Source organism: Biomphalaria glabrata, chromosome 1 (genome assembly GCF_947242115.1).
Source record: "Biomphalaria glabrata chromosome 1, xgBioGlab47.1, whole genome shotgun sequence".
In the NCBI taxonomy this organism is placed as follows: Eukaryota; Metazoa; Mollusca; class Gastropoda; family Planorbidae; genus Biomphalaria; species Biomphalaria glabrata.
The window spans coordinates 50183874-50328052 of record NC_074711.1 but is presented as its reverse complement, the minus strand read 5'-3'; the positions used below and the strand labels follow the sequence as shown (position 1 = coordinate 50328052).

At 34.5% G+C, this 144179-nt stretch overlaps 8 protein-coding genes and 2 long non-coding RNA genes across 34 annotated transcripts in view; 6 read left to right on the top strand and 4 right to left on the bottom strand.

The window, feature by feature from the left end:
* The window catches only part of LOC106060163 (uncharacterized), a 35822-nt gene extending 14460 nt beyond the window's left edge, over nucleotides 1–21362 (top strand). For 6 of the 8 annotated variants that reach the window (XM_056041651.1, XM_056041644.1, XM_056041626.1 and 3 more), the window contains exons 13-26: nucleotides 3954–4007; nucleotides 5261–5521; nucleotides 6156–6381; nucleotides 7878–8053; nucleotides 8357–8492; nucleotides 9470–9537; nucleotides 12571–12592; nucleotides 13381–13469; nucleotides 13728–13862; nucleotides 13988–14188; nucleotides 14826–14917; nucleotides 15069–15222; nucleotides 17826–18001; nucleotides 19173–21362. In XM_056041651.1, the coding sequence (XP_055897626.1) occupies nucleotides 3954–4007; nucleotides 5261–5521; nucleotides 6156–6381; nucleotides 7878–8053; nucleotides 8357–8492; nucleotides 9470–9537; nucleotides 12571–12592; nucleotides 13381–13469; nucleotides 13728–13862; nucleotides 13988–14188; nucleotides 14826–14917; nucleotides 15069–15222; nucleotides 17826–18001; nucleotides 19173–19212 (1830 nt within the window). In that variant the 3' untranslated portion in view covers nucleotides 19213–21362. Of the gene's footprint in view, nucleotides 1–3953; nucleotides 4008–5260; nucleotides 5522–6155; nucleotides 6382–7877; nucleotides 8054–8356; nucleotides 8493–9469; nucleotides 9538–12570; nucleotides 12593–13380; nucleotides 13470–13727; nucleotides 13863–13987; nucleotides 14189–14825; nucleotides 14918–15068; nucleotides 15223–17825; nucleotides 18002–19172 lie in introns of those variants that run through there. The other 2 variants (XM_056041656.1, XM_056041663.1) reach the window with 2 other exon arrangements.
* On the bottom strand, nucleotides 21363–32281 carry LOC106060164 (tRNA N(3)-methylcytidine methyltransferase METTL2-like). Of its 4 annotated transcripts, none has more exons than XM_056041824.1 (10): nucleotides 32006–32281; nucleotides 26893–27026; nucleotides 26193–26284; nucleotides 25837–26072; nucleotides 25554–25603; nucleotides 24851–24911; nucleotides 23551–23690; nucleotides 23216–23322; nucleotides 21646–21711; nucleotides 21363–21529 (listed from the first exon to the last, which is right to left on the bottom strand). In XM_056041824.1, exons 2-10 carry the CDS (start codon nucleotides 27018–27020, stop codon nucleotides 21381–21383), a joined length of 1029 nt encoding a protein of 342 aa, XP_055897799.1. In that variant the 5' UTR covers nucleotides 27021–27026; nucleotides 32006–32281; the 3' UTR covers nucleotides 21363–21380. The 4 variants fall into 4 exon arrangements, with proteins under 4 accessions (XP_055897799.1, XP_013073414.2, XP_055897802.1 ...); XM_013217960.2 differs by lacking the exon at nucleotides 32006–32281 and adding an exon at nucleotides 31813–31971; XM_056041827.1 differs by lacking the exon at nucleotides 32006–32281 and adding an exon at nucleotides 31837–31963.
* A 19125-nt stretch (nucleotides 32282–51406) lies between these two features.
* On the bottom strand, nucleotides 51407–67529 carry LOC106079949 (chitin deacetylase 7-like). The gene is made up of 5 exons (XM_013241222.2): nucleotides 67095–67529; nucleotides 60403–60604; nucleotides 58993–59123; nucleotides 58287–58524; nucleotides 51407–56308 (listed from the first exon to the last, which is right to left on the bottom strand). The coding sequence occupies exons 1-5, from the start codon at nucleotides 67310–67312 to the stop codon at nucleotides 55661–55663; spliced, it is 1437 nt and encodes a 478-aa protein (XP_013096676.2). The 5' UTR covers nucleotides 67313–67529; the 3' UTR covers nucleotides 51407–55660.
* A 3441-nt stretch (nucleotides 67530–70970) lies between these two features.
* LOC129928269 (uncharacterized) lies at nucleotides 70971–82409 on the top strand. 4 transcript variants are annotated; one of them, XR_008779858.1, is made up of 6 exons: nucleotides 76110–76236; nucleotides 77420–77573; nucleotides 77984–79548; nucleotides 80357–81062; nucleotides 81469–81579; nucleotides 82242–82409. It is a non-coding gene; the product is annotated as an uncharacterized LOC129928269 (long non-coding RNA). The 4 variants fall into 4 exon arrangements; XR_008779857.1 differs by having other exon boundaries at nucleotides 79948–81062; XR_008779856.1 differs by lacking the exon at nucleotides 76110–76236 and adding an exon at nucleotides 70971–71700 and having other exon boundaries at nucleotides 77984–81062.
* On the top strand, nucleotides 71967–73729 carry LOC129928265 (uncharacterized). Its single transcript, XM_056041858.1, has 3 exons — nucleotides 71967–72193; nucleotides 73154–73244; nucleotides 73361–73729. The coding sequence occupies exons 1-3, from the start codon at nucleotides 72082–72084 to the stop codon at nucleotides 73593–73595; spliced, it is 438 nt and encodes a 145-aa protein (XP_055897833.1). The 5' UTR covers nucleotides 71967–72081; the 3' UTR covers nucleotides 73596–73729.
* Nucleotides 73948–76048, bottom strand: LOC129928275 (uncharacterized). Its single transcript, XR_008779860.1, has 2 exons — nucleotides 75902–76048; nucleotides 73948–74390 (listed from the first exon to the last, which is right to left on the bottom strand). It is a non-coding gene; the product is annotated as an uncharacterized LOC129928275 (long non-coding RNA).
* Nucleotides 82410–85320: 2911 nt separating the features above from the next.
* On the bottom strand, nucleotides 85321–105000 carry LOC106079950 (dynein axonemal assembly factor 4-like). 8 transcript variants are annotated; one of them, XM_056041759.1, is made up of 13 exons: nucleotides 97690–97875; nucleotides 97224–97297; nucleotides 94811–94961; nucleotides 92264–92397; nucleotides 91933–92043; nucleotides 91623–91677; nucleotides 90513–90652; nucleotides 90222–90325; nucleotides 88687–88767; nucleotides 88457–88529; nucleotides 87455–87560; nucleotides 86184–86263; nucleotides 85321–86055 (listed from the first exon to the last, which is right to left on the bottom strand). In XM_056041759.1, exons 1-13 carry the CDS (start codon nucleotides 97724–97726, stop codon nucleotides 85942–85944), a joined length of 1260 nt encoding a protein of 419 aa, XP_055897734.1. In that variant the 5' UTR covers nucleotides 97727–97875; the 3' UTR covers nucleotides 85321–85941. The 8 variants fall into 8 exon arrangements, with proteins under 8 accessions (XP_055897734.1, XP_055897777.1, XP_055897743.1 ...); XM_056041802.1 differs by lacking the exons at nucleotides 97224–97297; nucleotides 97690–97875 and adding exons at nucleotides 93310–93524; nucleotides 95838–96130; XM_056041768.1 differs by lacking the exons at nucleotides 97224–97297; nucleotides 97690–97875 and adding an exon at nucleotides 96476–96739 and having other exon boundaries at nucleotides 85323–86055.
* Nucleotides 99700–104120, top strand: LOC129928264 (uncharacterized). Of its 2 annotated transcripts, none has more exons than XR_008779850.1 (5): nucleotides 99700–100994; nucleotides 102100–103399; nucleotides 103518–103582; nucleotides 103738–103819; nucleotides 103927–104120. XR_008779850.1 is itself a non-coding variant. In XM_056041840.1 (5 exons), the coding sequence occupies exons 2-5, from the start codon at nucleotides 103156–103158 to the stop codon at nucleotides 103989–103991; spliced, it is 456 nt and encodes a 151-aa protein (XP_055897815.1). In that variant the 5' UTR covers nucleotides 99706–100547; nucleotides 102100–103155; the 3' UTR covers nucleotides 103992–104120. The 2 variants fall into 2 exon arrangements, 1 of the variants encoding a protein (XP_055897815.1); XM_056041840.1 differs by having other exon boundaries at nucleotides 99706–100547.
* Nucleotides 105001–105507: 507 nt separating the features above from the next.
* Nucleotides 105508–114486, top strand: LOC129928267 (U6 snRNA-associated Sm-like protein LSm6). 3 transcript variants are annotated; one of them, XM_056041868.1, is made up of 4 exons: nucleotides 105508–105630; nucleotides 108587–108682; nucleotides 109078–109191; nucleotides 114367–114486. In XM_056041868.1, exons 1-4 carry the CDS (start codon nucleotides 105555–105557, stop codon nucleotides 114396–114398), a joined length of 318 nt encoding a protein of 105 aa, XP_055897843.1. In that variant the 5' UTR covers nucleotides 105508–105554; the 3' UTR covers nucleotides 114399–114486. The 3 variants fall into 3 exon arrangements, with proteins under 3 accessions (XP_055897843.1, XP_055897849.1, XP_055897855.1); XM_056041874.1 differs by lacking the exon at nucleotides 105508–105630 and adding an exon at nucleotides 106106–106215; XM_056041880.1 differs by lacking the exon at nucleotides 105508–105630 and adding an exon at nucleotides 107318–107339.
* A 4199-nt stretch (nucleotides 114487–118685) lies between these two features.
* LOC106063182 (integumentary mucin C.1-like) lies at nucleotides 118686–128933 on the top strand. Of its 2 annotated transcripts, none has more exons than XM_056041598.1 (5): nucleotides 118686–118884; nucleotides 119638–119748; nucleotides 120744–120884; nucleotides 126638–126796; nucleotides 128679–128933. In XM_056041598.1, the coding sequence occupies exons 1-5, from the start codon at nucleotides 118800–118802 to the stop codon at nucleotides 128912–128914; spliced, it is 732 nt and encodes a 243-aa protein (XP_055897573.1). In that variant the 5' UTR covers nucleotides 118686–118799; the 3' UTR covers nucleotides 128915–128933. The 2 variants fall into 2 exon arrangements, with proteins under 2 accessions (XP_055897573.1, XP_055897566.1); XM_056041591.1 differs by having other exon boundaries at nucleotides 118689–118884; nucleotides 126635–126796.
* The last annotated feature ends 15246 nt before the right edge of the window (nucleotides 128934–144179 follow it).

Here is a 144179-nt window from a genome sequence, read left to right as displayed (position 1 = left end):
GTTCTATATTATCATCATCTAATTTGATTATACATTGAGGTATTACCATAGGACATCCTATTTTCCTTAGGAGTTTGAAAATGCCACTTCTGCTGACCATGTCAAAGGCTTTAATCACATCAACAAAAATGATATAAATGGGTTTGTCTCTGTCAGGGTTATGTTACAGCCTTAGCTCGTTTGCCCGGGCCCCTGACATTCAACAGGCACCTTGGTGCTCACAATAAATAAGTGACTCACTGTTAACAATGTAATTGTTTAATAATATGAATATAAGTTATGATGACAAACTGGTGGAGTAATGACATTGAATTTCAAACATTCTAATATTGTGGATATATTAATTAAACAATAATGTCTCTAGTCACCAGTGTAGACTTCCAATCCCATACTAACTCCCCTAAACAGGGGAATCCAGAAGAATCTCAACAAACGTTACACCAGCATAACAAAACCACTCCATAAACTTACAAGCAAGGCAACAAACAAGTGCGTTCAAAAATTGTACACTTAATAAACATTGGTGCTATATTACCATAACCTACGCACCGACAGTCTCTCTCTCTGAATTTCTCCTGCAGTAGTCTTAGAGGATATCATGTCTAGAGTTGATCTGCCACTCCTGAATCCACATTGACTCTAAAAGCTATCACTTGCAGTCTGGATAGTTCCACTCTAGCAAAGATTTTATCAACTAAGCTGAGAAGAGAGAAGCCGATCTCCTTATATATTGTGACAATATTTAAAACACATTTAATAAATAACAATCTAACAAAAGAATCAAATCCACTGGAGCTCAAAGTAGGCACACTCAAAACAATTGAAAGCCATCCGAAAACAGCCATCCATATATACATCGACAGATCAGCCTTCAAAGCCACCATCAATGCTTGTCTTGGTGTCTTCCTGGTCTTTCCCAAAAATAAACACTTTGAAATAAGCGCACCCTGTGGCGACTACTGCTCAAACTTCCAAGCCGAAATTGAGGCAATTACCATAGCTTTGCAGACAGTTGAAAACAAATTATATGAAGGGATACAACCACCATCAGATATTGTTGTCTTTACAGACTCCCAAGCCACTCTTCAAGCACTTAACAGCAGCACCTCAAAAGGCCCAAGAGAGTTGACAACACTAATAGTGATAATACACCAGATGATGACAAAATTAAACATCAACATCACATTACAGTGGATCCCTGGACACATTGGCGTCATGGGAAATGAAAGGGCAGATAAGCTTTCAAAGGCAGGATCATCTATGGAACAACCAGATAGACCTGTTAAATACCTCACCCTGAGGTCAATGTTAATCAACAACCACAAAAGAAACAGGAAACACAGGTAGAGCCATGTACAAAGAAATGAACATGCCTAACAAACAGGACAGTATTAACTTCCTCCCCGGCAAAGAGCAATCTACTATCTTCCAACTAAGGACAGGACACACACCTCTGTTAAATTACCATGTCAATAAAATAAATCCCACATAACTCCCCCTTTGTAGACACTGCACCCATCTTTATGAAACCGTAAACCATATCCTTTTTGAATGCCCCTTCCTACTCCACCTTAGGCAGACCCTACTACCACTCCAGACCAACATAACCAACACCCTGTACGGCAGTGCTGAACAACTGAAGAAAACAGCACACTAATTTTTCCTTGGCACAGTCTGCAAAAGAGCTGACAGCTCAGCAGCAAAAAGCTGGCTAGAAAAAGAATAAGACGAAGACTATATTTGCAACAGGCTTGTCTTGTGGGACATGACCTGCTTTCCAGCAGCGGCAGAGGAGATTATGAGTTCAGGGAGCAGGAGTGTTTGGTTAACCTTAACTACTTTTATTGGAATGCCATCACTTCCTGGAGATTTTTTATTTTTCATGCAATTTATTGTTTTTTTAAGATCAAGAGGGCTCGGTAGCTCATCTATGCATTTCAATATTAGAAGATCAGGTAGAGAAGCCAGGGCGACATCATCTACTGTATTCTGTGTGGCATAGACTTCGAGGTAGTTTTCTGTCCATCCTTCCAGCTGCTTGGTTTTATCCGTAATTTTTTCTCCAGATTTTGATGGAAGGGGGGCAGGCTTAGACAATGTTTGAGCAAGGGCCACTTTTATGCCATCAAACAGAGACTTTCTTGAATTCTGTTGCAGGTATACTTCAAAGTTTTTAGCACACTAGCCAATTGTTTTGCCTCTTTATTATCAGTTTTGAAGGCCTGTAAAGATTTTGGGCTAGGGTTTGCCTTATGAGTGAGGTATGCATATCTCTTTTTCTCAATGCAAGATTCCATCTGTTTTAGATTCACCTCAAACCAGTCTATATTTTTGTGTTTTTGAGGACCAAAGGCAGTAAGTGTTGAGCTGTAGATTGCATATCTTAATTTCTGATAAAGATGTCTTCTTCGTCATTTATCAAGGGGATTGAGCTCTCCAAATAGTACAGACTTCTCTGGGTTGCAGGGTTAACATTTATTCGCTTAGTCCTTGGTCGACTGAAAGTATAAGCCTTCTTGAGAAGTAGTTTGATCTTACTTAACACTAGAAAATGGTCTGAGTTGCCATCCGCGCTATGGTATGAGCGGGTGTGGATGACACTTTTCAGATTCATTCTTTAAGAGATGCATAGAGGTCAAGCTGGTGCCACCTTTTTGAGCATGGGTGCTGCTAAGAGACTTTGTGGAGTTCCTTGCCAGAGATTATGTGTTTGTTATACACAGCGCATGAGAGCTGAATAACTCAAGTAGCATTTGGCCATTGTCATTGATTTTGCCAACACCATGAGGTCCCAAGCATTTTGGTCATGCATAGTTTTTTAAAATCTCCATTAATATAGAGGTGCTCGGACATAAAGGTGTTTCTAATTATGTCCTCAAAAAATTGGAAGAATCTGTCTTTGTCCTCTTCCGGTGCAGCAAGGGTTGCTGAGTAGACACAAATAATATTTACTTTGCCTTGTGGGGATGCAAGTTTTATTTTTAATTTAATTTTTATAAGAAATGCTGAGCGTATGAAGTTCTTTGTTTGCCAAATTTAGATTATTTCTTTGTAACTGCAAATTAATTATGTAAAATGTTTGAAACAAAAATCTGGTTCTTTACTATTTTGTTTTGAAATTGAATCTTAAGTATCCAAGAACTCTGAAATAGTGTTAAACAGGGGAAAAAATTCTCACTTAAGCCTTTTGATAGCTACTATACTTTAGTCAGAAATTGATAAAAATTATCGGCAAAGATCAGTTATTCTGAACTTTACCTTTGAGTGTTGAAAGTATTTTCTCAGGGTTTGACTGTCTCAAATGATTCTCCAACTTACATGGTCTCATACTCTCATTACATAAAACTTTCTTGCATAAAAGGCACTTAGGTAATTGATTTATTTTTTTGACTGGGAAGGAATGAAGCCACATTAAAAAAAATTAACATTGTACTACTGTTTACATTTTTTTTTACATTTGGCAATGCTTAATATTAGTTTCTTGTAGGCACAATTAACCTATTTCAATAAGATGTTAATAATTACAACTAAAAAATATCATTTGAAAAATAAGGTTAAAATTAAAGAATTAACTAAGGTGCAAATCGTATGTATTAGTTAATTCCATTAATGGGACATGAAATCTACTATCATAGACCCCCTCATTTACTTTTTCACTTTTGTAGACCCCTTCAAAGTCATAGACCCATGAGAGTCTATATAGCCCACTTAGGGAATCACATGACATGACCACAAATTTTAAGTTGCTCGGCTAGTTCTTTGTAGAATCGTTTGACATCGAGATCTTACTTTGATAATTAGCTTTATTATCACTGTCTTAAAGGACATAACTCTAAAAAGCATTCTGTTTGTGTGGATACATATGAACTACCATTTTCAACAAGCTTTAAACATCAATACCACCTAACACTAAAAGCCTATCTTTTTGTTAATTGTTTTTTTGTTTTGTGTAGCTGATGAAGACCTTGTTGATCCAACATGCTGTACTCCAGCAAGATGACCCAAATGTAGGTATTGGTCTGGCCTAGACATTTTACACCTGATATTTTATATTTATACAAACTTTTGGAGATTTATTCAACAGAATTTGTAAAATACTGCGATGGCTCTCATTTGTCTATATAGTCAAGATACCCTAGCATTTATTTGAACTACTATTGAGAAGTGTTCTGTGTGCTTCTTTCCCTTTTTTTTTACATTTTGTTTGTTTTTAATCTTAAAATTGTTTTCTTCTTCTTCTTCATCGTTCTCATTGTTATGTTGGAGTGTTCATATGACTAGACCAATACATGAGATGAACTGCGCAGTGGTTTCCAAATCAGGGAGCTCTCCATATAGTTTTCTTTCTATTGGGGTGATTTGGGGCCAATGTCTTATACGGGCCTCTTGGTTTTGGAGGACGTGGTCGGCATTTTCTGGTGATACTCCACATGGGCAGATTTCACTGGTTCCAATTTTGAGCTTCCGGAACATGTGTTGTTGCATTCTGTTGTGTCCGGTCCTGAGTCGAAAGATTAGACGTTGGTCTTGTCGGGATAGCTTATAGTAAGCATCATCTTTCTTGTGATTTGGATGGGAGCTCGTCCATTTCTCATTTATTTTATCTACAATTAATTTCTTCATTTCTTCTGGATAGAGTGCAGAGTTTACTTGTGAGTTTGTTCTCCCACTCTTGGCGAGTATGTCAGCCTTCTCATTTCCTGCTAGTTGTATGTGAGCTGGTATCCATTGAATAACAGTTTTTTTGCTGTTGTGGTTGAGCTTTGTAAGTGCTGTTCTGAGGTTTTTAATATAAGGGGAATCAGAGTTTTTCAAGCTTTGGAGGGTTGTTTTTGCGTCTGTTAGAAAGACAATCTGACTGTGAGGGGAACTTCGATGATTTGCTAGCATGGTAGCAGCTAGTGCTAGTGCTTCCCTTTCTGCTCTGTGACTGTCAGAGAGCTCTCCAGTTGCAAAGGATTTTTCTAGTTTTCCTCCATCTGGCCAAAATTGTTTGACTCATGGTTAAAAATTCTTTTACTTGAAATATTTCTTGCTTCTCAACCAATAGTAGGATTTTCATTTTGGTGCTATTTGTTTATTCTACTTCACCAGTTCATTTGTGTAATATTTTATGTAACTCTAAATAACTATTTAGTCTAGATTTATTCATACCTTACAAACTTTTTATGACTCTTAAAGCTATGTCAAGTGAATCAAATTTTATAATTGGTGAAATACAGACAGGTATTTTAACATATCATAATTAAAACCTTACCAGCAATTTGAATCAACCAATTGGCACTGTGGAGAGGCAAGACTTAATGGGCACCAAGTTCTGTTGCATGTACATAAACCTTCTAAAACTGATCACATAGAGCGAAATAAAAGTGAGTTTCACTTCCATCAAGATGTCTTTTACAATGAACTGGAGAAATTACAGAAGTTGAAGCATGAGAATATTATTCAACTCTTGGCATTTCGTCATCACTGCATTCCTTCATTTTATATTGTTGAAGATTATAAAGTGACAAACTTACAGGTGATTTTCTTTTCTTAATTGTATCAGTTATTATTTATTGTATCATGTATCTATAATACATGTTGATCTAGTTCTTCTATTTTATGATAATTACAGACATATGTTACTCATCAATAAAATAAAATAGTACCTCAGATGCTAAAGACTTCTTGCCTAGATCTACATGATAAAAGAAAGACTAAACGTGTAGAGTTAGAGTTAGGTTTATATAAGCTGGAGGAAACAGAAAGTAGATCTACAAGTTTTTTAGCTATTGAAAAAAGAACGTGCAAATTTTGTATTATGTCATCTTTTTTAAAAAATAATATTGGGTCGAAATTTCAAATAATGAATCCTATATGGTAACTTTGACTGATGTGGTTTCGATCATTAAAATATCTTACTTGTCCAAAACCAAAATTAAGTGATAACAGTTTAATTTTTTTTTTATTTTTGTCCACGGCAAGAGGGAGAATTAGTGATGAGTGAAACAATCAGGACCCATATAAGAGATGGTGATATTATTTAAATTGATGTTATATTTATTAACCTTGTAAAATATCATAGAAAAACTTTCATTTGTTATGCTTCTTTTTATTTGTTAAACATGCTTTATTCAAGCATTTTGATTTCATTTGTTTACTGTGTCTGATAGGAAACATTAAGAAACATTAGAAAAATTAATGGAAGCCTTTACAGACCAGATATTCTTCATAGTTTTGTTGTTGGTGCCCTGATGGCAGTACAACATTGCCATGAGCTGGGTTTTGTTCATAGAAATCTTACAGCAGGAAGTTTGTTTATTGTCGAAGAGAGAAAGGTTAAACTGTGTGGTTTTCACCTTTGTCTTGAGGTCAAGGATGGCAATATAAGACCTGATGGTAATTTCAATCTGTGTATTTATTAATTACATCTTAGAACAAGAAATTAAATTAATTATTAGAGTTCATTTATGTATATACACTCAATATTTAGATATTTGTGTGAATCATTTTAAAGGTATCATTGTTTGTAGTGCACACAGTCAGCATATAATAATGTAACGATTCTCACTATCCAGGATCTCTGCAAACTGCACCAAACAACACCACCAACTTAAAGAACTTGACAACTCACGGCTCCAAATTACATAATAGTTTAATGTCCGATAAATTACAGCCAATGCTGGCAACACGAAACACAGACTGTACAAATATTTCTATGTGAACAACTGTACCGATCTATCAAGCGACGTATTAACTCTTGCACTGGTCTCTCCGTCTCGTTCCAGACTTGCACTGAGCCGTTGTACTGAACTCGTCTTGACTGTGACACCTGCGCTCTTTATATAGGGTCCCTGCAGGCCTTCTAGAACCGGATGGAATATCGCTCTAGCCTTCTAGTTGATCTTATCTTATATAATACAGACGTTACTTCAAAAAAGAAGATGATTACGTCCTACGCGTCATGCATTTAGTCATGCATATTAACCAATGACTTAAATTCTGCCAAGTCACTGGTTTTCCTGGCTAGCTCAGGCAACCCATTCCATGCTCTAATAGCACTAGGGAAGAAGGAGTATTTGTACAAATTTGTCCTAGCATATGGGACGAGGAATGTGCCTTTATCTTTGTGTCTTTCAGAGTATTTTATTAAATTTTGTTTTTGTATTTGAAGATTATGGTTCAGTGTTTTATGTATAATTGCTACTTTACTTTTGAGTCTTCTGTCCTGAAGGCTTTCTAAATTTAGTGATTTTACTAAAGGTGTTACTCTAGTCAAATGTGAATATTCGTTTGTTATGAATCTCACTGCTCTATTTTGTGTCTGTTCCAGTTTCTTAATGTTTTCTTGAGTTGAGGGGTCCCAAAGGGAGGATGCATATTGTATTATTGGCCTAACCAAGGTTAAATAACATTTTAGTTTTATGTTCTTATTTGAGCATTCATGATCACATGACTACATCCCTCGTGCCGCTCCTGAGATCTGTTCACAACACCGATCCTTCCCGAACTGTCTTGGCTGACTGTCGTAATTCGTCACGGTTGACTGTTCGTCTAGTTCTGGCCTGGGGCGATTTGCGTCTGCTGTCTACACACATACCACTACCCCCATCTGTGTTTACCACCAGGTTTATTACAATAATAATAACTATTTCACTCCATTTTATTTGATTCCAAAAAATTAGAGAAGAAATTAACTTTCTGTAGTGTGTTAGAGATTAAATAAACTGTCACAGAAGAAATAAACTATCTATAGTGTGTTACAGAAGAAATAAACTGTCTATAGTGTGTTTCAAATGAAATAAACTGTCTATAGTGTGTTATAGAAGAAATAAAATGTCTGTATGTTACAGAAGAAATAAACTGTCTATAATGTGCCTATGTTGTTGTTCCAGACAAAATGGAAAAACATCGTTCACTTAGATGGACAGCTCCTGAATCTTTACACAATTTTGAGTACAGCAAAGCCTCTGACATGTGGATGGTGGGACATTTACTAAATGAAATTTTTACTCATGGAATGTTTCCTTATGAAGATTTTTTGACAAGTGATGAAGAAGTGACTAGTTATGTAAGAAGAATTTAATTTTGAACATGTTTTAGTAGAATTTTGATCTATTTCATAAATGGTCTCAAAGATCATCAATTTATTTCTAGCATTCATTTATCCCATGCCTATCTTAAATCCTTTCACGTAATGTACGTTCTTATGATTTTAAACTTTGTTCTCATCTGTTTTTATTAATTGATAGATTATGTACATGCTCTTCTTACAATTTGTAGATTTGTCATCAATGTCATGCTTTTATTAGTATAAGATAATTTGATCCAAATATCATTACTTGAATAAGTTTATCTCTCTTTCTGTGACTAGATACAAGAGGATGGCTCTATACCAATGGAGGCATGTATTCCTGAAAAGTTATTTAAATATATAATAGAACCTTGTAACTCTAAGCTGCCGCATGAGAGACCAACTGTGGCTAATGTTATTGAGAAACTGAAACGTGGTGAGTTTTAATGTGTTATCTTAATTCACTGTTCCTAATAAAATGGCTTACTTAATAGTGTCAGTTTTTGCTGGGATAGTACTGTGGTAACATTGCTTACCTTGAGTTGCATCTCTTCAGAGTATGCTTGAATTGTGATTTTTTTTTTACTTGTATGCTTGACTAGTAATGCTTTTACCTGTATCTTTGACTTTTGGTATTTACCTATATGTTTGAATCTTGATGTTTTTACCTGTATATTTGACTTGGTTGTTGCCTGCATATTTGACCATTGTTTTTTGTTTTTTTCAACCTATATTTGTTTAGTGAAATAGTAGCGTTTGGAATCCAAATTTACATGAATAAATGTCCATTAAAGCTAGACTGGTTTGTTTTGTACAAAGCTTATATGAACTTACTCTCTCTGTCTGGTAAAAAGTTTGTACACATTATTTCTCCCACACCTAATCTCAGATCAAGATGAAATTTCGCGCAATTATTTCTTTTGTCTTTTTTTTTTTTAAGGTATTTTTTTTTTTTTGTTACATTTGAAAAAGTGTTTGTAGATATTTGTAAGTTGTTTGCAAGGGAGGAAAAAAATGGTAGATTGGAGAGACAGTAGGTTCCCCTCTAGCCAGTGCAAGGTGGTCTGGGGGAGTGGTGTGGCTGCAGCAGTGTACAGAATGGAGCCCTGGAGCAAGCATTTTTCCATTTCTCTGAGCTTCAGAAATTTACCCTCCTGGTGTCTAGAACGAAACTTTTTTTCTTATAGTAATAAAGTGTTAATGTTTCCTATCAGACATAGTAATAAAGTGTTGTATTAAAAAGGGCTGAAACAGGCATCACTAGTGAGGGCAAAATGGCACATGAGTGGATCTTTATTTAACTTTAGGGGGTACCCTGTATGCCAAAAGTATGCCATAGATATTAAAACCTCAAAATATGTAGCAGAGGTCCGGGCAAATTAATTGTTGAATACTAAATGCTTATATTTTCAGTGGACCCAGAGACTTTACAATGGGAACTTTCTAACTCTGAATCTCAAACAAAAACAAAAATTGAAAAGGTAAATTGTATTTGTAGATTTAGAATTCTAAAGATACATGGATTGTTTAAATGAGACTGGGTATGAATGTTTATTTCATAAGCTTTTTAGCGGCCCCCGTAAGGGGAAAAAGACACTATTAGGTTTGTGCAAAATGTCTGTCTGTCACACTCAGATCTCGAAAACTAGAAGAGATATGAAAAATATTATTTCATCATTAAATGCAGCTTAAAAAGTTTAGGTGCAACAGCTACTTTTTGTTTTCTAAAAGCAAACCGTTTAATTTATAAAATTAATTATGCAAGCAATTTTTTCATAAAATTACACCAATTCTAAAACAATAACGTAAATGTAAGGGAGGCATTGTTACAATATGCTAACAAAGATGGACAATTTTTGTGTATTTTCAGTATCACTAAATCAAATATGTTTATAAAATGTACAAGAAATGTTTACAACAAATATAAATAATAGTTAAAGGTGTTTTTTCTGGTCAACTAGCTGCTAAAATTAATAGAAAACATTTCTGTTTGTTTATAAAGGCTAATAATGCACTTTGTATGTAAATGTCACGCACATTTTTTAAAATGGACTTTTTATGCAGCGACTTTCGTGCAGTAGCGTAACGTCGCAACATGCCATGGTGCTAAACCAATTCCTTAAACTTTTTTTTAAAAATCAGATTTTATTTATTGTTTGTTTAGTGCCCCTCATCCGAATAAAAGAAGCTTATTTTTGTGCGTTTTGTCTGTTGGTCGGTCTGTCCGTCACAATTAGATTAACAAATAACACTAAAGGAAGGCTATTGTAAATCTGATTTAACCTTTAATTTTTCATTCAGGAATATTGCAATAGTTTTAAGTATCTATAATAGATACACATCATCTTTTATACATTGTTCCGGTTTTTTAATGTAAATAGCATATAAATGCTAAATAAAAATATCTATACCGATTTATATTTCAATAACTATAAAGTTGTTCCGGATATTGTTTTATAAAAAATAAATCATGTCAAATGATTGTTTAAAATCGCATAATTGACTAATATTACACTTATATTCTTTGACACTATGTCACTATAGTTTATTTATCAATATCAATTGTTCCGAATTTTAAATTTAAAACAAATTTATATCAAATAATTTATTTATTTTTTTCAAAAATATCGACAATAGGTTATTCAGGATTTTAAAATAAGAAAGTAATTTACTAGAAACGATTATTGAAAATCACTTTTTAATTTATTTTACAGTTAATTTTTCTTGCCGAAACATAATAAAAGTTGTTTAATCGGTAAAGAATGTTCCGGATTTTGTTTCGAAATGTTTAAAATCCCTCTTCTAATAAATAAAGAAATTAATTTCTCTTTTACAAAAATTGGTTGTTCCGGATTTTTTATGAAAAATATTTTAACTCTATTTATGTAAAATCGCACTTCTCTCTTACACTACATTTAACTTTCTAGCTAAAATGTTAGAAAATCTTATCGTTAATATTATGTTCCGATTTTTAAGGAAAACAACTTCCTAACACCAAAGTATGGTTTGAAAATCTCTCCATAAGGCTATGGTACATCCAATTTTCATAACAGACCATCCCACAAATTTAATTAACAGTATCTCACTATAAATACATAAACATCCGGAACAATCTATTATAGAAACTTAAAACTAATGCAATGTTTCGGAAGGGAAATTACATTTTAATCAGATTTTCAATAACTTTTAGTCTTTTTTTTTCTCACTATTAACATGACGGACAGACAGACTGACAGACAAAATAAAAAAAGCGTCTTTAATACCTTTATATATATGTTATATACATATTTAGTCGAACTAACCATGAAATGAAATGCTAAAAGAACTCACTCGGTGCACCAATGTCTATGATCCCTCGAGAAGCTGCTCGTAAAGATGACATTTTTTAGTCTAACTAGGACGTGTGACGTAATGGATTTTTTTTCCTTTGACGTCATATGGAGTTAATCCTTTAAATGAAATGTTAAAAGATCTCACTCGGTGCACCAATGTCTATGAACCCTCGAGAAGCTGCTCGTATAGAAGACATTTTTTAGTCTAACTAGGACGTGTGACGTAATGGAATTTTGTTCCTTTGACGTCATATGGAATTAATTCTTTAAATGAAATGCTAAAAGAAATCACTCGGTGCACCAATGTCTATGAACCCTCAACAAGCTGCTCGTATAGATGATATTTTTTAGTCTAACTAGGCCGTGTGACGTATTGGATTTTTATCCTCTGACGTCATATGGAATAAATTCTTTAAATGAAATGCTAAAACAACTCGGTATAGTAATGTTTATTAAACCTCATAATGTGACTCGCATTTTAAAAATACAATAGCTAGATTTAGATCTAATCTAGATTTTTTATACTAGATCTAGATTTTTTTTAAACACTAGAACTAGATTTTTTACTCTAGATTTAGATTTTTTTTTTACACTAGAGCTAGATTTTTTAAAACTAGATTTAGATTTAAGTTCTAATTAAAATCATTGTAGAATCTAGATCTAGAATTTCTTGGTCTTATTTAGAATGTTTTTTGTTTTACATGTTTCAGATATTCCTTCAGAGTTGTAGTCCAAACCTCCCTCAAGACGACGGGGGATGGGAGCGGGTAGGGTTTGAACCTGGGACCATCGATGAATCCAAACGACAGTCCAGCGCGCAAACCGCACTACCCGACAGCCATGATTTAGACTAAAAAATATTTTTTACAACGTCAAATCAATCTTTGAAACATTATTACTTTTAACAATCAAAACAAAATCACGTCTTGGATATTCCTTGCGAATATGCGGATCCGACAGGGATCCGTCTCCCACGGGGGCCGCCTCTGAGTGTGTGTTAACACAAACTCTCTTTGTAATCTTGTTATAATTCTTTGTTAGTTTTTATGAATAATTGTAAAACCAATTTCCTCAAGGATAATTAAGTCTATTAATTATTATACCTTTAGTTTTTATCTTTGTTTTGCAAGTACATAAAAAATCTATTTCGACCTTCTTAAACTTTTCTTTTGTTAATAACAGGGTGCTCAAGCTACTATTCACAGTAAGTCAGATTTCTTTTCATTACAATTAGTAAAACATTAACTTTGATAAAATAAAAAGATACATTTAAGTCTTACAGTCAAATATTTTTTTCTTTGCTGCACACTTTTTTTCACAAAGTATATATCAACTCACTTTGTCTGTCTGTCTGGTAAAACATTTGGACACATTATTTTTCCCACACCTATTCTCAGATCAAGTAGAAACTTTGCACACTTATTAGTTGACACAGACTAGACATGAATCAGTAAAAAAGATTAACTGATTAGTTAATTAATTATATAAATTTTGTTTGATACCATAAAGGGAAATTAATCCTTCAGTATTATAGATAAATAAGTAGGTTTCATCTCCTTAGATAATTGAGCATGTTATTGCTCCCAAACCCATTCTTGGATAACTTGAAACTTAAAACAATTATTTATTTTACCTTACAAAACATGCTCCAGTTTTAAAAATTTGTAACCAATTAATCAATTAAAATTGGTAATTAATTATTTTGTTTGATATTGAATAAGGGAAATATCTTCTTTATTATTGAGAGCTATAATTGTAAGTGCAAAGCTCTTTCCCTTAGAAAAGCTTAGTTTTTTGTTTTTTTTTAAAGGATTTTTTCATATTTTGCTTCTTATACAGTTAAGTTCAAGCATCCTCATTTTGTTTTATATTTTATCAATCACCTAATGTGACATGTAGATCCTAAGTTTATTGAAGATATCATGTTTCTCATAGACCCTCTTTTTTTTTTTTTTTAAAAAGGCTTTAACTCAGTCTTCATCTATTCCCTAGATCCTAAGTTTATTGAAGATATCACTGGTGATGAGGATAAGAACTTGGACTTAGTTTCTATATCAGAAACAATCACAAAGATCAAATTGGTGAGAATGGAAGTCATTCAACTCTAACATCATCTAAAGCACAGATTAAAATTTGTCATCAAGCAGTCTAATAATCTTGTTTAGAATATGTAATTAAAGCAGTCACTTCATCTGAGGCTCAAATTAGAATGTCTCTTTAGAAGTCAGGCTCAGATTAAAATGGGTCATTAAGCAGTCATATAATGTAAAAAGAATGAATACTAATACCTTGCTGTCAGGTTTAAATGATGCCATTGGTTTGAATTTGTTTTATTCTAGACACACCAGCACATCTTTAGAGAGAAACTCTCAGAGAGGGTTCCCCCAGAACTTTCTTCTCAAATAGACAGCAAGCAACTTTATGATCTTATTGGTGATGTTCGCATAGTACAGAATAGGCAGGCCCATCATATTGTAAGTAGCTAGTATTTATTTCAAGTGTATCTAACAGTCTCTGTTTTTAATAAATAGTAAAGACCACTTGAACATGACAATAGTTGCCACTTGTACTTCATTAGTCTTATTGTTTATCTACTTAGGAATGTAATATCCCAAGTTCTTGTTCAGGAAATCTACTGGATGTGGCTTTGAAAAAGTCCTTGGGTCAAGGTCCTCAAAACTATTTACAATGTATCACAGTGCTAGGGTCAGTCTTGATGAAACTTTGGAGTAACTCATGGATTATAGGAGATTTAGGAGCTGATAATGTTTATGTGAACAAAGAACATCAGAATTATAAGGTGACTATATTTTTCCCTATGGAGTCACTTCTATAATCTTTTGAACTTATATCCTTTATTCCACTTCCTTTTGCCATTTAGTTGATACATTTTATTTGAAACTTTTGTTTTTGAAGTCAGGCACAATGGTGGCAGAGGTTTTGAACTGAACATGTAATCATTTGATTTTTTTTTTAGATTTAAATAAAAATGTATTTATGCTTTTACATTGTTAGTATTTTTTATGTGGATTTTATTGAAGGTTTTTAGTTGTATTTCTTTAATACTATTTGATACAAAAAATATGAATGCCAGTATCATGAAGCTTCATGTATTAGACATTGGGACAAGTTTGAGTCGAATCACTGATAAAATGTGATCATATTTAAGTGAGACATTATCAATTTGAGCTTAAGCTAATCACTACACTTCACTAGATTCCACTATCACTACATTACCATTTAACACTATCAATACATTCATTCTTAACTTTATCTTTACATTCACCAAGTTAACACTATCACTACATTTCCAAATAAACACAAACTTAAAAATGTAATTGTATGAGTACATTTCTTAATAAACATATCACTACATTACACAATTATCACCATGACTATATTCCCTAGCTAACACAGTGACTGCATTTACTTCACAGGTTTACTTGGTATCAATGTCATACCTAAAACACCTAGAAAGTAATCTGCACATTAAAAAACAAATTTCCCATGAAGCTTCAACACTTAGCAGGTTCAGTGTTGTTTTTGTTAGGAAAACTATTCTTTCCTATAGCTTAATTTATTTGTTGAATTATTATTTGTCATTGTCTATCAATAAATTACATAATTTGGCTTAAATATTGTGCATTACTCTATTTAGACTGTATTTCACTTGTCACCAGGGCAGCCCCTGAGGTTGTTAAATCAAACGCATTTACCTGTGAAAGTGATGTCTATTGTTTTGGTTATTTGATCTGGGAAATATTCACAGCACTGCACAAGGATGGCACCAAGGTTGAAGAGTTTAGGAAGTTAACATCTTTAGATACAACAAAAGTAAGTTTCATAGTCACTTGGATTTCATCTTTCTCCATCAACTTTGGATGGGGATCAAAGAATACTGAGGAGTTTTGAGAGCAAAACTATAACAGTGAGAGTTTGTACATCAAATAAATCAGAAGGACATCATTTCTAGGACTAGTGAGACAGGATGATGATAATAATATAATAATAATTTAACTTATAAAGCACATTAGACATAAACACAAGAGTTAAAATGACAAACTAATCTAAAGAAGTTTTGAACAGACAGGACTCAAATTTCTTCATGAATGTTGTGAAACATGTTTGTCTGCAATCAATAGGGAGTGAATTCTAAACTTTTAGTAAATGCACTGAAAAAGTTTGCATACCATAACGTTTGAGGGAGAAACATAGCATGACTATAAGTGTTGAGTCCATAGAGCACAGGGATCTCTAATGGACAAATGGAGTGATCAGTAGAAGGACATTGCTTTATTGTAGGCAATCAAGTGTAGGCAAGAACACATTAGCAGAATCATTCTTGTTTTTTTGTAGGACTATTCATGCAGCTTAGTGAAAATTGGGTATACCTGCTAACACTTGGGTATACCTGCTAACACTTGGGTATACCTGCTAACACTTGGGTATACCTGCTAACACTTGGGTATACCTGCTAACACGGCATTGCAGTAGTCAAGGCCTGAGAGCATGTCACAGCTAGCTTTTTGTTGACTTCATTGTAAATATGGTTGGATCTGTGCAGCTGCAGAAAGAGCAGACTTATGACAAAGTTTCATCAATGCATTCAGCAGGGACAAATATTACATGAGTTTTTAAGGTCCTTTCACTTTGCTGCCTTGTGTCATGACTGAAATATTTGTTTTTAACTGAAGCTGTTTTTTTTTCATCAACTAGAAGTAGTTAGTACTCTGAAGGAATGACTCCGAGATAACTCTTCAGTGGTAAGATATCAAAACAGAGAGATTCATTTTCCAGTTATTCTTCTACTACAAGTGTACCAAAGTTGGTGTTTGTTTTCTCTGTGTCACTTGGCCCTTCACTTTCAAATTAACTTTCTCATGGCTTCATAGGATCAATAGAACTCTGATTCAAAGTCTCTATGATTTAGGCAGTCATTACGCTTCTTCACTTTTTGACATCAAATTAAATGTATATTTGATCTTTTACTATTTATTTCTTGCATATTTGATTCATCTTTGTTTAAAGAAGACTTCTGCCTAAACAGTAACATACTACATCAAAGAGTGAGTATTAACTTTCTCATGGCTTCATAGGATCAATAGAACTCTGATTCAAAGTCTCTATGATTTAGGACTTCTCTCTCTGGTCTGGGCAGCTGGACAAACGTCTGTTGGGTGCAGACCTTGCCATTGGGTTTCTTGGAGTTTGCATTCTCCCTGCGGAGCTTGACACATAACTTTTTTTTCAAACATCTGGGTGCAGCCATCAAGATTTGAGTTCCTCTCATCAGCACTGGCAGATTGACAGATGTCTTTAATGTCCTCAGCTATGAGCTTGGGGAAAGACACAACGTTGTCTTGTTCTGTCTGGCTGACGGAGGCACTCACGCCATGGACGTCTGTAGCAAAAGCGCTGGTTGAGCTATTGATCTCTGTCTCTTCTCTGGTTTCTTCATCTGTCTCTTTCTGCGAGTCACCCTTGATCACATTCTGAAAGCCAGCCAACATCTGCTCTTGAAAGGTGATCAAGAGCTCTACAACATCGGGTTTGAGTTCAAAGAGGTATGTGTTTGGATCTTCCTCTTCATCCACTAGGGCTTGCCGGAGACGTTCTTTAAGAGTTTCGTTGCTCCTTTCGTAGTACTTCAGTCCTCGCCATTTCAGCTCTTGTTTCAATTCTTTCAGATTCAGTTCGTCTAGCAGTTTTACAGAAGCCATAGGAAATCCCACTTCTGACACCAGTGTTACGATCCTCTCTCCTAATCAGGCCTTCTGCAAACACTGCTAAACACAACACAACATATCAACACATCAAGAACTCGACAACAATACTCCAAATAATCTGGTACTTTAATAAGGGTCAAATAAAACAGCCAATATGACACAATTGGCAACACAATCAACTACTACAACGTTAGACTGTATATCACTGTACTTAACTCATAAACTCTACTGTCTCTTCCTAAACTCGTACGTTTCACTGGAGGACTGCACCAGGACCGACTTCATGGCTGACTAACAGTCCCGGTCTCAACGCTCTCCGGTCTTGAACTGCTCTTTCCTACACACTGTGTCTGGTCGGCGCAGGCTTATGATCATATGACCATAACACGGGCGCAATTCACGTGCAAAGTTCATGCCAGTACTGTCCCTTGCCTTTCAATATAGCACGCTAAACTGTATTACTGGCCTGTGTCACACATGTCAGCTGATCACACACAGTTAACCCTTTTGCGCCGCGAATAGGGTTATAACAATGTATTCAAAAAAATTAAATCTATGTTGTACCTTAATTACATTTCAGAAAAAAATATATTCAGTAAAATAAATTGTTTCTGTATTTTTGTCTTTATTTTATTGAGTTTCTTTAATGTATTTATTTATATATTTGATGTTAACAAATCAAAAAAATAAAATAATTGTTGATTTTTTTAGGAAGAGGACATTTATAAGCATGTAGCATCAAGAACTAGATTCTGTTTCCCTTCTTGTTGTGATGAAAGAAGTACAGTTTACTGTTGTTCACAGGCTATGAAACAGTTTATTCTCACCTGTTGTCACATTCAACAAACAAAACGTCCCAGAAAAAATCTTGTTCAAAAATTTAAAGAGTATGTAGACATTTTTTTTTTCTCACTGGCAAATTAGACTTTGGGCAAAAAAAGTATTTTAACAAATAAGATTTTTCAATAATTCAACAACATGTAATGAGTTCTACACTTAGATAAGATTTAAGAACAGGTCATTTATTGGTCCAAACAAATGAAAATTCAGTTTTACTACAATTGTTCATATCTACATTACTACAATTTGTGACAAGTGCAGTATTTGTGTGATGGTGTTGGCATGTCTGGGGTTTTAGTTTTAAAAGACAAAAGTTAACATACAGGCACAGAGTTAGCAATAGGCAAACAACAAATAGTGAATTATAGGTCATAATTAATGAAAATTTATTTTCATTTTGTTTTAAAGAAAAATTACAATTGGATGTAATTCTAGGAAAATATAATCATCACTTAATGAGTTTGGCAAGTGATTGAGTGTCCTAGTGCTTATCTTTGGTCCTATTCATGTTAGTACTGGTGTGGCTGGTAGCTGCGACTGACTAATTGTTGGGCTAGTGGAGTGAATCCAGGCTGGTGGCAGTTCAGGTTTGGTGGACCAGGTAGCGATGGTGACCAACTTGTAGCTGTAAGTGCTAGAACATTGTAGTTCTCAGCTAAGGCAGATGACCTATATGAGGGATATAGACTGCGATGAAACAAAGAAAGGAAAATAACAGGTGGTGTAGAAGCCCTTTTGGGAAGGACATCTTCAGATTAAATCTGATTAAACTTTTGTTTAACATTGAGAATGAAAAAGTGACAATAGCTGGTTTTATAATATATGAGTTTCAAATGTAGCTAAGCGAGCTAATAGGGCAATTACTTCCACTATGCACAGATCTCATTTGAAATCAAAAGGAGAATATTAGTTCCCTACATATTTACATTGAAGTTGAGAGGCATTACGTTCAAAGGTATAGGCATAACATTTGTTGGCTTTGTAGTACTCTTATTATGCATGCACCATTAACTTAGGAATGAAATATTTGATTGACAAAGCACTTTTTAAAATGATTGCAACTAAATAAAATACAGAAAAGAAGTTTAGAAAATATTCTTGCTATTTATTAATTGTAATTCATTGTAAAATTGTTTAGTCCTAATAAAATGTTTTGCTTTCTGTGTAATTAATTGTATCATTTAACAGTATTGGTCTCAAATTTTTTTTTTTTTTTAGGATCTGCAAAACTGATTATGATTGCCAGTTCTCTGAGTAGCTATGAATACATTCATCATTTTCTTAATGGCAATAATTTGTGACAGAGTGTAAGATGTACATTGCCATTAGCTCAATCAAAGTATGATGTATTGAGATCTAACTCTATTCAGATATATAAAAGGCAGTTGCCTCCAGTTATTTTCTTATTATATCATTGTACATGACTGACTTGCTTAGTTGTTGACTTGTCGCTTTAAATGCATGATGCATGACAAAGTTCTGGTCATTTGAACCATCTATAATAACTGAATGTTAAAAAAAAATTTTCTCATTGGATTAGTTTCTACACTCTTATTTTTAATATTATATTTTTTTTTAAATGTCCGACTCATGGAATGGTATGAAAAGGTAAAAAAATCAAGCATATCAATTAACTACATGTGTTAAAAAACACACACACACACACACACATACCTGTATATAATAATTGGAAGTCCTGATGACTGACTCACTAATAATTCTACCACTTGTCATGAACATGTTTATAAAAATGTCATCTGTTGTTACTGAAGTCTAGAACAACTAAGCAAAACGGCAGCAGTTAAATTGACCAAAAACGATTTTTTTTTATTCATAATTTCAACCCAATGTTTTTTAAAGCTCACATATAAATATCTAAAATAAAGTAAAAAATTATAATTTCACTTATTAACACTTCTTTTGGTATTTTATTTTTGTTTATTTCTATTCATGACTTTATAAGGACAACTTAAGAAGACTAAACTACAAGTAACTAGGCCTCTATTCTAAATCAAGTGTATCTGTTTTTATCTATCTAAAATTAAAAGTTAAAAAAAAAAAAAGATCACTGTGAATATAAGAGTTAATAAGAGCCTATTAAAACTGAGTGATTTTAAAGTTTAGATTTTTGAATGACCAAATAAAATACAGATAGTCATGTGTAAAGAGTGAACTCAATTGTGAATTGTGTAAAGAGTGAACTCAATTGTGAATTGAGGAATGCAAAAAAAAATTCATAGTTGGGGGTGTGGGCATTCTATTGGAGGATGCCAAAACATTATGCCATGTCATTGAAATCCTGACTGTTCCACTGAATATTAAAAATGATTCAGATCAAACTAACCAGAAATGTGTATCCTTATGTGTTTTTGGAGCTCAAAGGCAGCTGTTCCATTGGAAGATACAATGGCCAAAAAGTGTGTTGTTGAAAATATTGGTAGGGGGGGAGGGGTTATAATGCATTGCAATGAAAAGGCTAGAACTGATTGGCCTAAAAGAAGTGTTTGTGCATACTCTTTAATAGGAGGTAGTGGGTCATTTGATTAAATGATGAAAAAGACACACAAAAAAAGGGACTAAGAATTTGAGTGCTTGAAAATTGTGTTAGGGGTGGGGGACTACTGTAATGCAGACCCTTTTATTGATGGGTTCAAAAGTAGTGTTATGAGCAATATATGCATATACCAACTATTTCAACCATAATATAGCATATGTAACATCTAATATAACATTATTCTGTAAATGAAAATGCCAAGGACCCTAGATTGAGCAATAGTATGTCAAACTCTGACCTATTGCACTGTAACTGGGTTTACCTGATTCCTTGAGATACAAATTTGACCTGGGTGTAAATCTCATTTTATGGTGTGAATGTTGAGTTCCAACTATTTCTACCAGGATTGATCAGTGTTGTTTTGGTTTAGGATAAAGAACATTTTATTTACAGTCAAAGAGGTGTTTTTATTAACACATTATAGTGTAATGTGTATGCTTCAAAACTTTGTTCACCCTGTCATGTGGGGACATGTTATGGAATATAGCCTACTCAGTAAAGGAGGTTCTTACATACCTCAAACTCCACCCTAATTCTAATTATTATTTAAGCCAACTTTTATTGAAATTGTAGAAACAGTTCTGATGGATGGGCTTTATAAACTTCTTTTTTTTTTTTTCATAAATAGTGTAAGTATGTAAATGTGTTCAGCTTGTAGCATTTTTGTTTCTAGTTTATTATTTTGATACTTATATGTATATAGTTACTTGGTGAGTACACATTGTTATTAAGTCTACTTGTGTAAAATATAATATTCTTTGAGCATAAACGTACACTGGAAGCTAACTGGAATTGTAAAATTGATGTATATTTTGTAAACTAAGACCATGGTCAATAAAAACAACAAAAATGTGTTTTCTTGTGTTATTGATTCATTCAGACCCAACAGGTTTACAAAATTTACATTGAATCCAAACTCTAAACATTTTTAATTGTCGCACTCTGTTCACTTGGAGGCGACGGTCAACAACTATTTCTTTTTCTTTTAAACCAGCCTTTTCAAACATATCTTTCAATTCATCTAAAAAAATAAATAAAAGAAAAATCTTGTAATACTAAGGAGAAAAAAAAAGGTTCAAATGTCATAAAATAACAATGGTAATCTTAGTCTTTGTAAGATAGTAGTTCATTGTGTACCTTGTGTAAAAAAATAAACTCTTGTTCCATCTCCTCTGACATAAAAATTTTCAGATAGGCACCGATCTAAAAGAAAAGAATCATTATTTATGGAATAGATTTTTATTCCAACAAATGATAAGCTCAAATAGATTGATGGGTTAAAACAAGAGAAGGTAATACAATATAATATTAAAATGGAAAGAAACACTACCTTATCTTAAAGAGAGAAACTTGATGTAGCATCTAAGAAAAGTATGATAACCTATTTCTTTTTGTCATAGGTTTTTAGATAATCTAAGTAATATATTTAATATATAAAGTAGAATGAGGCGTATTTATTTATGTATGTATGTCCATGTATAGAAATCAAAACCGTTTCACTGATCTTAATAAAACTTGGCAGAACTGTTCCTTGGGTACTAACTTAGACAGTAGTGTATGTGTGGAGCCCTAAAACAAACTTAAGACCCTCAAAAAAAATAAAGTTGACCAGCTCTATGTTAGCATTATAACTTCATCGATCTAGGCCATGTTTACATGAGAAAAGATCGAAATGATCTAGATCTACATCTAATTTTAAGAACTACACTTTGCACAGATAGTTTTTTACTAAGACACATGAAAATACAATAGCATTTTTTACATAAATTCGTTTCTTATATCTGCGAATGTAGAATTCCTGATGAGCATTCTTTCATTAGACAATACAGTAATGTTACACATCTTTCTATTCCTAGACCTAGGTCTAAAACTCTATGATGTTATAACTTCTATTCGCAAAGATAGTTTTATACTTTAACACATGAACATACTAATTATAGTCCATTCATTTCATAATTTAATCAAATTAACATTCAAATTTGTTTTTTCTAAAGCATTTTTTATGCATTCGTTCGCCCTAAAGCTGCGAAGCCGTGTTAAGATATATTCTAATAGTTTCATTCATTCGCGTACATCTAATTAAAAAGGTCACGCATGCGCACATGCAAAATGAACTCTATCCAAGCCAATATTTAACTCTAGATTACTCTAGATCTAGATCTATGACTCTATGTCTAACTCTTTATTCTTTAACACATGAACATACAAAATTAAGTCTATTCATTTAATTTTAATCAAATATATGTAGGCCTACAAGCATATGTTTTTATTTGAAAAAATGGATTTAAGTCGATTAACTATATTGATAGCACCAGTCACTCATACTATTTTTTACATTTTTACGCATTCGCTTTACTTATAACATTATTATTTCGTTTAATTGTTTACAAACCACTCGCAGTGACTCATCGACAGTTATACGCAAACAAAAAACCTGCAGGCAATATATGTCTAGTATATATAAATAATGTTTCAATATCTTCCTGTATTTTTTTTAGTGTATTGTTTGTTCTGACACCTACATTGTATTCCACATCCCGAGATGTTATGGGTAGTGTGCAAGTTCTATGTATAGTTTTACCTTGTTTTCTAAAGCTAATTTTTGGACATGTGAAGCAACATGCAGGTAGAAGATGTTCAATGTATACTTTCCTTCTCATCAAAACAACCATCTCAATCAAATTAGTCATAAAACTATTTGGCTTACTTTCTTTAAATCGAAGTTGTGCCATGTCATAACGTCCATAGTCTCGAAACAAAAACATTCCACCAGGTTTTAGATAACAAGCTAACCTTTTGATGGCCTCAGACATTCTGAAATTTAGAGAAAATGCATGTCCTTCTGTTCTATTATTAGAATGTAATAACTTGACCAACTGTACACAACTTATTTTATTATTAGAATGTTGGCCATCTGTACACAACTTATTCCATCTTATATATCTTTCTTTCTTTCTCAATCAATCATTTACAGAAGAAGCAACAAAATATATTTTTAAATTAATATTATAAAGTTGAAAATTCCAAACGTAATGTACTTGCTTGTCTGGAGAAATAGCAGATAATACAAAGATCATAATAATAACATCTAAACTTTCTTTCTCAATCGGAACAGCAGCTTGTTCATCTGTTATATCATAGACAAAAGCATGACATCTCTTTGTGTCGTAATCTGGATGAGACTAAGTACAGAAACAAAACATAAAGTACAGAAACAAAACATATAAATCTTCTTAGTGTTCACTTTAGTAAGTATTCTGAGTTTTGAGTAACAGAAAGAAATAAAAATAATGACCAAAGCTAACTCCTTGCTATCATCTTATTCACATCATCTTATTCACTACTGTTTGTTTTTTTTTTAACTGAAAGAACAAGTAGAAAAATGTATATCTGTGCCCCACAAGACAGTAGGCACAAGACAAAAAAAGAGCTCATGAAAAATAAAAAATAACAAGTATTGAAAATGTCATTGTATTCTGGTAGCATCTAGACATGTAAGGAACTATGTATTGATATAAGGCCTGGAGAAAATTATAAAGTGTTAAATCAAGATTTGAATTTCAACATATTCCGTACTTTCAATAAATACACTTTCATGACATTCAATCAATGGAGAAACTATTGTACTTGTTGATTAAGCTAATTGAAGTTAAGTTATCCTTTTATAGCTTGAGTTACAGTTCTTGTCTTTCAAACCTACTCAGGAACAACTAAGTAGCTCATTGCAACATGATTTCTTTTTTGCCATTTGATACTGTCTTGTGACATTATGACAAGAGATTCTAATTGTTATACTTAGTATTCAGATCATTCCCATAACCTTAAAAGGAAAATTCAAGTGAAAATACAAAATGTTTAGTTCTGAGTGAGTCTGCAGGCAGTGTGGAAGAGAATTGTCTTTGAAAAGTGAAATAAGAAATAGGTTGTTGGAAGAGAAAGTGGGCTGGAAGTTCCTAAACCTAGCTCCAATCAACAAGTAATTATTGTAGCTTTATAGTTCAAAAAGTGCTAATTCAAAAAATGTGTTAATATCATATTGTGCTACAGGTGCCACAATGGCTCTATACACTCTATAGTGCTTCAAATATTTCAATGTAAAAAACACTAAAAAAAAGTATTACAGAAAGAAAAGCAATATATTTGTAATGTAGCAATACGATGTGAATGTACAATGAAACGAAATATTTTAAAGTTACAAACTTGATTGACTAAATACAAGGCAAAAATAACTTGGTAGTGAATTGAAGTTTAGCTCCATCATTCAATTTTTCAGTAATTTCACCATCTTACAAATGTGCATCTCATATTTTAAAGTCACTTGACAATTGTTAACTTTACCTACCTTCACTATATAAACAGCAGTGGAAGAAAAATCACAGCAATACACTTTCAGATTGGGATTTCTAAAAGAAAATATTTATATAATAAATGGTTATTATCCTTGAGGAAATTCGTCTTACAATTGTGCAATGCACATAAGATAATTTTATTGGTCCAAGCAAATGGAAATTCAGTTTGACTACAATTTTCCACCTCAGTATTATTACTATAACAATATAGATGCAAACATGAACACATTCACACACATATACACAACCAGAAATGTATGAATTAGGCTTTTATGTGCTTTTTGGTGACAACCTTGAAACACCCTTACTGAAAATGGAATACCAGTAAAGGAGTTTTTAAATCTTTCTGTTCTAGCCTTAATGGAGAGGAGCCGACCACTTCATCCAGATCTGATGTCACAGTGGTTTAATGGGTGCAGATTGTCTTTAAGAATTTTGGAAAAGCATCTTTTGTGAAAAAATTCTTTAAAAAATGGTGGCTATGTTTAAGCGATAAAGGACGCTTTTTTTAATTAGCCTATTAATTAGATGTCTTTGTGCCAGTGAAATATTACTATACAGCAGGTGAAAGCAAACGTAAGCAGACTACTGATGGTTGCTGTCATAATACATACTTTGTCATGGTAATGAGGACAGCCAATACAATGTCAAATATTATGTAATGGTTTAAAAATGTTCATAAAAGAACAAGCTTACTTGTTAGTCTTTAAAATGGGAAAAACTGTATTTCCAACACCACATCCAACCTTTTGGAAAGATGAACAAAAAACTATTAAGGAGTGAAAGAATGGTCTGGTGAAATAAAATTTAAAAAAACTATTAAGGACTGAAAGAATGGTCTGGTTAAATGAAATTAAAAAAACTATTAAGGACTGAAAGAATGGTCTGGTGAAATGAAATTTAAAAAACTATTAAGGACTGAAAGAATGGTCTGGTGAAATAAGGTTACAGCCTACATCTAATGATTATACTTGCCAACCTCTAATAATTTGAAAGTGGAGTCCGACAAAACATTCTGCTCAGCATTCTGTTCTTCAAGCTTTGTTTGAGTACAAGAAATGTTTTGTTGTAAGTTCATGTCACTAGAACATTCTTGAGCTGCTCCATGAAGCTCATGAAACTCTGTGAACAGCCACTGTCTGTCTTTGAAGAAGTGATTGTTATGTACAGAGTAGAACTCATCCCAGTGTTTCACTGCATCTCTTTCTAGCTCAGCTGTAGAATGGAAAGCAGTTCAATTTATGAACCTATTACAAGGTGTAGTGAATAGTCTGATATTTATCTACATCTTACTGATGTGTAGTTAGTAGCCTTTAAGCTGCGTAATAATAAAACCTAGTTTATCTTGAGATGCTTTATGGTCTGCATGCTTCATTGCAATCTTTTTAGCAGCGGTCTCTTGCTCTTCATCCCATTCAACATTATCCCTAGACACAGAATCATAACAAAACAGATCAAATATATTACATTAGTATCAAATTCATTGGGTAAAAACATCGAAAGGAAAAAAAGATATTAATTATCAGATAGAACAAAATATTCAATAGCGAATAATATAGGGATGACATTTTACAGACTTGATACTACCTGCAATGTCACAACTAATATGAGGTAGATAAAATGTTTTCTTTTAAATTTAATTATACTAATGTTCTGTACAGTTCAGGCATTAACTTAGCATTAAGAAGTTACCATGTTAACATGTAATAATGTTAAAGTCAATATTAGAATTTAAAAAAAAAAAAGGTAATGATGGATAATTTGAATATGTTGGTAAAAACAAAATATAATTGTAATTTTAGCAATATTGATAGAAAACATATAATAAAGTTTAACTATTACATCAATTCACTATACCTAATACTTTCAAAAGTCTAGAATGGATGAGTGTGAAATGGTTCAACTTCACTACATTGAGTTCAAAGTTTGTAAAGCAGTATGTTTAAACCAAAGCCAGTAAAGCTAAAATTTCACAATTTTGACCAACCAAACATTATGTTTAAACTAAAGGTAATATGTTAAGATTTTGACCAACCAAGCATTCTGTTTAAAAACACTGTTAGGATCTGTAAGAAATCTTGTACCGAATTTGGTCCTTTTGTCTTCTTGTTCCTGACTAGCATTGTCTCCCATTAGTTCGGACATTTTCTCTATTTCTGCCATCACAAACTATTCCAAAAAGAACATATATAAAAAAAAGATGAATATGAAACTAAAAATTTCAAGAAATAGTTAACATTATTATTTACTTAGTCATCTGTGTTTTGACATAAAGTCAACAAGAAAATTCTTAATTTGATGTTATGTTTTTCTACAAATATAATTGATTTAAACTTGATTGTAAATATATAAATTGTATACTACCAGGTCACATGAAGTTTCCAATGAACATGTATGATTGTTTTCAGTTAGTGCAAACAAAAAAAATGTACAGATCAATTTAAACAATGGTAAAATTAACTACAACTTCTCAATATCCATGTTTTTAGAATCTAGGTCTAGATCTCTATTGAGATTGTCTTAGAGCTTAGATTCTCAACAGCCACATGTAACAAAGAGGACGCAAAGACTTACTTTTCATTTGAAAAATGTGTGTTCTATTTGTATTGTAGTTGTAGATTTATGCATACATATTACATATAATATAAAGGCAACACTTGGGACCAAATTTTTTATTAGAGAAGATAGTGAATTAAATATAATGAAAATAAAGGACTGCATTGACAAGGGCAAGAACCAGTGTCCCCAGATACGGCGACTCAGCCTAGCAGTAATGCAGTACTATGCAAGCTAACCTCTAAATCATAGAGATATCCAAAAAAACATCTTCCTTATCCAAGGCAGCTCACATATATGTAATTACCACCCCAGAAGTCAATGGAAACATGCCCCACCTATCTCAGACCCCACCTCGTCACACGCGACTTCAACAATTTTTAACAGAGTAGACACAGACAGCCTTTATGCATATATTAGACAAACAATGGCTCTATTAACTTTTGTGTATCTCTCAATGTGGACAACATAAATACATTACATCTAGATGCTTCAATGGGTAGGAACAATCAAGTCATAAACATAAATACAAATGTGAAAAAAAGTGATGAAAATATTAATGATGCATAGATATTACACATACATGTGTTGGCTGTGTTAAAACTTGTGCAACCACATAAATAGCAATATTTAAAAAGTTAACTTATTAATTTTTTTTCTTTTTACTTTGTGCCCCCCCCCCCCTTTTTAGCTGAGCTGCTGGCTGGGGTCTGGTAGGGGATCGCTTTAAGCAGTGGGGTCCAGAAGAGTTTAAAGAATGTAATGAAAAAAAAAATAAACTTACAGATATATAATTAATTATAACACAGTTTTTCTTTCCATATTTATAATATGTTCGGAATTCAAAAGTAAGTACATGAATGTCACTAACTCTAGTCTTTTTTTTTCAGAAATAAAGTATCATAGATATTTAAAGTGCTAAGTATACTAGAAATCGTGGAAATTGTATTTGAAAGGCATCGTGTTCCCCTCCAGTCATTAATAAGTCTGGGTCTGAGCCAAGTGTGTTCCAGCACTTTGCGCTTCAGAATTTCATTCTCCTAGCATGTACAAATCACTCATAGTAAGTTCATGTCCAAAAAGGACAACTAATGGGTAATAAAATAACTGTGTTCCTAGGTATTACTAATCATAGTTAAGATTTCATTTATAGTTTATTTATATTATATGTCTATATAATCGATTTGTATTTGTAGAAACAAACAGAAATAAATCTATAAATTAAATATTATAATTAAACAAACATGACATTTTAAGCTACATTTATTCTATGATTTAATTTCCATCCATGGACCCTCTTCTTGTTTTCATATTTGTTTTGTTTGTTATTTTTTACACCTTAATTAACCCCCCCCCACCCCAGACTCTTAAATTATAAATCTTTAGTTTACATGACTCTCTATCGCCCCCCCCCCCCCCCCACTGCCAAACTACACGCTTAGTGTAGACCTGTACCTCACTCTCCTTGCCGCCAGCTCACATGGTGTGATCACCTGCAGTGGCCATTGTCTCTGGCTTCAAATTAGCAGCCCACACTTTTTTTCTTTCATTCATAAATTATGAACTCTAAATATCTCGATCTAGGTCATGTTTATTCTTTGAATAAATCATAGATTAAATAATCCCTATGATATTTATTATAACGATATTGTTCTGTTTGGGAACAAAAATGAGTTAAATTCATTATTATTCACTGAACACCTCCTTTTTTTTTATTTCTGATAACAGCTAACAGTATAAGTCATAATAAACTTAAGTGTGATTGGAATGTCTTTCTAAAGATCTATGGATTGAAGCTTATTTTGATATGCCCATCAACATTGATTAAACAAGCTCATAATCTAGCCGACATCCTTTATTAATTATTTATTAGTTTATATGGATGTGAGTTCCCGGGGGAGGTAAAAGCAATAGCTTTACATACATAGTTACAGAGAATCTAAAAAAAACTACCTACTGCTTTGGAGACAAAAATACAGGAACTTATCTAAAATTGGACAAGCGCAGTGCTCAAATCATAAAAACAAACGAATTACAAACAAAAAAGTGAAGTGTTCGGTGAATGAGAAGTTGATGATGTGTTCGGAATATAAGAGCTTACCCTAGATAATGATAAAGTAATAAAATATATGCTTAATTATTTAATAATACTAATATAATTATACAAAATAAAATATAGACCTAGTGATTCTAGACTAGATCTAGTAGTAACTATATATATATTATATATATATCATTAGCATGATTAATTATGAGTATATCTAATCTAGTGTCACTAGTGACTAGATTTAGACACTAGATATACTCATAATTAATCATGATAATGAGTTTTGTGTTTTTGAGTTTTTTAGCACATCGCACACTTTAGGCCATGTCGTGCCCCATGGCCCATAATAATGATATAATGTTACTAGAGTAGTTTATTTATTCTGGACATTACATGAATTTGAACATTCGCTGTTTTTGTGGTCATTACAATAATTACATCTTTATTTTGACATTTAATATGAAACTAGCACGCTGTATAATTAATGTGCTAGTCCATTTTCCAATGATTCTGACCCAATATCCTTCCATTTACTGATTTAGCTATCTTTTTATATAAGAAAAAAGGATTACAAATTTGTAAGTCAGGTTGTTTTTTTCGTATGTTACCAGGATGACTTTACTCTTCCTAGGGTTAAGACTATGATTTTTTGGTTACTATTAGATCAGTCTAGTATTACTTACTTTTACTATTAGCATTATTATTAATATTATTACCGATCTATACTAATTACTAATGCTAAATATTTAATTACTTAACTTAAGTCTTAGTTATTAATACTGACTGTAGTTAGTGTAGTCTAGTGTAACACAGTAAGTGTAGTAATAAAACTTATAGTGATGGTACTTTGACATCCTTACTCTACTGACCTATAAACTGCTATATTAGCTGCTATATAGTTTTGAAACAGCATGGCTAGACTTCCAAACCCATGATGTTAGTTGATTAATAATTGTTTTTATATTTGCTTTATTTTTTAAAAACCCTTGTGCTAATCTTAAAGGAGGATTCCTAAGCCTTTAAATAATACCACATTGTCAACAAATGAAAGTCGTGTTTATTTTAAAAATTTACAGTAAAGACATAGGTAAGAATGATTTTGCATTTAAATATAATATCATTTTCAAGCAAGCTTGGTATTATTTTATTGAATTTAGACCTAGATTTATGCTTAAAGTTTGTTATTTCGTTATTTTTTAATGAAATTTTGTCCTCCAAAATTGAAAAAACTTCCCCTAACATGTGATAAATGATGTCAAATTAGGCTATTTTTCGAAATGGGTAAGTGGAAAAATTATAACTACCATAACAATCTATGACTATAGTATTAAAATCAATATTTCTATTATAGAGCAGTGTTAGAAATCTTTTTTTTTCTATACTTAGGTACACAAAATATAAAAGGAAATCAGCTTTAAGGCAAGTTTGAGCCCATCCTGACGATGTTAAATGAAGTCACTCCATGATGCAGCAACATGTGGTGCCAGATATTAGTAATTCTCGTTGATAATATGATTAATATGAAGTATTTAAATGATTTATGCATTGTTTAACAGCTTATCTTTGATCAGCCTAGTGGAGAGAATGCTATCAAAGTGTTATTTTACATTATATTTATAAATATTTGAAAGCGGAGGAAATTTCTACCAAACGGGTTTCTAGAAAAAGGATCGAAGCCAATTTTCAAACAATTTAATTAGCTGTGAATCGATGTTAGCTGCATGTGAGGTGAAATAATCAAATTAAAAACCATAAAATATAATGAATAATGGGGTAGATGTGTTCCAAATTTCAAGCTTCTATCTATTATGGTTATAAAGTTATGACGAGATAAATACGAAAATTCATTTTTTCGATCACAGTTTTTTGGATTATGGATATTTTCTATACTTCTATAGTCCATTTTTCTACACATAAAACCGCATATAACTTTGCTCCTATACTATCTATATTATATAAATATAACATAGAAAGATAAATTTGGTATCATTGTAAACCTCTCAGCAAGCTCTACATAACTAGATTCTAGATATAGTTTCTGTCGTTGTATATTCATTTTGAAATTTTTTTGTCAAATACCTTACTTAAGACTAAGTTATAGTAGTATAACTTATACTTCTATAATTTATTATTATACTATAAATTATAGTATAGTCATAGTGTTATCATAGTCGATAGTCATAGTTAACAATCGAGTCACACATGACAATGACATGTTTACCAGTCCGGACCAATGAGTAATGAATGATCTAATATTCTAATTAACACATAGATCTACATTTAAGTATGGCTAGAAATAGAGTTTGGGGTTTAAATCTAGATCTACTTATTAGGATTATCAGATAGATCTACCTGAGACTGAGTATCTACCTGTACCTGCTACCAGAACTGTCTGACATGCTATTCAGTTATTGACTAAGTTACAAATAAAGCAGATTGATCTCCCTTGTCTATAATGCTGTCAACTTATGTATTTTATTGTTTACTCGTTTAATTAAAGAATGTAGACTACACTAGACTTCAAGTGCCCTTACCCATGCCTTACCCGTAGGTCAACGGTGTCACTAGAGGCAGGGCCGGTCTTAGGCCACTGCAACCTATGCGGCCGCAGTGGGCCCGCACTTCATAGGCCCCGCGCGAATTCTAAGTGTGAATTATTAAATTAAACCATTTTTAACTTATTATTTAAGGGTTCCTGGAATTCTCCTGAAATAGCAAAATACACGAAAAACTCATGCAAATCTCCTTAAATAACAGACTAAATTGTCATTTCGGTGTGTCATATGGAAAACGCCAATCCTACTCGCGATAAAAAAAAAAACAGCAATGTCAGCTTTCATTTAATAAAAATGTAATAACAAGTCGAATTTTAAACAAAACAAGAAGTTCAAATACGTATTTACTTTAATAGTCACTGGCATATAAATATAGATCCAAATCTATCTCGACGGTGACTCGACCTCTTAAAAAAGAAACAAACAAAAGCGATATTTTGCTAGTCGATAGTAAATCTAAAAGGTAGATCTGAATGTTTATCTGCTTTTTGTTGGAAAACTATCATCTACTGTAGATGGCTCGTAAATTAATTGACAGTATGAATAAAATGCAAAGATGAATTTATTTTCTAATACGAAATCTTAATTTTCACTTATTATCCTTATTCCTACCCAGCTTGGGCCCAGCGCAATCCGTTTCGCATAGGGCCCCGCAATCTGTAGGACCGGCGATGGTGCCCAAAAGGCAGAGTTGCCTACAAGTACGCATCTTTTGTATATTGTACGCAAATGGACTCAAAAATACGCCAGTACGGTTTATTATCTGAAAATACGCATTTCCCCCTCTAAAGCAGAAAAAAAATAATTAAAAAAAAAAAACAAAAAAAAAAAACAAAAAAAAAACAAGTAGTTCTTGCTAATCATATATATATATATCAGTGCGTCAATGCCTGGAAATGGACTATTCCTATTAGATCTACTAAGGCCGGCCCTGCAAAATAGTGGCGTATGCTAGGGCCCGCCGCCGGTCGACTAGTTAAATAAAAAAACGCAAATGTGACTGGATAGATCATACATTGCGTAGCTAGCAATGCGCGGATGGTGTGGGCCACACGGGGCTTCAATTGGTGAAGGGCATCAAACTGAGGAAAAATTTTCTCAGTTAAACTGCACATTGGATGGCTGCCTGGTCGTGAGGTTTGCGCGCTGGACTGTCGTTTGGATTTATCGATGGTCCCGGGTTCAAACCCTGCCCGCTCCCATCCCCCGTCGAGAGGTTTGGATTAGGAAGTAAACTATCTTCAACTCTGAAGGAACATCCGAAACATGTAAAACATTGTACGTATATAAAAAAAATTGTATTGTGTTACTTTCTTAATCTCCTATATTCTTTCTATAATTAAATTTACGGTAAGCGGTAGACTAATTTGAGTCAAATTTTAACAGATTTCAACATTTTTTTACTTTATTGTTTTGTCAACTGGTTTCATCTAGATTTAGATTTTTATAAATATATCTTTAGACTCCAGATCTATATAATTGTAATAATTTATTTTCATTTCTCTATAATTTTTTTTAGTTTAGTCATTTTAAAAAGAATTCACTGCTTCTTGTAAATTTTAATGTCCAAATTTTTGCACCAAGCTGCATTTAGATTAGGCCTAACTTTTTTTTTTTTGGCATTTGTTTCTCTTTTTCATTTTTAACTAGATAATTGTCATACTTATGTGAGCAGGTCAGGGCAGGCGCGAGCTGTGGTGGCCTTTTCTCTTCTGCTGCTCAACATTAAATTCATTAACAGTAGGCAGATGTTAGCGCTACTGGGTGGGCCCAATCTGTGCACCTCGGTCTGCGACCAAGGGGCTAGAGTCGCCTAAGCAACCAGACAGCACAATTAAACTAAACTAAACTAAACTCACTAACTAAAAGAAAGCAATAACGAAACTTTTACTTTAGGGTAAATAAAACAAAAAGAAACTTTATTTACATACACAAATAAATCAATAATAAAATATAACATATACACTAACACTACAACTGAACTCAGCAACTAACTAAAACCCTCTAAATCTACAAACACTAACAGACTAACCAAACCAACTATCTAACTAAATCACTACAATTAGTACAATTACTACCCTAGACCTAAGCTTAAAATTAATAAAATATAACAAAAAAGGTACAAGGAGGCGATGGCAGACTAATGGCAGTAGACTAACAACAGCCTACAGGCAGTAGGCTAACAACAGCAGACTTAACGACAGCAGTACTGCAGTAAGGATAGCCTGCAAAAATCAATACATAAAAACGTTAAAAAATAGTAAAAAGTTTTAAAAAGCTAGACTAGACCTAGTCTAGTACACAAACCGACCTAGAGACATGAGGTAATTACATATTAGTAATTAGCCTCCATGTAGCTAATAAAAGCCACAGAATTTTAGGTCAAGTCTACGCCACAACCCACACAGGCTGGGTAGACAATAAACAGATCTAGATAACATCAGATAAAAGTCACAACAATACACATTAGATCTAGGTTAATGAGCCGGCTTATGCCAGCCGCCATCTTGTACATAAAAATACAACAAAATTAAAAATAATATTATCTGCCAACTACACTTCAGAAACTACCAAAAAGAATCACTAATAAAAATAAACATACATAAGAATATAAGATAATAAAATATTTACAAATAGACATAGTATAGAAAAACAATAAGGGGATTATTAGGGATAGCTGGGGGGGGGGGGGGGGGGAAGGAAGGGGTGACGCTATCCAGCTTAATGGACCTTCCGGTTCCATCATAGACAATCATGGCTAATTAACTAGCCAGTGATGCCACTACACTAATCAGTCCACATCTAGACTATAACAGTAGATGTAGGAATAACTAATACAAATACAAACTAAAGAAATAAAATAAAAACATTTTCCAACTTACAGGCGGTCCCAGCTGAATACAAGCGCAACAATTAAATACTTATTTCTTCTACGTGATTGCACTGACCGACGGTCAACACCGGAAAAAAAGAAAGAACTGACCGCACCTGTTCTATTTATAGAGCCAGGTCATGACTCGTACAAACTAACTTCTAAAGTAAAAGAGCTGGCGGGAACCATGCACGCACTCAGCACTAGCCTAGATAGTTAAACTTAAAATACAGATAAAAATAGATAAAAATTAAATCTAGGATCGCCAGCTCACATTCACCCCCGCTCAAAACTTTTGCGTCCCCGCAAAATAAAAATACACAAAATACAGAGATAAAAAGTCAAAATATATACAGCAGAAATAAAATAAAAATGAATTCATACAAGAGAACGGAGAACTATAACCATAGCTCTCAGTACTAAATGGCTTCACAAGTGGCAAAGCTTTCAACAGAAAACAATAAAAATACAGGTAATACAAAATATAGTGCATGACATCTTTAACAAAAATGGAACGACAAAAAAAGTAATTAACGAAAACTACATGGTTAGAGCAAATGACGCCCTAGCCAAACATGATAAACTTAGTCACACAGACCAACAGGAACTCTATGAGGCTTAACTCAGTTCCTTAGCCACACAGGCTAAAACAAAGTCACACAGACTTATACAAAGCCACCAAGGCTTCAACAGACCCATAGTCACACAGACTTATGGCCAGCCACTGAAGGCTCACAATGGTCACAAAGACCAAAACATTAAAAAATGGTACACTCAAAGTGTCATAACACAACCTGGAGTTACAGTGCTATAACCAAAACACAGGGCATCCAACAGTGGTGGTGAGACATAGAAAATAAAAAAATAAAAGGGACCACTGTCAGACAATTCAACCTAACATGACATTAATGAGTACAGTAGTTCAAAAAAAAGTCGAACTACCAAAAAACATTACATGGCCTTCCAAAGGCAAGAACTACCAAAAAAACATTTCCTGCCTTCCAAAGGCGACTAAAAAAACATTACAAGCCTTCCAAAGGCAACTACAAAATACTGTAATAAAATGTATTACATTTATCTACGTCATGGCCTCCAAGGCAAAACAACATTAACGAGTACCTTGACGGCAACATCGAAAATTACACGACTAGAAAAATCGTACATACAGCATATTACTACAGCAACTACAACATTCCAGCACAATATTGGCTTTTGAGAGCCCAATAAAGACTTACAAAAAACTTATTGGGTTGCAACACATGCAAACACCCATGGAACATACTCAAAAAAATTGATCATTATTCAAAATACATAAAAGCATAAATACAAATTAAAAATAATATGCATAAATACATTAAAACAAGTCAAAGTATAAAAGGAGCCACACAATGAACAGTGTGATAAGAACATATAAAAAACATTTAATAAAAGGGAAAAAGACACGACAGGTTTGCTCTGCTCTTGACGACTTCTACATCTCTGGCCGGTCCACCACCGCTGTCCAGTAGAGATGATCAGCGGCTGACACAAGACACCCAGTAAGTGAGGAGTGAAATCCATGTGGTTTACAGAAAGATGACGTGGAAGGCTTTCATCAGTGGCGACCTCAAGATGTGAGGGCCATTAAACCATACGTTGCAACTGGGCGGACAGTCGTCCTAATTGGACAAACTGGCCCAGTTGTTTATAACACAGAGGTGGAAGTGGGGCACCTCTGTCAGTCCAGTACATGGCTACTTGCAAAAAAAAACCCGTGCTGGAACTGTCTAAGTTTTGGTAGTATCGCTTAACACCTTCAATAACAAAGTTTGGCGATGACCCATCAGTCCAGACTTCAACTGCCATCTCGCCATCCGTTAACATTGGGCTGACATCTCTCCGAAGGCATGGGAGAGCTGCAGACTTGTCCTCGGATCATGCCATTCCGAGGCCCCTCAACTTCAGCCTGGGACCGCTGCATCCTTCCTGCCGCTGCTGCCATTCTGCCAACCTAACCTAACACTTCAACTCTAACCCATTCTAACCCTAACCCACAACAACAATACTAACTACCTCACAACGCACTACAACAACTTCCTAGAACTACATCTCCAAGTAACATTAAAACCAACTCACTACTGACCATAACGAAGACCACTACATCAAACAAAACTCAAACAACAAATTAAACTATCCATACCCTATATTCTAACAACCAACAACAAAATAAATTCTCCAACACTGATTCCTACTGCTATCCAAACCTAAAACTAATACCAACCTATGCAATCCTAACAATGCGCTAACGAAGCCTAACCAAAACCTAAATCAACCTAACAAAAGCCTCAAAAAAACCTAACAACCTAATCCCTAAGAAAACAATGTGTGTCTGATTACTCAAGCACAGATCCCACTTCTGACACCAAAAATGTGAGCAGGTCAGGGCAGGCGCGAGCTGTGGTGGCCTTTTCTCTTCTGCTGCTCAACATTAAATTCATTAACAGTAGGCAGATGTTAGCGCTACTGGGTGGGCCCAATCTGTGCACCTCGGTCTGCGACCAAGGGGCTAGAGTCGCCTAAGCAACCAGACAGCACAATTAAACTAAACTAAACTAAACTCACTAACTAAAAGAAAGCAATAACGAAACTTTTACTTTAGGGTAAATAAAACAAAAAGAAACTTTATTTACATACACAAATAAATCAATAATAAAATATAACATATACACTAACACTACAACTGAACTCAGCAACTAACTAAAACCCTCTAAATCTACAAACACTAACAGACTAACCAAACCAACTATCTAACTAAATCACTACAATTAGTACAATTACTACCCTAGACCTAAGCTTAAAATTAATAAAATATAACAAAAAAGGTACAAGGAGGCGATGGCAGACTAATGGCAGTAGACTAACAACAGCCTACAGGCAGTAGGCTAACAACAGCAGACTTAACGACAGCAGTACTGCAGTAAGGATAGCCTGCAAAAATCAATACATAAAAACGTTAAAAAATAGTAAAAAGTTTTAAAAAGCTAGACTAGACCTAGTCTAGTACACAAACCGACCTAGAGACATGAGGTAATTACATATTAGTAATTAGCCTCCATGTAGCTAATAAAAGCCACAGAATTTTAGGTCAAGTCTACGCCACAACCCACACAGGCTGGGTAGACAATAAACAGATCTAGATAACATCAGATAAAAGTCACAACAATACACATTAGATCTAGGTTAATGAGCCGGCTTATGCCAGCCGCCATCTTGTACATAAAAATACAACAAAATTAAAAATAATATTATCTGCCAACTACACTTCAGAAACTACCAAAAAGAATCACTAATAAAAATAAACATACATAAGAATATAAGATAATAAAATATTTACAAATAGACATAGTATAGAAAAACAATAAGGGGATTATTAGGGATAGCTGGGGGGGGGGGGGAAGGAAGGGGTGACGCTATCCAGCTTAATGGACCTTCCGGTTCCATCATAGACAATCATGGCTAATTAACTAGCCAGTGATGCCACTACACTAATCAGTCCACATCTAGACTATAACAGTAGATGTAGGAATAACTAATACAAATACAAACTAAAGAAATAAAATAAAAACATTTTCCAACTTACAGGCGGTCCCAGCTGAATACAAGCGCAACAATTAAATACTTATTTCTTCTACGTGATTGCACTGACCGACGGTCAACACCGGAAAAAAAGAAAGAACTGACCGCACCTGTTCTATTTATAGAGCCAGGTCATGACTCGTACAAACTAACTTCTAAAGTAAAAGAGCTGGCGGGAACCATGCACGCACTCAGCACTAGCCTAGATAGTTAAACTTAAAATACAGATAAAAATAGATAAAAATTAAATCTAGGATCGCCAGCTCACACTTAAATGTCATGTGGTTTGCAGTTTGGGCTCTCGTTCGGTAGTCTCAATGTTCTCGGGTTCAAACCCTGCCCGCTGCTCTTCTCCGTCGTCCTGCGGGAGGTTTTGACTAGGAAGTAATTATCTTTCAAATCTGTAGGAACATTCGAAACATATCAAACACAAGTATAAAGGCGAGGAAGATAGGTTTCGTTTTTCCAAAAAAACGAGAAGGCTGTAATCAAGTGGATATGTTACTCGAAAACAACAACAACAAACAAAAAAAAGAATCTTTATTATCGATAAAGTAATTCATCTGTATTGAATTCATCGATGGATTTAGTGAGTGTGTTGAAGGGTATCATCGTAAATTGAAACCAATGAGACGATCAGAGCTCACATTCAGTGTTCTGGAAGTTTAAACTCTCAAAGCAGAATTTGGCACTAAAAATCTATGTCATCATTGTCATATGGGCATTGCCATGAATCGAAGAAGAATTGGAAGGACAAAAATCAAAGCAATATCTTGAAGCTAGTAAAATTGCTATCCAAGTACGATCCACTGCTGAGAAAACATGTGCTTCAAACCAGGCGTATTTCCAGACCGAATAGATACATGTTCCCACAAATACAAAACAAAGTTTATTGTAATTTTGGGTGATCGCGAAAAATAATCACACATCAAGTAAAACAAGTCAAATATTTCTTGATAATTTCTGACAGTACACTTGACTTCTAAAAGCAGGTTCAAACCTCCAACATGGTACGCTATGGAATAAGGATAGGTTAAAGTTCGTGTTACTTCATAGGAATCATAGGTTTATCAATACTAAGGACAAGCATGCCATTGGAATCGCTTCAATGATTTTAGAGAAACTACGTTCGGTTGGCTTACACATAATGGACAGCAGAGGTCAAGGCTATGATAATGCTGCGGTCATAAAGAGTCAACACTACGGTTGCCTGCTCGAACTAGTCTCTAATTTTGACAGAAATTCGAGCTGCTAAAGCTGAAGTCATATGAGTACAATTGTTCGGTACACTGGACTTCAACATAGGCTACCACTGGGAAATCCTTATAAAAATAACCGGAACCATTAAACGCTTGGGTTAAACCCGCTGGAACATCAGAGAAGTCTTCAAGATGGTTAGGAATAGCTTTTCAAAAATTTTAGAAACAGATGAAAACTCTTTACTTAACCTGAAGCAAGCTGTGTTAGTTGCCATGCAGTCTTTTTATTCTCTCCCCTACCTAGAGATTTGGGCTCCTAAATTAAGTGAACTAAACGACGCACAAGGATTGTCGATTCGAGACTGTACTCTCAAACTGAATAAAGACATTCTTTACCAATAGTCGGAAGGAAATCGCTGAAGTTGACTTGTAGCACCAAGCTGCTAGTGGACAACTAAACCGCTGTAGGTGTATTATATCTTAACAACTTATAGGCTACAGCTTCAAATAACTTGAATATCCTCTATGTGAACAAGATTAAATATAACTTTTTTTTTTACAATATAAACAAATTTAACTTGAGGTGAAATGAAATAAGTGCATTAGACTTTAGTTATAATATAAAATTATATTTTGAATAAAATCCAACTCACTACAAAAACTCGTCTTTTCACTCTGGCCTTCTGGAGTCATCTCTGGTCTACCCAAGACAGTCCATGTCGCTTATCTTGCATCATTTTCACTGCATAGCTAGTCATAGCTACCAACATCATTTCTAGCTTCTTCTCACCATCGCCGTAAACACACTCACACATACACACACACACACTCACACACTCCATAACATAGATGAATATGAATTTCGTCGCATTTCCCAATTTTTGAATCCTCAGATCGAAATCAATCTCGATACTGCTCCTAACGACATTGACATAAATACATTTCGTCTGGAGCGAAAAAGGTTTCAACGGCTTGTCTCAGGTATGTCAGAAGTCTCCAAACTTCAAAGGTTTCAACGGCTTGTCTCAGGTATGTCAGAAGTCTCCAAACTTCAAAGGTTTCAACGGCTTGTCTCAGGTATGTCAGAAGTCTCCAAACTTCAAAGGTTTCAACGGCTTGTCTCAGGTATGTCAGAAGTCTCCAAACTTCAAAGGTTTCAACGGCTTGTCTCAGGTATGTCAGAAGTCTCCAAACTTCAAAGGTTTCAACGGCTTGTCTCAGGTATGTCAGAAGTCTCCAAACTTCAAAGGTTTCAACGGCTTGTCTCAGGTATGTCAGAAGTCTCCAAACTTCAAAGGTTTCAACGGCTTGTCTCAGGTATGTCAGAAGTCTCCAAACTTCAAAGGTTTCAACGGCTTGTCTCAGGTATGTCAGAAGTCTCCAAACTTCAAAGGTTTCAACAGCTTGTCTCAGGTATGTCAGAAGTCTCCAAACTTCAAAGGTTTCAACGGCTTGTCTCAGGTATGTCAGAAGTCTCCAAACTTCAAAGGTTTCAACGGCTTGTCTCAGGTATGTCAGAAGTCTCCAAACTTCAAAGGTTTCAACGGCTTGTCTCAGGTATGTCAGAAGTCTCCAAACTTCAAAGGTTTCAACGGCTTGTCTCAGGTATGTCAGAAGTCTCCAAACTTCAAAGGTTTCAACGGCTTGTCTCAGGTATGTCAGAAGTCTCCAAACTTCAAAGGTTTCAACGGCTTGTCTCAGGTATGTCAGAAGTCTCCAAACTTCCGAAACAAGAGCTGGTGAGATCTTGGGTTCTAAAAAAAATATCAGCTCGAAGATATATGTGTGTGTTTGTAGGGGCCTACACGCACGCGCTCGTGTGTGTGTGTGAGAGAGAAAATCGACCCTCCATCAAAAGTTCTGGATCCACTAGTGCTTTCAGGGACCCAAAATTTCATATTGAGAGCTGTACTTTTAAAGTGACCAGACGTCTCGTCTGCCCCGCTATTCAAAAAATGTTCGGGCGGGACACACAATGTCCCGCATATATTTAAAAAGTCGATCAATGCTTCGTTTTTTATTTAAAAAAATGATTTAGAATATCTCCGTTTGATTAATAATTTCGGCGTTTCCTTCTTCATCCTTAAACTTCCAAAATTACACATCACGCCGTCAAAACTGCTTCAAATGGTCAGCAATAGACAAGGAAACAATTTGTATGCAAATGTATTGTTACTTTTTGCAACAAATTATGTTCATTTTTCGCTGTAAAATATGGCAGTGTTTAAATTTGTAGTTTTATGCGATATTTGGGGCAAATGCTGTAGGCCTAATGGTCATCTGTTTCTGTGGCCCACTGTTAAAGAGGGTGTCATGTGGACAAGCACAACATCTTTACCAACTAATATCAGGTACCCATTAGATCTGGGTGTACTCAGAGGCGCCTCAAAGAATCTGAAATAAAAAATTTCATTCATCAGGATTCGAACGCGGGACTCTTCGGTTTGGATGCCAAGCGCTTTACCTATCTGCCAATCGATAATGTCAGATTATGACATAATAATTAAAAACATAATTTTGAAATCAAATTCAAACTTCAATTACAACTAGTAAATGGAATATAACATAGGACTGAATGCTTTATATTATTATGTAACATTGACATTTATTTTATAAAATCTTACAAGTGTTAAAACATTAACATTTTACAGCCTTTTTAAATTGTGTTACTCATGGGCGTGGCCAGGATTTTTTTTCGGGGGGGGGGGGGTTGGGGGGATTCCCCCCCCCGCGAAATTTTTTTTAAATATGTATTTATGTGTGTGTGTGTACATAATCTTTATTGCATTCTGACCATTCATTCTTTCGGAAGACGCTTATTGTGCCCTAGAATAGGTTCTTCCATGAGTTAGTGGAAAAATTGTAGATTCCCCGCCAATACTAGCAAGGGGGTCTTTAAAATCTAAAGCAAACTACAGTCACTTAATTCCAAGAGCGTATTCAAGAGAGGTTACACATTTTTACCAGGAGCTCCCCCAGCGAGGGGCGAAGTCCCGCCGCCAAGCACTATTTCTGATATTGAAAGCCAACAAAATGCATATTCTGAGGTATCTACAGTGCATTTTCCTGCTATTAAAATGTTTTATTTCAAAAACCTAATGTGCTATTCTTACTGACTTAGACCCTCCCGCGCCGTTTGGCGCATTTGCCGTCAAGCTGTTTCCATAAAATTGTAGATTCCCTGCCATTACTAGCGATGGGGTCTGGGGAGCGCTAGCGCGGGGCGAAGCCCCGCCGCCAAGCACTATTTCTGGTATTGAAAGCCAACAAAATGCATATTCTGAGGTATCTACAGTGCATTTTCCTGCTATTAAAATGTTTTATTTCAAAAACCTAATGTGCTATTCTTACTGACTTAGACCCTCCCTCGCCGTTTGGCGCATTTGCCGTCAAGCTGTTTCCATAACATTGTAGATTCCCTGCCATTACTAGCAATGGGGTCTGGGGAGCGCTAGCGCGGGGCGAAGCCCCGCCGCCAAGCGCTATTTCTGGTATTGAAAGCCAACAAAATGCATATTGTGAGGTATCTACAGTGCATTTTCCTGCTACTAAAAAGTTTTATTTCAAAAACCTAATGTGCTATTCTTACTGACTTAGACCCTCCCTCGCCGTTTGGCGCATTTGCCGTCAAGCTGTTTCCATAAAATTGTAGATTCCCTGCCATTACTAGCGATGGGGTCTGGGGAGCGCTAGCGCGGGGCGAAGCCCCGCCGCCAAGCACTATTTCTGGTATTGAAAGCCAACAAAATGCATATTGTGAGGTATCTACAGTGCATTTTCCTGCTATTAAAATGTTTTATTTCAAAAACCTAATGTGCTATTCTTACTGACTTAGACCCTCCCTCGCCGTTTGGCGCATTTGACGTCAAGCTGTTTCTATAAAAATCTATCACTGGTAATATCTGATGCCTCTTCCCACCTGCCATGAGGACCTCAATGAATGACTGGCGTCAAGTTGTACTAGGATATCATTGCAACTCTTTTTATGCGTAATTCATTTTGTCGGAGAACATGTCCCGCAAACCTCATGCGTCGCTCTCTCACAATCTTACTAAATGGTCGACTTCCAGTTCGGCATAGGATTTCCTTGATTTAAACCCGATCTCTATAACTGACTCCTAAAATCTGTCTTAGTCATCTTTGTTGAGCCACATTTAGTGTTTTTCAATTTCGGCAGATGACTATTCACTGCAATTTATTAAGGGAACCCTTCCACTGGTAAAAATGTGTAACCACTCTTGAATACGCTCTTGGAATTAAGTGACTGTAGTTTGCTTTAGATTTTATATCGAAAAGAGAAGTTTTATCGTCAAAATCATCTGTTGGGGGTTTTCCACCTCAAAATGCTCTGTAGGGGATCTTAAACTCAAAACCATCTGGAGGGGTTTTCAACTTTAAACAAACGCCATCTGTAGAAGAGGGGTTTAAACTCAAAACTCCCAATTGGATTGGCTACGCTCAGATAATTTTAGTGTGTAATTTGCTTTTTTTTTATATATTGAAGAGGTATTTTTAGCATTAAAGCCCTCTGAATGGGAGTTAAAACTCAAAACCCCTTTTGGCAACGCTCATAGCATTTTGAGTGCGTAATTTGCTTTTTTTCTTACACTGAAGATGTATTTTTTAGCCTCAAGACCCCCTGGCGGGGGGTTTAAACTCAAAACCCCTTTGGCTGCGTTCATAGATTTTAGTGTGAGTAATTTGCTTTTTATTTATATTGAAGAGGTACTTTTTAGCTTCAAACTCCACTGGAGGGGGAGTTTAAACTCAAAACCCCTTATACACTCAAAACATTTTGAGTGTATAATTTGCTTTGTTTTTATTATTAAAGAGGTATTTTTTACCTTCAAACCCCGCTGAAGTGGGGTTTAAACTAAAAACTAAGTCAAAACCCATTTAGCTACGCTCATAACATTTTGAATGCGTAATTAACTTTTTTTTATATTGAAGAGGGGGTTTATCGTAAATTTTGAAGGGGGTTTTAAAATCAAAATCTCCCTTAACTGTGCTCTTGGAATTAGGGGATTTTCGTTTGCATTTTTGTTTTGTTTTGTTTTATAGAAGAGGGGGGGGGGTTAACTGCAAAAACTCCAAGTAGGGGGTTTAAAACTCAAAACCCCTAGTAGGGGGTTTTAAACTCAAAACCCCCTGGTAGGGGGTTTTAAACTCAAAACCCCCTGGTAAGGGGTTTTAAACTCAAAACCCCATTGGTTGTGCTGGGGCAATTGATGGTTTAGTATTAAAATCTCACCTAAAATAAACAAAATCAAAGCAAAAAATCATTCACTAAATTCCGATCCCCCCCCCCAAGGGGGGGATTTCATTTCGGGGGCGAGGGGGGGGGTTTGAACCCCCCCCCTGGCTACGCCCATGGTGTTACTTAAAGTGAAAAAAAATCACCATCTAAGATTTATGAATGACACTAGAACATCCATACAATTGTAACAGTGACATAACAGGCCCAGAAATAAACAGAAGTGTCTAGAATTAGAAGGGGGAATTTCAAGACAGAATATTCGAAAGAAAAACATGGACATTAAAAAATATATATATAGACTATTTGTCTGTGTAGATTATTTGCAGATTTGAAGATTTATATAGCGTTATTTGCATGACAGAATTTATTCTTTTGAATTCTAGATTTACTTTTAATCATTAAGAAACTACTGTACAAGATTACAAAGAGAGTTTGTGTTGCCACACAAACTCAGAGGCGGCCCCCGTGGGAGACGGATCCCTGTCGGATCCGCATATTCGCTGGTCGACTGTGGATGGCATCGAGCAGGGTATGAAACCGAGACCGTAGAGATAATCAGTCCTGACCGCTAACCGCACGACCAGGCATATATTGCTCTTAATTAATCTAATGACTAACTGGTTACAAACTAATAGCCTACTAATAATTGATAATATACCTATACATTACGGAATGACAACTACCGGATATGTACAATATGTCAGAAGCGATTTTAGATAATCTTTTGGTATTGAGCATTTTCATTTATATGGAACTAGAATGAGGATGTAGATCTACCTAAATTAAACTACTAATTTAGCACTCTCAATATCTATATCTACTAGATCTAGAATATATATTTGGGATAATGTAGATGTAATTTAGATAAGATTTATATTTTAAAAAACACTAGATAATCAATTAATAGACTAATTGCAATATGAAATATTAAAATAGTAGATTAGTTTTAGTATTTTATAACATTGCAATATTGACTTATTGACAATCTAGACTTTAGAAATAAAAATCTACACTTTAAGCCTAGAAATTAAAATTATAGATCTTGATCTAGTCTAAATCATGGCTGTCTGGTAGTGCGGTTTGCGCGCTGGACTGTCGTTTGGATTCATCGATGGTCCCAGGTTCAAACCCTGCCCGCTCCCATCCCCCGTCGTCCTACGGGAGGTTTGGACTACAACTCTGAAGGAAAATCCGATACATGTAAAACAAAAAACATTCTAAACTAGACCAAGAAATTCTAGATCTAGATTCTATAATGATTTTAATTAGAACTAAAATCTAAATCTAGTTTAAAAAATCTAGCTCTAGTGTAAGAAAATAAAATCTAGATCTAGTGTAAAAAATCTAGCTCTAGTGTAAAAACAAATCTAGATCTAGTGTAAAAAATCTAGATTTGATGTAAATCTAGCTGTTGTCTTTTTAAAATGCGAGTCACATTACGAGGTTTAATAAACATTACTATACCGAGTTGTTTTAGCATTTAAAGAATTTATTCCATATGACGTCAAAGGCAAAAAATCCACTACGTCACACGACCTAGTTAGACTAAAAAATGTCTTCTATACGAGCAGCTTGTTGAGGGTTCATAGACATTGGTGCACCGAGTGATTACTTTTAGCATTTCATTTAAAGAATTAACTCCATATGACGTCTAAGGGAAAAAAAATCCATTACGTCACAAATGTCTTTTAAGTTCAGACCTTGTAGCTGGGTTTCTTGGCATGGGCAATGTCCCCGCATGGCGCCGCATATACAGTTCATGTCAATCGTCTGGATGCAGTTGCCAAGCATCGAGTTCTCCCTTATGCCGCTGCCAAAGTCAAATTCGTTGTTTCTGTCTCGGCCATTGTTGGGGCCCGTATTCGCAATTTCACTCGACGATATCAGAGGCAAGGAATCAGAAACGGTCTTGAGGCTTTCATGGTTTGAGTTCTCATCAAAGGTACTGACAGATAAACAGAGGTCTTTAAGGTCCACAGCAGCAAGCTTGGACGCAGACCCAACGTTGTCTTGATCTGTCCGGCTCGTTGCAGGTATACCAGGAACAAAAGAATCAGGCGCATAACAGACTTCTCTAGTTTCTTCATTTGTTTCTTTTCTTTCAATTTTGTATATCCCATTTAAATCGTCGCAGCAATCGTTGTCACATTTCTCGCCCTGAAAGTCATCCCCGCCAGACTTGCCCACAACACAGTCACAGACAGCGCTCCAATCCCCAGCGCCTCCATCACCACTGTTTGTGCAGCCACAGTCCTGACCAGGCAACTGCTCCTTCCCTAACGAGTTTATTCCTCCTTTTGCTAGCGACACAATTTTTTCACTTTGGTCTATTTGGCCTTCTACTTGTAATACACTTTTATCAACTTTGTTCAACATTATGTTCCTGCTCATGTTTCCCATCCTGTTCCCAATCATGTTCAGTTGTTCATCAAATGCATCCACAAAGTCCTGGATCTTGCCCATTACATCAACAATCCCAGGCTCAATTTCAAATTGATAGGTCTTCGGATCTTCCTCTTCATCGATCAGAGCTTGCCGCAGACGAGCCGTGAGCGTTTCCCTGCTACCGACAGGTTTTAAACCTCGGTCTCGAAGCTCTTGTCTTAGCTCTTTAATTAAGAGCTGATGTAATAGCTTCAGCGATGCCATAGAGATCTAATCCTACCTCCTCTCGTTGAGTTGCCTATAAATCCCACTTCTGAGACCAATTGTAATAACTTAAGTGGGGCAACTCAACGAGGACATAGACGTTTATTTACATAGAGACATGACAAACACAAAGGGCATCTGCCTTGAGTACAGCATCTCCATATTCATGTCAACATCCTGTTCTAGTTTGGTTACTAGAAGTGCGCATCTCTGCACTAGCCTGGATGGTGGTGCGCATGGCAAAGTCATAACATTATATATATATATATATATATATATATATATATATATATATACATATATATTTCTGTGGCATATTACGTCTCGAGAGACGATCTTTTCCCTTTGCAACTTCTTGTGTGACTAAAGAGGCCAATCCTTGATACACAGCTGCGATCGCAGGTTGGGCATATATAATCACCAGGCGCCGTTGCATTTTCACCCTTCTTTCTTCTTCTGTTGTGTATGACATCTGCAATCTGTGACCCTTCCTTTATGCTCTCTCTCCATGTGGATCTGTCCAGTGCCACCTCTTCCCAGTTGCCAGTGTCGATTTTGAAGAGCTTCATGTTGCGTTTGCATACATCCGTATAACGTAAAAGTGGGCGACCAGCGGCTCTCCTGCCTTCTATTAGATCGCCATACAGGATGTCCTGTGGAAGTCGACCTACTGGCATTCTACGAACGTGGCCAAGCCAGCCAATGCGTCTGCTGCTGATAACAGAGCGGATGTCCTGGCATCCTGCTCTAAGTAGCACTTCCTCATTGGTTATCTTATCTTGCCACCTTATTTTAAAGATCCGCCTTAGGCATCGGAGGTGGAAGACATTCAGCTTTTTTTCCTGCCATGAGTAGGTTGACCATGTTTCACTTCCGTACAGCAAGGTGCTGAACACACAGGTCCGGTAGACTAGGGCTTTGGTACTGCTAGTCCCTGAACTCTATATTCTCCTCTGCCGCTGTTGGGAAACAGGTCATGTCCCACAGGACATGCGTGACGCAACTATAGTCACAATATACAAGAACAAAGGGGATCGGAGTGACTGCAACAACTATAGGGGTATCTCTCTCCTCAGTATAGTAAGCAAAATCTTTGCTAGAGTGGCACTATCCAGGCTGCAAGTGATAGCTTCTAGAGTCTACCCAAAGTCTCAGTGTGGATTCAGGAGTGGTAGATCTACTATAGACATGATATCTTCTCTACGACAACTGCAGTAGAAATTCAGAGAGAGAGACAGACCCCTTTACACTGTTTTTGTTGATCTGACTAAAGCTTTTGACATGGTCAGCAGAAGTGGCCTTTTCAAACTCCTGAGGAAAATAGGTTGCCCTCCCAAACTACTGAAGTTAATTGAGTGTTTTCACGAGGAAACTAAATGTACTGTCAAATTCAATGGAGCCCAATCAGCACCTTTTGAGGTTTGCAGTGGTGTCAAGCAGGGATGTGTGCTCGCACCTACTCTGTTTGGCATATTCTTCTCCTGTCTACTGCATTATGCGTACAGCGACATAAACGAAGGTGTGTTTCTCCATACAAGATCCTCTGGAAAACTATTTAATGTATCAAGGCTGAGGGCAAAAACCAAGGTTAGGAAGCTACTCGTCAGGGAACTCCTGTATGCTGATGATGCAGCTATTGTGGCTGATTCTGATATTCAGCTACAGTCCATGGTTGACAAACTATCTGCTGCTTGCAAGAAGTTTGGCTTAAACATCAGTCAAAGCAAGACTAAGATACTTGTCCAAAACACAAACACTGCACCTCAAGTAAGCATTAATGGCCAACCACTAGAAGTTGTTGATCACTTTTGTTACCTTGGCTCCATCATATCCAACAACACTCTACTGGATAAAGACATAAACAACAGGATAGCCAAGGCAATGGCCACCATGTCACGGTTGCAGAAAAGAGTCTGGGACAACATATATATATATATATAAAATATATATATATATATATATAAAAGGATTAAAGACGCTTTTTTTTTGTTTTGTCCGTCAGTCTGTCTGTCCGTTATGTTAATAGCGAGAAAAAAATAGACTAAAAGCTATTGAAAATATTGAAAATTAAAATTTAATTTACCTTCCGAAACATCGCATTAGTTTTAAGTTTCTATAATAGATTGTTCCGGATGTTTATATATTTATAGTGAGAGAAAATAAGAATTCCAGACTAATCAAATGCCGTTAATTAAATTTGTGGGATGGTGTGTTATGAAAATTAGATGTACCATAGCCTTATGGAGATTTTTTCAAACCATACATTGGTGTTAGGAAGTTGTTTTCCTTAAAAATTGGAGCATAATATTAACGAGAATTAGATTTTCTAACGTTTTAGCTAGAAAGTTAAATGTAGTGTAAGAGAGAACTGCGATTTTACATAAATAGAGTTGAACTATTTTTCATAAAAAATCCGGAACAACCAATTTTTGTAAATGAGAAAATTATTTGTTTTATTTATTAGAAGAGGGATTTCAAACATTTAATAGCGTTATTAGATTTTTCATATAAAATTCGGATCATTTTTGGCGACGATTTGTAAGAAAATTAAGGTAATGTAGGTCGATTTCTTTTTCGAAACAAAATCCGGAACATTCTTTACCGATTTTATTATGTTTAGGCAAGAAAATTAACTGTAAAATAAGTCTAAAAATTTATTTCCAATAATCGTTTCTAGTAAATTACTTTCTTATTTTAAAATCCTGAATAACCTACTGTCGATATTTTTGAAAAAAAAATATTTGACATAAATTTGTTTTAAGTTAAACATTCGGAACAATTGATATTGATAAATAAACTATAGTGACGTAGTGTCAAAGAATATAAGTGTAATATTAGTCAATTATGCGATTTCAAACAATCATTTGACATAATTTATTTTTTATAAAACAATATCCGGAACAACTTTAAAGTTAATGCAATATAAATCAGTATAGATATTGTTATTTAGCATTTATATGCTATTTACATTAAAAAACCGGAAATATTAAAGATCATGTGTTTCTTGCAACGTTTAAGCATGGAAATAAAATCTAATAATAATAATAATAATAATAATCTTTATTGTCCATATGGAAATTTGTCTTACAATTTGTGCATTACACCAAACAAAAAAACATTATAACTATAAGAAACATAAGTGTACATTTACACCAGACTCACTCATAATTTACATGTGACAAAGTTTATACCAGATTGTTCTTATTTAATGATTTGAATGCCAGGGAAAAAAGAGTGTTTGTGTCTGTCTTTGCTATCGGTGTCTTGTATCTCTTTTGTGATGGTAAAATCACACAATTCTGACACAAAGGGTGATTCTTTATTTCGAGGATCTTGTTAGCTTTTTTATAGATGTTTGTATCAAACAACTGCCCAAATGGGGTTTGTTTTTTGCCAATGATTTTACCAGCAGCATTTAGGATTCTATAAAGTTTATTTTTATTTTTAATGCTCAGATTGCCATACCAGGCAGTGATATTGAAACTTAAATATTGCAGATATGAGCGTGATAAAACATAGCCAATGCCTTTTCGCTAACATTAAACGAGGACAGTTTTCTTAGTAATCGTAATCTTTGCGGCCCTTTTTTGCTGATGTAATATAAGTTAGAAGAGCAAACAAATATTCATTGGCATTGATTTGTTTTTCACAAAACATCCAGAATAATCTATTATATATACTTAAAACTATTGCAATATTTCTGAATGAAAAATTAAAGGTTAAATCAGATTTACAATAGCCTCTAGTATTGTTTGTTAATCTAATCGTGTCGGACAGACCGACCAACAGACAAAACGCACAAAAATAATCTTCTTTTATTTGGATGGGGGCACTAAACAAAAAATAAATAAAATCTGATTTTTTTAAAAAAAGTTTAAGGAATTGGTTTGTCACCACACTATGCCACGGCGTTACGCTACTGCACGAAAGTAGCTGCATAAAAAGTCCATTTTAAAAAATGTGCGTGATATTTACATACAAAGTGCATTATTAGCCTTTATAAACAAACAGAAATGTTTTCTTTTAATTTTAGCAGCTAGTTGACCAGAAAAACCACCGTTAACTATTATTTATATTTGTTGTAAACATTTCTTGTACATTTTATAAATATATTTGGCTTAGTGATACTGAAAATACACAAAAATTGTCCATCTTTGTTAGCATATTGCAACATTGCCTCCCTTACATTCACGTAATTGTTTTTAGAATTGGTGTATTTTTATGAAAAAAATCGCTTGCATAATTAATTTTATAAATTAAACGGTTTGCTTTAAGAAAGCCAAAAGTAGCCGTTGCACCTAAACTTTTCAAGCCGCATTTAATGATGAAATATTTTTTTTCATATCTCTTCTAGTTTTCGAGATCTGAGTGTGACATACGGACAGACGGACATTTTGCACAAACCTAATACCGGCTTTTTTCCCCTTACGCGGCCGCTAAAAAAAAGGTTATGCCCTAATTACCTATAGGATATTAACAGAAATTTCACAGGTCTAAGTAAAAATAAATTGAAAATACGCGGTGGCTGACAGCAGTAAAACTTTTGACAAAAGTTGTCTTGAGTTAAAGCTGAGTTTTTATAGGGATTTTAGCACTAAGGTCTAAAGTAATTAACAAGTGTATCTAGATACTATTGACTAGTGATGCATAAACTACAACCAGCGGGCCATATATGACACGTGAAGCGGTGGTATTCTGCCCCTTCTCCTCACAGTGTTTAATGAAGCCACAGATAATTGAATCACGTGACTCGACCAGATTGGGCGGTAATGCGGCCCGTACTTAGTGTGTGTATGTGTGTGAGGGTTGAAATGTCCACATTGAGCACCACTTGGGGATATAGACATCAGGTTTGAAAAAGTTTGATTACCACTTGGGGATATAGACATCAGGTTTGAAAAAGTTTGATCACCACTTGGGGATATAGACATTAGGTTTTGAAAAAGTTTGGGCACCACTAGGGGATATAGACATTAGGTTTTGAAAAAGTTTGATCACCACTTGGGGATATAGACATCAGGTTTTGAAAAAGTTTGATCACCACTTGGGGATATAGACATTAGGTTTTGAAAAAGTTTGATCTCCACTTGGGGATATAGACATTAGGTTTTGAAAAAGTTTGATCACCACTTGGGGATATAGACATCAGGTTTTGAAAAAGTTTGATCACCACTTGGGGATATAGACATCAGGTTTTTAAAAAGTTTGATCACCACTTGGGGATATAGACATTAGGTTTTGAAAAAGTTTCATCACCACCTGGGGATATAGACATCAGGTTTTAAAAAGATTAGGCACCATTGATGTTGAAAAAGCATGGGCACCACTGAGGGATTTAGACCTCAGGACTTAAAAAGATTTGGGCACCACTGATGTAGACCTCAGATTTGAAAAAGGTTTGGGCTCTATTGATGTAGACCTCAGAAAAAGAAAAACAGAAACAAAATGTAACTTGTAATTGATTTCTAACCAGTAGAGCATAGCTGTTGTTTTGATTCTTACCTTCATCTTTGTGTGGTATACATATCTAAATGTTTATCCGGTCACTCTGGACCCACTCATTTCTTGTCATATTGACTTGGTGATACCTGTAGACACGATTCTACAGAATATAGCATGCAAATAAATGCCGGAAAAAAAAACACTACTAATGACCAACAGCAAGCAGGGTTTTACCATGGACATCAGGATATGAGGTGAAAAACTAACAAATATCTCGGAACTATCATCTCAGATAAAGAAACCAGACCAGAAATACAGACTCGCATAGTCTACAGCATCACTTGCAAAGTTTAAGCCATGTTGGAAAGACCTGGGCATGTCTCTCCATTCAAAGTACACTGATGTTCTACTTGTTCACGATGACATTCTTGTGTGCGAATCCTGAATTATAGTCGCAGAACTAGAAAGATCATTGCCATGGAAGTGTGATGTTACAGAAAGATTCTGGGCAAAGCAAAGACCACATAACAAACATGGAAGTATGATGTTACAGAACGATTCTAGGCAAAGCAAAGACCACATTACAAACATAGAAGTGTGATGTTACAGAAAGATTCTGGGCAAAACAATGACCACATTACAAAAATGGAAGTGTGATGTTACAGAAAGATTCTAGTCAAAACAAAGACCACATTACAAACATAGAAGTGCGATGTTACAGAAAGATTCTAGTCAAAACAAAGACCACATTACAAACATAGAAGTGCGATGTTACAGAAAGATTCTAGTCAAAACAAAGACCACATTACAGACATAGAAGTGCGATGTTACAGAAAGATTCTAGGCAAAACAAAGACCACATTACAAACATAGAAGTGCGATGTTACAGAAAGATTCTAGTCAAAATAAAGATTACATTATGGAACTTTTATTTCGATTTCTTTTATCCCTTGAGTCTGGTCGTGTGGTATGCGCTCTGGACTGTCTCTCAATGGTCCAGCGCTCGAACTCTGCCCGCCACAAGAATAATACAATTTAATAATCTTCCATTCCGAAGGAACATCCGCTACATGTAAATCAAAACAAAAACAGTCACAAATAGGAAATTGATAAGCATTTTGTCTTGAATGCTAAATGTTAAACTAAATTTAATGAATTGATTCATTACTACACAGAAGTCATTTCTCTTTTTGCCAAGTAATCGTAGGGAAGAATGCAAACCTAAACCAAGTCATTGATAAAAACACTCAATCTAAAAAACCACAAACTACTTTCAAACAAATAAATGTAACCCAAATGTTGATCATAATTAACAAGTCTGCACAGATCAATTTATAGCTAATTTTACAAACCAGCAAATAATATACCAATATCTAGTTAGAAATACCAAACTTCAGCGTCATTGGCTTTGCTCTACTCCTTAGTGATAACTTACTGTAACGGATTCTATTTGTGCTGTTTACGTAATGTATTTTATTATTCACATCGATGTGTTAACTTCATACAACACATGGAGCCTACACATGAACTAGGTTGCCTTGTGAAAGGTAATGAACATAATACCACCCCGGGTTTATCCTATAGAGTAGTCATTGTATATAAATGATAACATCTAAAGTGTCGTCCCAGTTTCTGATCGAGCGAACAAATTTCTCGGTCAGCAATTCTACATCGGAGTCAACATTTAGCAGTAAAGTTGACGTGTAGGCCAATTTAGGGGAGACTACTTCTCTTTCAATCCATAAGAAACAATACAGACTACATTAGTTCAGCCATGGAACCATACTAAGCAAAATCTAAAAATACGTGAAAAAAAAAAAAAAAAAAAAAATTTAACGTGTACAGCTCCACATTACATGCATATATCTCACTATTGTAAGATTTACTTCCCTTTTCCGATATCAAACAAAATTAATTAATTATTACTATTTAATTTACTAATTGTTTTTCTTCATTTGATCACTATTTTTGATCACTGTTTTATACTTTGCAGCGGTAAAGTGTAACAGAGTTGTAATTTCCCCTGAAAGTGAAACGTGGGGGAACTAACGTGTACAAAATTTGTGCCAGATAGTCAGGGTGAGTTGATAGAAGCTTTTTACAAAATAAAATGTGAACTACTAATAATAAAGCATACAAGCAAAAGCTTTTGTGTTTGTTATTTTAAAAATAGTTGTTTAGTTTATTTTTAGGCAAAACTAAAACGAATTTAAATAGTTTAAGTTTTGTTTCTTTGGTACCACTGAGTTCATTCAATTCAAAAGATTATTTCGTTGCTAGTTTTCATTGTTTTTGTTCAATGAAATCACGACGCTCTTTAAATAATTATAGAACTATAGAAATATAACTACTGAAACTATATCGTCTAAATTCTAAGTATGGTATAAAACTATAAATGTATTGGACAATTTGGACATTTCTTCCAACAAGGACATTTCTTGTACAAAGCCAGCACTGCCAATAACAATGTTCATCAATCTCATTTATTTGTACTAGAAAATCTTAGTCCACTTTCACAAGCTAGTGATGGGGACAAAGTTTAAAAAGTGGCCGCTGTTTCGGTCAATGGCTCATGATGTTTAACTAACAATAGTATTTTAGTCCAATGAGATTAGGTGGTCAGCAGAAAACATAAAATCAAGAAGAGCTGAAGGTAATGTTGTTCAAGTGACGACAACGATCCGGTGGAACTTTTCAGAAACCAAGGCTTGTGGGTCTTGTGATTGTGATGATGGTGAACTGTTATAGAGTCGTCGTCGACATCATTTCCTTTCGATGTCGCCTCAGACTCGTGCTCAGATTGAATGCTGCCAAAATGATGGATCGTTTTGGAATCCCCATCACCATTTTTAGTTATCTTGGATTGGAATTTGTTATTGGTCGTGTTATTTTTCTTTGCATTATCAGAAAGTTTTGTATTGTCCGCGGATGACTTTTCACGACTAAGAGTGTTTGGGTCTCTGGTTGTTTTGGGTTGATATGTGAACTGGCAGACTTTACGGTCCTCAACGTTGGGCTCAAATTTGGGGCATTGAAAAGGTTCGAAATCTTTCAATTCATTTAATGGGGTTGGGTTCATTTGCCATTGAAGGGCTTGTGTGATGGTGACGAAATAAACATCTTCTAATGATGTCAGTTTCTCAATGAATTCATCCATTGCATCCAATTGATAGTCAGTGTTGAGCCAAGGGGAATGCAGATTTAAATACAATGGCGCCCGGTTACTTCGATAATTTCGTAGGAAGTTTTTCCACAACATCTGAAATAAGAGAAAACAAATACAATTAGAAATGTTTGGTACAAAATAAGATGTGGATCTTGTTCTAAGTTCAGAACTTACAATCTATGGGGCAGATAATGTAAAGATTTCTGTGGCCCACGGTTAACAGGGTGTCATGCGAACAGCACAACTACCTTTACCAACTAATGCCAGTTACCCATTACACGTGGGTGAAATCAGAGGCGCCCCAAAGAACCCGAAATTGAAAATACAAGTCTTTATTAGGTTTCGAAAGCGGACCTCCAGGTCGAAAGCCAAGCATTTTACAACTAAGCCACCTTGCAGCCGAACCTTGTTAGATATTTAATTTTCCTTTCAGTTAAAGTTATATTTTTGTAATCTCGAAGTGCTATTTGCAAGAATGAAATATTTTTTCCGTCTCTAGACATCGGATCTGTTGACAACTAGAGATCTAGCGAAACAATTTGTTTTATCAGTTTGTTTATTATGAATTACCGTTGATAGATTCCAATTTCATTTAAGGGTGCAAGAATTAAGATCTGGTATTTGAAGCACCACTATGACGTCAGACAAAAGGGAAATTCTTGCGAAATTGTCCTTCTTGTGTGCCTGCATTTACAATATTTGTCAATATATAACAACATCAAATGCAAATGCTCTCTAGTTCATGTATTGAAGACCTGGCCTTACTCTGTGACACCCGAGTTTCTGTAGGAACCTGTTCAACGTGTCATTGTGTTCATCATATACATAACATTCGAGAAGCTTTAGCTTCTTCCATTGAGAATATTATGTGACATAGTGAGCAATGTGACAATTTGCATGTATTGAGTGGAAACTTGTTTAAAGTTGTGTGACACATCGACCAGTGTCACAAAAAGCATGAATTACATTCAGTGGACTGATTACACATTCATGCATGTAATGATGTAAATTTGTTTAATTTACATGTAGTGTATGACTTTGCAATGTCGATAAGTGTTGGTACTGGAAATATTTTTTTTGTATTCAAGAACTCTTAGTCTCAATTAAAGTCAAGTTTTCTTGACCGTAAAGAATAAAAGGCCACAACCTTACGTAGGATTAACTCGTATTAAAGCTAAATTTCAAATACTTTTCCTTAAAAACATTTCACATATTTCAAATTGTCTACGAGGTCAGGCTGATGAGAAAATATATGGAAAATGATTTTTGTGAATGCGTTGTTCTGGAATCATCTGGATCTTTAAAATTTGAGTGTAATGATATCTTTCAGTTTCAGTATTTTAAACGGTGTCCTTTGGGGCATCACACAAGATCTATTGACGTCTTTCTTTATTCCTCTCTGGCTTTTGATTTTGTTAGAATCTCTTTCAATGACGGGCCCATCCGTTATGTAGTCTTCCCATCGCGTTCTCTGTCTGCTTCTTCTTCTTCTTTTCCTGGTACTGTTCCCTGAAAGAAGGTCTTTGCGAGTCCTGAGGACCTTGTGATATGGCCATAGAGTTTTCGTTTTTTGAAAGTAGTTAGCAGGTCATCCTGGGGTCCGATCACTGAACTAATCCTGTCTCTAATCTCATCGTTTGTGATGCAATCTTTGTATGAGAGACCTAGGATCTTTCTGTAGCATCTCAATTCCATTAAAGAAATACAAATATTTGGATAGAAAACAAACAAAAGAAATAAAACTTATTAATTATCACTTATTGCAAGAAATAACAACAACAATTTATCATCTGATTTGGAGAAAAAAAATAGTTATCGATCTTTATCCTCATCTACCAAGTTATATTTAATTTATTTGCCTTTATGCATTAATGGAACTGTGCAATCTGAAAGACTGTGCAATCTGAAAGTCTGTGCAATCTGAAAGGCTGTGCAATCTGAAAGTCTGTGCAATCTGAAAGACTGTGCAATCTGAAAGACTGCGCAATTGTTCAAGTGATCGTCATTTATATTTGCCCTCTCCGAAGCTCAAAGTAAATTTAGTAAGAACTATTTATAAGTTGTTCTTTACCTGGTACGCTTCGTATTTATCTCTAGGCATGTTGGCACAGTCATCCACATAGGCACACGGCTTCTGTTCCCTGTAATCCATCAGAACAACTACTGGTAGAATCCACAATCCAGGGTATTTCTTCTGTGGACACCTTGCAATATTGCACACCAATGTGTAACCAAAATCTAAAGTAAACGGCCATAAGACTGGAGAATACAGATTTTTGGGAAAGGAATACGTCATTGTAGCATCATATCTGTGAAGAAATCAAGTTGTTATCTTGTTATTCTATGCTTCCTGGAAGTAAAGCAGTCATTCAGGATCATTTACAGAGTTTAAAAGAAAACTATAATTTGTCTGTATATAAATCAATGTTTATTTTATCTTTTCAATATTTATACCATTTATTTAAATATATTTTGAGCTTTTTTCCTTGAGCTAAATATGAAGACGACTATCGTAATATATGCGAGTGTGTTTGTTTTCAGTTTGTTGTTTGTAATTGCATCTATAGCGCTATTGTTGAAGTAGTAAAGGTAAAATGGACAAGTGTTGTCAAACGTAATTTCAATTTATTTGGAGCAATAAAATTATCATATCTTATCTTATCTAATTACACACGTTTGATAACTGACTTTTTTAAACGCTATTCATTTCTGCTGGGCTATGAATCACCAATCACCATATATATTAGATTTTCTTGTACTATTAACTCTTGACTTACGTAAAATTATTTTCGTACAAAACAGAAAACAGATCATCGCCAGCAGGTTGTAGGAACGGACTTCTCCATCCTCGAATTTCTTCTATTGGAATATTGGCTTTCTCTGCTAAGTGTTTTCTTTGGACAAGTACCTGGCAACAATGAAATCAGACTTAAATAAGTCTTTTTTTTTTAAATCAATGACTACTTTGTGTTTAAATAATAGAGTTAACTAAAAAATCAGAATTTTGTAACATTTCTAATTAATATAGAAAGATCCACTTCAGTCACGTGACTGATGAATGAGATGAATGCCTAAGCATTAGCTATGGTCGGAACGATCTTGCCTACACGTCAGTTCCCCCCTTTCCACGCAGGAGCGGCAAGTGTCGATACAGTTTGAGATCAGAGGTTTTAGCACTGTGTGGGCAAGTTGCCAGGGTTGACTCACGAAGACTTTCACATGTTTCGGTATAGCTGCAAGACGGCAAAGGTTTGAATTCAGTTTTCCTTCTACTAGGTGGGTAACCATCTTACTGGTTTAGGCGCCAGTTACTCGCCTTTGCCCATTACTAATACAGTTCCGCCGGAGCCTATGTCTAAACCACACGTGAAGGCCAGAGTTAGACTGGTTGACAGAAACTATTTGAGACGCCATTGAAAGTATTTTATATGTAGTGGAGGGCAATGACACAATTATGGCCAACACACAAGTGGCAAAATAAAAAGCGATTCTTTTCCTTGCATTTTCAATTGTTCATGCCTGTATGAGTTACGACTATTAAATGTTTGTTATTAGCTGTAAACTTTCTTTTTTTCTTTATTTACAAAGCTGATGGTGGTTTAACATTTTCCCCTCCCTAAAGCCCAGTGAGTATTTGAAAAAAAGAGAGAAACAAAATAGGCCAGTCTAGGGACCGAACCCAGGACATTCGAGTCATTAGACATATGTCTAATCAACAGAGATAACTGGCTATACAACCAAGGGTCAAACACAGATCTAGATCTTTAAATCAAATCCAAATCAATGAGAAATAAAAATGGCCACCAAAAAATCTCTTCTTCGCACAAAACGTAAAACAATAAAATAATTGAATAGATGGTGATGAATGAGGTGAATGAGGTGATCTTTCTGACATTTTAATCCAATGTGTCTTCAGCAAGATTCAGTGGGTGGGAGGGGAGAGGGATACAGAAATCGAGTTTCCATAGTAGTTGCCGATATTCCATTATTGATTCATTAATTAATGTCAAAACGTTAAATATTGTTTATCTTTTTTTCCCCATTGATTAAAGAGACTTCTTTTTCTGCACAAAGCCATAGTGACTACAAGTAAAGGGCTATTAAAATGCACACATGCTGAGTGATGTCAATGACAATGGAGCTCAAACTAATTCAAACTATTGAACGACTACATGTGTTGCTCCTACCTCCTGCTCCATATCGGATTTACTGGCGTCTGTCCACCACATTCTTGGCAACTGGTGGCTGACACTGTGGTCACCGATCTCCATCCCTCGAGCGTGAAGTTTCTTCACCATGCAGTAGTCTGTAAAGTTGTGCGACACAAAGAAGGATGCTGTGATGGGGCACCCATTGGGATTCTTACGATGTCCATCAGGAGGAAATAATCTAGAAATAGTTTGACACTGCAACATTAACAAGCAATTACAAAAGATTTGTTTAATCAAGTTCTACTTTCTGTTCAAATAATAAATTCAACATTTTGTTATTAAAAGTAAAGAGAACAAAAATGACCAGTATGAAAATCAAACCCGAAATATTTGCTATTTTAGGGCGACGCTCTATCAACTCAGCCATAACACTTAGTGCGAAATGTTAACTTGATCAAAAAAGATTCCATTTTTGACATGAGTTTTTTATTTTTGTATTTTGACTAACTTTTGAATTATGAAGAAAGTATGAGCTAATTGTAGAAATTAAAAAAAGAACTTTGCTCTGTAATGAATCATCTGGGAACACTTTTATTGGTAGAGATCTGAAAATATCAACATGATTGTGTCTCATTCAGACTTGAGTGTTTCACTCGGGTGAGTTGTAGGTCCTTGAGAGGTTAGGATTAGGGGTTAGGGTTAGGGTTATATAATATCATGGGCGTAGCCAGGGGGGGGTTTACCCCCCCCCCAGAAATGAAATCCCCCCCCCCCCCGGGAGATCGGAATTCAGTCATTGATTTTTTGCTTTGATTTTGTTTATTTTGGGTGACATTTTAATACTATACTATCACTTGCCCCAGCACAGCCAAGGGGTTTTGAGTTTAAAACCCCCTACCAGGGGGGTTTGAGTTTAAAACCCCTATCAGGGGGTTTTGAGTTTAAAACCCCCTACCAGGGTTTTTTTTGCAGTTTAATTCCTCTCTTCTAATAACAAAACAAAAAAAAGGGAAACGACTATCCCCAAATTCCAAGAGCACAGTTAAGGAAGATTTTGATTTTATAACCCCCTATTCAATATAAAAAAGCAAATAACTCTTCAATATAAAAAAAAAGCAAATTACGCACTCAAAATGTTATGAGCGTAGGTAAATGGTTTTCGACTCAGTTTTGAGTTTAAACCCCTTTTAGCGGGGTTTGAAGGTAAAAAATACCTCTTTAATATTAAAAACAAAGCAAATTAAACACTCAAAATTCTATGAGTGTAGTCAAAGGGGTTTTGAGTTTAAAATCCCCTCCAGTGGAGTTTGAAGGTAAAAAAATAACTCTTCAATATAAAAAAAAAACGCACTCAAAATGCTATGAGATTGCCAAAAGGGGGTTTAGAGTTTAAACCCCTCTCCTACAGTTTGCTTTTCTTAAAAGTTTAAAACCCCTCCAGATGGTTTTGAGTTTAAAAAAATAATTCTAAAGCAAACTACAGTTACCAAATACTATGACAGTAGCTAAATGAGGTTTTGAATTAAAAAAAGAAACAACTCCAGAGATTTATTAGTTTAAAATCCACAACAGATGATTTTGACGATAAAACTTCCCTTTTCGATATAAAATCTAAAGCAAACTACAGTCATTTAATTCCAAGAGCGTATTCAAGAGAGGTTACACATTTCTACCAGTGGCGGGGCTCCATTTATAAAGTGAATTGAAAAGTCATCTGTCGAAATTGAAAAACACTAAATGTGGCTCAACAAAGATTTCTAAGATAGATTTTAGGAGTCAGTTATAGAGATCGGGTCTAAATCAAGGAAATCCTATGCCGAATGGGAGTTGACCCCTTAGTAAGGTTGTGACAGAGCGTCGCATGAGGTTTGCGGGACATGTTCTCCGACAAAATTATTTGCGCATACTTAAGGGTTGCGATGACATCCTAGTACAACTTGGCGCCAGTAAGGCAGTAAGAATAGCATTTTAGGTTTTTGAAATAAAACTTTTAATATTAGGAAAATTTACTATAGATACCTCAGAACATTCATTTTGTTGGCTTTCAATACCAGAAATAGTGCTTCGCCCCGTGCTGGGGGAGCTCCAAGTGCTCCCCCAGACCCCATTGCTGTCTGTGGCGGAGTGTCTACAATTATTCCACTAACTCCAGGAAGAAACATTGTAGGGCAGGGGTGGGCAAACTACGGCCCGCGGGCCACATGCGGCCCGCCGAAGTGTTTTATGCGGCCCGCCGACGCTTAAAGAAATCACATTACACATATAAAAATGCAAATATATTTATATAAATAATTGTAAATATCTATAGATCTAGAAATAATTGAAACTTCTGATTCTTATCAATTATCATGAAGAGGCAAAAGAAACATTGTCTTTAAACGTCATTCTAAAAAGTTTAAAGTAAAGATTATTTTTAATGGCAATATTTCGAAAAATTCAATCAAAGACAAACACAAGCCAGTATTTATTCAATTCTAAAAAACTGTGTTAAAAGTGTTGGGTCGGCGTGTACAAGATAGCAAGTGTAACAACTAATGGAGCTCGTGCTTTGACTAAGAAAAACAGGCTCTTTAATAAAATAAAGCATTGAATATCAAATATATTGTTGGAATTGATTTCTCAATGATCTTATTATTGGCACAGGGCCAGCCTTAGGCATAGACAAAGTGCTTAGGGTCACCAATTGGTCAGGGCCTTGCACTGACTTTTTTTCCAATTATTTTAGAGAAGAAATAGCGAAGCTTGTCCTCAATATTATTGTTGAAGTACAATAGGTTTTTAATAAATTGAATTTACTGTTGTCGCTTTTTATTTTATTTTATTTTATTTGAGGCCACCAAATTCACTTTACCAAGGGCCTCCAATTATCTGCCGGCCATGACTGGCAGTTCCGAGAAGTACTTGAAGATTTGGAGACAAAACATTCCGATGTTCGGTAACACAGTAGTATCCGCTGGCCTAGAAGAATATGGAATCTCAAGGAAGAAATAGTTAGGTTCATTGAAGGACATCGACTGTGACTTTGTTACTAATATTTCTAATGAAGAGTTGAAGACATACTTCATGTTTATCATTGGAGACATTGCAATGTTTTGTTTGCAAATGAAATGTATCTGCATCTCTTAAATCTTTTCAAACAAAGTTATTCCACTTCTTGAGACAGCGAGTGAAATCGGTTCTTATCATTTTCTTTAGCTGAAAGGTGAAACTATTTCTAGTGAAATGGATGAAATTACAAGACGTATTTGGATTTCTTGATTGTGGAATTTGAAAGCAAATTTTAAGAGGTCAATATCTTGGAACTAGTTTTCAATACCATCAGCTCACCATTTAATGCAGAAGCTGATTTAGCTCCAGATGACATACCTCCAAGCAAATTATGATCTGAAAGAGTAATTCCAGTGAGTTCTTTCACAGAAGTTTCATCTGTGAACACGCTTTATTTCGTTTGTTTGAAAATTATGAAGTGTTAGAACAGGTCGATGCTCACTGACTGTAATTTGACAGCAGTCGCAAGAACAAAACAACTAGTAAGCTAGTTCTACAGTTACAGAACATTATGCACAGATATAAACAGTTAAATGCTTCACATTAAGTACAATTGTATATTTGTGGTGAAATGTTGTGATGTAAAAAGACAATAACAAAATTAACAAAATTATTCGTAAAATTAGTTCAAGAAATTGCTAACTGTTGTTGTTATTCCTCAAAAAGAAAAATAATTTATGTGGCCCGCCAGTCTGCAAATTTTTTAATGCGGCCCTGGGTAGAAAAAGGTTGCCCACCCCTGTTGTAGGGCATAATAAACATCTTTCGAAAGAATGAAAGGTCAAAATGCAATAAAGATCATGTACACACACACACATACATACTATTGTTTGTTTTATATATATATATATGTGTGGGCCTCCTATATATATATATATATATATGTGTGTGTGTGTGTGTGTGTGGTATGTGTGTGTAATTAATGTTTATTACATTCTGACTCTTCATTCTTTCGGAAGACGTTTATTATACCCTAAAATAGGTTCTTCCTGGAGTTAGTGGAAAATGTGTAGACTCCCGGCGTTTGACAGCAATGGGGTCTGAGGGAGCGCTGTGAGCACTATTTCCGCTATTGAAAGCCTAAAAAATGCATATTCTGAGGTATCAACAGTGCATTATTCTGCTATTTAAAAGTTTTATTTGAAAACTTGTGCTATTCTTACTGACTTAGATCCCCCCGCGACGTTCGGCTCATTGGGCAGCAAGCTGTTTTCACAAAAATCTGTCACTGGCAATGAAGCCTCTTCCCACCTGCTCTGAGGACCTCTATGAAAGTGTGGCGTGAAGTTGTACTTGGATGTTCCTGTTTGCGATTTCCTCGTAATGGCCTCCATGTCATTGCAACTCTTATTATGCGTAATTCATTTTGTCGGGATACATGTCCCGCAAACCTCATGCAACGCTCTGTCACAACCTTACCAAGGGGTAGACTCCCAGTTTGGCATAGAATTTCCTTGATTGAGACCCGATCTCTATAACTGACTCCTAAAATCTGTCTTAGCCATCTTTGTTGAGTCACATTTAGTCTTTTTCTAAATTTCGGCAGATGACTATTCACTGCACTTTATTAATGGAGCTCAAAGAATTTTAGTGTATAATTTACATTTTTTTTTATATTGAAGAGGTATTTTTTAGCATCAAACCCCGATAAAGGGGGTTTAAACTGAAAACCCTCTTTGGCTACGCTCATAGCATTTTGAGTGTGTAATTTGCTTTTTTATATTGATGAGGTATTTTTTAGCATCAAACCCCGATAAAGGGGGTTTAAACTGAAAACCCTCTTTGGCTACGCTCATAGCATTTTGAGTGTGTAATTTGCTTTTTTATATTGATGAGGTATTTTTTAGCATCAAACCCCGATAAAGGGAGTTTAAACTGAAAACCCTCTTTGGCTACGCTCATAGCATTTTGAGTGTGTAATTTGCTTTTTTATATTGAAGAGGTATTTTTTAGCATCAAACCCCGATAAAGGGGGTTTAAACTGAAAACCCTCTTTGGCTACGCTCATAGCATTTTTAGTGTGTAATTTGCTTTTTTATATTGATGAGGTATTTTTTTAGCTTCAAACCCCACTGGAGGGGGGGTTAAATTTAAAACCCCTTTGGTTACACTCATAGCATTTTCAGTGTGTAATTTGCTTTTTTATATTGAAAAGGGGTGGGGGGGTTGTAGTAAATTTCGGAGAGGGGTTTTAAAATCAAAATCTTCCTTAGCTATGCTCTTGGAATTTTCGGGATTGTCGTTTGCATTATTTTTTGTTTGTTTTATTTTATAGAAGAGGGGAATTAAACTGCAAACCCCCCCCCGGTAGGGTTTTAAACTCAAAACCCCCTTGGCTGCGCTGGGGCAAGTGATGGTTTAGTATCAAAATCTCACCTAAATTAAACAAAATCAAAGCAAAAAATCAGTCACTAAAGTTCGTCTGGGGGGGGTGGGTTCATTTCGGAAGGGGGGGTTGAGCCCCAAACCCCTTCCCCTGACAACACCCATGATATATATATATATATATATATATATATATATATATATATATATATATATATATATATATATATATATATATATATATAGATAGATAGATAGATAGATAGATATAGATATAGATATAGATATAGATTGTTGTGCGCATCTGGAGTTGCTCCTTTGCTTGGTGTTTTTCTTTTATGCACCATAATGGTTTGTGCGTTAGTTTCTAAGGACGCGCTACGTTGGTGTCATTGCTCTGTTTTGCCTTTAGATGGAGCTCTCTTTTGTGGTTTTCTTCCCCAGTGTTGGTTAAGTTAGTTTATTTTACTGCCTTCTTCATGTTGTAGATATAAAATCGTTATTATTATAATATTGTGAATGGCGGTCTCAAAAAATGCGTATTTTTCTTGTATAGGGTCGCAGGCTTGGGACTCTGTTGTAGTCAAACCTGATTAACAGTGGTTTGTTTTGGTATGGTCCGTGCATCCATGGCATTGGGCCATGGGCTTCGCGAGCCCTGATTGAATTATGGCACCGAGTTTAAGGTGTGCTATATCTGTTGTAAATAATTTGATTATGTATACTTGCTTTTGTAAATACCATTGAGACTTCATCATTCATATCATAATACTTCATTTGTTCATTAAATTGCTAAACTTACGCTCTTATTGTTAACTAATGTAAGTTAACTTATCGTTATAACTTGTGTTGAACAACTGTTATTATTCACTAAATGTTCAGGTGAATAATCTTTATTCGATGTTTAGCAAGTCACCGTTTCATATGCTAGTACTATTTGTTTTGGTTTACACTGTTCAGGGTGGGGAGCCCGGGCAAGCATATCATACCCTAGAAGGCCTAGCTGAGCCCGAAAAAAAAAACACCTGACATATATCGCCATATCCTTGTAGATCTATCTATATTAGGCCTCGCGGCATTATATTTCCATAGGGTTGTGTATGAGAATGGGTCAACTATTGATTTGCACAAAATATATAAGATCAAAAAGCTAGATTTGCCCAACAGAGGGAAAAAAAACAGAATGTAGACTTACTAAATCTTAAAAACTCGACAACATAAATTTGCTTGTTTAACAGAAGTTCTCTCATAAAACTTCGCATTTATTGCAAAAGTGAGTTGAGAAAATGTTTTTATTTTGCCTACGTAAACGAAAGACGATCTAATATTGTATTTATCTCAAGAATATATTTTACCTGAGATAGTAGTGCCAATTATCCCAGTTCACCGCATCATCATAAGCCAAGAGAATCATCTGTGGAATATTTTCAGGTCGAAGATTGCCAGGAATACTGTGTGCCGGACACCGACAGTGGGGCGGGTGACAAGTGTGTCTAGAGCAGCTCTCGTTCCCTGCCGCTACGTTGACCAGTTGCACAATGGTCAGCGAGATGAACGTGAATGTAAACTGCATCTCTTCACATCGGTTCCCTCAGACTAGAACTTCAGAGCAGTATATTGAGATCAGAGCAGACCTATACAATCATGTTAGTCCACCTCAAGTCCCCTCAGTTGGAATACACTCTTCGGATGAATTATCTAAACACAGAAACCGTTGTAGGGTGTTTTGCTTTGTAAGCACATATAGGTCAAGTTTTGACCTGTGAAATATTCACTAAGATTTCCTTACAATGTTTTCCTGTTTGTGTAAGGTAAAAAAAAAAAAGTATAGCATTTAAGGGAGTTTTAAAAGATTAGCGGCCAGCTACTTTGTTAAGTACTAAGTCAACAGTCGCTGTCAAACTACTGGACTGCGTCACATCAATACTTCAAGGTAAATTTTAAAGACCACCTCCTATCCACACTAAACCAAGACATAGACTATTAAATAAGTAGCTTACAATTTACTCTCAAAGTAAGTAAACCAATAAAATTTATAAAAAAAACAACAACATATAAATATGGCCCTAGTGGTTAAATATGTAAAGAATTATTTTACCAGTTTACCTTTCGGAGGCGAACCAAAGGTCTTGGGTTGTGGTTTTTTTCATTTAATAATTTCTGATGAAATAAATGTACCTAGGTTCAGCTGTTGATCTCGGAACTCCCCTGACCAGCCTCAGAATATGCTTTTACTATGAATGAATAGCATCTCACAAATCTTAGAATATAACCCAATAAAAAGGGTGTTTCTCATTTGGTGCCTAAAAATTTCGTAAACTTATATAAAAATTTCCTAGGTGCACTATTTTAAAGCATCTTTTCTATGGGCACTATTTTTAAAGACGCTCTGAACATTGTCGCAGTGGCATTATTAAACAGGTCGTGAACAGTACAAGAACAAATCATTGCATTATTATTGTGAAGTTCAACTGTAAGCCTACTGACTGACTTGTTAGGTCAACTCTAATGATTCAGATCTGAACAAATCTTTCTCACATGCTACTAGGAAAATGTGGATCACTTTCATTTAAATATGAAATTGTAAGGACTAGAATAAAATGATCGAATCCCATCCCATCATAATCTTATAGCAACGAGAAAAGATCGTAATAAAGTCAAGCATTTTTCTATTTAAAGACATAAACTTGACCCACATTCTGAGATATCTAATTGAATTGGACATATATTTCATTCTTCTTTACAAAGATCTAAATTGTTAAACTCTAAGGACATTCACAAGAAACACGCAGACTGTACCTACTCGGGCGGATCCATAATGTTTGAGTGGGGGCAATTTATTTGAACCCTTAATTCTTACCGATTAAACACTTAGCTATGTGCAAATATATTTCAAACCAAAGTGACTGACAGAAACAGAAGCTGCTTTCGAAAATCTACATGTTGATATCGCTGCTCGCACCCCCACCCACCCCAACCCCCAAAAATGTCTCTGTGATTTAAAAAAGAAAAACATTTTTAAAAATAATTTTTAAAAAAGCTTACATAAAGTGTAATTGTATCAAATTAGTTTAGATCAGTCGTTTGATACTGTATGGGATTGACCTATAGACATAATAAATCTGTGCGATTAGAAATATTTTACCAAAATTGTGTTTAGATTTGAGCTGTCTCACTGCGCTATGATTCTATCCCCTGTCTGGACCAGTTGTGCAAGGGGGAGGGAAGAAGGGAGTATCTGGGTGAATGTTCACATGGATCGTTTTTTTTAATGCGTAAAAAATATTTTCACTCAGGGCTCGAATCCCCAAGGGGACTAATTCAACGTATACCACCGCAAGTCAAGTACCAGTTTTTCCCTTGTTCAGGATACCAAACAAAATAATTAATTACCAATAGTTAATATACTAAAAAAATTTTTTATTGATTCTTGTGTTGTCAGGTAAAAGAAATAATTTTGCAAAATTTCAGCTTAATCCGAGAATGAGTGTGGGAGAAATAACGTGTAAAAAATGTTTACCATACAGACAAAGTGAGTTGATAGAAGCTTTGTTGAAAAAAAAAACTGAGCACAAGTAGCTAGCTAATCTTAGCTAAGTAATGTCATATGTTTAATTCGTATCCTTCCCCGAACGCCAGTGCTACCATCATCTTTCTCTTTTGGTTCAAGAAGGGTTAAAGCGATTGATTGGAAATATCAGTACATTTATCAATCCCCACCTTTAGTTTTAGTTTACTAAGGATTTCTAGCATGGGCGCCCGCAGGGTGGGGGGGGGGTGCAAGGTGGCGCATGTGCACCTTCCTGGATTCTGCCAAATGTTAGCCTTAAAATCTAAGTAGCAACTGCACAAGTTGTGCTTCTACTGGTGACGGAAGTTGTACAATAAGTTCATGGTGTAGTAGACGAGGCTTGTCTTTTAATTGTCCTTAATTATTCATCTGTTCTTGAACCCGTTTTCCTGATGTTGCAGACTTCACATTGTGGCCACTCAACAGCTCATCAGTAGTCACATTAATGGCATAATCAAAAACCAACTTGACCATGCTGAGGAACACTTTTTGGAAGTTATTACAGTATACGGCTTTACATTTCGTATCTTAATTCGTTAGTTTCTTCATTAACGTCTCGCTTTTTAAGCAATACTAATGTTCAATTTTGTCATCATCCTAAAAGATGCAAGAGCTGTAATTTGAAGAAGACTCTCAGAACTGCCAGATAAGCATTCATCGCCGACTTGTCCATCGCGACTAGAAGCAATTCAGTAGTAAAGTTACAGTTTCGGCAGCTGAATTCAAAGTTTGCAGTTTTTGTAGGGAGGCACGGGTCACACGGATAAACTGAACAACTTGTACAGTAAATAGTTTGTTCACGTGTTTAAGTTTGTTTATTTCATGAAACAAGTATTTACAGTGCACTTAATATTGCATTGATATGGGATGCAAGGACGGACCAGTTCTTTTAAGTAACAGTAACATTCTCGTAATAAGAAAAATGAAGCCTTGACTTTGTGACAACGTGCATCCCCTTGCAAAAAAATCCTACGGGCGCCCATGATTCCTAGGTCCTAGATTGCTAAATTATATATTAGAGAAGAGGGGCGACAAAATAGTGAAATGTTTCTAAAACATCAAGAAGTAGCGCTATATTAGTTAATGTAACATTTTGTTTATGATGATAAAATGTTTTTAAAAGTTATGAAGAAGAAAAAAAGCCATGACGGAATGTTTTAACTACTAGAGCTTTGGTCAATGGCTTGACAATGGGTCAGCTAAACTGGGATGACTGCTTGAATAAACACATACCACCACAGGTCAATACACAAAGCGTGTGATTATTTCCCTTGTTTGTCGAAATCTGGTGCGAAACAGTAATAGACCAACAGCTTTGGACATGTCTTGAATACAAGCTGTGAGGATTGTAGTGGCCGTCTCACACCTTGTCACTAAGTAGGTACTTAAATACACACTGTGCACACAGGCAACACAATCAAAATGATGCTACAACTTTGTGAGGAGAACAGTAAAAGAATGTGAATATATCTTTGTGAAAAAGTGCTTGTGTGGGAAAGGGTGCGCGCTCACTCCAACAAACTTTAAAAGACTCGTCCAATGACCTTATAAGAGACGAATAGATGCCGCGACATGCGACTCAAAGAAACAATTCCCAACGAAATCAAGAGCAGTCAGTGAAAAGAAAATGTCGATAGACCCTCGGCTGAAATGACATTGTGATATTTTCCCTATAAACAAAGCCCCATCGAAACCATTCTGGCGCGGTGTGGGGTAATAAGGTTTCATTGGGTAGATTGACCTACTTACAATCGCCCCTATAAAAACGTTAACGGATCGGTGTGGGATTTTAGTTATTGGGCCGTTAACGTCTTTCCGCTTTCGTGCCGGTGTGGGATTTCCCCAATCACGCCAGAACCAACATGATGAAATCTTTATTATAACATAAAAAACAATATTATGATGTTTTAAAATGTAGTATTAATCGTCTTAAAGCTAAATGTTGCTTTGAATCCTTTTTGTAAGTAATATTAAGATTTTTTTTAAAAATTAATTAGGGTTCTATTGGGGAAATCCCTAACTGGAATAGTGAAGTTTTACCCGTATGGGCCCAATGCAGACTTTTCGTAATCAAATAGTGTGTGTGTGTGTGTGTGTCTGATTTTTTAATGTGCACACTAAAAAAATATATCTATATCTAGTAATATTTAATCACACATAGAATCTTAAGTTAAAGGAGAACATATTTGTTTTTTTTTGTTGTTTTTTTTTTTAGATTTAGATTTTAAAAAAAAGTTTTATACATTTTAACATTTTTTTCGACCAATGAAAAAGAAGCATTTATTTCTTTTAAGCTCGCGATATTCGGCACAAACTGGATTATTCAGTCTTCACTCTAGAGCGTACACACGTGGATCAAATTAGAGCTAGCTAGATCTAGATCTAAATCTGTTAAGTTATTAGTTATACTACAAGTTATAGAGCTATAGTCACTCTAGTCTAGGTCTAGTCAATCTAGACTTTCATTAATATAATAGATCTATTATAAATAATTATAAGAGCTGTACTTCTTGATATCAATGCATATGTTCTTCAACTCATGGCAGCAGCCATGGAAATTCAATGGACCTCATTCACCGAAACGTACGGTCACGTGACAACCATCAACTATTCACTTGTGTGTATAGAATAGTATAGATTAGTAGGCCTACTGGAAAGATGGGGAAGCAATGCGATGCATTTGACTAATAATTATGAACATAAAAAAGAATGGAAAAAAAAAAAAAAGGTTTTCATCGTTTTCCTGTGAACAATCCAAAGCTATGTAAAGAATGGGTTGTCAAACTGAAACGAAAAAACTTCACTGCAAGTGTACACTCTGTAATAGTGTAATATGTTCAGAGCATTTTGAGGAGGACTGTTTTATTTACCAGCCTTTTACAAGTAAGTAGATAGATCTATAATCTATAGAATCTAGATCTAATCTATATTTATATTCTAGATCTAGAAGTATTATACTAATATAATAGTAGTAGTAGTAATACGATGATATTTAAGTCTTTGACAAGTAGGCCTAGAAAAAAATGGCCTAGATCTATATCTACATGATAAGAATCTAGATTGACTAGAATCACTAGATCTATACAAGTCTAGAGAATCTAGATCTAGACAAAATAGTTTAAAATATTAATTAGATCTAGATTATTCTAGATCTACTCAAATCTATACTGTATAATCTGAATCTGTAGACCTATTCTACTATTCTAGACTAGAGTCTAGAACTCTAGATCTATATTTTTTTTATTCTAATTCTATTAAATTTACAATCAGAATTAGATCTAGACCTAGATTTTTAAATCTGATTATTATTCAAAGTTTATAAATTAAATTTAAAGAGCATGTAAATAATAAAACAACTAGATCTAGTCTAGATAGAATATATTTCATATTTCTAGATTAGACTAGTGTCATTAGTGACTAGACTGACCTAGACTAGAAATTAGTAGAAAAGTAGATCTACTAGTAACTAGATGGATCTAGTCAATCTATAGAATAAGATATAGACTATAGAATTCTATTAGTGTTGATTCGACTTTAAATAATACTAAACAGCCTATTATTATTACTATTAATATTTGCTAAATTCTGATCTAGTTACAATCTAGTACGGTAGTAGTATATTAAATATCAACTTAGATTCCTACAAGTAGGAAAAAAATAGTGGATCTAATGTTAATAATTAATCAGTAGGCCTCCCTATTTATATATATTATTAGGTTTATATGGCTTATTTTCAGATGGTATATAGATCTATAGGTCTAGTAACTTTCATGTAGATTATTTTGAAAAAAAAAAAATTGTTTTATAACTAATATACATTATATTATTATATATTCCATTTAGATCGCAGACTTCTAAAGCCTGGTGCTGTGCCGACCAAGTTTTCTTTTTCCAAAAGTACACCAAGCCGAAAAAAGACCAAATATGAATTTAGGTAAATGTTTTGAAATACTTCAGTAATTATGTTTTACATTTTTTTATCTTAATTGTAAATATTTTTATGATGATCATGTTTGACTGTACACTTAAATATATTTTGTTTCCTTTTAGACAACCTCTTTTACCCCAGGACACCACCATTGAGGAGAAGACTAGAGATGTCACTGTGCAAACTAATGAAGACTTTATTACAGATCTTCTAAAGAGGGTAAATACTTTGGAACCAGGCAATGCTAGCCTTCTGGAAGAAGTTGCTCAGTTGAAATTGTGTTATGACTCTTTGAAACTAAAAGGAGATAACTTTTTTTGTTTAAGTAGCTGTTTAGAAGACAAATTATTGTTATGACTTATGAATTTTAGCAACATTTAAATTTAAAATTGGTGTGTATATATTTTATTAATATTTATTAATATAAACTTTTTTATTATGTACTTCTACAGATCAGTGCCCAAAAATATTAAATATTATTTCCTTATTTATATAGTTTTCCTCTTACAATGTTGTTACTTTGGTTTATTATGACTTATCAATTTTTCTCTGGCAACTTGAAATAATTGGTGTGCACATTTTATTAATATAAGCTTGTTTATTTCATGTTTAAAATTTCAAAATTTGTATATATGTATATATTTTTAGTAATAATATCAGCTTCCTTGTGTACAATATACTTTTCACATCATTCAATAAAATAATACACTTATAAAGAAACAAAGACTTTATTTTGCTATGACAATGTATCATATCTATTTAAATAAACTACAAAATGAATCGCAAACATCACAAAGCTAAAAAAATATAGATGGTAATGGTATAGTTCTGTCATAGAAGACAATGTCCGAGGTTAATCTTTTAGGATCGGCTTGTAGAACTGAAAATATAGGAGTGTTCTGAGGTAAGGCAGCCAAAGCAGACATTGAAACACTGGTATCAAAATTTTGTAGACCAGTCTTATCACAGCTAAAACTATCCTTCGTTTTCTGAGGCTTTAGGTGCAGGTTGATGCCATGTCTGAATTTTGTCTGTTGGTGCTGCATACATTTCTTTTTTGCTATAGTCTTCTAGAGCAGACAGAAGACCAAAAAGATGTTTACAACAGGCGGGCTTGCAACCCCCTGCACACTGACACTCTCCTTCAATGACCTGAAAGAATAAATATTTTTTTTAAAAATTAATAAATACATATATTAATGCATTAAATGTTTTAAAATTAATAGGTGTGCATTGACTAATTTTATAAACCCCCCACGCACAGGTTGTAGATTATGCCCACTTCGCATACCTCTTGCACTGCCTCTGAATATATGATTTCTAATTTAAACTAAATCTATAATGTAGATAAAATGTAGTAGACATCTAGATTTATCAGTTTAGAATTATATTGGATCCTACAATGTTCATGACTTAAATTGTGTTAATTAGATTATAAATCTTGTCACTCTATTCTAGGTGATAAGTAAATGCTATATATATATATCTTGAATTCTAGAACTAGCCTTATTCCAGAAATTATCTCTAGAATCACTCTAGACAAGTGTTTCTCAAAATGTGTTCCGCAGAACCTTACGCCTGAATAAGTGTTCCATGAACTACTGGAATAATTAATTAGTAGGCTACCATGTGAATAAATCTTTTAAAAAAAATAAGAAAAGTTTTCCGCTAAATACTCATAGTGTGCGAAGTGTTCCGTTTTGAAGGAAAAGGTTTGGGAAACACTGCTCTAGACAGTCTAGACTAGGACTATAAGTATAGATCTATATATAGCTAGATCTAGTAAAGAAGGTCTTAACTACAATAAAGAATTACATAGCATAGGCCTCTAATTCTATATCTCAAAGTAATCTAGATCCAGGTAGATCTAGAGACTATATTACTAGCTATATTTATAATATATGTTATTATTTATAATGTAGATCTATTACATAATTAATAAATTAGTAGATCTATAATCATACATTTTCAACATTTCTAAATTTTCAAAGATCAATTCACAGGACCAGATCTAGGTCTAGATTAAAATTATAATATTATAGGTTTAGAGACTATTAGAGATCTAGTTGTTTTTTTTTTTTTTTTTACTAGTTTATATCTAGAATCTAAATCTAGATGTTCTAAGTTTGATCTATCAACTTAAGTTAATCTTGTGAGTCTAAGTCAGTCTAGAAGTAGAGTACGAGAGTCTACAGCAAGATCTAGATGTATATTTATCTTAGATCTAGAAGCTAGTCTATCTAAAAAAAAATCTAGATTAGATAGAGCTAAGTAGATCTAGATAGTTACTAAATTCTAGAATTTCTATCTAGACTAGTCTAGAGTCTAGATCTAAAAGTCTAGTAGATCTAGTCATAATATTAATACTAATAGTGCCTGGTAATCTATTCTAGATCTAGACCTAGTAGGAAGTAGGCCTAACTAATCAGTAAAATCAGTTAAATAAGTCAATAAGTACTAGACTCTAGATCTAGATCTAGTCTTTAACTTTAAGTAAGTAGATTGATAATCTAGACAGATCATAGATCTATAGCTATACTGTATAGTGTATAAATCTAGTTAATCTAGTTATAGATCTAGATCTAGTAAATCTAGTAATAGTAAGATAAAGAAATAAAGATAGATCTAGTCATAGATTCTATGGTAATTTAAAAAGAGCTTACCTTTCCATTGTAGCTAATCACTCCAGTAACATTGTAATTAAATTACGTGTCTGTAATCATTTTCACATGCATAGATGTATGCATGATATGCTAATGCTGCATTTATAACATCGCAATATTCTAACAAGTTAACAAAAGTAAAATTTACAAGCAAGAGTGGTTTTCCAACAATACCAATAGATTCCATGTTGGTGTCTAGATTAAACTGATGGTTGTCACGTGACTTGAGGGGTGTTTGTTTACGATTGGTGAATGAGGTCCATTGGAATGGTCGTAACTTATAAAGTCTTAAGCCTATCACAAGTACAGATCATCATCAGATGACGAATCTCTAAGTACTCTAACACTACTAACAGATCTAATCTAGATAGTAGATTAGGTCTAGACTTAGAATAGATTTATAGATAGATCTATATCTAGATAATCTAGAATGCTAAGAATCTAGATCTAGAGATTCTATAGATCTCTCTAGACTAGTTTTATTATAATATCTAGATTCTAGATCTAATTACTAATAGTAGTAATAGGCTACTAGATCTAGTACGATATAATATTATTAATATATAGTATATAGTGGTCTATATTATATCTAATCTAGACTTGAGACCTATTAAATCTAGATCTAGACGACTTAACATTCATGCGTTATGACTAGATTTACTGATTTACTATTTAGAATAGATTCTAGATCTAGATTCTAGAATCTGCCATGAAATGGCTAATGCATCTGCAGCATAGAATTAGATTTAGTTAAGGACTTACTAGATCTTAAATCTAAATCTACTACCTTTTAACTTTTAGGGCAGAATATTAGATCTAGTCTATATGCCTATCTAGTCACGTAACTGTAAACTAATACTTAGACTTAGGACACTTTGGTATATTAATATAATAATTATTATACTTATAGTACTCATACTCATATATAGATTTTAGTTCTATTCTAATTCAAATATTTTGAGGTTAGAAAAAATTGACCTTGACTTATAAGATATACTAAGACTTAGTAAACTTAGATCTAGATCTAGATCTAATAAAAGTTATTAGAAAATTTAGTACATATAGAATAATATTTAATTAATATATTGTTAATACAGACTAATCTTTAATTTTTTCATACTATAGGCGATAGGTCATTTAGATTAAATAATTCTAGATCTAGTAACTAGTTATAGTCATAGACCTATAGTATAGACTTATAATCTTATAATATAGATATTTACTTTGTAGAGACTAATGTACAATATTAGGCCTACACTCCAGATCTTGAAAATCTAGTCTAGAGTTTAGAATGTTTAAATTTATACAAATAGAATCTAAATAAAATCAAACGTTTATATTGGTTTTAAAATCAGATATTGAGATATGTCTAGAAAAATATGTATATATATATAGTATATCTATATTAGGGGCCTATATATAATAGACTAACGCCACTAACGGCTAACCCTATAGCTGCTATAGACTATAGCCCTATATTGACATTGTTTTTGTTTTTTTTTAAAAATGTTCCTTCAGAGTTGAAGATATCTACTTGGTAGTCACCAGGTAGTCTAAACCTCAAAGGAGCTTAGGGAAGTGATGGCAGTTGCAGGGTATGAACCAGACGACCATGCAGAGACCAACGAGGCGACCAAACAGTCCATCGTGCATACCACATAACCAGGTCCAGGTAGCGTTACATCTTTATTCACCAATACTCAATATATGTTAGATTTTATTTTTTGTAAATTTTAAAGACTCTAGGCTCTATGTAATAGAATTAAATAGATCTATACAGATCTAGAAATTCTAGATCTATAAACTAGACATAGATCTAGATTATATTTAGATCTAGCTAGAATATCTAGAGGTCTTAATACTAATTATTATATTACACATTTTTCTACAATTTAATCTAGGATTCATTCTATAGGCATAGGCTTAGCTAAGGCTTAGGCTTTTTAAAATTTCATTGTGTGGATACTGTTAAAGAAAAAATACAGAGTCTCATCATTAGGCTATAGCAACAGTTTTTCTTATACACCATACCATAAACATTTCAGGATTTGTCTTTATTGTAATTTTTTTTTTTTTTTTTAGAATGCCAGTTTTCTTTAAGGGCAGCTGACAATAAGAATTGTTATTGAAGATTACGACATCCTATTATTAAAGCAGAATAATTAACTAAGCAGTTGATATTATGAACTGAATTATCTGTAATAGATTCTGTCTATAATTACCTTTGCTAGATGCTATCGCTTCGAATTATTCTGAGCGAATGATTTTTAAAAAAAGCACATTGAAAGGGAGGTCATGAAGTTAGTTCCGGCGACCTCCATTCTCATTGGTTTAAAAAAAAACGAGATTTTATAAATATTTTTTTTTTAAATAACCAAAAATAAAAAAATAATAATAAATTATTATGGTGGAAATACAAAAATAAGTGTTTTACAGCGAAAATCGGCAAAATATAAATAATATTTAAAAAAAAATGTACACATTGTTTGGCGACATCACAAATTCAAAAATTGCATCGAGGCTATTTTTTTTCAAATTTAAGACAAAAGAAGCATTTTATTTACTTTTTTTTTTCTTTATGGTGTGCAACAATCATTTTTAAATACTAAGTATGTATTTTATACATGAGTTATATTTCTAAAATATGTTTCTTACCTTTTGAAATGGGATCACATAAATCCAAAAGTAAATGTTGTCTGTCTTTTTGGCAATACTTCATGATATTCACAAACGCACAAATTCAATATAAAAACGAATTTCACAAAAATTTTGCTAATGAAGCTTCCAGAAACATAGATCTATCCATCAGTAAAAGCAAATATACCACAGATGGTCTATATTCAGAGATAATGAATATTGAACTCGAAAAATGCATTTTCAATAGAGAATCTGTTTTCCGCCATAATTAACTTCAAGGACGGGAACACGGGTATCTATCTTAAGCCAGGCGCGCGCGGTGAAAAAAAAACAAAACACGCGTTTTGACTTAGTCAACCTGAAGGTGCACCTCTGAATTGAGATCTTAGTCTGTAAAAGCTAAAAACCTATAATTTTAAAATTAATATCGACTACTACGGCAATTATTTTACTTTAATATTGGTGCATTGCATGCGTCATAAAATCGGCCCGGCAATGCGATGTTTCAGCGCGAGGGGGGGGGGGCACATTTTGAACTTAGATTTTAGATCTAAATTAATCTATCTCTAGATCTATAATAGTTTCTACAGATCTAGATCTATAAAGACTAGATCTTAACCATATTTTAAAATCAATCTAGCGAAATGCTTTTAGATTAGTTAGACATAGATCGATCTCTAGGTCTAGGACTAGATCTAGGTCACTGGACTTAGATTCTGAGATTAGATTAGTCTAGATCTAGTCATTAGAGTTAATAAGCGTGAAATTATTTAAATATTTACTGATCTAGATCTAAATTCTCTTATCAGGATAGATTAGATCTAGAACTAGATGATTTAGATCTATATTTATTATATATAGTCATTTCTAGTAGATAGTCAAGTAGCGATGTACACACGTGGATCAAGAATCAAGACCGTAGTGATCTAGTCTAAGTCTAAATGTAGACTCTAGGTCTTAGATCTATATAATTTATATAGCCTTATATCTACGTCTAAATATAATTCATAGTAAGACTTAGGACTAGATTTTAAAATGGAAAAAAATATGAGATCTAAATCTACTATCTAGTCATTTCTAGATCTAGTAACTAGTATTACTAGTAGATAGTCAATTAGCGATGTACACGTGTGGATCTAGGAATCTAAATGTAGATTAGATCTAAGATTTTATATATCTAAATCTAATTCATAGGATCTTATAAACTCAGTAGGGTTAAATTAGATCTGATCTCTAGATCTACATCTTAAATTACTTAAAGTTAAAGTGGAAAAAATCTAGATAGATCTAGTGACCTAGTCAATTATAAACAAGAGTAGAAGAGATTCAATAGACATAGTGACATAGTTAAAAATAACAACAAACACATATTAACCAAATTATAAAAGTTGTTTTTATTTTTTTCTCAGCAACAGTTACTACAGATACAAAGATTGAGATTATTTGAGATAGTAAACAGAATAGTCAATAGATATAGATCATGCACCATGCAAGTTAAGCTTTATTAGGTCTAACTCTAAGTAGAGTACTCTAGACCTAGATCTAAAAAGTGATCAAGAACTAGAATAGATCTAAATCTTGTTAATATTTCATTTAATATTAGATCTTTTCTAGTCTAAAATTATACATATCTATAACCTTTATCTAAAATTGATATAAATAGTATCATGTTAAAACATGAAGATAAGAGAAAAAAAAAAGACTTTTTATTGGTAGCGTGGGCCGAAGAGGGGGCTTATTTATTAATTATAAATACTTTTTAAGGTTGTTGTTTTTTTTTTCAAATGTTATATAAATATACTTTACTTTGTGACATAGTTTTAAGCAAATAATATTGTGAATTTGTGAAATTCATGGATTATTGGACATATCTTCTGTGAATTATGGATTTTTCATTATTAGGGGTAAGTGTGTTTGACCTCATTTTTTTATGTTAAATACTTGTCTGATGATAATGAATTTACTTTTTTTGGATTCCTCTCTTCTTGGGCATTAAAATTGATACATAATATGTCTAAACTGATTATGTTTTTGTTATTTAGGATAATGATAAAGTATAATTTGCAACCTAATTTTTTTTACGGAGGGGGTGGGGTCTGGGGTGGCTCAATTAATTTGCATAAATGACTTAAAAAACTTGTTTTTATATTTTTTTCAAATGTTCTATAAATATACTTTACTTTGGGATATATTTTTCTATAAATAATATTGTGAATTTGTGAAATTCATGGATTATGGGACATATCTTCTGTGAGTGAGGAATTTTTCATTATTAGGGGTAAGTGTGTTTGACCTCATTTTTTCAAGTTAAATAATTGTCTGTTGCTTCTGATTTTATTTTTTTTGAATTCCTCTATTCTTGGGCAATAAATTTGATATATAATATGTCAATAAAAGTAATTTTGAAATTGGTCAAAAAAATGGTCCTTAAAGTAGAATGTTGAGAGCTCAATCTGTTTTCCGCCCTATGTATGCACTACAGATGCTGTTCAATATCTTTTCATGAGGAAGCCTGCTCAAAAAGGTACGAAGAATAAATTTTTCTTTAAGATTACTGATCAGTGACACCCTATCCCCACAAACCAAATGAAAATTTTAATGAGAACAAATCGAATAAATAAAGAAAATGTAAAATAAATTTTAATCTTGTGAAACAATGTTCGAGAGCAATATCTTCAGCTTTTTGTAATTTCACTGAGATTTAAGTTCATTATTAATTTGCATAAAAAATTATAATGAACATTTATACAATGAAAATAGGGCCTACATAGAATTGTTTTTGACCTAATGTCATTATATAGCAACAATCCTTCTTGTATACCTTACCTTAAACATTTTGTGTTTTGCCTCTATTGTAATATTATTTTTTTTTGCATTCTTTAAACATTTTTTATGTTTTTATTTTATTTTTTTTTAATTTTTTTTAACAGATCGCCACATTTTCTTTAGGGGAAGTTGACATTAATCTTTTAGGTTAATAATAACCTATGCATGCAGTACAGATGCTGTTCATCTTTTCATAAGCAAGCCTGCTCAAGAAGGTAAGAATTAAATTTTGCTTTTAGATTACTGATCAGCAATCTGAAAGCAAATTGTTAATGGGATGGAATTTATTAAATGTAAATAAAAAATGCTATCCTAATTTTGAAATATGCTGGTTTGTGGTTTTTTTTTTTGTTATGTTTTTTTTAAGTTTCACTGTGATAATTATTTATTTTAATTCTAGAATAACTTTTCAGCCAACTTATTTTTAAAATTACCATAGAACTCTAATTACAACAGAATATAGTTGTATTAGTAAGAGCCTGTGATAAAGTTAATATAAATAAATTGGACAAAATATAATATTGAATGAATTGAAGCCTAGCTCGATCTAGTCTGCCATTGCACTTTTAGCATAGTCAAATACCAGTGCCACATTTGCTGACACCAATTCATAACATTTAATTTAAGGAGAAGATTGAACTCCAAATTTTGAAATACCATTAATTTTTGTGTTGCTTAATAGGCTTTAGAAGCAACCTAATTTTTGAGCACCGTTTATCATCAAGGGCTGGAAATATAACCGTTAAATAGTATGTCCACATAGATAAATGTAAGGTCTTCTGATGTTTAATTGTTAGATTCTTTTTATTATTAATACAGCTTGAAGGTAGTTTTATTACATGACTATAATATTTATTTGTTTGTTTGTTTGTTCCAGCTGCTGCATGGAAGTCAAAATATGAATTATTGCCACCAGTCTTGAAGTCAGCTTGTAAAGAATGCTAACAATTGAATGAAAATGCTGTCTTGATATCTTGTTTGTGCTGTTATATTTGTCTTTTGTGTTGGTTAATTATTCCATGAATAAAAAATAAAAAAAAGTTAATTGTGTAAGTTTGATTTAAGAATAAATGATCAGAGCATGCAAGTCTTATATAGTACGTTACCAAAAATTGTATTGTTTGATAGTGTTCAAACCCAAAAATGTAATTTAACTTGTCCATTACTTTATAAATATGTTGACATTATAGCTAGATGTATATAGAAATCATGCACTGATTCAATTATTATAATTTCCAAACAATTATGTCAAATAATTCTATTGCTAGATCTAAATCATCAGTGTGAAAGTAGACCTATGTAAAAGGTTAAAAATCTCATACTAAACCATTGAGCTGCATTTGAACAAAAAGGGCATTATAAACAAAAAATCACTAATGAATTTGTTTTAAACTACAGTATTGAAAAACATTAAAGATTATTCCTAATTAAGCCATAATAAAATTTAATGACTGAACCATCGGAGACAGTATTTGCATGATAATACCTAATTGAGCCCTAATAAATATTTCAGTTACTAAACCATTAGGGCCAGCATTGGACCGATAATGGCACAATAAGGGTTATCCCTAATTGAACCCTAATTAATATTTCAATTACTAAACCATTAGGGCCAGCATTGGATCGATAAGGCACAATAAGGGATATCCCTAATTGAAACCTAATAAATATTTCAGTTACTAAACCATTAGGGCCAGCATCGGACCGATATTGGCACAATAAGGGTTATCCCTAATTGAACCCTAATTAATATTTCAATTACTGAACCATTAGGGCCAGCATTGGACCGATAATGGCACAATAAGGGTTATCCCTAATTGAACCCTAATAAATATTTCAGTTACTAAACCATTCAGGCCAGCATCGGACCGATATTAGCACAATAAGGGTTATCCCTAATTAAACCCCAATGAAAATCTCAGTTACTAAACCATTGGGGCTAGTATGGGCTTGATTAGGGCGCGATTCTGGAAATCCCCAATGAATCCGGAAGTGGGTTTACCCATTCTGGGCCGATATTGGCACGATTAGGGTAGCCCATTAGGGTAGCCCGTATTGGTCCTTTATGGGAACCTAATGAAGCCAATGTGCAAACGGTATGCGCGCCCATTAGGGCGCGATTTGGGCTATTTAGGGCTGCAATTAGGGCAAAGGGGGATAACCCTAATTAAAACTGATACTGGGCCGTAATGGGCATGTTTATAGGGTTATTTCTCTACATTTGATTTCCTTTCTCATTTGTACATATGCATAGGCTCTTATAACAGATCGTTGTTCCACTAGGAGCTGTCAACGTTTGACACTACGAAACTAATCGAACTATTGCTGAATGTTTAATATTACAAAACCAATCAAACAATTGCTGAATGTTTAATATTACGAAACTAATCGAACTATTGCTGAATGTTTAATATTACGAAACTAATCAAACTATTGCTGAATGTTTAATATTACAAACTAATCGAACTATTGCTGAATGTTTAATATTACAAAACTAATCGAACTATTGCTGAATGTTTAATATTACAAAACCAATCAAACAATTGCTGAATGTTTAATATTACGAAACTAATCAAACTATTGCTGAATGTTTAATATTACAAAACTAATCGAACTATTGCTGAATGTTTAATATTACGAAACTAATCAAACTATTGCTGAATGTTTAATATTACAAAACCAATCAAACAATTGCTGAATGTTTAATATTACGAAACTAATCAAACTATTGCTGAATGTTTAATATTACAAAACTAATCGAACTATTGCTGAATGTTTAATATTACGAAACTAATCAAACTATTGCTGAATGTTTAATATTACGAAACTAATCAAACTATTGCTGAACGTTTGACACTACGAAACTAATCAAACTATTGCTGAATGTTTAATATTACGAAACTAATCGAACTATTGCTGAATTTTTGACACTACGAAACTAATCGAACTATTGCTGAATGTTTAATATTACGAAACTAATCGAACTATTGCTGAATGTTTAATATTACGAAACTAATCAAACTATTGCTGAACGTTTGACACTACGAAACTAATCAAACTATTGCTGAACGATTGACACTACGAAACTAATCAAACTATTGCTGAATTTTTGATATTACAAAAATAATCAAACTATTGCTGAATGTTTGACACTACGAAAACCAATCAAACAATTGCTGAATGTTTAATATTACGAAACTAATTAAACTATTGCTGAATGTTTAATATTACAAAACTAATCAAACTATTGCTGAATGTTTAATATTACGAAACTAATCAAACTATTGCTGAATGTTTAATATTACAAAACTAATCAAACTATTGCTGAATGTTTAATATTACGAAACTAATCAAACTATTGCTGAACGTTTGACACTACGAAACTAATCAAACTATTGCTGAATGTTTAATATTACGAAACTAATCGAACTATTGCTGAATTTTTGACACTACGAAACTAATCGAACTATTGCTGAATGTTTAATATTACGAAACTAATCGAACTATTGCTGAATGTTTAATATTACGAAACTAATCAAACTATTGCTGAACGTTTGACACTACGAAACTAATCAAACTATTGCTGAACGTTTGACACTACGAAACTAATCAAACTATTGCTGAATTTTTGATATTACAAAAATAATCAAACTATTGCTGAATGTTTGACACTACGAAAACCAATCAAACAATTGCTGAACGTTTAATATTACGAAACTAATTAAACTATTGCTGAATGTTTAATATTACAAAACTAATCAAACTATTGCTGAATGTTTAATATTACATAACTAATCAAACTATTGCTGAATGTTTGACACTACGAAACTAATCAAACTATTGCTGAATGTTTAATATTACAAAACTAATCAAACTATTGCTGAATGTTTAATATTACAAAACTAATCAAACTATTGCTGAATGTTTAATATTACAAAACTAATCAAATTATTGCTGAATGTTTGACACTATGAAACTAATCAAACTATTGCCTGGTTGTGTGGTATGTCTATGGTTCTAACCTTAACCCTCTCCGTCTGAAGGTTTGACTAGAATGTTATCACTTTTATTTCTGAAGAAATGCTGGAAACTTAAAGAAGAAAAACAATATCCACCAACAAAAAAAAAAACGACAGTAATACAGATGGGAGAAAGTTTAAAAACAAAAATAAACAGTTGGAGCAGCACTATGGGGTAGAGGACAGTTTTGATTCTAACTACTCAGTGCCAAATGTAACTGTGTGTACGGATGATTTGATTTAGTAAGGGCAGCCTTCTTGGGATGGCTGCTCTGTCATGAAGTATGCGTCCCAGAGTGTCATCCTGTATAGACAGGATAGAAAGACGCGTAGAAGTTTGGGTTTAATTGGGTTTTTCCGTAGTGACATGACGAATAATTAAAAAGGAAGAACAAGAAATAGAAGAGTAACGGACAAGGAAGAAGAGGTGGACAAGTTAGCAACGACATGGACTGTGCCCTTTTTGTTGATTCAAGTATTGAAGTTATCAACCTGCATTATCTAGTATATTCCTTGTTCATTCCGTTGATTGAGTCTACAACGAACTTGCGAGTAACATCAACATCTATACGTATCAACAAATAGACCATCAACAATCCCAATGGTCCCTAAGTCAAATCCTGACTGTTGCCCCTGCTGTCTATAGTAAGAGGTCTGGCTAGGACTAAGCTTCTATTCAAAAGAAAATAAAAACAAAAGAAAAGATTGTCTCATTTAATATTTCATCATCCTGAACTTTGAGTAAATGCAATATGATTCTAGGAGACAACTATTTAAACTGGTTCAGAAGCTTGAATTACTTTTCGTATCCTTTGAGCATCAGATTGAATTGCTTCATTCTTGGGGTCAATAAGTAAGGCTGCCTCATAATCCTTTAAACCTGTTGAGAAAAAAAAAAAGGCATTCAATATGTTTGTATTATTTGACAATATTGTATGAGAAAGTCAACAAAAGAATCTTTATTAACAGCAAACCCAGTGTATAGTGAGTGTTTATAGATCTCAGATGCAGAAGCGTAGTGAGCAAAACATCCGCCCAGGGCAAAAAACTTTATTGGTCCCCCCCCCCCATTTTCTATGAACGTCACATAGAAATATAGGTTTATAAATAAAAGTATTTGATAATAATAGAATACAATTAACCATTGAATGTATTACCTAACTAAAATATCTACAATAATGTTTTTACCGCCTCTCTGCGCCCCCCCTCCCCCAGAGTGGCGCCTGGGGCATCATACCCCCTTTGCCCCCTCCCTCATTATGTCTCTGCTCAGATGAACAGTGTATAGTGAGTATTCATAGATTTCAGATGAACAGTGTATAGTGAGTATTCATAGATTTCAGATGAACAGTGTATAGTGAGTATTCATAGATTTCAGATGAACAGTGTATAGTGAGTATTCATAGATTTCAGATGAACAGTGTATAGTGAGTATTCATAGATTTCAGATGAACACTGTATAGTGAGTATTCATAGATTTCAGATGAACAGTGTATAGTGAGTATTCATAGATTTCAGATGAACAGTGAATAGAGTTGGGTGGTTGTTAGATCTAGTTGAGTGTAGATGATGTTGATTAGGCTACTCTGATTATGTGGGATGTTAATCGTGAGCTCATTAATACCAATCTCCAACTGAACAAAACAGCATATAATGAAGTAATACAGCCTTTTAAATGAGCAACAGTGTATCTACGAATAAAGGCACAATCTATGTCATCTCTAGTCTGTTTGCTACAAGCGGTCTCCTTGTCGTCTTTCGTCCATTCATCTTTTCTAAGCTCTTCGAATTCTAAATTTAAAATGTACTGTTACATCACTAAGGAAATACCCAATTAAACCCAAACAAATTTAAATTCAATATTAGGAATTTACTTATGTGTATACAATTTTATAAAGGAACTAAATGTTTGTTTGTGAAAGTTTAATTAGTATGGATATTTTTTAGAAAGTAGCCTAGAACAGTTTTAGAAAACTTCCTTGGTGTGTAGTTTTAAATTACTTACCGTGTATAATCATTTTTATAAAGCTAAAAAAAATATTAAATATTATGTACAAATAAAAATTCCAACCTTCAATGTACATCTCTAGCATACAGAAAGCTGTTCCTCGTCGTACTAATGCCCTGGCTCTACTAGAAGCATTTTGTTGTACAGGTGGATACATCAAATCAAGTGCCTGCAATAAAATATCATAAAAACTAAATTGATTAGGCCTTTTGGGTAAATGTTAAGTTACCACAGTTTATAAAGAGAAAATAATGTAGCTAAGAAAATGTATCATTGGTAAGATTAATAGGTTCTGCAAGGTTGTGATTGCCGGGAGTGATAATGGATATAAGCACTCCACTACCTATATAAATGCTTTCCTAATGGCATGCATTTCAAATAGCCTCTGACAACCTGTCCAACTTCTAGCCTTCATGAGTGGCTCAGATATTGAGTCCAGTGGAACTGTTTTCACTAATAGGAGAAGGGGCAAAGGCAAGTAATTGGAGCCTAAACAAGAAAGCTTCAGTCTGAAGGGGTTACCAACCTAAAAGGAAAACTCTGAATTCAAAACTCTGCTGCCTTGCAGCTATACCCAATCATGGGAAAGGCTAAGAGAGTCAACCCTGAAGAAAAATCAGGAGCCAGCAACCCTTAGACAGTTTGCAGCACCCAGCACTACACCCAGGTAGAGCCAGCAACACCGCTGACTCCAAACTGTATCAGCACTTGATGTTCCTTTGGATACATCAGCAGCATGGAGAGGAGGGAACTGATGTATGGGTGACATTGTTCCAACCACAGCTAATCACCTCATTTCCATGAAGTGATCCAAAGTCACTTCACGACTGAAGGATATATATTATATATAAGATCAAATAAATTTTTGTCTGTGGCTAAGAAAATAGTTTTTTTTCACTAATCCAATAATTCAAACAATGTAATAAGACATCTCTATTTTCAAAGTATTAGGACTTTCTGCTTATCTTGTAACAAAACAATTAACTTCGTTAACATTTACTTACTTCTTTTCTTCTTTCTTAATTTCTTTCTTTTTTTTTTTTTATTAATTGTTCATTTATTTACCTTAGAGCAATCTTCAATACACTTGAATAGATTATTTAACTTCAGATGACATGCTCCTCTATTGGAATAAAGTCTGATTTGTTAAAGAAATCTTTCTTTCATAAAATTTAAAAAGAGAAAACAAGTGAAGTATAGTTGTATTAGCACATAACATCTGACTTTCTAGGAACTTATTGATAAGTCATGCCTATATTCAAACAGAATCAACTACTTTAACAACAAAAGGATACGTTGGTAATTTGGGAGCTAAATGAATGGCACAAGTGTAAGCATTGATTGCAGACTGGAAATCTCCAGACGAAAAGTAGGAACTGAAAATATAACAATAGTAACATAACTGGAGCAAGATAAGATGAGATGAGATTTCTTTATTAGTCCAAACAAATGGAAATTAGGTTTGGCTTCTATTGTCTACTTCTCATTACTACTAAAGGCTAAACAATACAGAGGATAAGAGAAACAACACACACACAACCAGCACTTGATGACTTAGGATCCTATGTACTTGAACAAACACACACAACCAGTGCTTGATGACTTAGGATCCTATATACTTGAACAAACACACACTCACACAATCCTATGTACTTCTCAGTGATGACAAATGACCTTGATACACTGACAAGGGTATGAATGTGTTCTGATAGTTTTACAGAACAGGATCTAAGAATTGATGGTTAGGCTAAATTAATCTATAGCTTGAGACAATTATGTCATTTAATACAAAGTCACCAGACTGGATGGACTGGAATTCAGTTTTTGTTGTTTTTAGAACTGATTTGTGTGTGGGAATTAGTTGGATCATTATGTGGTCTGACTCTCTGAAGGGAAATAACATTCCGGATGAGAAGGCCCTTTTTATGTTGCTGTAACACATGTCTAGAGTCCTTGTAGGACAATGAACATTTTGACTATATATAAGAAAGTGATTAAACAACAACTGATGTCTGCCATAACTAGTCCAACAGGGCTTTTAGACTTCACATCATAGTCTGGTCTAAGGTTATCACACAATAGTTCAATACCAGTCACACACACACCTTAGTTTTAATTGGGAAATTGTTGGTGCAACAATTTGTTTCTTTACATAAACGGCCAGTCCCTTGGCTTTACCCTGACTTCACCATTATCTATGGTTCTATTTGCTGTATACAAATGCAACGCATCCAAGTCTACTGAAGTGTTAGGAATGACTTCATTTATTCATATTTCAGTGACACAGGTCAGTGAGCTTTCAAGAAATTGATAGAAATGTTTGCAGCAACAATCTAATAAGTCCAATTTGTTATTCAAGGAGCTAACATTGTCTAGGATGGGAAGCACAATGCCAGTTGGTCCTCTTTCTTTAAACTCAAACTCCTCCTCTACAGCTGTATTTGTTTCATTTTATCCATATGTTGATAGGCTCAATGTAGTTTGTTATGCATCAGCCATTTGTTTTCATGATGGCAGGTGTATAGATTCATTGATGATCATATTATTCATCATTTGCACTAAAACATCGGTTCTTAACACATATATACACACACACACATATGTAATAACAAAATCTACTAAATAAATAAAACTAATTCTTAAAAAAAAAGACTAATGAAAAAATTAGACTGTCCAATAAGTTATGAACTAACACATTGGAAATGAAAGCGTTAATAATGTATGATGAATTGCATGCAAAATTTTATTGACCTTTAATTTTGAGTGCATTTTATGTATTCATATTCATAAATGAAAATCTTAGCACTTTTCAAAAGTAAAGTTAACTTACTTTCCTTTATCTAACAACCACTGGGGATTTTTTTCTTTTTCACTTAAATCATTGTCTAATGAAAGTTGTATGGCATTCCTTGCTTCAGCTTGTTTTTTCAGCCACTAAGAAGATAAAGAAAAGAAAATTACTTCTAATTAGATTTTTTTTTGACATTGTTATGGACTAAAACTTAGTACAGTAGATTTTATAATTTATGATTGGTAATTTGAAAAGTAAACAAATTTTTCTAATGAATACACAGAGTGTTGCAATGTTCTCACTCCCCCACACACATACACACTAGCTTACTGTTTCTTCTTGTTCTGCTTGTGACTCTCTAGTTGGTGTTGGAAAAACACGAGGCGTGTGTTTCACTGTGATATTTCCACTCTCTCTTACTATTCCAGATTTACCTTTTGGTTCACTTTCAAAAATGCTGCCAGGTTTTTCTGTAATCAATGGAAAAGAAACAAAATTATTTAACTTACTATTAACATTTTTCAAGCCTAATTATTTACATTGATCCCTCGCCACTTCATGCTTTTTGCTGTTTTACATTTTTGTATAACGAATTCTTGGAAAAAATAATTTGAAGATCTTTGTTGTTTTTTTTTAGGATTTAACATTCAATCAATGGAAATATATATATTTCGAACATTTTTACAAGAATAAATCCCAAATGTATAAAAATATGTAAAAACTAATATTAATTTTAACATGAGAAGCTAGTTTGCAATGTATCATAGAATCACCTATTTGGCCTTATACACAGTACCCCGACAAAATAGCACAAACAAAATAGCTCAGAAAAAAATATATTTCAGTCATTTTGAAATAAATACTTTAGATATTGTAAAATATGAATAGAGCCAATATTTTTTTTTAATGCTATCATTATTTTTCAGTCATTTTGCAGTAATCACTTTAGATATCTTAAAACATAACTATGCAAACAGTAAGCAAAATTATAAGATGAAATGAATAATTTCAAAATGTATCATTTATTTACATTCCAAAAGTGTACTTTGAAAACAGGCAAAGATACTTGTCAGATTTATACACATACACACAAACTTTCATGAAGTGAAATTGTAGGAAATGTCTATAATTATTGTATTTTGTCTACCTACATGAATACAGTACAGTACCTATGTTCATGTAGGGTAAGGTGAGGTGAGGAAAGAGGGAAAAAGCCTTACTATAAGACTTACTATAAGAGCTAATAAAGTGTATAAATGAATATAACATTTCTAATTCATGGATTTCAATTATCTCTGGTGGTTCCTGAAGGCATCTACCACAATAAATGAGGGATCACTGTAATATATTATGATATATACCTAATGAAATTTAATACATAGTATTATATCTCACTACATCAAGAAATATATATTACAGTATGTAAAGAAATTACTTTACTTCTTTTGCTGTGCTGTGTTTTGCTTTTGTTCTCTGCAAGAAGTTTTTCTTTCTCCTGTGTTAAAAGAATTTTATTATAAAGAAGCTTTCATTAGTTATATTGTTAAAACTATACTCTGAGCCAAGGTGACTCAAACGTGAATCCACTGTGACTTAGATTTTTATTTTTACGACATCTCTGGATCTACCTACCCAGTTTTATTGGATCTTTGACTTTTTTTTTTATAGAAATTTAGAAAAAAAAAAGAAAACACTAAATGCTTATTACCAATATATTACCGATATATAAAATAAACATTACATAATTTACCTTCTCTGCCAAACTTCTTTGTTCCTCTTTCCATTTCTCCAAAGCTTCAGTGGCTTTTTTTCTTTCTTCATCTTTAATCTTAGCAATTCTGTCACGTTCAAGTTGTTCAATCTATTAATAAAATACTTATAAGTATTAACTTCAACTTCATATATGTAAGTGATCATATATATACAAATTTTTTTAAATAAAAACTCTATTTCAAACTCTTCATATATATAAATATATAATAAATAAATAAATAAATATATATATATATATATATATTATATCTCTAATCTAATAACCAATCTATATCCTACAAAATATTTTTGGATGTCTATAGGTTTACCTTTAGCATCTCATTCACTGCTGTTTTTCCATGTTCTCTTTTGATATCATTTTTTTCATTAGCTTCATCTTCTAATCTTTTCTGGTATTTTAATAAAGCTTCATCTCTTTTATTTTTCATGACTTCCTTGTTGTCTGGAACAAAATTCATTTTAAGATGGGTACAAAATAAAATAAAGCAAAACTAATTAATACTACTCGTTAAATACAACAAATATTTATTCTTGTCTTTATCTTAGAAATTACAGATGTTCCTTCAAAAGAGAACACTGTTGAATAAACATATATATATACATATATATATATATATATATACATATATATATATATATATATATATATATATATATATATATATATATATATATTAGAGTTGCACCGGGTGTACTTTTTGATATTCTGGCTTGATAATAATATATGAAATCTGGCCAAAGCTAGAGCCAGATACCTTCATGTCTTGTACTGGACATTCAAGCATATACCCCAGATATGCATATAACCTGCACAAACTACACAATAAGTAAAAACAAAATCGTACAACCCACACCCTTTTATACATGTGAAAAGTGTGGCTTGCTGTATACTACCAGTACATAAAGTACTTTCTTCAATACTATTTGTTTTCTTGAGCTTTAGAATAATATGTACATAAATATTTCCAATGTACATTTCACAACCACACAGCGAACTATAGGAGGTATAAAGACCCACTGGTACATTCATAGTTTCTATTATACCGGTACTATGTTATTAATAAGTAAAATAAATTTTGTAAACCTTGCACCTTCCATTCTTTGGAAAAACTTGTAAAACCTGTGGGTTATGTGCATAAAAATACAGTAATTAACTTGTTCTACTGAACATTTTGCTAAACTTCTAAATAACATATTATATTCATATTATTTTTTTTTTACTTTTATTTACCTTATAGTTTGAAACTCTATTACTGTTTGATGATTTAAAGTTTAACAGCATTTATTAACAGATAGGCCTACCTGTATCACAAACTAATCAGTGTAAAATGTGAGGTAATAAGAGTCCACCAACCTTAAAGGGATGTGTGGGATGGTCAACATAGAATATGTAAATGTATATTCAACTAATGTAAATCTCTCAAAGGTAAAGTGCAATCTGGGTGGAATAGTGGGAAGATGTATGTGTTCATGTACTTCAGACCATCAGGCTTCTATTTTAAAGGTCACTGACTGCTTTGCTCCTGGCGTCAATGGGTTGATACTAAAAGTGACTGCTACAGTTGCCATCTGAAGCGTTGTAGGTCAATATTTATTGGTTTAGATTAATTCAATAGCAACAAACTATATTTTATTAACAGATCTTTTCTACCTTTCTATTAGTTACTGAGGTCAAATGTTTCTTAACAATCCAGCCTATTTTTTTTTTCTTTGGTTACTAGTCTAGATATGAATGTAAGGAATTTAATCAATTTGTTTTATGACATTTTAAACTTTACTCTAAGGTTTTACATTATATAATAAGTCAATAAATTTAAGAAATGAAAGTAGCCTTTTTTTTCTTAAGTTATTAATTCAAGGCAAAAATGTATACACACACATCTTTGTTTTTTTTTATTGTGCAAGAAAGTAGTAAGAAACATCTTCCTTATTACTGATTTTATTTTGTACAATCAGGTAGATTAGCTAGGTCTAGACCAAACCAACCACACACAAAATTGTGAAAAGTTCTCAAAGTTTAATTTTTTTTCATAGTTTAGTTAAACTTTTTATTTTTTTATTTGGTGATTCAACTACTTTATTTTTAGTTTAAACTTAAGTTCTATTTTAATTTTTTTTAAATTTAGCTGTTACCATCACTAATGAAATATAGTTTTACATATACTCGTAGTTTGTGTAACAAAAGATCACACTAGTAGAGGTGTTATGTACTACACCCCCATAATTGCGATTTATCTACAAGTAAGCAAACCCAGTTTCCTCATAAGATATGACCTCTATACAGTGTCAACATGTTGTCTTAATGTGGTCACCTGTCTATCTATAAACTCATTGTGATGGATAAAACAAATAAGTGGGGGTAGGGGGGGATAGATCCGAACAGGTAGACAGGTAGAAACTACAGTGTAATTTTTACTATCTGGCCAACTATCCGGGACTTATATCAAGCCAAAGCCAAATATGGGCAGATAATGAAAAATGGCTGGATATTGAGCTGGAGCCAGAGCTACTCTCCGGTGCAACCATAATATATATATGTATGTGAGTGAGTGTGTGTGCATAATTATATTCTAAGCCAAGGTGACTTAAATTTGAACCTAAATGTAGACTAAAATATGTATTTTGAAGATATATAAATGTATTGCTTTTTTGTAAGTTACAAACATGTCTCTATTAGAGTTCACATCATTTGACAATGGCAAGGATTATAGTATACACAATTTCATCAACAAACAGCAAATACATCGACATAAATAAGCAAAGTTAGTGACTCTTGCAATGGTATTTTAAAAATTCCAAAAGGAACTTATCTAAATTTTCAAATTCTTTTTTTAAAATATATATTACACACTTACTTGAATCGCTGGAATGTAGGTTTTTCCAAAAACCTGGACATTTTTTGATAAGTTTAAATATGATGACACCATCTCCTATCTGTGCACAGCCTCTGCAATCTTCTACAGGTGCAGCCAAAAGGCATTCAAAAAAATATGGTGGGTAATTTACCTGACAATGAAAAATAAAGTGCAAAGATCTGAGCTTTAAGATTTGACTAAGGAATCAGTGAAAAATTATCCCAGATTCCCATTCCCCACTACATGGATGAGATCCTATTGGAGATTTTCATAATAGTCCTAAAATGAATCAAGCAAGTCCATGCAGAGTACTATTACCATAATCTATCTGGCCAAAAGATTTCCAGGTTTCATCTACTCAAGAGCAAATGCAGTGATTGATACTTGTAACCTGATACAAGGCAAACTGTTCCATAATAGTATCCATTTAAATGAACAGGAATTTTTAAAGAAGCAGATGCAGTGATTTGTTTTGCTGGATCTGTATCCCCCAACCTCCAGTTCTATTAACTGTTAGACACCTTATTTTTATAGTTTAGTTATTTAGCGACGCACCATAGAAGACGCATATTGAACGGGACTAGTGACATTTGGGATATGTTGGGTTAGAGACCGGAAAATCAGTTGGCGATATAATCCTCTAGGGTAACGACGTGTTTAGTGACAGAGACTTTTACTGTGGCCTTTTCTTAGAATAAATACATGGTACATTGTTCTTCAGCGTTGACTACTACTTAAAACCGATGTGTTTGTTTTGTCTGGATTGTTGATCAACTACACGGAATACACCCGAACAATAACACCCAAACGCTTGCAGAGTAATTGGTTGAAATTCAACAGTCATCCATAGTTGACCTCAAGACAGCCTGAACAAGCAACATCACATAACATAGTGTTAATATGCTGAAACTGGAAATATTTTATAATCACATATGGAAAAAAATTATGCTTTTCTTTTTTCTTTAAGACCATTTTCTGACTACAACACAAATATATTTACAAAGTTTATTAATAAATATCAACTCACTCTGTCTGTGTGTATGTCTATCTGTCTGTCTGTCACAGATGTGTAGGTCAATCAGCCCTGTACTTAACAGGTGGCCATAGTGTTGGCTGAAGTTGTATGTTGGTCTTAATAATGATGCTAGATGTTACTAGCCCTTGCTTGTTAGTTGGGTTTATATTCACTTTCAGAGGTAAACAGTCATTTTTTTTAGGTCTTCATGATAATTTAGAAGAATATAGGCTTATACTGGCTTATAGCTTATTTAATTAAGTATAGACTTAACAGTGTGTGCATTAAATATTGATTATAATAATTATATATTAATTATTATCTTTAGGCCCAGCAATGGTGCGACTTGATAACCTGTACCAATGATTAGAAATATAGAATTAATAGATCTACTCTAGTAGATACATTCAATTGACTAAGATTGTAGATCTAGATTCTATTAAGATCTCATCTCTAATTCTAACTAAACCTAAGAGTCTAGTCTACTAAGTCTAAGAGTACGAAGACTGCCTAGTCAGGCTTGTGCAGTACGAATAGCCTGGAATAGCCTACTACTAACTACTAACTAGTAGACTACTGACTAGTAGTAGTAGTACTAGTACCTTCAGATATTCTTCGGATGAGAAAATGTCAACTTTTTTTGCGTTTACCCCTTTTAAAGGAATGGTTATCCATAATAATGAATCTGTTTCTTCCCAAGTATAATCCTTGACAGACAGTGGCATTTTAAATAACAAATCCAGTGAAGAACTAGTAACTAATACAGTTGAAATCCACGTCTAGTGACCTAGTCTCTTTCCGGATACGTTTCCAAGCAACAACTATTTTATCTATAAAAAAAAAATGTACTGTTGCCAACTATTGTCTATGAATATTTCATTTTATTTGTTTCAACCGTGAGAAGGAAATAGTAAAAACAAGTAGACTCTAACTCTATATAAGGATCCTAGAATAGATTTAGATAGATCTAGTAGATTTACAATTATTTTCTAGATTTCATATCGCCGTTTTCCCTATAGTGTTGGTTTTTTTTATAAGAAGTTCTACATGTCACTTTGTCAGTGTGGATTTTTTTTTTAATTTGACACATTTTTCCAGTTGTGTTTTTTTTTAAACGGAGAACAAAAATTCGGATGGGAATATTTGATATTTGTACGAAAAACTTACGCTTTATTTTTTCCCAATAGATCTAATATCTAGATCTAGATCTAAATAGTGATTAGATTATTAGATAGATCTAAATCTACATTTTAAATTACATTTAGGTAAGATTTATACAATATTGTCAATATAGAATATAAATAAATATATTATAATATTATTTAATATAGACTTAATAATTTAGATCTAGAATATTCAATAGATTATCATTCTTCATTCTATCTACCAGTTACTTACGTTTATCGAACAAGTTAAGCTCATTCGCCGACATTTTTTATGTTTGAATTTGTGTATCTCCGTTAAAATTAGACCTAGAAAAAAAAAAGATTATATCTATGAACTCCTCATCCATTTTTCTTAAAAAGTAGACATGTTTTATTCTATTACTACTCATAGTTAAACTTATATTTGATGTTAACGTGGGTCAGGTTGATGATTTCAGAAGCTTAAATTATCAAACACTTTTTTACCTTTATCTTATCTTATCGAACATATTAAGAACTTATCGAACACATGAGAAGTATGGTGTTTTAAAAGTGTTATAATCTATATATTTTTTTTATTTATATCATTTTCTTTTTACGGCATGTCAAGACAGACAGATTTTAGTCATTTTCACATGGTCCACATCGAAGGAATCTATAATCTATCACTGATCAGCTCTGCTTAGAAACTGACGGTGCTAAGCCCAGTAACGCATTACCGTAGTACTTATTTAGGTCTAAGCTATTTTGAGACATTAGGCCATTAATAAATTAAATCCAGATATTATCTATTTGAGGGAGAGCCTAATAAGCTTTGGTAGCCAATAGATAATCCTCCCCAAGTCATTGCAGGACACAACAGTTTACTTGGTTGACCTAAAAACAAAACATACGGTACGCGGCCCTACGTAACTAGCCGCCGATTTAGCACGCTCAGTGTATGTAACAGCCCAAAAGTCAGTGCTAGATATTTTTCGATCTGGGCGGAGAAGGGGTGGGGTGCTGAAAAGCTATGGTAGCTTGCGAGCTGGGTTACCTATAGATGTAGATAAATCCGCCCTCCCTAAACCACCTGGTTGACCAAAAAAAAAAACACCGTATTTTAGAGCATGCTTAGTATTTGTCACACACACACAAACAACATATCTATATATCTATCACGCCTAGTGTTTGTGACCTAATTAGCGGCTTGACCATAGGTACTCGAATGATGGCTCCTCCCCCTTTCCCCTCAACATTGTTCTTACTACAACTTGAACAATGTTTTGGGGCTGCGTTGGTGGCCTGGTTTACACCTGTGTGTTGGGCTGTCAATGACCATTTTTTTTTGTTGTGTGTTAGTCTGGTGGCTGCGTTTGGATTGAGTCTTGAAATTTATGTTGTTACTTTGCACTGAAAAAGTGTGAATGTTGGAGAGTGGAATTGCGTAAGAAGAAAGCGCGGGTAAGGGGTGTAGGCAGAATAAGAGAGTGGTTAAATGTGTTATTGTTATTATTTTGTGTATTTGTGATGTTTCAAAGGAGTGTCTTTGTAGCGCATTATGAGCTTTATCATACTTTATGGCAAAAAAAAAAATATATATATATAATTTTATAGACCAGGCGCCACACGTCTAGATCGAGAAGCACAACTGACTATGTATTTGAGGCTGACGTCACATTTTAATGGTTGATCAATTATTGATGATCTCTTGATACAGTGTCTGGACTGTTTCTCTCCCCCCCCCCCCCCTTTTTTTTTTCACCTACCAAAGACATTTTTATTTCAAAATACCATATCTGCATACATTGTATACCTCCCCCTTAGCCCTTTCGTTTTATTAATATCTCTTCACATCAAGCACATGCGCTAGGTATTTGTTTATAACACATAATTCAGAAGTTAATAGAATGGGGCATCTGAAAAAAAGACACAACACAACTGGATAATTCTAAATTCATTGTTCCTGTGTTATATTCTATATTCCTTACACCTATATATGGTGGCACAACGATGATAATAGCATCAAACTATATGTGTCATAAAATCAAGCTGTTAACATGGGTACAATTAGTGCATATCGATGTAAATCTATTTACTTAGAAAAATATAGCACATTTACGGTAAACCACAAATAGCTGATACAAATTGTAACACGTGGGTAATTTATATATGTACTTTGCATTACATTATTTTTAAAAATAACAATTAAAAAAAATATAATTTAAATATTTTGTGTTCTTTGGGTTATATCCCTTTGATGTTTATTTTTAACATTAAAATGGCGTTCGATATCTTACGAAGCTGAGATTGCTTATATAAAAACTGCTATTATCGAACACCCCCTTTTTAAACCTCAATTTTCATGTTTAGGTAGCAAAGGACACTTTAAAGAAAATTGTTGCAAATATTTCTCAGCCTAATTAGAAGCGTATTATATAGGTTTTGTTGAGCTGAACATCATTGGCATTAAAAAATACCCTTAACCCGAGACTCACTTCACTCTTCCCAAGAGGTCAAAAAAAGGGAAATTTTTATACCAATATTACCAATGCACTTTGAATATAAGTAAAAAAATTATCCTCGGGTGAAAATGAAACTAAATATAACTAAACTATAAAGAAATGGACGATGCACAATAGGAATGGACTAGTTTCATCATAATCATCGAAATAAAGGAGAATTTTAAAAAATACAATGGGGTGTTCGATAAGTACCATAAAACGAAGGTGTTCGATAGATGAGTGTTTCTCCAGTACTGGTTACAACTAGGTATTGGTTCACTAAAAAGTCCGTATTTCATAAGATTGTTATTCAAATGTGACAATTTGCATTACATTGCATTAAGAAATGGTTAATCTATAAATTTTGATATTTTGAGCTCATAAGGTGCTAGGGAAATATTGAAATTGTAAAAAATGTGTGAAATTACTACCCAAAATGGCAGCTTTTGATGTAACACGGAACACCATGGTATGATTGAATTAATATCGTACTAAAACCAAGGGGCATAAAACTTCCATCTTTGTTGGAATATGTTAACAAGATCCTCATATTTCAATGTCATTATTTAGTTTTTCTCAAGGTTATTAAAATATTGATTAAACACGGTCACAAAAAGGCGTTTGAGGCGCATCGCGATGTGTCCCACTTTATACGGAATTACAATCCTCTATGAATTGTAAACAAGAAATAAATAATATGCTCAACATTGCATTTCTGTTACAACAAGCATTAAAGATTTCTTTTAAAGTATTTTTTTTGTTAAAAGCTTTCTAAACATGCATAACGAGCTTAAAATAGGTCGAGGTGTCCCAGATGAAGCGCCTGTGCTGCGTGTGTTAAGAATGGGATTATTTTTCCCACAACACTACTTTTTATGAATGAGAGTTCTTTTGAGCATCACAGGTATTGTGTAGAACAAAAGAAGTGCCGTTTCCGCTGGAAATACTGGCGTAGTAATTAACAGGAGTACGTAAACAATAGCGTGTCCCACAATAAACCATTGATGCGCCTCAAGCGTCGACACGATCAATCGCCGGCAATCTTGCACAAAAACCTCATTTAATCTGTTTTTTGTGAATCAACAACCCATCAGGTACGTAGATATTTCATTATTCTACTGAAATTTAAGCTTATTACAAATAAGTTTGATTGCAATATCCAAATCGAAGTGCTTTTTTTATTACGAGGTTACTAAATTTAACCATTCAATCATGACGTCACGTGAAGCGTCTTGAACACAATTTAGTCTTAAATCGTAAAGTTAATCAATTTTAAAGCCTGTTACTAAACAAAAAGTTTATATTTCTAAAACAATTATGTTGATGTAATAGTAGACGTGTGTAGCGATTTAAAATAATTAATTTGTTTTTATTTTGAGAAGTAAATTGGATTAGGCGTTGAGGCGCTCCTTGGGACCCCGTGCTGGTGTTTTCCATGCATAAATTATGGCGTCACATGTAGCGTCTAATGCGAGTTCAGGATTTGTTACGTTTTCTGTATTCATGGAAGTTTTAATTAAGATTAAATGATTTTAATATATGTAATAAACTATTTTCATAATTAATCATTTTAAATGAACATTTATTGACATCTTTTATTTTATATTTTTTGTAATTTTACTTTACATCGTTTGGGGCGTTTCAGTGGACACTACTCCGTTTGTTTACAAATGGTGTCCTAGTTTGCGTCTGTTAAGTCCAAATAGATTTTAGTGATAGTTTGTTAAAGATTTTACAGTGTCAGATAATATTAGCTACATCTAAAAGAAATAAAGCGGTACTGTTTAAGAAATATTAAATAATTAAAATTTACTTATTACTGTAAATAAGATTTAGAACTATTAGATCTTTCGTTTGAGGCGCATCTCGGACACTTGTCTTTAAAACTTTAAAGAGCTTAACTCTAGATCTAGAAATCTAGACTGATTAGACCTCTAGACCTAAATCTAGATTTACTCTAGATCTAGATCTAATTATGTAATTCATTATCTAGATTTACTCTAGATCTAGATCTAATTATGTAATTCATTATATTATAGCTAGATTTACTCTTGAGTCTTGATCTAGACCTAGAGTAGAGTAGAATAGTCTAGTCAGTCTAGATCTAATTCACTATCTAGATTTAGATCTAAACTAGATTATTAGATTAGAAATCATTAGATCTTTTATGAATCTAGACTAGTGACTCTAGACTAGATCATTTATGACTAGATTTAGAATCTATTTTTAGATTTAATAATATATTTTTCTTTAAATTGACCAGTATCTAGAAAAATATCTAGAGACTAGATCTATATTATAGACCTATTCTATATTAAAATGTAGATAGTATCTAAAACAAAGTTTGGTTTAACCTGCACTTAATTTCCATTGTATTGTTTATACAGTATATTCAATTATATTATATTCAGTTCTTTCAGTCTACCACTGAATGATTATAACTTAAGTTAATATAATTAACAGTACTAGTCCTATACTATTGATTGAGTCTATCCCTATCAAGCAATTATGGGCATTACTAGACTAGATTTAAATAATGCACCAATATATAATATATTATATGTTTATGAAATTTATTAGTAGGCCTATATTATATATAATAGATCTATTTATTTAGATACTTATACATTTTTTTATAAATTACAGATTTCAGTAATGGAGTATCTGTTAGAGTTTCAAGGCGTCTACAAGCCAAGAAAGACTCTAAATTTACAAGCATCAAAGCCTGAGTCTCTAACACGTGTTGCTGTTTTAGAGCAGAGAGAAAAGGAAAGGTTGAGAAAAGCTGCATACAGGGCCTAGTTAAGCCCACATGAAAAAGCTTGGATAAACAGAAAACGCAAAGAAAGAAAACAGCAAGCTAATAGTCCACTTAATGTCATCTCAGCAGAGGTTGGTGAATCACTAGGTACTGGATTCCAGACTCCAGTGGCAAAAAGAATGGCTGTTTCAAGGGCTTTGATGAAATTGCCTAGGTCACCCAAGAAATATGCTGCAGTTTTTGATGGTCTCACACAAATATGCTCCCCAAGAAAAAGTAAAAGCTGTCCATGACATACGCTTTCTGCGCCTACCTGAGAGAAGAAAGCTCATCCTTCTAAACAACATTAAAGAAAGTATCAAAACCTAACTACACTCCACCAGCAAAAAAAAAAGTCAGATGTCTAGTGCTCATAGACAAGTACTCTGCAGTATCCTTAGTAAGTACAACAAACTCAGAGGTTGTGCTACTCATTTCTAACATTTGGTCAAGAAGTTTTATGTCCAAGTGCAAATCAGAACAAATTGCAAGAAAAAAAATGACGTGATTGCATTGCACAAAATGCCTTGGAAACAATATTCATTTTTTACAGTAGAGGGAACTGATCCCTCTCAATCATCTGTTAGTGCTCAAACAGGAAAACGTTTCATGCAAAAGCTACTTTACATAAGATGCAGTCTTGCTTATGTGAGTTGTGTTTGAAGATTTTTCTTTATATAGAGGGCATTAATAAATTTCTGATCAAAAAAGGACACAGAGAGCTGACATTAATAAATCCAGCTTCATCACTTGACTTAACTCTATGCCCAAGAACTAATGCCAATTGTTTTCATAAGCTGCAGTGCATTGAAAGATCATGTAGCAACTGTGGTGTGGATTTAATTAACAAGTATTGAGCCTTTAAAAAATTGCACAGATGAATTAGCAGAGTGGAGTATAGTATGTGGTCAAAGATGACGGATGAGTATGTTCAGAGTGATGGTACACTGCAAAAGGTATCAAAGTGGCGACCAGTAAATAAAGAAGGATCTTTTAATGACCTAGTGAGAGGTATTACACCTAACACTATTGCTTACAGAAATAGAAGCTGTTTCTGCTATCCATACAGAAATTCATATGGCAGTCAGTGCCTGCATGATGAAATATGTGGCTCTTGGAAGGTGTTCAAACTTCAGAAACAAAATGGTAAGTACTTGTATTTATTTATTTTTAAATAGCACTTTACAATTATCTGAGAAAAAAACATTATTCATTTTAAAATTACGTAATTGATTTCTAAATGAAATTGTTTCTTTTTCTTCAGTAGTGCAATCTCAGTCAAATCTTGAAGACTCTTTGGATGTCAGTCCCATATGCTCAAATTCAAAGGTAAAGAGCTTTTACATATAAACATTTTAAACATTTTCATTGAATCTTATGTTACCTGTATTGTATAAGTTGTTTTTTAATAATATACCTTGCTAAATAATTTTAGACTCATTTTAGAAATTAAGTATTTCAGCCCCATGTTGTTGTTTTTTCAGGCCCAAACAATTTTCTTCACTCATCAAAAGTACATTGTAAATAGCTGTGTGATTGTCAAGTATGGGGAAATATTCTATCCAGGTATAATTTTTTGCACTGTGTACCTTTTAATTTCAATAAACAAGTTCAAAGTATGTTTTAGATTGAAGTATTAACTTTTCAACATTGCTGGTAATTTTTTCTAACAGGAGTTGTGATAGAAGTCCTGGATGATCAGCGCAGAAATAATTTTTTTAAAAGGCACAGAAATTAAAGAAATATAGGACATACAGTTAGTGTATGCAGACAGGATTGTTACTGAAGTGATGTTGATACCAAGGCAATAGTTTGAGAGTGGAATGTTTTGATTTCTGAATTTGTCAAATAAAATTTGTGTACAGTTTTATGTGTTTTCTTTTCTTTCTTTTTTTTTTCAAACCTTTTTCTGTGTGTTAAAACTAACAAAAGATATAAAATATATATTTGTCAATAATTAAAAATAATAATGATCATTCACTTGTGCACAGATAAGACAAAAATATAAACTTATAAACATTATTTTAAAAAATGGTGTCCCATGAAGCACCCGCGACATTTTGTGAAATTAAAGCAGCATTTTTACAAATGGGTACTATATGACTAGAATAGTGAACTTAATAACAAGTCTAATGGATCACTTTAGTGCAAAAATAAAATAATTTCAATATTCTCACAGAATATCTTTTAAAAAAACTTTAACTTGTAGTGTCACAGGTGCTACGGTGTCCCAAATTTTGAATTGAGCTCAAATCCACTTTTTCTATGCAAAAGCATAAATTTCAGTATCTAAAGACTAATATCAATAAAGACAGTTATATTATGCTAAAATACAATGAATTTATCAATTGGTCGTTGTTAAATTATCAAGTGGTGTCCCGGTGATGCACCTGTGACGCAAAAGGGGGTACCCCTTGAATAGACACTGCTGTCAAAATCTACATCTTGCAATTCATTTTCTATTGATAAATTCTTAAAGTGAACTGGTTGAAGAAGTGAATACAGTTGAAATGAAACCAAAAACTTCAACTTTAATTTTTAGCATAATGTGACACTTTTTGGCACCAGTACTGGAGAAACACTCAGATGTAAGTTACTCTAGATCTACTAGATTTTACTAGAGACTAGATCTATCACTACTATTGTACTATCAGTAACTATCTTAATATAATCTTAGTATCTACTATCTAGACGATCTAGAATCTATAAATAAGTTAGTCTATTACTTATTTACTATAGTCGTATGTCGTATAGTAGGTTCTTATATTTTGGACACTCCATCGAATTCTCCTTCAATGAACGGGTCGCTTTTTTTTGTTTGTAGTTCATTTGTTTTTATGTTTGGAGCAAAAATCGACGTTTTGGGACTGCGCATGTCCAATTTTAGAAAAGTTCCGGTAATTTTGTTCCGTTTTTCCAAAGCAGATGGCAGTTTTTTAGATTCTCTGTAACCATGTATGTAAAGCTATTGTTTTAACCTCCCCCGGCAATTCATACCCATATTGCCCATATAAGGGATGAGGGCTATATTATGAGCCTGTTTGATCATAGGCTGATGGATATATCAAAATAAGCTTCCAAACATCTTTAGAAAGACATTCCAATCACATTTATACTTTTAGCTGTTAAATAAAATTACAAAAAGGAGGTTTTCCAACGAATAATAATGAATTTAACACATTCTCCTGTAGTAAACAAGGCAAAATCGCAATAAGAAATATTATTGGGATTAATAAATCTATGATTTTTTCAATGAATAAACATGACCTAGATCGAGATATCTAGAATATATAATTTATGAATGAATGAAAAAGTGCGGGCTGCTAATTTGAAGCCAGAGACCCTGCCCACTGCAGGTGAGCTGGAGGTGAGGAGAGGTATGTACACTAAGTGTGTAGTGTCACAAACTATCAAACAGACAGTGGAGGGAAGGGGGAGAAAGTAATGAAAAGAATTATAAGCATCTATGGGAGGAAGGGGATGTTAAGGTGTAACAAAACGAACATCCAAATTATGAAAAGAAGAAGAGGGTCCTTGGATGGGAATTAAAAGAAAGAGAGAGAATACATGTAGCCTAGTTGAAAATATCATGTTTATTAAATTATAATAATTAATTTATACATCTATAATCTATATATATAGATTTATTTCTGTCTGTTTTACACATAGATTATATTTATCTAAATAAATAAACTATAAATATAAACGATTCTATATATATATAGATAGAGAGGGGGAGAGAGATAATATATATACTATAAATACATATTGCAGAAGTGAATCTACTTCTTTTAATACAATCTAAATAATTTTTAATTAACACAGATATAATTTATTAGCAATAACATAGTGGTCTTACTGATGGTGCTCAGTGTGCACTGAAGGAGAAAGCACAAAAACTGCGTTCAGTACAGGAGCATGAAGTGATCTAATTTATTTTAAAATAATCTTGACTATGAGTGGTAATTCAAAGAAACACAGCTATTTTTATAGTCATTTAGTTGTAGAATACGAATCTGCTTTCAGTTTTTTTGCAAGTTAAACTGTCACCAAATAAAAAAATGAAATAAAAATTTGACCTAGTTCCAGAATGCTGTGTGCCTTATATAAGAATCTACTATAGATAGATTTAGATTATCATTACCGGTATAGATTATTATATGATTATACTATTATATGACTAGATCTATTAATCTACATTAACTTAACAACAGTCTACATAGAAAAGATAGATCTAGATATATAATATTAGTTTTAATCTATATTTGATAGATTATAATTTATAAATAGATATAAGATAATTTTATTGATCCAATCAAATGGAAATTCAGTTTGACTACAAATAATTGACATCAGCGTAACTACTGTACAATAACTTGAATAACAGTATAGATGAAAAATTTGAACAACATTCACACATTATTTTAGATCTATATCTTATCTAGAAATAGACTTGACTAGACTCTAGATACTAGATCATCTGCCTAGTACTACTAGAATCTAGATGATCTATATTGTATAGTCTATAGTATATATAATTATATATAAATATATCATATTTGATTATATATTATAATATTATATATATCTTATAAAATACAGAGACGTTATTTATTAGATTATCATTATATTTTAATTTTGTATTCCTATTGCCTTCTATTACTACAATACTAGATATATCTAGATTTCTAGTCTATTTATAGATCTACAGTATTTGTCCTATACTATAGTGCTGTACTATAGGCTATAGCCTTTTCAGCCTTCTGTAGTATAACTATATATATAGTATAAGAATAAGTATAACTATAGTAGATTGTAGATCTAGTTATAACTATACTTCTATACTACCCCTTATACTCATAGTATATATATATATATATATATATATATATATTCATTCTAGATCTTTTCATCTAAGCCTAGATATTCATCATATTGAATATTGTTATAATAGTGTGTGTGTTGGGGGGTAGCTGTGACTGAGTGGTTAAACACTCGGCTTCTGAACATGGATTCAAATCTCTGTGAAGACTTGGATTTTGAATTTCTGGATTTTTAGGACATCTGCAAGTCTAAATAATGGCTGGTACCTGACTTTAGTTGGGGAAAATAAAGGCTTTTGGTCAGTGTTGGTTGTTGTGCTGACACCCTGGCCATAGCCATAGAAACAGATGACCTTAACATCATCTGCCCAATCGATCACAAAGTCTGAAAGGGGAACTTTAACTAATAGTAGTTAGTTATTGTGATGTAGACAATTGTCTTGAATTGTAGTCAAACTGAATTTCCATTTGATTGTAACAATAAACTTATTTTATCCTATCTTACACTTTTGTCTTGTCCAGGGGATCTAGATTCTAATCTATATTATATCTAGCTTCTAGTCTAGATTTAGAATCTAGATTCTAAGACTAAATATAGACTTTACTCATATATCAGAATTATTAAGATTCAAGATAAAATTTAGATCTTAATATTTACTCATCTAATCTATTACTATTACAATAACAAAATTGTAATATTTATGATACCATTTTCATATTATATGATATATTACATAGATAGATAGATATAAATAGAGAGAGACTATAATATTTAATCGTCTAAAAATATAATAATTTTAGAATATATATAATATATATTGTTTAAAGATCTAGTTTTTAAAAATATATTTGAGATCTACAAAGCCCACTACTCTTTACAAGAGGGGATACCTGAACCGTTGTTATCCAAGTTACAAATAAAGTAGAGTAATCTCAATTGTCTGTAATATTGTCAGCTTATGTGTTTTAATGTTTATTCACATTAAGACTGTACACTAACCCTGCCCCATAATTTCCTAATGTTTAATTCCTAATCCTTAACATTAAAAAAAAAAAAAAAAAAAACACATTTATATTTTATTCTGCAATTTCAAGTAAAATCTGTATAGAACCTAACACTAAGTGCTACAGAAAAAGTTCTCAAACCAAGAAGATTATCTAGTGCTGGTCACTAAGAGAAAAATTGACAACAAAACATATAATGTAAAAAAATGTGTATATATGGTATACATATTTAAAAAAAAACTATTTGTCTTTGGATAAAACAAATTTTTGTAATATCTGCATATTTTTATTACGAATTCTTAAAATAATATATAGAAACATATTTGTAGGTATCCTCTCATGTAAACTATTACATAATTCTTAACTTAACAAATATTGCAAGACTTAAATCTCATCTAGACCTCCTATAGAGTAGTTGTAGGTCATCTAGAGATGATAGACTCTTACTCTGCTTATATACATAAATAGAAATCTATCTCTCACCTCTCTCACCCATTTTTTTTAGAAACAATGAGTCGACGCCAAACACCAAGTGAGTTTCTAAATCAAATCAGGGGACGGCCTGTTGTGGTGAAACTGAATTCAGGAGTGGATTATAGAGGTGTGTTTGTTTTTTGTTTTTTTATAACTTATCTTTTTATTGAAGAAATTTCAAAATAAAACAGAGGCCTAAGTGGATTAAATATAAATAGCCTTTGACCAGTCTTTTCTCTGGTTTTAGTGTTAACCCATTCTCTCCTAATTAACGATACCATCGTTGGTTTGACCTCATTAAACTAGATTAATTTTTGTTTTTATAAATTTGTATTTGTGTTGTATAATAAGAGCATGCAGTCTCCTAAAATTCTATACTAAAAGTAAAACGTTTTCTGATTACAGACACAAATGTTATTGAGATTTAATCATAACAGGGTAGATTATACAAATGTGAAAAAAGAACAAGTGTCAGAACGTGGAAAATAATCACGGAAATAAAGAGTTAATTCTATATTTCAGGTGTGTTGTCTTGTCTTGATGGCTATATGAACATTGCACTAGAACAAACAGAGGAGTATGTCAATGGTCAGCTTAAAAACAAATATGGGGATGCATTTATTCGTGGTAACAATGGTAAGCCTTTATAGTTTCTTTAAATTTAACTTGTTTTAAATATGGCAAAATGGACCTGTTTGTTTTGTATACAAATATTTGTAAGCAATTTAATGTTGATGTATTATAAAGTATTTATAAATTTTATTTGTAAGTATTAAATTTAGTGACTATGCATGGCATCTCTCTCTCTTCTTATCTTATCTTATATAATACAGACGTTACTTAAAAAAAGAAGATGATTACGTCCTACGCGTCATGCATTTAGTCATGCATATTAACCAATGACTTAAATTCTGCCAAGTCACTGGTTTTCCTGGCTAGCTCAGGCAACCCATTCCATGCTCTAATAGCACTAGGGAAGAAGGAGTATTTGTACAAATTTGTCCTAGCATATGGGACGAGGAATGTGCCTTTATTTTTGTGTCTTTCAGAGTATTTTATTAAATTTTGTTTTTGTATTTGAAGATTATGATTCAGTGTTTTATGTATAATTGCTACTTTACTTTTGAGTCTTCTGTCCTGAAGGCTTTCTAAATTTAGTGATTTTATTAATGGTGTTACTCTAGTCAAATGTGAATATTCGTTTGTTATGAATTTCACTGCTCTATTTTGTGTTTGTTCCAGTTTCTTAATGTTTTCTTGAGTTGAGGTGTCCCAAACGGAGGATGCATATTCTATTATTGGCCTAACCAAGGTTAAATAACATTTTAGTTTTATGTTCTTATTTGATTTATAGAAATTTCTTTTAATAAATCCTAATGCTTTGTTTGATTTTTTTGTAGTTTCATCAATATGTGGATTCCATGATAGTTTTTCATTTATTATAACACCTAGGTATTTTGCATTTTTAGTCTGTGTTACTGGTTTGCCATGAATAAGATAAGTGGAATTAATTTTTTTTAGTTTTTTTGATACTCTTAACAGCTGACATTTTTCTGGGTGGAAAGACATGCTCCAATTTGATTCCCATTTCTGTAATTCATCTAATTCTCTTTGTAAAATATCTGTGTCTTGTGTTGTTTTTATTGTTCTATATATTATGCAATCGTCTGCAAATAATCTGACTTTTGTTCCTGAACTAATGCAATTTGGTAAATCATTTATGTAAATTAAAAATAGTAGTGGACCCAAGACTGTTCCTTGGGGTACACCTGAGTTTACTGTTATCAGTCTTGATTTAGAGCCATTTATTATTACAGTTTGTTCTCTCCCTATCAGAAAATCTTTAATTCACTGATGCAGTGGACCATTAATGCCGAAATATTTTAATTTTTTAAGCAAACTATGGTGGTGAACTTTGTCAAAAGCCTTGGAAAAATCTAGTAAGATAGCATCTATTTGTTCACTATTATCTAAACCTTTTGAAAAATCACCAATTAGTCCTATTAGTTGTGTTTCACATGATCTATATATCCTAAAGCCATGTTGGTATGGGGTGAGGACATTATGTTTGTCTAAGTGGTTTATGATGTTGCTACATATTATGTGTTCTAGGATTTTACATGTGATGCTGGTAAGTGATACTGGTCTGTAGTTTCCTGGGTCAGATTTTTCTCCTTTTTTAAATAGGGGGGTGACATTAGCTTCTTTCCAGTCCTTTGATACTCTGACCTGGTTAAGCGATGCCTGAAAGAGTATTTTGAATACTGGGGCTAGCTCATTGCTTAGTTCTTTGAGTAATTTAGCTGGAATACCATCAGGTCCAGACATTTTATTTGCTTTGGTGTTGGCTAATAGTTTTTGAATTCCATTTTCTTGTACTACTAAATCTTCTATGTTGTGTACTTGGTTCAAATTAAGTAATATGTCTTTGGCTGAGAATGCTGATGCAAAGTATTTGTTTAGGATGTTTGCTTTAGTTTCATTATCATTATGTATTATGTTATGTTCATCTTTTAATGGCGCTATGCCTGTTGTTTCCATTTTCTTAGACTTAATGTATGACCATAGGTTTTTGTTGTTATCTTTAGATATTACATTGTATTCACTCTGCAGCTGTCTGCTTACTTTTTGGGTTAGGTGTTTAATTTTTATATACTTTTTGTAAACTCTTTCTGCCTTGGTTTCTTTAAATTTTCTATATAGGTTTTCCTTCTGTTTACAAAGCTTCTCTAGTCTATTATTAAACCAGCATTTATTTATTTTGTTTGATGTGTATTTAGTTGGTATATGATTTTCTATAATGCTTTTAAGATGGTTTTTAATGAAATTCCAGAGGTCATCGACTGGTTGGTTAATGTCTTTTTCTAATAAGAATGTTTGCTGAAAGTTTAATGCAGCTTGGTGTAGTTGTGTTAGGTTACATTTATTCCAGAGTAAGATTTTTCTTTTGGGTTTTGTATTGGCTACTGCTTTTATCTGACTGTGTATTTTTATGATCTCATGGTCTGATAGACCAGGGATAATATCATAATCAACTACTAATCCAGGTCTGTTGGTTAAGAAGAGATCTAATGTGTTGTTTAATCTAGTTGGCTTTTTAATGATTTTATCTAAACTTAGAAAGTTTCTATGAAAAGCTCATTTATGTCCTTAAGGTTTTGGTGTTTATCTATGGTTAGTGTTTTCCAATTTATATCAGGTAGGTTGAAATCACCCATAATCCAAAAAACTGCATTTTTATTTGTCTCTTTAAGTGTAGTAATCTGATTACATAGTTCCTGCATGTATTCTAAACTAGAATTTGGTGGTCTGTAAATGCTGCCTATTATTAGGGATGTTGAGGTGGTATAAATTTTACAAAATGTAGATTTTATATTTGTTGAGTTAGGTAAGGTAATTTCTTCTGCTATAAGAGTGTTTTTTATTGCTAAAAGAACTCCTCCATGATTATCAGCCCTCTTTTCTAAAAATTTCATAATTACTATTGAAAATTTCTGCATTATAAATTTCAGGATGTAGCCAAGTTTCTGTTCCTGCAATTATGTCTGGTTTCTTACATTCTAATAAAATTTCTAAGTCTGCTGTTTTGTTCCTAATGCTTTGAAAATTTATTACTAAGGTTTTAAGGTATTTTGGTATTACTTCTTTAGTAGGTTTGTTAAGTGAGGCTGTTGTATTAATTTTAGTAGATTTAGGTTTAACAGGAGTGGATCTGGCTAGTGGTTGGTGAGTTTGTTTTGGGATGGTGTTTAGGATGTTGTATGGGTTAGAAGTGTCCGCATCAAAGGAATCAAACAGTCCTGATGTAAACTGAGGTAACCCACACGGTACACAGTGCCATGATGCGTCTTTGTTGCCTAAGGCATAATACACAGGTGTATTCATATGGAGACATGATGCATGGTACCATTCATCGCAGGTGTCACATTGAATAGCTTTCTGTTTCATGGTGCATACTTTTTTGCAGATGTTGCATCTATCTTTAGATCTAGGCCCTGGATTTGACTCTACATCTCCTGCTATTAATATTAACAGTGATAGGTATTTATTTCTACTGTGTCTGATTGAGAACTTCCATTTGTGATGGGTAATCTTCTTTAATGTTATGGATGTGTATGTTATGATTGATTATGACTGTTGTTTCCTTTTTAATTTTAGTGTTGACTGAGGTAGATCTAGTTCTGTGTTCAGCTAGTGTGTATTTAGTAATTATTAGGATAAATAGCCAGAGCAATTTCATGATGACTGTTGTTGATTTTAGTTTTTAAAGGTCTAGTCTAAATCTAGTTTAAGGTTAACAAGATTACAAAGACAGTTTGTGTGGAAACACAAACTCAAAATCGGCCCCCGAAGTGGTCCACCCAGGCAGGCTTCAATATTTTCAGAAAGAACATCCAAATGAAATTATATCAAAGACAAATGAGAGATAAGAATGGAGAAAGAAGGTTGACAGATCTTGTGTAGTGCACCAACGGTACAGCAGATCAAAGGATAGGTGCAAGTGAATGCAAAGTTAGATGTGAACCTGGCCTAACTAGTTCCCCTTTCAGACCTTGTGGTCTATAGGGCAGATGATGTAAAGTTCATCTGTTTTTGTGGCCTACGGTTAACGAGGGTGTCATGTAGCCAGCACAACGACCAACCGCCTTTACTTTTCCCCAACTAATATCAGGTGCCCATTGCAGCTGGGTGGACTCAGAGGCGCCTAAGGATTCCGAAGTTGAAAATCCCAGTCTTCACCAGGATTCGAACCCTAGCCCCCGGTTCAGAAGCCAAGCGCTTTACCGCTCAGCCACCACGCCTCTCCTGGCCTAACTGAAGTCTTATAATTGATGTAATTGTTTTGAAAAGGCCCAATCTCTTATTCGAATGCTCAAAAAAAAATAATTTCGCAATAAAGAGAAAGTTTAGGAAAATGAAGTTTACAAGATTACTATTCGTTTTAATTTAGGTCTAAGTTATAATGCATACTAATTAGCTTTTTCTCTTTAAAAAACTGCTTGCATAACTGATTTTAAAAATTAGATTTTTCGCTTTCAGAAAAAAAAAAGTAGCCTTTGCATCAGAAATTTGAATGGTCTAAAATATTGTGATGTCGGATTTTCAATATCTTTTCTAGTTTACAAGATCTAAACGGGACGGACGGTCAGATGGACAGACATTTCGCACAAAACTAATAGCGTCTTTTCCCCTTTCGGGGGCCGCTAAAAATGCCTAAGTTAAGTCTAAGTCTAAAGTGAAAGCGAATTTACAATGACAATCAAATGGTTTATTCAAAATATAGACCTAGACTAGATCCAGATCTAATTCTAGATCTAGAATCTAGATATAATTCTAGATCAATAAATTTACGTCTATAACTAACCATATAGAATATTACTATTAGTTATTATTAGTAGTATTAGTAGATGATTAGTAGATCTAAAGCTCTCTCTCTCTCTCTATATATATATATATAGAGAGAGAGAGAGAGACATGATATATGGTAAATGCTGATAAGTAATGAATGTTGGCATATTTTTATATGTGGTAGCTGGTTTAAATGTTTAAATAAATAAAGTTTACTCAATGTGAATCTAGGAAGTTTAAATTAATTTCTCAACCAGATTACTGCTAACAGGTGTGGAAAACATTGTGGTTTCATGGTTTGATGCAATTTTAGAAACTTTGTTTGTTACAAGTTTCCATTGATACTTTTGTTTGTGAAAGTAATTATTTATTGTTTCATTTAAGCTTTATATAATTTTTTTATTTCTACTATTAGAAATTCTAGTGTCTGTTTTTATTGCTAAAATTTCTTTCTTCCAACAGTTCTCTACATTAGCACACAGAAGAGGAGATAATGAAGAGAGAACATCCTACAATACAATGCCATTGTTTAATCATTGTCATTCATCATTGTTTTAATCCATTAAACTGAAAACTTTTTAAGTCTTGTGTTTTGAGTTGTTATTTATCCTTAGTTACTCATTTTAAATGTGATAGTTAAGTAATAGAAATATTCTAACATCAGTTGAGGAATTAATTAGAAAAATGTATTGATTTATGTCTTTATATTTACTAATTATAAAAACTTTTTTTTGAAGTCTGGAGCTTTGCAAAAGTTTGCTCCAAAGAACCAGTTGTTGCCCGACATTATTTACTTAGATTGATCTTTTTATTTATCATCTAAACCTCTCTCAGTGGTAGTGAGAATATGGAAACAATATTAAAATCTTAAAAAAATAATAATAAATACAAAATAAAATAATAAAAATAACATTCTCATATCCATGAAACAAAGACATGCTATTTAATTTAAACCTGGTAGAAAACAGTAGACATAAATGTACAAGAAAATAAAAAACTATGAACTAATATACAATTTTAAAAAAAAAAAGCATCTGGACTAGTTGCCATCCCAGCTAGGTTACTTTTTGTCAAGCCTCACTTACCTTCTGATCCGAAGCAGGGCGTTTTGTGTTTTTCATGTACAGAGCAAAATGTTTTTTGTCCGTTATTTTTTGGTCTTTAAGTTTGTTATTTAATTATTGTTGAATCACTAACATTACACAAGACCAGGCTGCCATCTATACATCACAATATCCGTGCATGAAATAGTCAAATTTTTTTTAGACTTTTTTTCGTGGCTGGGGGAGGGGGTAGAATGTATACTTTGTTTATCTTAGTATAATATTGTGAAAATATCTGTTCATTATACATTTTTAAGTGAAAAACATGAGTAGTTTGTGTACATTATGTGAACTATAACAAGTCAATGTGTCTTATTCTTGACTGCATGTATGTTTGTGTACATTATGTGAACTATAACAAGTCAATGTGTCTTATTCTTGACTGCATGTAAATGTATGTTTGTGTACATTATGTGAACTATAACAAGTCAATGTGTCTTATTCTTGACTGCATGTATGTTTGTGTACATTATGTGAACTATAACAAGTCAATGTGTCTTATTCTTGACTGCATGTATGTTTGTGTACATTAGGTGAACTATAACAAGTCAATGTGTCTTTATTCTTGACTGCATGTAAATGTATGTTTGTGTACATTATGTGAACTATAACAAGTCAATGTGTCTTTATTCTTGACTGCATGTATGTTTGTGTACATTAGGTGAACTATAACAAGTCAATGTGTCTTATTCTTGACTGCATGTAAATGTATGTTTGTGTACATTATGTGAACTATAACAAGTCAATGTGTCTTATTCTTGACTGCATGTAAATGTATGTTTGTGTACATTATGTGAACTATAACAAGTCAATGTGTCTTATTCTTGACTGCATGTATGTTTGTGTACATTAGGTGAACTATAACAAGTCAATGTGTCTTATTCTTGACTGCATGTAAATGTATGTTTGTGTACATTATGTGAACTATAACAAGTCAATGTGTCTTATTCTTGACTGCATGTATGTTTGTGTACATTATGTGAACTATAACAAGTCAATGTGTCTTATTCTTGACTGCATGTATGTTTGTGTACATTAGGTGAACTATAACAAGTCAATGTGTCTTTATTCTTGACTGCATGTAAATGTATGTTTGTGTACATTATGTGAACTATAACAAGTCAATGTGTCTTATTCTTGACTGCATGTATGTTTGTGTACATTAGGTGAACTATAACAAGTCAATGTGTCTTATTCTTGACTGCATGTATGTTTGTGTACATTAGGTGAACTATAACAAGTCAATGTGTCTTATTCTTGACTGCATGTAAATGTATGTTTGTGTACATTAGGTGAACTATAACAAGTCAATGTGTCTTATTCTTGACTGCATGTAAATGTATGTTTGTGTACATTATGTGAACTATAACAAGTCAATGTGTCTTTATTCTTGACTGCATGTATGTTTGTGTTTCGCATCATTTTCTTGAATCAACATTTCACCTTGTGTATGTGTGTTTATTAAAAGGCAGGCAGTATGTGTGTTTATTAAAAGGCACATTTTTATTTTTAAACATTTTTGTTTAAGGTGTTACACTCATTTACAAACAAAATGAAACGATGTCAAGATGAGTGCTAGAAACAGATTCTCGTCTTAAGGAGTGAATTGGCGGGGTAGGAGTCACAGGTAACAACCAGTCAAAAGGAGATGATCGCCAGACACATGACACCAACGACCGGTGCTGGTCTTGTCTTCACTTGTTTGACTTTACCTGCGTCAAGGGGGGATGTGCCACCCAAACCACTCCTAACCCAATTTCTTAAAATATATCTTTTAAGAGTATCTGAGCTTGTTCGGATATTAAACTAATGTCAATTTCTTTTTAAATGTTTTTTGGACAGAAATTGAAGAATGGCCTCCAGTGCGCTTAGCAGGACTCCACCTAGAATTAAAGGGGAGGGAGGAGCATGTCATTACCATTCAGGAATCTGACTTATATAGTCATGAAATAAGCAAAACCTTTATTAAAAAAATAAAATTCGCTGGACGGTGTTAGAATTCATACTATACATACAATATTATAGAAGAGTGAAATAAAGATTGTTATAAAAGCTACGTACTTATTAAATTATCAATTAATTGTATCTCGCGCCAAAACGGCTACGCCAAAAAACGTCTCGTACCTTTCTTATATAATACAGACGTTACTTAAAAAAAGAAGATGATTACGTCCTATGCGTCATGCATCTAGTCATGCATGTTAACCAATGACTTAAATTCTGCCAAGTCACTGGCTTCTCAGGCAACCCATTCCATGCTCTAATAGCACTAGGGAAGAAGGAGCATTTCTTCAAATTTGTCCTAGTATATGGAACAAGGAATGTGTTTTATCTTTGTGTCTTTCTGCGTATTTTATTAGATTTTGTATTTGATGATTATTGTTCAGTGTTTTATCATAGTGTTATGTATAATTGCTACTTTACTTTTGAGTCTTCTGTCCTGAAGGCTTTCTATATTTAGTGATACTAAAGGTGTTACTTTAGTCATCTGTGAATATTCGTTTGTTATGAATTTCACTTCTCTATTTTGTGTCTGTTCCAGTTTCTTAATGTTTTCTTGGGTTGAGGGGTCCCAAACAGAGGATGCATATTCTATTAATAATATCTACTAATCAAGTAGAGGGATAATGTAAACTAATGTCATTCTCCTAATTAAACCAGACAAATCTGATCCAGGAAATTCTAGACCAGTTTCACTTACAACCAATGACATTTAAACTTCTAAAACACAAAACATACAACCAACATACTTTTTTTATCCCGTCCATGAAACAATCCCATGTTCAATAAATCCTTCTTGCCAGTACCACTAGGGTTCAACGCAATAGCTCCCTATCAAGTGGTAAAACATTGGGATCCATCCTCCTCTATGTGTTGGCAATAAGAGCCTGACAGTGGAAGCTCTGTGGGAGAATGTATCTCAAGAAAATACTTCTAGAATTTACGTGTCCAAGAGTAGCCTAAGTGAAACACATAAATACGATAACCAAATCGGCAAATTCCTCGTTTCAATTGTTTGTAAAATCCTAGCTAGGTAACTATTCCACAGAATAGGCTACACTTAGAAAGTGGCCTACTTTGGAAATTCAGACTGAGAAGAGAAATGGTAGATATTTGCAGTCCATCGTGGTTAAGCGCTTGACTTCCGAAACTCGGGTCCTGGTTCGAATCTCGTTGTATTTTGAAAGATGGGATTTTTAGGGCACCCCTGAGTCCACCCAACTCTAATGGGTAGGCATATCTAAATTTAGTTGGCGGACGTAAAGGCAGTTGGTCGTTGTGCTGGCCACATGACAACCTGCTCGTTAACCGTCGGCCACAGAAACATTTGACCTGATCCCCTTCTAATTTAGGGACAATTATTTTTGTTTAATTATTAAAAGGGAGCTTATTTCTGCAGTATTGAGAAATGTGGCATTGATTTTTTTCCTTGGATAAGCTTTTTTTTTTTTTTTAATTTTAAATATATATTTTGTGGTTCAATCATGAGAAAGTCCTTTTAAAACTATACAGGCTTATATGTTTAAAAAAACAAAAAAGAAGTCAAGGAATGTTAGAGATTAGAAAAAAAAAATGCCCTGATCACAAGACGTTCGAATGCTCGAATGCATTCTCTAGAACATTTCCTATCATTAGAGATAAAGCTTGCATAAGGCTTCTTATCTCTGTGTGTGTGTTGCCTAGACTAGTAACTACTTAAATTAAACGATTATGTTTTAATCAGTTAGTGCTTGGTTATCGTAAAGGATTACTTGCTCATGAGTGGACACAGGGACTGTTGCCCTGGTGCTTATGTCCGTCTATGTTTATAAAATGTTGAAAAATGTTGTGATTTGGTTTGTACTTGCTGTAGCCAGTCTCAAGTCTGTATTGGCTGGTGAGTGAGTACTTACATAGAGTAGAACCTTTAGTCTTGTAATCTCTTTAAGGCGTGTGAGATTAAAGAGAAAATCTGCTTTCGGTTTGAAACTTTATAATAAACGATTTTTTTTTTTGAAAGCTTTTAAGCAACTTTTGACCTATTGATCCCGATTTTTCGAATTGAGCAAAGGCCCGAAAAAATTTATAATTTTGAGAAATCTGTTTTCCTAAAAAAAAAAACGCCTATATTCCTTTCTCAACAGAATATCTGTCAACCATAGTTTTAAATTTCATCACACAACACTTGTGCCACAATATGAGGCTTTCATTAGGTCTACAATCTGTTCATTACAGCTTATATTTCTTTCTTTTTTTTTTATATTGTTGTAACTTTATAAAAGTACATTTTCGGTCAAATTATTCATACATGTTTACAAAGTGCTGAACAATTTAAATTCGTAATTAACTTTCGACAATGATCTTAAAAGAACCACCGATACAAAAGAGTTGTTTTTAAAGAATCTCATATTTAACGAGAAGTGTTGAAAGCTGTTATATATATCAAACCTTAAAAAAAAAAAGACTCGTTGAACTAATGATGCATCTTTGAGAAAACAAACTTCAACACTGCTCGCAATATTAGTAAATAAAAGTTCTGTCAGTCCATCTACCTTCGAATGAAAAAAAAATGTGTTAGTGGTCGTTCTTTCGGTTGCATGTGTTTAGGCCTATCTATTAACTAACCAAAGACATGATTGTTTTTATCTAGTCTGTGTGGACAAGGAGGGGTGTGAAAACTATGATCGTGAGGCCTGTTCAGTTATCAAGTATGGCGACTGGGGAATTAAAAACTGCCCAGTGTTTTGTGGTCTCTGTGGAGGTAATGTAGTGATGCATTTTCTGTTAAATGACTATATTTAACAAACATACAGTGTCAAGATTTAGGTGTTTAATTTGTTTTACGAATACAATGATAAGCCTCTAAATCATGAAACCTATATTGTATAGAATATATCCGCGGATTCTAAGTTGTTCAATAGGAGAATATTTGGCTAGTTATAATAAACTAGTTATATCTATTCATCATTAGAATTAACCAATTATTAGATCTAAATGGAACATGAGCGTAGCCAGGATTTTATTTTTCGGTTGGAGGAGAGTTGGTGGTAATTTTTTTCCTTTGCACACACACATACACACATGTATACAGAATTAATTTTCATTACATCCAGTAGCTTTATTTTTATCTTCAATTGAACCCTAGAATAGGCTCTTCTGGAGTTAGCGGAACGACAGTTAAGACCCCTCCCTAGCCAGCTAGAGGTCTGGTAGAGCGCTGCGAGTTCCCCCAGCGGGGTCTGGGGCGGAGCATAGGTGCCAAGCATTAGGCCTATTAACTATTTGAAACTTTTTAAAAAATGCATACTCTGAGTTGTCTATAATGCAATATCCTGCTCCGCTTCTATTATAAAATTATAGATCAAATATCAAATCTGCTATTCACTGAACTTTATTAATGGAGCCCAGGGAATGGTAGAACAACAGATCAGTGAGTAAAATGTATTTCGGGTAGGGTTGAACATCAGATTACTATAGTTTGCTTTAGTTAGTTGTTGTCTTGTTAAGTCTGTGGCTTGAATTCTCGTAGTTTTACTTAATTAATGTAATTGGCACAACATTAAAAGCTCCATTGCAATAAAAAAAAAAAAAGAAACCCCATTAAAGCAAAACAAGTCACAAATCCCCTTCTCCGTGCAAAGGGGCGAGTTTATTTCTGAAAGGGGGGATAAACCCCCCCTCCCGCTACGCCCATGATATGGACCATACATCACATCTATCAATTACATTGTGTGTGTGTGTGTGTGTGTCTGGCAGGTCTGACAACTAGTAGTACAACACCGCCGCCTTGTGTCGATCTAGAACCAGACTGTGAGTCCTACCAAGATGATACTTGCACTAATCCTAGTTACAAACATTGGGCAGAAAGTCATTGTCGTAAATTCTGTAAATTATGCGGTAAGTCTTTTTCTAGCGGCTTTTCTAGATAAACCTTTGTATTATATTGTTTCAAGTGACTGATATATTTTTTTTCGCATGGATACTGGGGGGGGGGGGGGTAGAGTTGGCAGAGCTGAAAAAGACATTATATAGAAATTTTAAAAAATGATTTTAAAATATTAAACAAGGCGTTAATATTACAGTTTATCTATCTACGAAACAAACTTACAGAGCTAAATAGATAGTGAAAATCAACTTTTCTGATGTTAGTTAAACTAAACCATGGAACTATACTAAACGTTTCAAAAGCTCAGCCATTTAATACAATTCTTTAAAGGTTTTCAGTTTTAGTTGGCACATTGTAAACGTTAGGCTTGATCATTTGAAAAAGCCAATCGAAAAAAAAACAACAAATAATTCAGCAACGTAAAGCCCTGATTGCTATTAAATCTCCATTGAGCAAAGTTGCAGACTCTAGTTACTCTTCTCTAGTGCTTAAAGACAACACAGAACACTCACGAATCTACAGACCAGAGAACATCAAACATGTAATGAGCGCTTACAGACGTGTTGAACATAAATAGGCCTACTAATACTAAAATAGATCTACAAGAAGTTAAGTCTAACAAAATTTACCGAGTAGAAAGCGACTTGATTGGGCCTAATGCGCATGTCATAGCATGAAATGTGCCTATCTATTAATAATGTTACTGATTATAAGAATAATTGAAATATTTTCTATACGGAGGTGTCGTATCTTCTTTCAAAATGACATCATCAATGAGTTCTTACATGCCTCGTTTCGGGTGTTGTTACGGTGTTCTCTACTCTTTCCGATCAAAAGACGTCCACAATACTGTAACAAGAGACTAGTCAGTCAACTCGGCGTTTTCTAACTATTGCAACCTTGTCGGTACCCTGAAGTGTAATCCTAGCCAATAAATGATTGAGTTCAAACCATCTCAGTTTACATCAATAAGTCACTTGAAAATAGTGACAAGTTTCTCATGTGCTCGTAGCTCTTCATTTTGTTTTTCTGATATTTCAAACACTATTCTAAAGATTTTGTTCTTCAATCTCTGACTTGTTTCAGCTGAAACATTCGGTGACCAGTTTCTACAACTTAAAAAAAAAAACAACATTTGTAAAGAGTTTACATGTACCGGTACTCATTTTAATGTAACTGTGGAGTAACATTTTCTCACGATGAAAGAGACTAGACTGAGACCAATTTCACTCTCTATTAATGAAAACTCTTTGATGATTGATATTAGAATTTCATTGTTTTCATTGTTCAATGCACTAGTTATGCACAAGTTTATAATGGTGTTTTTTTTTTAAATTACTAATTAGTAATGGTCAAATCCCTTTTGTTGACCAGTGGGGGGGGGGGTGTCTATCTGGGAGAAGTTTTCCAACCACTCAGCAAACACAACCCTGCTAGAGTCGGGATTCGAACTCAAGCCCCCTTGTAAGGTGACCAAGTCGTAACCAAGCGGTGTTAGCCTCTCAGCCACACATCACTTGCTTGGAGGGAACTTGAAGTTTGTCTGTGACTTGGCAACAATAATGACAGCAAGGCTCAAGATTTAACCCTTAAAACGCGTGTGGTAGTTTAGCCTCTAAACATCAGATTTGCAATTCTATTTTGTAGAAGCTCATTGTAATAACAGCTCAGCACTTTAAGGGTTAAATAAAGCAAGAGGGGAAAATGTGGAGAGATTATCTGTAGAGAATCTCGGACATCATCTGGCACTCCGTGCGCATCGCGAACGAGTTGAAGAAGAATTGTCAGTACAAAATCAAAGAACTATCCTGGAGTGACTAAATAGGCCTACATGCAGCTAGAAAATAAACACGAATTTATTGTCATATTATAAGTGCTCACGAAAACACACACACACACAAATCATACAGAAAGTTTAAAACGCAAATTATTTTCCATCTAGATCAAAACTTTATATGGTCATGCAGAGCCAAATAAACGTATTGGCCACAAGAAAAAATTACCAGGGGAAAAAAATATGAAGATAGATTTTCTATCCACACACAAGAATGAGCGACTGATGGAAATATCTTCCTTGGACCATATTGCTCACAAAATAATAACCCCATAAGAACAACGTCATGATAAATATGAATTTTAGTCGCCTTTATTGAATCCTCCGAAGGAAATCAATCTCGATGGTTCTCCTAGCGACATAGACAGAAACGAATTTTGTCTGGGGGCTTCAGGTCATTGTCGCAGTTTTTCCAGAAGTCTCTGAATTTCCAAAACAAGAATCTATTGAGCATTAGAGTATTTTTCGTTTTTTTTTTTTTTTAATATGTGAGTCCCCGAATATTGCTATCTTGATTCGCATATTTGTTTTTACTATTGTGGTAAGTGTGGCTACATGCAAGCCAAGTTTTTTCCAAACAATCCACGATGACGAATTAACGACTCGATAATTTGGCAATTTAGTCTAATAAAGAAGACCTAGTGGAAAAAAACTGATTTCGATAAAATTATCGATAGTTTGTCGGCAAGAAAGCACATGAGATTCACTTGTATTATCTTTTTTTTTTTTTTTTGTAAAATCGATTCTTTGCGAAATAGCAATGCTTAAATAATGAATACATTTTATGTTGAAATTAGAAACTATTCGCTGTTTTAAAACTTTTTTTTGGAGGGCATCATGAGGAACTGCCGCACAGGGCATCAAATACCCTAGCTACGCCACTGCACTGGATAATATCTAAGTAATCCTCGTCTTCTTTGTGTAGAAGTAGGCTGATTTGTGGTCCAACAAGCCTTCTCTGAGATTGTTTGGACAGCATCAGGGCTACTCCTTGGGTGTTTGGAGCATACCCCTGCTCATGTCCTGAGAATAGCAATGGCTTTTTCAATCCCTAAGAATGTGTGATTTAGCTTTGTCATCTCTGCTGCCACTTGCGTTGTCTTCCCAGTCTCATACATGGTCCGTGTGTTCCATGTACCGATGAAGGTAATGGTTCTAGTGGAGACGATGGTTTTCCGAAGGTCGGTTTCCAGATGACTTTGGATTTCACCGACAGGCGTCATTCACCTTACAGCTGAACATCTTTTCCTAGTTCCGTATCATCAGTTGATTTGCCGTTTTTTTTTTCAGCCGAGCCGACCTCGGCGGAATTATGTCAACATACGTGGTTTTGTACGCTTGAACTTAGCTTGGATTGGCAACCTATGAAGGGGGTTCGAGGTTCGACACCTGACTCGAGCAGAGTTGTATTTACTGAGCGCTTAAAGGCAGCACGGAAAAACCTTCTCCCAGATACCCCCTCCCCCACTGGTCCAAAAACGAGATTGGACCATAGCGCTCTGAGCATGCATGATACACATTTTAGCGGACTCTTAAGGTGAAAAACTGCTACGTGTATGTGCTACGTGTATGTGTTACGTTTATGTGCTGTGCTACGTTTATGTGTTACGTTTATGTACTACGTTTATGTGTAACGTTTATGTGCTACGTTTATGTACTACGTTTATGTGTCACGTTTATGTGCTGTGCTACGTTTATGTGCTGTGCTACGTTTATGAGCTACGTTTATGTGCTGTGCTACGTTTATGAGCTACGTTTATGTGCTACGTTTATGTGCTGTGCTACGTTTAAGTGTTACGTTTATGTGTTACGTTTATGTGCTGTGCTACGTTTATGTGTTAAGTTTATGTGCTGTGCTACGTTTATGTGCTACATCTACGTGTTACGTTTATGTGCTGTGCTACGTTTATGTGTTACGTTTATATGTTACGTTTATGTGCTATGTTACGTTTATGTGTTACGTTTATGTGCTATGCTACGTTTATATGCTACGTTTATGTGTTACGTTTATGTGCTATGCTACGTTTATGTGTTACGTTTATGTGCTGTGCTACGTTTATGTGTTACGTTTATATGTTACGTTTATGTCCTATGCTACGTTTATGTGTTACGTTTATGTGCTATGCTACGTTTATGTGTTACGTTTATGTGCTATGCTACGTTTATATGTTACGTTTATGTGCTGTGCTACGTTTATGTGTTACGTTTATGTGCTGTGCTACGTTTATGTGTTACGTTTATGTGCTGTGCTACGTTTATGTGTTACGTTTATGTGCTTTGCTACGTTTATGTGTTACGTTTATGTGCTGTGCTACGCTTATGTGTTACGTGAATGTGCTACGTATATGTGCAACGTTTATGTGTTACGTTTATATGCTACGTTTATATGCTACGTTTATGTGCTAGGTGTATGTGCTACGTTTATGTGCTACGTTTATATGTTGCGCTACGTTTATGTGCTACGTTTATATGTTGCACTACGTTTATGTGTTACGTTTATGTGCTACGTGTATGTGCTGTGTTACGTTTATGTGCTACGTTTATGTGCTACGTGTATGTGCTGTGTTACGTTTATGTGTTACGTTTATGTGCTACGTGTATGTGCTGTGTTACGTTTATGTGCTACGTTTATGTGCTACGTGTATGTGCTATATCTCCGTCTGTAAAGTTTAGAGCTCAAAACTCAAAAGCAAAATTGAAAATCCTATTGCACCACTGACTTCATTGTGCTTGATTCAGGTGAAATGGTATCAAAACTAAGCCTTTGAAATGAAACAAGCTTTTGATATTTTTTTCCAAAACTTGATCAATGTATATCAAGTTGGCCTTGCTTGGTCAAGTGAACTCTTTAAAAACTAAACATGTAATTTAAAGAAAAAAATATATATATATATATACAATGTACAAAACAAGATTTAATTTCAGAAAGTGTAGACCCAGAAAAAGGCTTGACTTTCAGTCTAAATGATGTTTATGAAGCTGATATTACAAATCTGCAATTATTATCTTATCTTATAGGCCTATAATATAATAGACACAAAGTCTAGTGACACAAAGTCCAAGCGTATCCGAGGATTCGTGAAATAGTGATAAATGAACAGAAATTCAACTTAATATAAAAGTGAATACTATAATACCACAAATTGGAATCTCAAAGTAAATAAACAAGCAAAATATTCCAAATGCAGAAGCACAATACATAGTGAATTCATTTACATAACAAAATGCACAGACACAGAGACTCTACATTAGTCTACATGAAGCAAACTAAATGACCTACTCTGCTCTAACATTATTTCTCCATAAGCCCTGAAAGGACGAGAATTTACCAGAGACCAAAATAATTTGATATTTGGACCAAAAGATTTTTTTTTTTAATATTTTATTTTAAAATATTAATGTTGTTATCGTTGTGTGTGTGTTAGTGAATGGCAGAAGACTTGGCTGCTGAGAAAAGATTCAAGTCACGTGCTCACATCTAATAGTAATACAATGGACTTCATTCACCAATCGTAAACAAACAACATTTAGCCACGTGGCGTCCTATATCTTCTATATAATTTACGATCTCATGTTTAATTCATGATGGTTGTCACGTGACAGTTTTTTCCATTGTTTTATCAATAAGATCACGTGACTAAATGTTGTTTGTTAACGATTGGTGAATGTGGTCCATTATTGTCTCTGCTTCAGTCGCCTTTTATTTGCAATAAAGAAAAGACAGCCTTGGTCATCAAATCATTGAATAGAAATTATAGTTACAATGTATCTGATATAAACTTTTAACATGTTACGTTTGAGTGAAATTAGTATGAGTGTCTATTTTGTTTCTGTAGTTATAATGTATTTTAATGTACACATTTGTAAGACAAATTTCCTCATAATAAAGATTAGTATTCTATTAATTGATCTCACCTTGTACTTCAGTAGACGACGGGTCAACCAGTGTCATAACAACGACTACAACAACTCCAAGGCCGTGTATAGATGTGGAGCCAGATTGTGCAAGTTATCAATCAGATGTCTGCACCAGTCCAACTTATAGACATTGGGTCGATGAAAATTGTAGAAAGTTCTGTAAATTTTGTGGTAAGATTTTTTTTTCCTTTTCATTCCTGCTGCATTTTAAAATTACATCTTTGACTCACTACAGTAAATTAGACTACTAGGACATGTGTGTGTGTGTGTGTGTTCGCATGGAGTGAGTTTAAGTGTAGATAAAAGTAGATTGAAAATAAGATAAAATTAGATCATTAGATCATAAGGTTATTAGATCATTAGATCGTTATATCATTAGGTCATTAGATCATTATATCATTAGGTCATTAGATCATTAGGTCATTAGGGCTTCAACTTTAGAGAAGTAGATAGCGTGAATGTAACTAAACACATTCATGAAGAAAGACGGTCTACAGATCTTGTGTGGTGCCCCAACGGTCCAACAGACTAAGATAAGATAAGATAATTTTATTGATCCAATCAAATGGAAATTCAGTTTGACTACAATTGACAACATCAGCGTAACTACTGTACAATAACAGTATATATGAAAAATTCGAACAACATTCACACACGAAACACATACACATTCACAACCAGCGCTTTATGAATTTGACTTCTATGTACTTCTCGATGACGGCATATGACCTTGTAACACTCTGACCGAAAATGGGTTAAAGGAGTTTTAAAATCTTTCTGCTTTAGTCCTAATGGAAAAGAGACGACCACTTCGTTCAGATCTTATGTAACAGTGGTTGAATGGGTGCAGGTTGTCCTTAAGAATCGAGAGTGTTTTGGAAGGGCATCGTTCACGTAAAAGCTCAAGAGATGGTAGTTGTATTCGAGTGATATGCGATGCTTTTTGAATGAGTCTATTTAGTCTAAGTCTTTGTGCCACTGAAGTATTACCATACCAGCAGGTGATGGCAAAGTTAATTAGACTGCTAGTGGTTGCTGTATAAAAAAGTTTAATAATTGTTTTGTCGATGTTAAATTTTCTTAGCTTTCTGAGATAGAAGAGTCGCTGGTGAATTTTTGTGTAGAGGTTTTGACAGTGTTCGCTCCATTTCAGTTTGTTGCTGATGGTTGTTCCTAGATATTCTATGGTTTGATTGTTTATCTGAATTTCTGCATTATGGCATTTATGTTTCCTAAAGTCAATTATCAATTCTTTAGTTTTCTGAACATTTCAAATTAGAAAGTTATCTATACACCATTGGTAAATTGTTGAATAGTACAGATTTTCGTCACCTGCAATAAGGCCTTTATAAGGCCAATGATTGCTGTGTCGTCAGCAAATTTTATGATAGGCTCTGAATGTCATTTGTGAGATAGGTGAAGGTAAACTAAACACATTGTTTGAAACATAAGGAAGCAACAGTTCTATGTTCTCTAGAACACTTGGTGTGTTTATTGTTTGAAACATAAGGAAGTAACAGTTCTATGTTCTCTAGAACACTTGGTGTGTTTATTGTTTGAAACATAAGGAAGTAACAGTTCTATGTTCTCTAGAACACTTGGTGTGTTTATTGTTTGAAACATAAGGAAGTAACAGTTCTATGTTCTCTAGAACACTTGGTGTGTTTATTGTTTGAAACATAAGGAAGTAACAGTTCTATGTTCTCTAGAACACTTGGTGTGTTTATTGTTTGAAACATAAGGAAGTAACAGTTCTATGTTCTGTAGAACACTTGGTGTGTTTATTGTTTGAAACATAAGGAAGTAATAGTTCTATGTTCACTAGAACACTTGGTGTGTTTATTGTTTGAAACATAAGGAAGTAACAGTTCTATGTTCTCTAGAACACTTGGTGTGTTTATTGTTTGAAACATAAGGAAGTAACAGTTCTATGTTCTCTAGAACACTTGGTAGAGCGAAAGTGTGTTTATAGCATTACAACCTTTGATTCAGATTACTCTTTATATTTCTAAGGTCTACATCAACTAATAAAAACTGCATAATCATCTTTCAGTTGATAATACAACAATGATAGACGTCACAACCTCTACGCCTGCGACGACCACAACAAAGTCAACCTCTACAACCACTGCGACAACATCCACTACACCAACAAGGTCAAGAACTACCACTACAGCCCAGATTACAGGGGCACAATCTACCACGATTAAAACTCCGCCTCCTCTCCCTTTTAAAACTCCTCCTCCTCTGATAAGAACTCCTCCCCCTCTTTTGGTGGGCAAAAAATAAATCAGTACAATAATAATAATGTTTGTTGTTTATTTGAAAGTTCAAAGGCAGTACGACAAACATCACCACAGACAGCAACTCAGACATCATCACAAACATGAACAAAGACAGTACCACAAACACATCACTACAAACATCACCACACACATCACTACAGAAATTGCCACAGACAGCAACACAATAGAGACTGCGTTACAGATTGCACATTAGACTGCCAATGAAATGTTCAACATTGTCTCATCATAGTCTAACTTAATATGACAATTTGTGATACCATTTGTACATCATAGACATTAATGTGAATGTCATCTGATAAATAACATTGACAACATCTGTTTACATGGTTCAACAAACATGGCTTTATATCCTAAGCCCTATTTTATTTCTTAGAAATAGAAACTAATGCAACAGGAAAATATCAGCATAATTTTAGCGTTCTTTTTGTATTCTTATTAAATGTGTTGTATTATTAATGCTATTCAATAAATCAATTAGGCTACTTGAAATAAATGCCGGAACAAACAAACAAAAAAGTACAAAAATGTATTACGTCCCTTGGTTCACGCCTGATGCATACACTTTCAGTCAAAATGCTGTAATAGTACAACTGTTTGGATCCAATATGCAATGTAATGTGTTCAGGAGCGGCCTTAGGGGGGCAACCGCCCCAGGCCCAGCGCCTGAGGGGGCCCTACGATAGGAAATCTTATTGTCACAAACTTAATCACTACACATTTTCCTAATAAAATCCGATTGGACGTCGATGTTTATATACGAAATAAACTGTTTGGATTGGTTACTTCCACCCAGTGGCGTAGCTAGGGTGGGGGAAGGAAGGGGGGGGGAATTTGAAGATCCCCCAGGCTCCCACTTGAGTGTCCGAAATTTTTTTGTCAATAAATTAATATTACGTCACTGCCATGAAATCTGGCTTTTCACGTTGTTATATAAGTTAGTGACCCAGTTGTATGTATGCCACACAGATTATTAACACTTTCCGTGCGGGGTTGCTCTCTATTTCAAGGAATAACTTCCATAGCGCTGACTAGTGCCGTGTTACTCAAAGGAAGTAACTTGGTATATAGGGTAGTTTATTTCATTATCCTTATCATTTAAGAAGAAACCTGATAAGAGCACTGAAAACAAAGGAGACCATGAACGTGTCGAAGAAAAGTATCACTATTCAGATGTTTCATACAAAGATACAGAAGTCGAAGAAGGGAAAATGTCTCTTGATGTGAGAAGTTGTGCTGAAGAGACTCCGGGGGAATACCTTTTATTAAATTCAGAGAAAACATCTGAAGTAAGTGATACAGAGGATGAGTCAAGTCCAGAAGTGGAAGAAGCTGTAGTTAAGTACGAAGACTTCAGATAGATCCAGCCTGGAATTTTATCCGAGGAACTGCGAGAAAATATTGTGTTAAAGGAAAGCAGATTTTTTTCAAAACAAAAATGAGCGGCATTTGTTTTCCCAAAATTAATCACGATGTTTGACATCATATTTCACTAGAAAGCTTCCAACAGGAGAATTTACAACCTATCTTGGCTTCTCTTCTCTCCACATTTGGTTTGTTTGTTTGATTGTTTGTTTGATTTGAGGCACATCGGCACAATTTAGGCCATGTCGTGCCTGCAGTCCCTAAAGGACTACTCTCTCGGATGTCCAGAATGAGCCCGCCAGGGCTACACAGGTGCTATACTCAGTCAGCTGCTACATCGGACATGTGTCCGATACAGCAGCTCCCTGATTGACCCTCCAGCCACCGCCCTCCAGCATAGGTCGACGACCTATGCTGGTAGCTCGGCATGACCAGCCGGTTGACCCAGAGCGGGCCATCTGGGTCTCAGGTCTAGGGGAACTTGGATTGGATTGGATTTTTGGATTTGAGGCACATCGGCACAATTTAGGCCATGTCGTGCCTGCAGTCCCTTAAGGACTACTCTCTCTCTAAACAACAAGGGTCAGATTCTATACAGTCATATAATTAAAATCAAGGTCTATTCGCAGTTAAAATAGTAAAGGTAGTAAAAATTTAAATATTTGGTAAAAATCTAATGTAAATAGTGCATGTTCACAAATTCAGAAATCAGATCTTCGTAGATAGCCCCACTTCCCGAATAAAGCCCAGTACCTTCCCAGGGTCGACATTATTAAATAGTGTTTTTAGATTAGTGGCTCTAAAATATTTCGCCCTGACATCCTGGTATCTGGGGCAATCAACGAAGATATGTTCCACGGTGAGGCGAGAGTCACAGTACTCGCAAAGTGGGGGCTCCTCTCTCTCCAGTACAAAAGAGTGCGTGATGTAGGTGTGGCCAATCCTAAGTCTGGACATGGTTGTGCTACCACGCCTTGTCAGACCCTTAGATGTGGGCCGCCACCTGACATCCGCCACAATCTGCCTGAGTTTACTGTGAGTCTCAGCCTCCCATCGGTTCTGCCACTCTCGATAGGTGGCAGAGGCAATACTTTGTCTCAGGTCCGAGTAGGGAATTTGGGTTCCTGACACCGCATGATTTAGGGCTCTCTTTGCTTCTCTGTCTGCGGCTTCGTTTCCCTCAATGCCAACATGGGAGGGGACCCAGATGAAGGTGACATCCCTACGGTGGGCTGTTATTTGGTCCAACAGCTTCAGGCTCTTATGTACCAATGGGATGTCAGTCTTCATCCGCCCCAAAGCTTGCAATGCAGATTTGGAGTCGGAGCAGATTATAAATTTCCTCCTTTCTGATGCTTTTACGGCCATAAGTGCAAGCAATATTGCGTGCAATTCGGCCGTAAAGATGGAGCAGCCATCGGGGAGTCTACGGGAGATTGTTTTGTTCCGAAAGGAGCAGGCACACGCGACCTTTCCCTCCATTTTGGATCCGTCTGTGTAGATGGTGCCACAATCTCCGTAGCTCTCCTGCAGTTCCCTAAAGTGAACTTGTAGTATGCTTGGGTCTGTATTTTCTTTTTTGAAATTGAGGAGGGATAAATTTAATTTGGGTTTATTCATTAGCCAAGGAGGGTTCTGAGGGGTTTCTATTTTAGAGATTTGGTCAATGGGTGGGGTTAAATTTTGGATGGGTTCTCTCATTCGAAGGCCCAACGGCTGTATGACGTTAGGCCTTCGATTGTATAATTCTACCTCTGTGGGGTTAAATATGGGGTCAAAAGCAGGGTTCGTGGGGTTGGATTTTAGCTTGACTATATACTGCATTGCAAGCTTTTTCATTCTTATATCCATGGGGAGTTCTCCAGCCTCCACATGGAGACTTGGGATAGGTGATGTACGAAACGCGCCGAGACAGAGACGCAGGGAAGCATTTTGTATTGGTTCCAGTATTTTTAGGTACGACTTCCTTGCTGCTCCATATATTATGGATCCGTAGTCTAGCTTGGATCGAATTAGACTCCGATAGAGCAGCAGCAAGGTATCTCTGTCAGCTCCCCAGTCCGTATGGCTGAGTACTCTTAGTATGTTTAATGACTTTTGGCATTTCTTCTTAAGTTCCTTAATGTGGGGGAGAAAATTAAATTTGGAATCTAAGGTGAGGCCTAAAAATTTTGTAGTTTTCACGACAGGGATCTTCTTTTTGTGTATAAATAGTTCAGGGTCTGGGTGGAGTCCCCTTAGATTACAAAAATGCATACTAACTGTTTTGGAGTCTGAGAATTTGAAACCATTATAGTTTGCCCAACCCTGAATTTTGTTTAAACATAACTGTAATTTTCTTTCTAAGGTGTTCATGTTTTTCCCATAAGTGAGAATGACAAAGTCATCAACATACAAAGAGCACTCTATGCCAGGGTACAGCGCATTTATGATGCTATTTATTTTAATGTTGAACAGGGTGACTGACAGAATGCTGCCCTGGGGTACACCCATTTCCTGGTCATGAGTGTCAGAAGCGGAGTTGCCCACTCGAACCTGAAATTTTCGATCTTTCAGGAATTCCTCCACAAAACGGGGGAGGTGTCCCTTAAGCCCCATAAGCGCCAGGTCACGTAGAATGCCATGTTTCCAGGTTGTGTCATAGGCCTTTTCTATATCGAAGAATAGAGCTACTAGATGTTCTCTTCTGAGTAATGCATTTCTAATATAAGCTTCCAGCCTTACCAGGTGGTCAGTTGTTGTCCGCCCCTGCCGGAATCCGCACTGGTAGTTTGAGATCACTTTATTCCTTTCCAGGTACCAGACCAGCCTACTGTTAATCATTCTTTCCATGGTTTTGCAGATGCAGCTTGTTAGTGCTATTGGTCGATAGTTAGCTGGGTCAGAGCCGTCTCTTCCCGGTTTAGGTATCGGTATAACTGTGGCTTTCCTCCAGCTGTTTGGGAAAGCGCCTGTTTGCCACACACAGTTATAGACCCCTAGCAGGACTGCCAATGAGGGTTCGGGAAGGTGCTTGAGGAACTGGTAATGGATTTCGTCTTCTCCAGGCGCTGTGTCATGTGACTTGTCCAGCGATTCCCTCAGTTCCTCAAGCGAGAACGGTTTGTTGTAGTCTTCATTGTTCTCTGACCTGAAATCAATGGGGTGTCTTTCCTCCCTGGTTTTGACTTTTTGGAACTCTGGCGTGTAGTGTGCAGTGGATGATTTTTCTGCTATTGAGGATGCAAGGCAGTCAGCTATTTCTCTGGGGGACGTGACAGTTCGTCCTTGATTTTTCAAATGCCCTATTGCATTTGATTCTTTCCCTTTGATTCGCCTTACTGCCTTCCAAACCGCTCTAGCAGAAGTTTTGGCATCCAGACTGCCGACAAAACTTCTCCAGGAATTCCTTTTGGCTGACCGTATGGTTTGTCTAGCCTTTGCTCTAGCTATCCTGAATAGCTTTAGGTTTTCCTGGGAAGGATTCTTTATAAATGCAGCCAGTCGTTTTTTCCTATCACCAATAGCACTTTTGCAAGCTGTATCAAACCATGGTTTGCTAGGCCGTTTTGGATTTGCAGAGGTTAGGGGTACAACTTTCCTGGCTATACTTAGTAGCTTGCTAGCAAAGGTATCAGCTTGGTTCTGTTCATGGAGGATATTTTCTGTGATATCCTCAGAGCATCTTTTTTGGAATTGTTCCCAATCGGCCTTATTCAGTTTCCACCGCTGAGGTCGTCCCAATGAAGGGAGATTGTTAGTAATGATGATTGGGAAGTGATCACTTCCCCGTAGATCATTGCTAACTGACCATTTAAAATCGTCCAGAAGTCCGGGGACGCATACGGTGAGGTCAATGCATGTGAATGATCCAGTTCCTGGGTGCAAGTAGGTCGGTGATGCATCATTAAGCATGCATAAATCATGTTGGAGGAAGATATCCTCCAGCATACGACCCCTTGTGTCGGTATTGTTGGATCCCCACATGGTGTTATGGGCATTGAAATCCCCAAGGATTAAATAAGGCCGGGGGTGTTGTTTCAATAGGTCCTCCATGTCTGTTCGGTTTAATGGAGCGCCTGGTGGTAGATACAGGCTGCAGCAAGTGATAACCTTGTGAAGGGTTATCCTAGCTGCTACGGCCTGTAGTGTGGTCTGTAGTTCTACCCTCTCATGGGGGATGCTATCCTTCACAAGGATACAGACTCCACCTGATGCTCTCTCTGCATCCTCAACATTCTTGGTGTAAGCACGGTAGCTTCGGAAGCTGATGCAATCTTTCAGAAATGTTTCCTGTAAGCAGACAGCTACAGGAGTCTCAGAGTCCATCAGTAGCTGCATTTCCTCGTAATTGGCCTTGAGGCCTCTACAATTCCACTGTACAATTCTGGAATCCATGGCTTATTCTAGATGACCTACTTGGAGCTATTTGGCCTTGGGAGGCCCCCGGAGGGGTTTCCCTTTATTCCAGTGATCTTGGTATTTTTATTCTTGGGTTTGGATGGAGAGGAGGACAACCCCCTTTTGGGGGAAGTCTTTCTCTCTGGAGAGGGGAGATCCCTCTGGTTAGAGCGGAGGTTATTTCCTCCTCTCTCACCTCGGGCATCCTCTCCGCTTTGATTTCTCCCCTTAGGGAGTTGGTCAACCTCTAACTCGGTAGAGGTTGGGGTGTCTGGCTGGGTTCTCTGAGGAGAACCTGTGTCAGACATGATGTCTCCGGGTTCTCCCGGAGTATTGGTTTTGACATGCTGCTCAGTCTCCATGCTCTCATCAGCGAGCACAGAGAACCTGTTCTTTAGCATGACAACAGGGCTTTCTTGTTTCTTCAGAGGTGTGTTCTTTGGCGGTGTTTTCTTCTGAGTTGGAGGAGGAGGAGGGGGTGGTGGGGTCAATGTGTCCGTCTGTGTGGCTATGGATCTTCCTTTCTTAGCAACAGCCTGGGCGTAGGTCTTTGTCAAGCCGAATTGGCCCTTGGGTAGGGCCAGTACAGCCGATTTCGCCTGGCTAAAGGTACATCCGTTTCTTGCCTTGTACTCCTGCACGGCAACCTCCTGTTTCCACACAGGGCAGTCCTTGGAGTAGGCTGAGTGGCCAGCTTGACAGTTTGGGCATTTGAACTGGGCTGTGCAGCCCTTGTCCTCATGACCCTCTCCAGCACATCTGGCACACACAGTGTTCCTTTTGCAGACTGCCGCGCCGTGTCCATAACCCTGGCACTTGAAGCACCTCATGGGGTTAGGTATGTAGGGCCTCACTGGAACTCGTAGGTATCCTGCCTTCACATACTCTGGCGGTGTCCTAGTTCCGAATGTGAGAATAATAGTGGCGGTTTTGACCTCCTCACCCTCCCTGCGCCTGGTTATGCGCCGGGCATGGGTGACTCCTTCAATGCCCTCCACTATTTCCTTCTCGGAACATTCCAGTAGGTCCCTAGAGCTGATTACACCTCTGCTGGTGTTCAGACTCTTGTGTGGCATGACTTCCACTTGGAGATCACAGAGTCTTCTGCATCTTAAAAGCCCATCAGAGTGTGTCTTGCTGTCTACTTCTACAAGGAGTTCCATTGTTTTGTGTAGCTTAGACACACTCTTGGGCTCTCCCACTACTGACTTGAGTCCCTTATAGATAATAAAAGTGCTCAACTTTGTCAGGCTTTTTCCCTCCTCTGTGCATCTAACCACCAGAAATGATGGCCAGGTGGCACAGCTTTTTGGGACCTCCTCTTTTTTATCGTCAATTCGACGTTTCTTGCCCAGACATAGGTCTGGGGCAAGTAGTTTTGTGTGTGTTTTTTTGTCCATATATATTTTGGTTAATTCGGCACCTGTACTCCCCACCCGCCATCGAATCCAACAAGGGGACGGGCCATTCGGATGTCCAGAATGAGCCCGCCAGGGCTACACAGGTGCTATACTCAGTCAGCTGCTACATCGGACATGTGTCCGATACAGCAGCTCCCTGATTGACCCTCCAGCCACCGCCCTCCAGCATAGGTCGACGACCTATGCTGGTAGCTCGGCATGACCAGCCGGTTGACCCAGAGCGGGCCATCTGGGTCTCAGGTCTAGGGGAACTTGGATTCAAAGTATTGTGTTGTTGTGGTTTATCCTCAGATAGCCACCACTCAAACACCAGGATCTCTTTATCCCCCCTTACCCGTCGCAGTCCACGGCAAACGGACTGGTCTAGGACGTAGTAAGAATTTAAAGTTAAGGAGAGTGTGATGATCAATGAAGGCAGACTTAGGAAAAGAGGAGGCAGACACAATGATAGAAAAGAAGTAGGGCACTTTTGAGCTCCAAAAGTGCTAAGGAAAGAGGAGCGCAGTTTAACGATCATTAGCAAAAACTGAAGCTTACGAGGTCACAGCAAAAAACAGAATTCACCCAATCCTTGGAACTTCCTAGCATCTTTGAAAGTTCTTGCAGAATTTGATGAAGTTACGAAGCACCACTTACATATAATCGAATATGGGCAGACACATTATTTGTCACCAGAAATTCAAAATGAGTTCATAAACTTGATGAGCAATAAAGTTGGGGAATCAATTGTTGGGAAAGTCAAGCAAGTTTCTTACTTTTCTCTGATGCTTGATTCCACCCCAGATGTTGCTCATCAAGAACAGGTATCTCTAAAAGTTCGTTACTTGGATGTTAATATTTTCAAAATAAAAGAGTCATTGGTTACTTTGAAATTTTGAAACCTGATGCACAACATTACGAAGAACTTGTTCTGAAAACTCTTAAAGACATTGGACTGTGCGGCCTGCAGAAACGTCGCTTAGACATAAATCCTAGGGCAACATTTCTGAACTGTGATAATCACTCTCTCAACCTGGCAGCTCTTCATTCTGATGTGATAGATCTGGCAAATGTCACCTTTTTTTTTTGGAACTGTACATGAATGGTTCAACTATTTTTCAATCCCTCCACCCGGTGATGAGCCGAACTGAAAGATGCTGGAGCGGGGAGTTGAAAAAAAAAAGAGTAAAACAAGATGGTCCGCAAGAGAAGTAGCTACGTCGGCAGTTTCCTTGCATCTCGACAGAATCATCAAGCTGTCGGAGAAACTTTCTGAATCAACAACTGAAAGAAGAATAGACACTAGAAGCAGTGCACAGAATCTTCATGCAGTGAAAAATTGTGAATTTTTTGTTTATCTGGAATTCTGGTCAAATCTCCTGCGTCCAATTAATATAGTTCAGAAGAAACTAAAAACTAAAAAAGTCTTCACTGCACATACGGGAAACTGCTGAAGAAATTAAAACTCTTTCATGCTTTCTGCAAAATGATGAGAAACAGACCAAATCCATCGAAAAAGCAAAAGCAGGTGATGAATGCTATGTAGTTCCTGTAATCAAAATAACCAGAAGAAAGAAAAGACTTGATTGGGGGGGGGGGTGAGTTTTAATGTCGGAATGTCAATATAACTGCAATTCAAACGTGTTGGGACAGAAGTGCTGGACAGACTTCATATGGAGATGAAGGACAGATTCCAAAGGCAGGAAAACCATGTGGACACCTTTGGGTTTCTTCTTGAACCTCTTGGAGTCTATGGAAGATGACAGACCGATGAAAAACCGTGATACTTTTCCTGTTTGATGAAATACAGGCAAATCGCTTATTCAATGATGTCATTGATGCACGAGCACTTTTCATCAACAATCCAGTGCCACAATCACCAATTCACATATTCAGGAAGCTGGCTTCATATGGTAACGATGTGTGCTCAAACCTTGCAACATCCATTCGAATACCGCTAACTCAGACCATTTCCATTGCGTCATGTGAGAGATCATTCTTAAAGCTCAAGTTAATCAAATACTATCTCAGGAGCACAATGACGCAAGAAAGGCTTATCATGGCTTTAATGTCAGTGGAGTCACAAATACTAGAAAGTATCGATGCAGAATAATGTAGATGATGTTATAGATGCCTTTGCTGCACATAAAGCACGACATGAAGCGATGTGAATTGAGATTTGTCACTTGTGCATTATTTCGCCAATAAACAACGGTATTATTCATTAAAAGATTCTTAATGATTATTTCGTGCTAATTTTACTGGTATAGGCCTAGCCTATTGTACCTATTTGAAAGTAAGCTTATATATTTATTAAGTACATTATCTCATGTCATGATGTCGAATATCAAAATACAAGGGGCCCCCAAAGAGGTTAATACCACGTGCCCCCTAATCCCTAGCTACGCTCCTGCTTCCGCCTACTTTTTTTCCCCAACAGGCTACTGTGCATAGACATCGTGTGGCCATGGAAGTATTTTTTTAACTTGAAAAAAATACAGTATATAATGCACTTAAGCGGCCAATAGTAGGCCAACAGTACCTACATAATCTATATATATAATTCTCTTCATGGCTCAAGAGTTTGGACGAGAAGTAAGATGAAGTAAAGGAAATATGACTCTCTTATTTCTGCGGATAGTCACCCCACGAAAAAACAAGAGGGGGGGGGGAGAACAAGTATTCACCGGTCACTACGGATGGCTGCCTGGTCGTGCGGTTTGCGCGCTGGACTGTCGTTTGTATTTATCGATAGTCCCGGGTTCAAATCCTGCCCGCTGCCATCCCTCTTCGTCCTGCGGGAGGTTTGGACTGGGAAGTAAACTATTGTCAACTCTGAAGGAACATCCGAAACTTGTAAAACATTTTACAAGCAAACATTTTACAAACACTAAATAGCAGCGCCGGACTTAACCATTGTGCCCAAGAAGTTATGGAAAGAGAATAAGTAATCTACTATGTATATTTACAGATCACTAAATAGCAGGGCCGGACTTAACAATTGTGGGGCCCTATGCGAAACGGATTTCGCGGGTCCAAGTGTGGGTAGGGAAGCGGATAACAAGTGAAATTTAAGAGTTTGTATTAGAAAATAAATTCGTCTAGCCCAGTGATTCCCAAAGTGGTCTATATAGACCCCCAGGGGTCTACGAAGACTTCCAAGGGGTCTACGAAAGTGAAAAAAATAAACTGGGGGTCTATGAGATGTCCACAGGGGTCTGCGATAATAGATTTCATTTAAGCAGGTCGTGACTTTCATTTTTACGTTCCATTAATGTAACTCTTTCATACACATATATATGATTTGTACCTCAGTTAAACCTTTAAATATTTATCCTGCAATTCGAAAAGAAAATTGTTCTATTTAATTTCAATACTTAATTATAGAGCTTAATTTTGTCTTCATGTAACTGATGTTTAATAAAAAAAAAAAATGTAGACCATACAGCGTAGACAATTTAAAAACTGAGTTTCATTCCTTCCTTGTCAAACAAGCTGTTACCTAACTGCCCTTTAATTATGATATGAAACCAATTACGCTGGAGGATCATTTGAGACAAAGCCTACCTGACAAAATAGATAAAGATTTGAAAACCTTTCGAACACTCAAAGATAAAGTTCATAATAGACCCACAAAATCTCTCTTCAACATCATATAGAGAAAACGGTTTGTGAGTGTCTAATAAGATCTCTTTTCTAACAGCAAAATACGGAAAACACTAAAGATAAAACATTAATTTTACCAGAAGAGGTTTGAATTCAGTTTTCCTCCTGCTTGGTAGGTAGCAAGCCAAGGCTAATGACCCATTCCTGCTCGAAGCTTACTGGTTTAGGCGCCAGTTACTCGCCTTCCCCCCTTCTCCTGTTAGAGAAAACAGTTCTGCATACCCAATATTTGAACCGCATATGAAAGAACCAGAAATACACGAGAAACTGCTCTTGGCGAAAACTTTTACAATGATATTTAAGGCAAATTAATTAATATTTGATGTTTGAAGGAATACTTCATAGAACAACAAATTCCTATATGAAACATAATATCCGTAGCAACGAATAATTAAAAAAAACTTTTCCAGTGTGTTTAGTGATTCCAGTAATAAATATTAAATGCTATTTTATTTTGTTAAAATTTGAATTTCATCAATAAAAAAGATAGAGCTCTATAAATTTTAATGTAGCTTTAAATGACTTTTTCAATATTCAACTCACTACAGTCAAAAATTGATTTTTTTTTTAAAATATTGATGAATTTGCAAAAATGCATGCAGGGGGTCTACCGAAAACCAGAAAACATGGCAAGGGGTCTACGAGACAAAAACGTTTGGGAACCACTTGTCTAGCCTATGCATTTTATTCATTCTTTACAACGTACAGAATTACTTTACGAGCCTTGCGTGTAGCAAAGTCAAACAGTATATCATAATAATTCTGTTTCCTACATAGATCACGCTCAATAGCAAGAATTACCAAATGTTTCAATCTATCTTTGGGAATTGTTGACCTCAAGTAATTCTTCATTAGTTTGAGGCGCGAGAAGCTTCTTTCACCAGATTACACAATTACGGCTAATGCATAATGCCGTTTTTATTTATCGCGCGTAGGATTGGCGTTTTCCATATTGAATGACACCCCAAAATGACAATTTTTGTCTATAAATTTCCGTTTATTTCAAGGACTTTTTCGTATATTTTGTAATTTCGGGAGATTTCCAGGAGCTCCTGGTAAATCGACAGGAGGGCGCGGGAATTAAGTTATAATATGGTTTAATTTAATAATTTTACACCTAGAATTAGCGCGGGTCCTGTGAAAGTGCGAGTCTTTTGAAAGTGCGGGGCCCACCGCGATCGCAAAGTTTGCAGTGGCCTAAGTCCGGTCCTGCAAAATAGCGGCGTATGCTACCCCGCCGGTCGACTAGTGTTCTATGTTTTGTAACAAAAAATAAGCCCACAACGTTAGAGGCGAAGTAGCCGTGATGTGGTACGGTATATATAGTCTACCCTCAGGGCCCCGCACATGACACTCGCTCAGGTCCCGGCACTGCTAAGGCCGCTCCTGGGTGTGTTATTAAATTGGTAGAAAATGAAATAAAACAACGAGGTTGTGGAGACAACCGTTCAAATTCCTTCATAAAATAATTGTACATAGGCCTATACCGGTAATAACTAAATTTTTCCACATCATTCAAGTTACCATGGCTACTGTCTAGCTGTAGACTTTGTCATGCAGTAGATCTATTTAAGTGATTAGTAGACAATCGCTCTGAAACTACACCTATGCTAGTTATAGAACTCGCTGTGTGTGCTGTGGTGTTGGTGTAGAACGACTATGGGCTTTATCTCGTAGATTAATGAGACGAAATGTTCGTTTTGTAATTTAAAAATGTAAAAAAAAAAAGTGAGTGTGATACTTAGAAATGCTGGAACTCTCGGTTAGGAAGCCAAGCGATTTACTATTCACCCCCCCCCCCCTTTTCCACTTTAGTATATATTGATAAAATGTCATAAACAAAGAAATTTTAAAAATACAATAGACACTCATTTTTACCTGTTACGCTTGACAGCGCACATAATAGCTGGGCAGGCATATGTGAATTGACTGGGTTATAGGTTACTTGTACCCGGGTATACTGTTCTGCCTCAACGTGGCACTCGGGTGGTAACGGTTACTTGAGGGGGTAACTAGGCTAAATGAATGGCAAAACAAAACTCCCGTGGGAGTGTCCAAGGGTACGCGAGAGTGGACCCATTGCGGACGGATTTAAAGAGAGCTCTCACGACCCTGTCGATAATCCATGCGCCGTTCCTCAAGGGACCGTTACATTAATGGCGAGTTCCCCATGGTTAGCTTGGTTTAAGATGGCGGAGGCTCCCGGTAAACTTGGTCCTTTGGCCATGCCTTGCCCATGCGTCCAGAGGCCAGTTATGTCGAAAATAGCAATACTTTATATAGGCATTGACCTGGGTCTGTTCCAGACAGAACGGTGATTCACAGTTTTTTTTTTTTTTTTTTTACTGTTTGACGCTCAAACAGGTGTGAGTAGGTCAGGCAGGCGCGAGTGGATAAGACCTATTCTCTGCTCAACATTAAAATTTAACAACAGAAGGCAGATGTTTGCGCTACTGGGTGGGCCCAATCTGTGCACCTCGGTATGGTGACCAAGGGGCTAGAGTCACCTAAGTAACCAGACAACTAACTATACTAGCTTAACTAAATGAAAAACAAGAGAACAAACTTTAGTTTACGATAAATAAAACAAAAAGAAACTTTATTTACATACAAAAATAAATCAATAATAAAATATAATATATACACTAACTTGACTAACCACTACTACTGAACCCATCAACTAACTAAAACCCTCTAAATCTACACCACTACAAACACTAACAAACTAACCAAACCAACTATCTAACTAAATCACTTCAACTACTACCCTAGGCCCTAGACCTAGATCGACAAACAAACTACAATAAACTAGTCTAGATCTACAATATTCTACTATTACACTCCTAACACTAACACTGAAACAAGAACATAATATATAACTTATAACTAAGTTTACTAACTAAGCCACTAAGGCTACACTACAAAAACAAAATAACACTAGCTTCCCTAGAATTAGATCTAGAATAGATCTACAGAAACAATAACAAAACTCTCAATAGCAGAAACAAAATAACTCTAGATTCTAGATCTACAGCAAGAATAACAATACTAGATCTATCAATAGCTGTTTATAGTTATAGCAGAACAAAATTAGAAAATAACAATAGATAGATATGTGAAAATCCGTAAGACCGGAAGTTAAAAAATGGCATCAAATTTTGAGATCGTTTTTTTCTTACTTTCTGTACATAGGCCTTAATTGAAATCGATTATGATTTTAAATCCATTGTAATCGTGGCTATAAGAGGTGAATATGGATACATTTTATATTGAGGAACACTTTTTTCATGTGGACTTTAAAAAAAAATATGTATTTTCTTACTTTTTTTTACTTGAAAGTATATGTATTTTTCTTTTTACTGATACTCATTTCAGGTAACATTTTAAAAGCTGATTTTTTTTGTACTAATAGAAAATATATCTGGCCATATTTCTGCCAAGTTTTATCACGATACCTTTATTTCTTCAATTGTTATCGATTATATAAATTTGCACTGCTCCCTATGGGATTTTTTATTTTTTACTTTTTTTGAAAACTAAACTATTTTAAGACTTAAATCTTGCCTAGGCTAGTAGATATAGCAATTATGTATAGGTCTAAAAAGCTTTTAAAGTGTTTAATTTATTTCTTCTATTTTTTTTTAAATTTTAAAGCGCATTTGAAAAATATTGTTTCAGGCGATTTTGATCCCACTTTTTAAATATTTGGTTATTTTCTGCCATCACAAAGCCGCCATTTTGTCCACACCCCTTGACATTTCTTGTAGCTCTAGACCCGATAATTGTTTATTTCATCAATATTTACATTCTAAACAAGTGAAGTTCATAAATATAAATGAAATCAGAATTGTCAGCTAGAAATTTACTACGAATACTAGATCTACTATTAAATTTCTTATTTAATAAGTAGATCTATCGTCTACGCAACTCAATTCCAACTTTTTAACATTTTGAGCGGGGGGTGTGTCTCGCGGGGCTGAGCAAGCTAGACGCTCTCATCATCAGTGTTCCATGTCAACCAATGTTAGGTCAAAACGCCACAAAAAAAATCATAACTTTCTAACTGTTTAACCTACATTCATAATTTATACACCATTGGAAAGTTCTTTCAAAGTATTTTAATGATGTACTAACGAAAAATTGTTTTTTCAAAGATAATTTTTTTATTTCACATCCCTACAATAGATAAGTAGATTCCCTAGAATTAGAATAGATCTACAACAGCAGTTAAATAATAAGCAGCAGCTATTTCAGCAGAGTAATTGCAGCAGCTAAAAGCAGCATCTATAAGCAGCATCTAAAAGCAGTAACAATAGCCTGCAATACATACATGCAAAACTATATTATATTCTATTAGGACTGATGGACGCCGCCATCTTCAATACAGCATGTTGCCAACTATTATGACAAATAGTCCAAGTAGAAAATAAAATAACTACC

Coding starts and splice junctions, on each gene's coding strand:
- LOC106079949 (XM_013241222.2), bottom strand. CDS start 67,312: ATGCAGTTTACATTCACGTTCATCTCGCTGACCATTGTGCAACTGGTC. Junction 60,605..67,094: donor AATTGGCACTACTATCTCAG/GTAAAATATATT, acceptor AACTATTTCTAG/ATTATTTCCTCCTGATGGAC. Junction 56,309..58,286: donor ATAAATACGAAGCGTACCAG/GTAAAGAACAAC, acceptor CTCTTATTTCAG/ATGTTGTGGAAAAACTTCCT.
- LOC106060164 (XM_056041824.1), bottom strand. CDS start 27,020: ATGGCAGAAATAGAGAAAATGTCCGAACTAATGGGAGACAATGCTAGT. Junction 23,691..24,850: donor CTGCTGTTTATATAGTGAAG/GTAGGTAAAGTT, acceptor TTCTGTACTTAG/TCTCATCCAGATTACGACAC. Junction 21,530..21,645: donor AGTTTATTTTTTTACACAAG/GTACACAATGAA, acceptor TTATTTTTTTAG/ATGAATTGAAAGATATGTTT.
- LOC129928264 (XM_056041840.1), top strand. CDS start 103,156: ATGTGGTCAAAGATGACGGATGAGTATGTTCAGAGTGATGGTACACTG. Junction 103,400..103,517: donor CAAACTTCAGAAACAAAATG/GTAAGTACTTGT, acceptor CTTTTTCTTCAG/TAGTGCAATCTCAGTCAAAT. Junction 103,583..103,737: donor CCATATGCTCAAATTCAAAG/GTAAAGAGCTTT, acceptor TTGTTTTTTCAG/GCCCAAACAATTTTCTTCAC.
- LOC106079950 (XM_056041751.1), bottom strand. CDS start 96,550: ATGCCACTGTCTGTCAAGGATTATACTTGGGAAGAAACAGATTCATTA. Junction 90,326..90,512: donor AAGCAGAACAAGAAGAAACA/GTAAGCTAGTGT, acceptor TTATCTTCTTAG/TGGCTGAAAAAACAAGCTGA. Junction 86,056..86,183: donor ATGCTCAAAGGATACGAAAA/GTAATTCAAGCT, acceptor TCTTTTGAATAG/AAGCTTAGTCCTAGCCAGAC.
- LOC129928265 (XM_056041858.1), top strand. CDS start 72,082: ATGGGTTGTCAAACTGAAACGAAAAAACTTCACTGCAAGTGTACACTC. Junction 72,194..73,153: donor TATTTACCAGCCTTTTACAA/GTAAGTAGATAG, acceptor TATTCCATTTAG/ATCGCAGACTTCTAAAGCCT. Junction 73,245..73,360: donor AAGACCAAATATGAATTTAG/GTAAATGTTTTG, acceptor GTTTCCTTTTAG/ACAACCTCTTTTACCCCAGG.
- LOC129928267 (XM_056041868.1), top strand. CDS start 105,555: ATGAATGAAAAAGTGCGGGCTGCTAATTTGAAGCCAGAGACCCTGCCC. Junction 105,631..108,586: donor TGAGCTGGAGGTGAGGAGAG/GTATGTACACTA, acceptor CATTTTTTTTAG/AAACAATGAGTCGACGCCAA. Junction 108,683..109,077: donor TTCAGGAGTGGATTATAGAG/GTGTGTTTGTTT, acceptor TCTATATTTCAG/GTGTGTTGTCTTGTCTTGAT.
- LOC106063182 (XM_056041591.1), top strand. CDS start 118,800: ATGTCCGTCTATGTTTATAAAATGTTGAAAAATGTTGTGATTTGGTTT. Junction 118,885..119,637: donor TCTCAAGTCTGTATTGGCTG/GTGAGTGAGTAC, acceptor GTTTTTATCTAG/TCTGTGTGGACAAGGAGGGG. Junction 119,749..120,743: donor GTTTTGTGGTCTCTGTGGAG/GTAATGTAGTGA, acceptor TGTGTCTGGCAG/GTCTGACAACTAGTAGTACA.